The sequence below is a fragment of the Panicum virgatum genome, chromosome 6N, assembly GCF_016808335.1.
Source record: "Panicum virgatum strain AP13 chromosome 6N, P.virgatum_v5, whole genome shotgun sequence".
NCBI classification, from domain to species: domain Eukaryota; kingdom Viridiplantae; phylum Streptophyta; class Magnoliopsida; order Poales; family Poaceae; genus Panicum; species Panicum virgatum.
Genome location: NC_053150.1, coordinates 4077757 through 4215746, shown reverse-complemented (window position 1 = coordinate 4215746; position 137990 = coordinate 4077757). Strand labels below are relative to the sequence as shown.

The following is a 137990-nucleotide window of genomic DNA, read 5'->3' as shown; positions in this document are numbered from 1 at the left end:
CGGTTCCGGTTAGAGATAAAGAAAATAAACGCACTTTCAACTCGTTTATTGAACTAGCTTCTCCTAATTGGGCAAGATACTGACTAATATGCTCAAAAAATACTCTTAGTATCTTCCCCACTGAATTTAACAAATTCAGGCAACCTAAAACTAGCAGGGTATGCAACCGAATCAAATGAAGTAGGATACGGCTTTTGGTATGTGCGAGTTTTGCTTCTAACATCCACTCCAAAACTTTCTCTAAGCAAATTAGCCAAATCATTTTTATAATCAGCAAGCACTTTGTCAAAATGACTTGAAGAATTTGGCTTTGTGGATGTAGATATGTTATGCTAGTTTGGAACAGGCTGACCGGATGGACCGATCGAACTGTTCGGTACGACCGGTCAGACCGGTTGGGGGGAACCGGTCTGATCGGACTGGTAAGTCGGTCTGACCAGCCTCTGCCGGTTTTGCCAGTGCTGTACGAATCGGTCAAACATCACGTCAGTGATAGGACCGATATGTGGCACTGAGTTCCTGGGAGGTTCTGGTGGTATATATGAGACAAGCTCATTTGTTCGGCTAATGTTGGCCGAACCAGGAATACTCATAATGGGATCAGTGTATGTGGGTGTAGGGCTGGAAACGAGCCGAGCCGAGCCAGGCTCGGCTCGGCTCGGTGTGGCTCGGCACATGAGCGAGACGAGCCAGGCTCGGCTCGGCCTTCGAACGAGCTGGCCGATGAGGCTCGGCTCGGCTCGTATGAGGCTCGCGAGCCGGCTCGAGCCGGCTCGCGAGCTGCCGTACTTGGACAGCAACACAGCGTTCTAGCCATATTTACATCATTTGCATCATTCAAGATCAATATATATATATATATATATATATATATATATATATATTATGCAATTGAAAAATGACAAGTTCACACATGACATGATGCATATCTCCTGCGTCCTTGAGACCATGACTCCGTGCCGATTGGAGGAGGTAAGGAATAAGGTAGGATTTGCCTTCTGGGCCGGCTTGAGCCATGTTGGGCCGAGCTCGCGAGCAGGCTCGCGAGCCTGACCGAGCTAGCTCGGCTCGGCTCGGAGTTTTTACGAGCCAGAGAAATAGGCTCGGCTCGGCTCGCATGAGGCTCGCGAGCTGGCTCGAGCCGAGCCGAGCCACCTCGAGCCCGAGCCGGCTCGCGAGCCTCGAGCTTTTTTTGCAGCCCTATGTGGTTGTCATAGTTTGACCACTGAAATAATTCATCGGCATCCCATATTGAGGTTGACTCGTAGGAGATGCTGCCGATGGTTGAGGAACATAAAATTCAGAAGTAGAAACAGACGGAGGTTCATCAGCTGTCTCTGGTTTCTTACCAGCAGATTCTCTTTCTTTAGAGCTAAGCCAATTAACCCAATAAACATCACGCTCAGCTAATAATTTTTGAATTTGTTCCATAGTAACACCAGAAGATGGAGCACTTGCAGCAGGTATTACCTCAGTAGATGCATCTGTGGAGGTAGAAGCGAAGTCGATCTCCTTGATCTTGGTGATCTTGCCTCGTCGATCGACTTTGATGCTCGCAAGCGCCGCTAATAGATCTTCTTCATCACGCATCTTCTTGCGCTTCTCCAGCAACAGACAGACATCCTCAGGAAGATGCTCGTATGTCGCAGGGATGATATTGTCCTTATCGATCTCGGTAGTAGAGCTCATCTTCTTCGGAGTAGATTAGATCGGTTTTGCTAACCAAGATCTTTCTCCCCAGTGGAGTCGCCAAAAATATGTTGACGCCTTTAACGGATCAATACACGAATTCACTAGATCGTGCGGCGCGAGGAGGGGCTTGATGCAGCTCCTCCTGCGTGGAGCGGTCAGACCGGTCTAAGCGACCGGTCAGACCGGTCGCCGGGGTGAAATCGGCGACGGCCGATGAACGCTAGCTCGGGAGGGACCCGTCAGGGCAGGCGCACGTAGGGTTGTTATAGGATCGGCATGCCACCTAGAACGCCTTCAGACGTCACAGAGACGAAGGAAGAACAACAGATGGAGGTGGGAAAAGTTAGGATTTGGAGAAAAGGTGAAGAGGATAAAAAGTAGAGTTTATATTGATTTGATCGATTGGATATCCTCAATCGGCCGTGACCCTTTATATTTATAGGGTGAGGGTAGACTTATCCCGCAAGAAATTCTGTTTACAGATTCAAATCTATTAAGAACTCTAATTACAATCGGATTCGTTCTAGACCGGTCAGACCCACCGGTCAGACCGGTCGGTCCCTGTCGGACTGGCCACAGTGCCTCGACCGGTCAGACCGCTAGGTCGGATCGGTCAGACCGGTTGGTGTCAATTTTTGCTGTCAGCAAACAGTAGGCAACATCTGTGGGTTTAGTCGTGGATGGACCTAAAAAAAATACGATTATTTGGCTACGGAGATTGCAATGCTGACAGAGTTGTGCTTATGAAACAGATGGTGTATCGTGTGTCTGTTGGTCGCTGCTGGCGTGGTGACGGAATCTCGTACAGTATGCGGCTATGCGGAATCACCTCAAGACGGTCTACATGAGTGGGTTCCGGTGCTACCGGGCTCAGGTGGAGCTGCTTTGTGGCATTCTGGAAATGTGTGCTGTGCTCGAGCAAGTCACCATTGAACCAATGGTGAGAATACCATACAGCCTTGACTTGATGAATCTAGCTAGGCATACCTCCGAATGAGATTTGTGAATGGGCTCACCGTACCTCAGAGCGGTTTGGTAAAACGATCACTATCGCAGAACTCCTACCACTGGAGTATCGGTAGCCGGTAGCCCCGTGCATACCACCTTTGCTGGTTTCAGGTCGGGTATAAGCCAAGGATTGCTATGTACTGTTGTGTGTATTTTGTTTCCATGAGAGGAAATTGTCTCCGTGTTATTAAGAGTATGACAATAAAAGGATCTGTTGTTTTCAATCTTATCTTGAGAGATTTCGGTGGCAAGTTTTACTTGTTGAGCACTTATGCTTTGGAAGAGGTTTATTCGGCTGGCTGGTCAGCCAACCAGTCAACAGTGTTTTTTTCTCACATCAAATCAACAACACCCACTAACCAACTAGCAATATTTTTTTACAACAAATCAGTATCAGTCACCAGCCAACCGAACTGTGTCATATATGTTGATGATAAACAAAGTGGCTTTTCAAATTTCCAAGATCTATCAAAATTTTGTGCAAAGAAAACATTCTTGTTCATGCAAAGACGATAAAGATTCTAGCAAACAATCTTTATGGCATGTTTCAAGAGATTTGTAGAAGACTGCAGCTCCAGCTCTACTACAGTAGAGAGGTCTGGTGCTGCTTTTGCCTCCAAAAGCAGCTGGAGAGCCAGCCAATTCCGGACTGCTGCTGCTTTTGACTGGACCAATTCCTAGTGAACATGTAGGCCCAAACATGCCAGCCCAGCCCAGTGCCAAAATGAAACCAGTCCAACAACCGAGTCAATTTTTCTAAAAAAGAATTCCTCCACGACCTGGCAGGCTGGCAGCCCGCAGGCGGCAACAACGGCCGGCGGCGACGACGGCGAAGGGCCCAGGGTGCCCTTCCAGAGGACTTAGGAGTAATTTTTTGTTTCTTGAGGGGTTCCCTTCTGGGGGGTTGTATGTAAAAGTACCTTTACTTTGTTAATAAAAAAATTCAACCCTTTAATCATAAAAACAAAAAAAATTCCTAAAAAAAGGCAATCCGCCATGAGAGCCGTGGCCTGCAGCGCATATTTGATTTTTTTAGCACATTAATCACTGACTGAAATTTGCTTGAATTAAGATGGCCAAAAAGGACCAATGTAGGACCAACCGAACAGGTTTATCACTTCCCTCTTGAGGTTTTAGGTGCTCAAGATTGCCCTTTTATTCAGTCCTTGTTTCTCACCAATGTTTCTATAGAGACACCTTTATATATATGCGGCTTTGCAAAACTCAGGGCACTTCATTTGCACCGTGTTCAGGTCAGGGTTGCTACTAAATTGTTTTATTCTTGAGGACTTGGCACTCATCACCTGCTCTGGTGTGGCTGCTCTAGGAATTAGTGTAATTTTGAGCAAAAACAAATAATAAAAGATTAACACACATGGGAAAAAAGAAAGACCACATTAAAGTACTTAGCCATGTATTCAATGGAATTCCCGGTCTTTCGGCAGTGATAGTGAAGGTGCTCAATGTGCATGCTAATATGCACATCAATAAACCGGTGTGGTCCTCATAGGTGGCTGTTCTTAATTATTATCTTCTTTTTAGGGCACCTTAATTATTGTCTTTAATCACTTCTTACCAGCACTAATGGGTGTGTTAATCTTTTATTATTTGTTTTGGTCATGTTTCAGGGGCATATATTGACAACAAGGGCAACATGCATGTTTATGAATTTGAGGCATCTGGCTTATGAAATAACTATTGTCACTAAGGAATAAGGATCCAAATAGCCACAGCGGAATTCTTCAGCTGGCCCGGTATTTGGCTTTGGCACCCCATCTGGAGACACTGGAATTACATGTGAATGTGAGTTGTCTGCTGTCTTGTTTTTGTTTTTCTTTCTTTATTGACGAACACTTGCCTCGCCTTTTGATTTAGCAAGAATTGCATGGATGGAACTAGAAAAGGAACTATTTGGCTATGGAATTCATACAAATTTGTCTTTGAGAAATAGATGTTGCATAATGTGATTGAGGGCAGCTGTTGGCATGGTGAGGCAGTTTCTTACCCTATGTGTCACCTTGATCACCTCAAGACGGTCTACATGAGTGGGTTCGGTTGCTACCGGGCTCGGTCCAGCTGCTGTGTGGCATTTTGGAAATGGGTGCTGCGCTCGAGCATGTGACCAATGAACCGACAGTTAGAATACCATTTTGCCGTGCCTTTGTGAATTTAGACATACCTGAGGACAAGATTTTTGAATGGGCACACCATACCTCAGAACAGTTTGGTAAAACGTGCTAAAAAAAATAACAGTTTGGTAAAATGATCACTGTTGTAAAACGCCCTCGGCAGCGGTGCTGGCAGTTGTAAAACTGATTTCAGATTGAGTGTAATCAAAGGAGTTCTTTGTACCGTTTTTTTTTTGTGTATCCGAGCAAATTGAGTATAAGCAAAGGCTTGTTGTGCTTGTTTACTTTATCTTAAAAACTTTTTATGTGACAGGTTTTATTTATTTGTTACTTGAGAACATGAGCATTTCAAGAGATACTCTGTATCGGTATCCCAAATGGTGACAAAGAAGTGCAATTGTTTTTAACATTCCCAAGACCTATCTCAAATTTCCATCAGAAAAACAAGTGATTTGCCTAAGCTGTATTAGTTGCAGCGTTGTCTGGCAAAAAATTGACTATTTAATGTTACAAGTCAGACTATGGAATAATCAAATGATGATGCCCCAACTCTGCTATTTGAAGGAATAAAGATGCTAATTGATCCTACCTCTGTCTAGACTGTGTATCTATGGGTTTTTTCAAATAATAAAAAAGACTATATATCTGTATTTCTTTGCTGTTTCTGTCGGTCTCTATGCTATGGGTCTAGTGTTCATCCATGATGATTCTTCAGAGCATTCCTCGGTGTCAGGACACAAGTTGGGGTGGATGATAACCTGCAAGGAAAGGAGGTGATTTATGAAAATTAACTTCATAATAAATGTTATAAATGAAAAATATGTGGCAGCCATTTGAAAAGTATATATCGTTTGAGGTTTGAAAAGACCATTATTTAACATTTGACAATTTCAACAAAAAACAAATGCAAAGTATGTTGAGATAAATAAAACAGGTTCCCTCCTTGTGTGATGTTTGATTTCAATACGGCACTGACATTGTGCAGACAATCTCAAAAAAAAAACATTATGCAGACACACCTTTTTTTTCTAAATTTGATACGAGTAATGAAATAGGCACAATATGCAACGGGCAGGTGTGAAAATGCAAAGTGTCATTGTTCACTGCATATCAAATATTGCCAGGTCAAACAAACTTAGAATGCTAAATATATATAATTAATTGATAAAATAAATCCCAAAACTCTCATGTGCTAAAAAGCATTTCTATAGCTCTAAATAGGCCTACTAAAATGAACCAAAATTAAATGAAATGATGCGGTCTATGTATGTGGGTTGGCAGTTCATGAATGATGATAGTGCAAATGTTCTTTTTTGGGTGGGGCTGGGGACTTACTACAATAGATGAGCATCCTATTTGACTGAAGAATGGCTATGAATGCATAGCGATCAACTCATCATCTTTGCATTTTCTGATGTTAATATCCATGGTGGTATCAGATGAAGAAGGTACGATGTCACAACAATGTCGTCTCAAGGCCTGAAAATACAGACAAATAATAAGAATTATAAATGTTAGCGTAAGGAATGAAATTTAAGCAACCATTGATGCCAAAAGTTACCCCTACTCATACCTTCCCAGGAACCAGTTGCAGCTGTTCTGCTGTCACTTTTATCAGACTTAGATTCCTCAATGGTATCAAGTCATGCGAGCATTTTCTTGGTGGCTGTCTATTGTAAGTGGTTTCTGTCTTGCCTTCCCCTGAAGAAATGCTTTTCAGGAAGAAAAGAGCTCCTCTTTTGCACTCATCTCTGGGAACATGTTTGGTGTTAAACATATAGACATCTGTAACATTGCGGCCCCTTTTCCATGGCACAAATGTTTTCTGCACAGCAAGGAGGTCAGGGAGCAGAACATTGCCTTTGAACACCTGAACTGAATAGCCCCATGCAATTGATACTGTAAGCGATCTTTTACGGTCATAGCACACCGTTTGTTGCAGGATCCTGGCTGGATCAGCATTAGCAGCTCGGAAGAAATGTTTCATTGCTCTTGTCCGGTCCATTCCAGGGTAAAGAGGATGCACATGATCAAGATGGTGCAGTGAAACCAAAGGAGAAAGTGGATGCGCTCTTAGCAGGCCAGAAATATCCCCATGAAGGTCGATCTGGTCATAACAAATGCCAAAAAAAAAAGATGCAAGTTCAGAGTTAAACAATGTCTGCATAAAAGCACACTAAACAGCTAAAAGCTTTCTCCAAGACATTGAAGAAACTGAAGTAGAAGCAGTCTCTATATTTTTACCAATTGCAAAAGTGCAAAGTATGAAGCAGCACAAGGAAAAGACGAAATGGCTCGTGCAGCCATGTTAACTGCTGTATGCAAATTGCACAACCATAGGTTTCAGGAACAGTACGATTTGCATTTGTCAAACATTCAGATAGAACTGACCAAAGCCTTTGTCTGAAAGGGATGTGTGCCAGTGTGGTCCTAAACCCCATTGTGGACCATAATAGCCACTATTTTAAGTGACCTCACGTCAACGTCCATTGATGGACAAGACTACCAATATCGATCACTTTTGTACAGATTCAGCACTACAAAGTGGCAGAAGTTGACCAGTGCCCATCACTCAGTGTGGTTCTTCATTTCTTGAGTGTTCCAAAGGATAAGCTTTAATTTTATCCGAGGCTCAACTAAAAATGCAGAAAAGTTCAACCAATGTTATATTGCCATTTTTCGAAGACCAGTGACTTTTTAAAGTTTGCTTGCTGGCAGCATGCTTCCTACTTGTGCTGGCCACACAACCAGATGGTAGCAATATCTAAATCCATGCTCACTTATAAAATGTCATCAACAAATCCTCATCGGAACATTAAATATTAGCACAAAAAACTACTAGATACCTTGCCGAAACAATCTAAACATGGTACAGCAATAGGACAATAAACAATACTACATAAGACATCAGAGAAGAACGAACAGATACTTTATTGTCTCCTCCATCAGCTAGAGGCATCTGACGTCTATGCTACAATGAACTATGTGGGGGAAACAGAGGAAGAATGATTGCAGTTACGATGTTGGTTATTTTTTTCCTAGTTTTGAGACAATCCACTGACTCCTAACCCAGTTCTGCTGTAGAAGTACTAAAAAAGTTTTTTTTTCTTGTTAAACAATTCTGTTCTATGTCAACTGCTGTAATGGAACATGCCAAGAGCACGGCACAACGGCACATTGAAGCTGGCATGGGGAGGAGCAAGAAGAAGAAGAAGCTAGCAGTGGCGCACCTGGTGGAATCCTGGCTCGTGGGTGAGCTCGACGCCGAGCTCGGCGAGGCAGGCGTAGATCCTGGCGTCGCTGCCGTAGAGGTGCGGGTACCTGAGGACGCACGAGTCGAGCGCGCGGGCGAGGCGGCGCGCGAGCGGCCAGCTGACGGCGATGCCGGCGCCGCCGTAGGCCATGGCGAAGCCGTGCCAGGCGTTCTGCGCCGCGGACTCGGAGCGCGAGCCGAGGTACCACGGCTCGCGGTGGTCATACCCGCGGAGGGCGCGGAGCAGGTTCGGGAGCACGAAGGCGGTGTCGTCGTCGGCGAGCACGAGCCACCGCGGCGGCGCGCGGCGGCCCTCCTCCTCCTTTTCGAGCGCGGCGACGAGCTCCCCGGCGATGCGCGCGACGCGGACGGCCGAGGGGAGGCCCCGCGGGTGCGTGTAGGGGAAGCGGGACGCGTCGGCGGAGACGCGGAGCGCGAGGCCGCACGGGAGGCCCCCGGCGGCGGGCGCCGGCGCCGGCGCGTCGAGGAAGAGGAAGGCGCGCGTGGGCGCGCGCAGCCAGAGCCGGAGGAGCGGGAGCCGGAGCGGCAGCGTGCGGCGGGAGGAGGCGATGCCGAACACCACGTGGCGCAGGGACGTCGGCTCCGTCTCCGGCTCCGGCCGGTGCCGCGAAGCCGGGGGCGCCGTGGAGGAAGGGGAACCCACCACCACCTCCTCTGCAGCCGCCGCCGAGGAGGGCCGCGCGTGGGCGTGGGCGTGGGTCCGGATCGGCGGGGGCAGGGGCTGCGCCGGGCGGTGTAGGAGATGGAAGACGATGAAAAGGGAGAGGAGGGGAAGCCCGACGAGGAGCTCGCGGAGCGGGACGGCGTGCGATGGGATCGCCATGGTGGGCGGCGGCGACGCGGCGGTGTGGTTTTGGTGGAAGTGGGAAGCGGCGAAGTGGAGGGAGGAAGAAACGAGCCGTCCGGAATGGAAGGGAGTCGGTTGGCGACTGAAATTCAAACCACAGTCAAATAGTCAATTCTGTTGGAAGTGGATTGACCGGAGAAAAAAAGATATGATTGCGTATTTTCCCTACATAAACACTAAGAGCAACTCCCAGAAACTCTCTATATTCATCCTAATTGTTAAAAGTAGAGATTCTGATGGAAAAATAGCCTCCAAGATCTTCTCTAAGTGATTATCCAAATATAGCAATCACATATTCCGAATTTCTCGCTAGCCAAACATAGATAGTGAAAATGACTCTCTAGAGTGTAAACAAGATATTGAAAAACCGTTGGAGAGTGAAGATGTATAGAGTACGATTTTTATGTATATGACTCTCCAAATGATGATTTAGATAGTGAAATTTAGAAAGACTCTTGGAGATGCTCTAACATCAGTAGATTCGTTGTGAAAGTACTTCCAAACTGTATTCATATTCTTTTTAAGATATAAGTACGTTTTTCAGATGATGGTGGTGATAAGGATTACTACAAGTACCCTTATTCTTTTTTTTTTTGTAATTATAACCCTCATCATGGTTCTACCACTATAAGGTTTTAATTTCCGTGTTGCATTCCTCCATGTAAAATATAATTTACACGCACCATTATTTTTCGCGTACAACAAACTTGCTATAGAAAAGTACTAATTATAGACAAGTTTCTTGACTATTCTCGATATCGACCTTGATTCTATCTGTCAATGTGCTTTAACTTCTTAAGTGCAGAATTTGTGAGCTATGATGTGAGTCAAATAAAAGTTGAGCCAAAAGAATAAGGCACCAGGAGAAAAAAAAAGGAGAGGATCGGATGACTGGAGGAGAAGGAACAAGAAAAAAACAAACAAAAAGGTAGAGGAGTCATGGTCATCCCGTAGTGCACACAAAACCTAGGCCACAGGTCACGCCAAGGACGATGCCCATGCCCGTTGGTTCAGGACGACAGGAAAGAACAAAGCTTGGCTAATTGAAGGTTGATGTCCTACTACTTGCCTTCTATCGTTCCTCTGGAAGAAAACTTGGCTTCTACTCTCTCCGTATCAAATTATTAGTTATTTTGGTTTTTTTATAGATGTATAATTTTTGTTATATATCTAAATATTATGTCTAATTGCATAGCAAAATTAATGTATCTAGAAAAGTCAAAATAAGTAATAATTTGGAACAGAGAGAGTATTAAAGTATAGGATCTCATTTTAGAGATTGGCAAAGAGCCCCAATTTTACGGGCCATCCACCTGTTTTTGTGGTTTCCTCCACCAATGAATTCCCAATACTGATTTTACAATCGACCGATGATTTTCTTGCTTCCTGTTGACGACGCGGACGCGCGTCCGGAGTTGCGGCCCCACCATACCATGTTTCTGCTGGCCGGTGATTGGTTTTCCTCCATCTCTCTCTTTCATTTTGTTTCCCCTTAATTTCTCTCTCTTGCCTCGGTCCAAATCTTGCATGCTGGCACGTGAAAGTGGGAAGCGGTGGGGCAAGCTGCTGCTTTGACTCCGCGAGCAACGAGCAGAGGCTGCAAATCGGCATGCTCCGACCAGCCGGATAAGTGCTCCGGCGCTAGTCCGTCAAACTCCGATTCATGCGTCGACGAGGTGAAGCTCACCACCGGCCCTTTTTTATCTTCCAAAGTTTGTTCTATAACATTTGTTCGCAATTTTTTAACTTTTCAAAGTTTTGCTCCAACTTTTTTATTTTAGGATTTCTCTTTATATTTTTTTTTCAAATTTTTAACTCAAATGCTTGTCTCCAAAAGTTTTTGCTCAGGTATTTTTATGTTCTTTTTTCTCTCCCACAAATCTCGATTCCATTTTTTTTGTGCAAAATGTGTTTCTGAAAATTTTGTTTCCTAATTTTTACTCCAATTTCTTTTTTTCCATTTTTGGCGTTCGTAATCTTTTTGGGAAAAAATATAGATTCAAACTTTTGCTTTTCTCTTTTCTTCCTCAAATTTTCTTTTTCAGATGTTCTTTTTTCTCTCCCACCAAATCTCGCGATTCCATTTTTTTGTTGCCAAAGTGTTTCTGAAATTTTGTTTCCTAATTTTTACTCCACAATTTCCTTTTTTTCCATTTTTGGCGTTCGCGTAATCTTTTTTGGGAAAAAAATATAGATTCAAACTTTTGCTTTTCTCTTTTTTTCCTCAAAATTTTCTCTTTTTCACAAAGTTTAGTGTGTTTAATTTTTTTCCTTGAATTTTTGCTCTGCCACAAATTTCGATTTCTATTTTTATCCAAAATTTATTCGGAATCTTTTTGGGCAAAAAAAAATGATTCAAACTTTTGTTTTATCTCTTTTTTATTATATAAATTTGTTTATTAATTGCATTATGTAAATTTTTTATATTTGCATAGTTGCATTTATCAACGGGATCAATTGTCAGGAATATAATTGTACGAGATGAACATTGCACATGCCTGTAGAATAGTTCGGTGGGAACTAGCCGATGAATCTATGCACATGCATGTAGAATAGGCAGTGGGGCGCGATTTAATGTTTTTGCGTAGGAAAGAAAATTAATTTCTTACCTAAAACGGAAATCTGCGTTGTCGGAGAATCGACCGCTTAGCCACCGACCGCATCGCTGACAGGAACTTCTCCTGTCAAACTTATTTATTTGTATAAACATATTTATATTAGCATCTACAATACTAACAAATACGTTCTAACGACATATTTCACGGTGGAGTTAATGAAACTAACTAAGCGAAATGACATGTAGTCGTGGTTATGAATGGAATCGGTGCTTGAAATCTAAGTCAGGGAGGTGGTGAATTAGGCAAACTAAAAATCTTAATCTATGGCTTCAACTAGAATGAAATCATCATCCTAAAACAAGTTTTGCAATCTAAAATCAATCTTAGCTTGGTGCTACTCTAAATAAGTAAAGCACACAAGTTGCAAGTATTAAATACGGAAACGTAAAGGATGGAACGAGGGGAAGCACACTCTGGATACTGGGATATATCTCGTGGTATCGGTAGGCACTAAGACATCGCTAGTCCACGTTGTTGAAGCACTCGATTAAGATATTGTTTCTCAGTAACCAAGTTTCTTCCGGGAAACATTTGACTTGCCACAAAGACTAGGCCACCAAAGCTCACGCCAAGTTCTCGATCACCTTGATCCCGCTTTCCACTATAGAATTTCTCCACGAAGGATAGGAGTCTCCACGTCCCCCGCACAAGATTGTCGACATTGCTCCACACCAAGCTGGAGGTTCAAAGACTTGCTGGTCAGTCTCCAAGACTCCAGGCACACCGAGATACAACTTTGGTTCACTCTAGAACCAATGCACAAGACAATAGCACCTTGCTCTCACACTCTCTCAAGAGCTAACCTAGCACTGACACTCTCAACGATGTGGTAAGACTTATATATGTGATCAATTTGCACTCTTATGGCTTAGAGGTGTTCTTCAGGGTGTAGGTGACTTCTCATAACTTCAGCAATCTCAAATGACCCAAGGTGAGGCCCTCAACAATTCTATAGAGTCATTGCTCCAACGGCTAGTAAAAATGCAGTAGTGTTGGTTGAAACGACACTCTGTTTGGGGGAGGGGGGTGTCGGTTCAACTGGTCACCCTGCTTAGTCGCATATAGCCGCTGGCTCCCCTTATGATACGACAGCTTCTGCTTACGTCATTGCACCGATGCATACACCGACGCACTGTTGGTTCAAACGGTACTTAAGGAATTTTCTCAAACTCATCTACAGGTTGACATGCTCTCTAGACAATGGTAATTAAGACCAATGCACCGACGTCTTTCATTGCACGTTTAACCAGTGCAGCTGTATTTTCTTCACTTGGTCTTCACTTTCACAGTCTAATGCACCGACGCTTACTATTTTCATGCTGTCGGTTTAACCGACGCATGCATTTTTTCACTATGATTTGGACATCTTGACATCGAATTGAACACTTTGACTATAAATCGGACTTCATCCATGGGCTAGAAATGCTACGAACTTGAGCTCACAAACTTATTAGGCCCATTGATTATGTTGTTATACAATCACCAAAGTTACAAGCTATAGTCTAATTGGGCTATGTTCCTTACAGGTTACAAGAGCCTCGGTAGCATCTCAGGTTCTGGGTTCAACTCATTGTGGGAGTGAATATTTTAGGATTTTAACGACGTTGTATTTTCAGTGGTAGGCGATGTTCCCGTCGACAGCGAAGCGCTCGTGGTGACTTCATCAATCTCGAGGTGCTGGCTCAATCTTCGAAAATGCTCATAGAAGTAGGGTTTGCATTCGCGCGTTCATAGGGGTGAGTGTGTGCGTTGTGAGTGTCTGAGTTGTACTGTGTAAGCTAAAAAATGGAACTAACTAAGAATAAAATTGTGGATGTTGATTGTTTGTTCAATGTTAGAACATGGATCACGAAAGGTGTTGACAAAGATGAAATGCCGAAATAAGACTTCACGGCTTGCATGGTTGCGACCAATTTTCACTTTACAACATGAGTCACAATCCAGGATGCAAGTGTGTATCTAATAGTACTAATTAATTATGATGGCATGCTACTCTAATTCATTTCTTCTCTCAAATTATTTGTGTAGAATACCATCCTAGTTCATTTTAATAAGGGAAAATTTTGATTTACACCCTCAAACTATTGCAAATAGTCCGATTTCCAATCTTGAACTACAAAACAGGATAACAGATGCTATCCAACTATCGAAATTAGGCAAATTTGACACTTAGGATGGTTTTAAAGATGGTTTTGTAATTTATAAGAAAATACAAAAAATCTAATTAGATCTAGAAAAGCAAAACTAATTCATTTCAAATCAGAAAAATATGAAACTAGTACCAAAATGTTTCTAAAAATATAACATATCTATTATCCTTCTATGTGAATCTTAGCTATTCAAAAATAATAGACATAACTAACAAGCAATCAAATATTATGAATATAAAAAAGTTGGATATGAATAACTGACAAGTATCGTACCCATAGATAGATTACATTTTTAGAAACTTTATATACATATTTCATATGTTTCTTTAAAATAAATTACTTATGAATTTTGTAGTTTAAATTTGAATATTTTTAATTCTTACAAAATGGAAAACTACCTTTAAAACCATGCAAGGGGCCAAATTTTCCCAGTTTGAACAGCTGAATAGTCTTTGTTATCTGGGTTTGTAGTTGAATCTTTATGATAGTTCAAGGGTGTAAACCAAACTTTTTCTTTTACCAACTTTTTAGGTTGACCCAATGACCCAAAATATATATAACTTATCCCTAGTCAGAATAACAACGAAAAAAAGAGTAAAGTTGCTCATTGGATCATTGTACGTTTCATTTAACTTCATTGGGACAGCCAACAAGCCCATGGCTTCGTTTCTATGAATTTCTAAAATTTACACCCAATTCGTGAACCTTTCAAACATTCTCTTGGAATTCGGATATCTTTTGTATTCTGCTCCTTTTCCGGATGATATTACAAGCTATAAAATTTCGAATCAATAATCTACATACGTGAAGGCATGCAAAAACTCAGTGGCATCCCCCGCCCTACTAATTAAACTAACCTTGTACTACTACTTGAGTTTGTTTCAATTTAAAACCCGATCAACATAGTTGTTGAGCTAACCATAACAATCCAGTGTTACTAATAAATGAGCCCATTCAAATCAAATGTAAGCGTCTGACGGCTTTGGCTAGTAAGCATAAAATCAGGTTTTATAGACACTAAAAATGCTATAAATAGTTATCCTGGGCCTCAACCACATATAAAATTCATATCGGATAAATCAGGATCACCTGCAAATGAACTGGAGGATCGGATGTGTGCAATCCTTTACAAATGCTACAATTCAGTCTAAGAACAAGCTGGCGGCGTCTGCATTTATCTGTCCGCAAAAGGCCTTTGATTTGTAGTGTAGTCGTCACAACCAAGCAGGGCCGGTTCCTCGAAGAAATCCGGCATCGGACATCCCACCAATATTCTTCTTATATGGCTGCTGTACTTGGGTTAGCTTAGGGCAGCCGGATACACTGACGCACTCTATGGATGAAGGGATGCCCGATCCACCAATGGACGACAACTTGTGGCAGCAAGCGAGAAGCAGGAACCTGAGCGTGTTTCTGCAGGGGATCAAGTCCAACGGGATCGACTCGATGTTGTGACATGAAATCAAGCAGAGTACCGTGAGAGAGGTGACCTTCTCTAGGGAAGAAATGAATGATCTGTCGAGCTGACCGCAGGACCCAATACAGAGCCGTCGGAGTGCGGGGGGCAAAGCCATTTTCTGTCGATGCGGGTGCACCAAACTGCGACAACTACAGAGTTTCAGATCTCGGAGGTGAAGGAATCCAACAAAACCATCGGCAGGTATAGACTCTAGATTGTCACATTTCTCGAGCAATATGGACTCGACGGATGGCAGGTTCCTCGGGACCAAGAACTGATCAAGATTTTTCAGCCCGTGGCATCCGACAATGCTTATGTCAGTGAGGTGTGTAAAGGCACCGGATGCAATGCTATGGCAGCAATTGGTGCTGCTGCTTGCATGCCGACCCGTTGAACCACCTTGTGTACCGCTTGCAAAGTGGGGGATTGATAAAGTTTCGAAGTAAAGACAATCTGAAAGCTGCAGGCTTCTTAAATTTTGCAGGTTTTTTGGGTTAAGCCAGCTTGGTAGCCTATCACCCCAAAAGTGATGGACCTTAAGGTGTTCAATTCTCTCATAAGGGCACAAGCCCTCAATCACTTCATTCTCACCGGGTCTCAGCGTCCAAGTATCGTGATTAATTCGCCAGTGTAGATTCAATTCCTTGAGGTATTTCTTGTCAACGAGTCTAGCCTCAGCAGCCTCCTCCTTGCTCTTCACAGTATGAATTGATCTGATACATAGTGTTCCTCTGAGCTGATTCATGCCCTTCAGCTCTTGAAATCCCCCATTCTTTCTTACAACTGTAAAATAGCTCAAGTTCCGAAGGCAACATAGATTTCCCAGTCCACGTACCTTCGATAGGGCCAGAGAGGCTTTCATTGGCAATGCTAGTCGACGCAAGTTGGTCAGCTTTATTACATCCTGATGAATTGTTCTCAGACGTGAACGACTTGCATCAACAACTTGCAGGCTGTAAAGGCGCCAGAATTTTGCTGGCAGATCTTTCACATGGCTATGCGATATATCCAAATAACGGAGGCTAGTAACCTCACATATGCTTTCAGGTAGATCCTCCAGCTTGCAACCTCTTAGGCTCAAAAACAGGATGTTAGAGAGCTGACTGAACCAGGTGATCTTAACGTCCAATTTTGTGCCAAACCTAAGTGAACGCAATTTATTCAAATGTTGAAAGCCTTCCATTGTGCTCAAGGATTTACCATCCACCTCGACTGACATATGGCGAAGTTTATGTACCACTTTGCTCAAATCTTTCATCAAGAAGCATTCGTGCATGGAAGCTTGCTGCGCAGTACCATGGATCAAGTCATGCATTACATATCTATCCTGATCAGGGAACTTTGGATCAGTTTGGAAAAGACACCTTCCTCTCAATTCATCCAAGTACCTAATCCCCATGTCTTCAAGATGCATCCTCCCCTGTGGTGCAATAAAGCCTTCTGCCACCCAAATGTCAACGATCTCATGTCGTTCAAAGCTATAACCTTTCGGAAACATGGAGCAAAATGCAAAGCATCTCCTAAGTTCATATGGGAGATGCAAGTAGCTCAGCCGAAGGGCTGGTAATATCTCGCCCTCTTTTTGTTCTTGCTCCCATAATTCACTGTTGTTGATTACCATCCAAGGTTCCTCAGTTAGATTACTATTCAGCAAATGTCCAAGAGTTTTGGCAGCCAAAGGATTACCACACAACTTGGAGGAAATGCTCCGGCCAATGTCTTGCAAGTGAGGATATGACTCTGGGTGCTCTTTATCAAATACACATTTCTTGAAGAATTCCCAAAATGTATCAGCAGGCAATCCTTCGAGTTGGAGAGGTTTACAATTGCTGGTGGCGACAAGGTGAGCAATGTTTCTGTCTCTTGTAGTCACCAAGATCATGCTACCTTCAAGTCCATGACGCAACTGTGCATAAAAGTGCTCCCATTTCTGTTGGGAAATCTCCCAAATATCATCCAGCACCAAAAGGAACTTTTGACTCTTCAGTTTCTCCTTCAGTTCTGCTTGAAGACCACGTAAATCGCACGGTAAGTCAATGCTTGGCTCAGAGATGGTCTTGAAGATCTCCTTTGTCATTCTTTCATCATCGAAGAGGTCTGAAACACAGACCCATATCCTCACAGTAAAGTGGGCTCTCACCCTTTCATCATTGTAGATTAGCTGAGCTAGGGTGGTCTTCCCGATCCCGCCAATGCCAAAAATCGGCAAGACAGAAACGTAGCCAGTGAGGATGGTAGTCTCAGTGAGTCCAGCGCCGCTGCTACGGTCCCCTTTAATAAGTTGCTTGGCTGATTTGCGTGTAGATGCAAGGGTGCCATGGCCTGCTGTTGCTGTGCTCTTTCGTTTAGACGACCCTGCAGACGTACTGCCCATAGTGAGTGGCATGCCCATTTGTTTGATCACCTGATCAATTTTGTCCGTGTGGTCAATGGTCTCAGTCACACCCAGCATCTCTGGCCCTGTTTGGTTTAGCTCTAGTACTACTAGCACACAATTCCCGAAAAAAGAATCTTTAATGCATGGAGTCCTAAACGAAGTTTATTTGCAAAACCTTTTCACGGATGAGTGTAACTTTTCACGACGAATCTAATGATAGTAATTAATCGATGATTGGCTACAGTGATGCTATAGTAACCATTCTCGAATCGTGCGGTCAAAAACCTCATTAGGTTCGTCTCGCGAAGTAGTACAGCGCTGTGGAGTTAGTTTTGTAAATTAACTTTATTTAGTACCTCTAATTATTGGTCAAAATTTTTGTGCTACTTGTGCTATTTTCATCCAAACAGGGCCTCTATCACTTCATTCCGTTCCGTGTCACGGCCAAATACTTCGGAAGCTGTGATTATTTCAGTTGTTATCGGCATGACCTTCTCCGGCACAACATGGAGACCCATCCTATTGAGCTCTTTCTCAACCTCAGCCATAGCCTCGTCGAGCTTATCTTGGGTCTCCCTTACCCTCTTACTGCTGCCATGGAGAAAATGTGTTGCATTATTCACAAAGGATGAGTAGAGTTGACCTGCCCTGCTCCGGCCGGCGTCCTCAATCTTCTGCCGCTGCGCCTGGTCTTCGAAATCGCGGAGAAGGTCCTCGGCATCGTAGGTGGCGTACTTGAGTTGCAAGAAGAGTTTGTCCAGCTCCTTGTCCTTGAACATGCCCCACTCGCTGCGACTGACGAGCAAGCGAGCGGAGGGCAGCTTGGTCTCGAGTTGCTGCAGCGCTTTTTTCACCTCCGCCGGCGCTTGGACCATGCTCACCACGAACGAAAAGATGCCTTGCACGGTATCCATGGTCCCGCGGCAGCCACCAGTTCCTCCCCGCTCCCTTCTTCCCCTCCGAAGTTAGCAGCAACAGCTTGACGTCGGCGTTGACCGGATCTGGAGAGATCGATCTGTGGACGGCGACGGCCCTTCGGCAGACCGAGGAGCGAGGAGACACTGAGCTGCGAGGGGGAATGCTCCAGAATCCTCACATTGACTATTCACGCATGTGTGTAGCCAGCGGTGGTGGGCTGGTGGCCGCCGGTGAGCTTAGCTTTCGCCTCACCGTCGGCCGGGTGATCTCACTGGAGGGCGGAGAAAGTGATAAGGCATGTAGTGTGGCCGTGGAGGGTAAAAGTGGGCGTGAGCACCAACGTGGACATTCTCAGTTCAATAATTCTTTTTGGAACAGAACCGGATTTTTCCTAGGTGAGCTTTTTTTTTAAATGAGAATATTTTATTAATTTCAAGAAGTTACATCGAGTGGATACAACGACTTGAAACCGTTCCCAGCCTCTGTCCATTGGGCACACAGCCTACTAGATTTAAATTTAACAGACACATTAATGACTTTCGATCCTGAGACTAGAACGCCACCCATGTGCCTGGGTAAAAAAATCCTTCGCCACCCGCTCCAACCACCGAGAGGCCACAACAAGCGCCTCTTGGGAAGTAAGCTGTTGTAGGGTAGCCCATGTACGAAGCCAACATGTAGTCATGTAGATAACCTGTAAAAAATAAGATTGTTTGTTTTCAAATATAGCGTCATTCCTGCAGAGCTAGACAGACCAGCACATGGCTGCCACTCCCACCATGATGAGTGATTTATGATGTTTTGAAATTCCATTCAGATAGCTCCCGAACATGTTCGATATACTTGTGGGTTGGCGGAGACCCCATGCCATGTATACTGTAGCCCAAGCCATCCGCGCAAAACTGCAGTCTAGGAACAGATGCTGAATCGTTTCATTTTCATGACAGAAGCAGCACTGTTGATTACTCAGCCAGTTCCTTTTCGCCAAGTTATTCTTTGTGAGGATGATGCCGCGCCTAATGTACTAGAGGAATATCTTGATTTTTAAAGGTAGTTTCAGCTTCCATAATTTCTTGTTGACATTGGGAACGTTCTGACTTATTAATCCCCAGTAATGTGACTTTACTGAGAAGACACCTGCCGGGTCAAGATTCCATCTGAACTCATCCTCATCGTGGCTGAGTGTGATGGGAGCCAGTCGGGCTGCTAGGTCATTCCACATTGCTAGTTTATTTCCGATGAGATCCCTACGCCAAGATAGATTGGGTGTTGGCGCTGAAAGCACTTGACCCACCATATCATGTTTTCTCCTTACAATATTATATAGTTGCGGGTATTGTTGTCTCAAGGGTGTGTTACCTAGCCAAATGTCTTTCCAAAATCTAATATGTGACCCATTCTTTATAACGAAGGTCCCGAACCGGAGGAACTCACTTTTTGCTTTCATCAAGCTTGCCTAGAAATGAGAGTCACCACTTTTCCAATGGACTTGAATCAACGGTTTAGTCCCTAGATATTTGTTGCGTAGAATCTGCTGCCAAGTACCATCTATTGTCAACAGTCGGTACAGCCACTTGCTGAGCAATGCGATGTTTTTAAGTTCGAGATTTTGTATCCCTAAATCTCCTTGTTCTTTAGGTTGGCACAGGATATCCCACTTTGCTAGCCAATATTTTCGTTTGTGCTCATCGCTTTGCCAGAAGAACCGAGATCGGAAGTAATCCAACTTCTTGCGAACCCCTTTTGGAATCTCGAAGAAGGACATCATGTACATCGGTAGGCTGCTAAGAACTGAGTTGATCAAGGTTAGCCGCCCTCCCGTGGAAAGGTTTTTCCCTTTCCAGCTACTGAGGTGCTTTTCAAAATGTTCTTGTACTCTCAACCAATCGTTGTTTGACAATCTCCGAAAATGGATCGGGATGCCCAAATAATGAATAGGAAAAGGTACCGGTGTTGCATCCAAACAGCTCCCTGTACTGATCCTCAAAGTCCTTGGCCTCGCCAAAACAAAAGAGCTCACTCTTGTGGAAGTTAATTTTCAGACCTGATAACTGTTCAAAGGCACAAAGAATTAACTTCATATTTTGAGCCTGTTCCAGGTCATGCTCCATAAAGAGAACAGTATCATCAGCGTACTATAGGATGGAGAGGCCGCCCTCAAATAGGTGCGGCACCACACCCCTCAGCTGATTGTCCACTTTGGCTCTATTTATGAAAATGGATAGCATATTGGCTACTAAGTTGAAAAGGATGGGTGAGAGGGGGTCGCCCTGTCTCAGACCTTTCCTTGTTTGGAAGAATGGGCCTACCTCATCATTGACATTGATTGCTACACTCCCGCCTGATATAAAAGATTTGATCCACTATATCCATTTTGGTGCAAATCCTTTCATCCGGAGCGTTTGTAGTAGAAAATCCCATCGTACTTTGTCATAAGACTTTTCAAAGTCTATTTTGAATATGATTCCACTCTGGTTTTTGCGATGGAGCTCATGCACCGTTTCATGATGAATAACCACTCCTTCGAGTATGTTACGTCCTCTCAGAAATGTTGTTTGAGTGGGGCTAATCAAGTGATCCGCAACCGAGTTGATGTGGATGGTTGCCACTTTTGTGAGGATTTTAAAGCTTACATTCAGCAAGCAAATGGGTCTGAATTGTTGGATTTTGCTTGCGTCGTGTGTTTTAGGTAGTAACATGATTACCCCCAAAATTCAGGCTGAAGACTGGTAAGTCTCCAGTATGCAACTCATGGAACACTTGCATCAGGTCCCCCTTGATGATGTCCCAAAAGTGCTGGTAGAACTCAGCTGGGAAACCATCAGGGCCTGGTGCTTTGTTGTGCTCCATGTCGAAAACGGCGTCTCGAATCTCCTTTTCAGTGAAAGGGGCCGTGAGAAAATCGTTTTCGGGTTGGCTGACTTGGGGTATGTCTCCTGTCCTGTGCTCATCAGTATAGAAATTGTTATCCTCGGGAGGGCCGAAGAGATCTTTGTAGAACTGTGTGATATAGGTTTTGAGATTGTTTTGACCCTCAATCTTGATCCCCTCATGGTCCAGTGAAAAGATACGTTTCTTGCGATGTTTGCCATTCGCAATCATCTAGAAGTATCTCGTATTGGAGTCTCCAAGGAGGACATCATTTGCTTTGGCCCGCTGGTAGAACTTGATCTCTTCCTCCCGAAGGAGTTTGATCAAGCCATCACGTGCGGTCTCCAACTATGATATTTCATCATCTGTGAGCGGTCTAGTTTCTGCTACGGTATCTAGAGATGTGACAGTGTTCTGGAAGTGTTGTTTTTGGGTCTTGTATTCCCCTTGTATGTGAGCTGCCCATCTCCGCAGATCTTTTCTAAGGGCCCCCAATTTACGGTTCCACCGTTGAGCTGCGTTTTGGCCATTCACTGACTTATTCCATATTTGCACGACACGATCCCTGAAGTCCTCATGGGAGAACCAACTCAGCTCCATTTTGAACTGTTTGACCACCCCTGTATAGGATGGTTCGCCCATGTCTAATAGTAGGGGAGCGTGGTCAGATACACCTCTATCGAGAGCATGCACTGTTACCAAAGGGTATTTGAACTCCCATTCTGTGGTCATTAGGACTCTGTCTAATTTTTCAAAAGTCGGGTCTGAAAGAGAGTTAGCCCAGGTGAATTGATGACCTGTTAGCTCAATCTCCCGTAGATCGAAGCTGTCAATTACCGCATTAAACAGGAATGGCCAACGGGGGTTGAAGTTGTTCTTATTCTTCTCTTTGCTATGCCTCATTATATTGAAGTCTCCTCCAATCAACGTTGGCACCGGGTTCTGTTGGCAAGTCCGAACGAGCTCAGCTAAGAATGCTGGTTTAAAGTCATCCTGTGCCGGTCCGTAGACTGCCATTAGAATCCACTTAAAATCATCACTTTTATTGCGGAGATGGAATTTAATAAAAAACTCCCCTTCCACAATTAAAGATAACTCTTAAGTTTAGGGCATTAATACCTAGCAAAATGCCACCTGACCGCCCTCTCGGTGGAAGACACTGCCAGATATAATCCGCACCTCCAGATAGGCGGTTCAGATTCGCTCTGGACACATCCTTTTTTCCAGTTTCCATGACGGCCACAAAGTCTAGATTCTGTTCCCTGATTGCCTCCGAAATGTAGCAATATTTAGTCAAGTCTGAAAGACCTCTGCTATTCCAGTAAATTCCTTTCATGGGGAAATACTATTGGATTGCTTTGCAGACCGTCTACGGGCCTTGTCTTTTTTTCGCTGATGATTTCGACTTTCGTCCAGATACCTTTAGATCACAAATCTTTGTGGTCAGGTCTGAATCGTCAAAATCAATATCAGTCAGGCCCTTGACCAAGTGGGATAAGAGCGCCTCATCTTGTGCGGCGTCTTCCTCATCACTCGGATCAAATGGATTATTCTCCAACCCAGCCTTGTTTAAGTCCTTTTTGCGTAACTAAGGGGGGCTCTATCTGCTTCTATTCTTCTAAGCGCATTATAGGAGACATGTATGGCATTATTATTGGCCCCTAAGAAGATCCCAATAGGTTTTAATTTTGTCGAGAAGGAATCTTGTGTAAGATTATTGAATAAACCAGTTGAGAGAGTACCTGGTGGCATTCCAGTTGGGCTCGTGCTCGAAGGTGTTGTGGCGCCGATCATATTTTTTGATGTCGTGCGCCTCATTGCCTTTTCCATGATAAGCTCATCTGCTGTAGATATGCCATCAGCATTAAATGAATTGTTGGTGCGAGCACTTCTTCTTTTACCTTCTACTAAGACTGATCCTATAACAGTAGGAGAAGGTTTGTTACACGGTGTAGTAATTCTTTCTGTCTTTGAGCTGCTGGGCGATATCATCTCTGATGACCCGCGAGGCACCAGCGGCGAGCTGCTGCCAGGTAAATTTGATGAAGGCGCACCCTGGAGACATCCTGCTGAATCGAGTTGCTGCACAGCTCTGCGAACAGCCGCGGCTGGGCTCGCAACATCTGCCTTCATCGCGCCGGGAGTGGAATATGTGTCCTCACCGGTAGGAATTTCATCTACATCATCGCATCGACACTCGGATAAATCACTAGCACTCAAGTTGATGGAATTACAAGCTGGGTCATACTCACCGTCCGATAGTGCCACCGAATGCTGCATTTGCAATCCTTGTGTGCTGGACTCCCGTACCTTCTCGTTGTTGCCTGCTGCAGCTATGTGCGCACGCTGCATGGCCATTATTTGATCATCGGCAGCAGCTAACGCGCTGCCGTTGTTGCTCTTAATCAGCGGTGCACCTGTATCAGACAAAGCTGTAGCAGGTAAGGCATCACCTGATGATATACATAAAGGATTAGCATTAGTTTTTGCTGAGCACAAAATGTGAAACTTACTAGGAGCGCTTCCAACAGATGGGTGGAAATAATTTTTAAGCCTTGTCACCGCAATCCAGGGGAGCTTATCAGTTTCATTCATCATTTTCAAGGGTTTCCATGGAGGGCAAGGCCGGTTCTTCCCAAGAGGCGTAAGTGCAAGTTGCATGGGTGCAGGACCAGAACTATTGCCGGCCTGCGGAACCGACGCATCAGGTTGAGCAGCCTCGTTCCTCCTCTTTTTTGTTGCTGACCCTCCATCCTCATTGTCCTCATTACCCTTATCCGCACCAGCATCATGGTCCATAGGGTCAAAGGTATTTGCCAGAACAATAGCTGGCTGGAAAGAGTCATCTTCGAGCATGTAAGTAACATTATAGCCCACCTTTCCAAAAACCAGATCAGTAGTGAGAGGCAGCTGACCCATGTTCAGAATCGCAACCTTCACTCTAATTACGCCAGTCTTCCTGTAAGTGAGCATGTCCACATCCAGTGTAGCTCCAATGACAGTGCCTAGCGCCCAAAATACCAGGTAGTGACGATAAGAAGGAGGCACCCCCGTGATATGAACCCAGACTTCATCTAGCTCATACGCTGGAATGATGTCTTGATCTTGTTGCCATACCGAAATCGTAAGAGTGACACCATGATTTTTCAATTGATAACCAATGTCGACCATACTATTTAGGGCTTCTTCACTCGAGAAAGCAACCAAGAAAGAGTCCTGACCCTGTGGAAAGGCCTCCCATTGCCAATCAATCCTTGAAATCCTTGCAAGCTCTGTCTGGACTACCTCAACTGTAACTGGAGCCCCAGTGACCGTAACCAGACCTGTAGCCACCATGGTTAACCTTACCGTTGGGAACCGGTCCGGTTTGACCGGTTACCGGTCAAACCGGTCCGGACCGGTTCCGGTTCCGACCGGTTCCCAACCGGTCCAAATTCAAATTTTGAATTTGAATTCAAAAAAATGAAAAATTCTCAAAAAATTCCTAAAAATATTTCAAGGTGTGATGAATCTAATGGTGTAAAATTTTCTCAAAAATTCGTTCATTTAGTATGGTTTGCGGAATTTATAAGTTAAATCAAAAAAGAAAAAGAAAAAAACGACGGCCCATTAAGGCCCATCGCGCGGCACATCGTATTTAACCTATCCCCAACCATCCCGCAGCCTCAGAAACCCCTCGTCCGCTCCTCTCGCCCCCTAGGAACCCCTGTCCGCCGCCAGCACCCTCCGTCCGCCGCCCTGACCCGGCCAGCCGGCTCCTGAGAGCGGCTAACCGGCCCCAGCACCGGTAAGCCGGGCCGCCACCGGATCCACCGGTTAGCCGCCCTTGGAGGCCGGTTTACCGGCCCGGCTAGGCGGTAAACCGCCACGAGCGACGGTAAGCCGCCGGCAGGTGAGGTTTTTTCCCTAGATGATTTTAGATGATTTTTTTTAGGATTTAGGTGTATGACTTAGGTATATTTAGAATGTAGGTAATATTTAGGATTTAGGATGTTTTAGGATTTAGAATGTTTTAGGATTTAGGTGTATTTAGATGGTTTTAGACACTATGACTTAGGAGTTAGAATATTAGATGATATATTTTTGTTGTCCATGTATGCAGATAGACAATGGCAAGCAGAGATGTTGTATGGGAACACGGGGAAAATCTTTATCCCGGATGGCGATGCAACTATTGTCGTACGCAGAAAGGAGGAGGTGGTGCGACTAGATTGAAACAACATTTGGCTGGGCGCGGGGCGGAGGTGGTCCATTGCAGGAATGTGCCACCTGATGTGCGGGACTTCTTTCAGCGTGAGTTGGATAGGGCAAAGAAGGCAACTGCTGACCGGGCTCGAGAGAGGTTGAGACGGGAGAAGGCTGCAGCGGAGGGAAACTATCCCGGTGATGAAGAAGATGAGGAAGCTCAGGTGCAGCGTGCCATGGATCTATCAAGAGCGGAAGCAGAGTTCCGACGGGGGGTGGAACAGAGAGGAGGTGCATATGAGCGTGGAGGAGGTAGTGGTTCGACGAGGGGGAATGTTATGCAGAGGATGTTTCGAAGGTCCACTTCGCAGAGGGAAAGTCCTGTGGTGGAGGACTATAACTTGGCAGCTGGTGGGAGAAGAGGAATGATGCAACCAAGGATTGATACAGGCTCCTGGACGCAGAAGGGTAAGAACGCAAAGGAAGCTATTGGTAAAGCTTGGTCAAAGTTTTTCCATATTGCAGGAGTTCCTGGAAGACAGGCTGACAGTCCATACTTTATCAGTGCGGTCAGGGAGACACAAAAGTGGGGTAAGTTTTTTTTTTCATTGCAATGATACCTATGAGCGTACATCCTTGTATCTCATGATTTTCATATGGTTTGCAGGTGAAGGTATCGCATCACCCACTGGACGGGATATTGATGGCAAGTACCTTGATCAGAACGAGCAAGACTTGAAGACAAGGTACGTAAAGTTTCAGAAAGACTGGCCCTTATTTGGCGTCACGTTGATGTGTGATTCATGGACTGGTCCGACGAGGATGAGTGTCATCAACTTTTTGATATATTGCAATGGGGTCATGTGGTTCCATAAGTCTATTGATGCGACCGGAAGAACTCAAGATGCAGTTGATGGCATCTACTGAGTTCCAACACAGCAAATGGGCGAATACCGAAGATGGTAGATTTACTCATGCAAATTTTTCAAGTATGGAGTGGTGGGATGCATTGAAATATATCATCGACACGGTTCAACCAATATACAAGTTCCTTCGCTTCGCTGATCAGGACAAGAAGCCGAACATGTGCGAAGTCGTGATGGCCTACCAGACTATGAAACAGGAGCTGAAGTCTTTCTTTGGAACAAATGTTTCCACACTGAAAGAGTATGTTGAGGTGGTGGACGAGAGGTTGCGTGATGTGTTCATAGGCACGTATGTGGGTCCAGGTAAGCACACATCAGTCGTCTATTTTTAAACTCTATTGAAATAATGCTTATTTGAAGTGATTTCAGCGCACATCCTAAATCCGAGGTATGCATATACGATGGATCCAACTCAACAAATGTTTCGTGGACTTAAGGATACATTTCAGCGCATGACGGATCTCCAGAGCGCCGTCCAGGCATTGCAGGAGTTTGACGTGTTTCGGCAGAAAATTGGCGAGTATAGCAGTGATATGGCAATGCGGATGGCGATGGACACAAAGACATCCCCATGTAAGAGTTATTCCGTATGAAATTGTTATTTTCTCTATTCGAAAATATTGCTTACATACTCGGTTGCACATGCAGCGTCCTGGTGGATGATGTTCGGATCAAGTACTCCAAAACTGCAGTACCTTGCCATGAGGCTTGTTTCACAATGTTGTTCGTCCAGTGGATGCGAGCGGAACTGGAGTACTTTTGCCTTGCTGCATACAAAGGTTCGCAATCGGTTGTCGCACAAGAAACTTAATAAGCTTGTTTATGTCAACTACAATCTTCGTCTCCGACTTGAGGAGGTCTCCGGGCCACTGATGCGTGAAGAAGGTGATTTCATTGACCAGCTAGCCCATCTTTCTTTCTATGATGAGAAAAATCCGGTGCGGGAATGGATGGAATATGGTAGATCTAACCGGGCTCCAGTTCTGGACGAGGATGATGATGACGGCGACATCCCTCTCCCGTCCCATATTGTCAGAGATCAAATAAACGAGTCAGATCTACGTGAGGCTACGGGGAATGATTCCATCAGCGATTGGGCACGTACAAATATAGGTGACACTCACCTAGGGAAGAGAAAGTTGCAGAAAGGACCTAAGAAGAGTGACCCGAAGCGTCGAAAAGGCAAAGGAACAGCAAAACCAGTGAGCAGCGACACCGAGACTGATGATGACAAAAGTGAGCATAGTCCTCCATATCAGGAGTCCGAGGATAGCAGCTCGGCCGATGATGGTGATGATGGTGATGATGGTGACGGTGCTGGGCCTGATGCTGGTGGTGGTGGTAGTGGTGCTGATGCTGCTGCTGGTGGTAGTGGTCGTGCTCGTAGTGTTCGTTTCACAGGTATACATTGCACATACAAATAGACACATATTTCTGACTATTGACTACTAATTATGAAATATGGTTGATTGCAGGGGAGACTCAGTTCACACATGCTACTCAGGACACCGACCATGGAGCACCGCAATCGCAGAGGAGAACAGGTGGACCAACGGACTATACGGACTATGATAGTCCACAACACTCTTCTTCCTCCTACAGCGATTCGAGGCACTCTTTTCACTATCCCATTCCTGACATCAGCATGCAGCCACCGACGAGATGGGTGTACGAATGGGAAGACCCCCATTTTTACACTATGTTAGTTCAGGAATGGCAGACAACATCGGCGTGGACGGGCCAAACTTGGCAACACTACAAGGCTGAGCTGCTTAGAGTGCGAGGTATCGCTTTGATGTCCAACGCCGAATACCAAACCGCGTCCCAAATGGGGGTCTTCCCATTTCTACGTTGAACTTTCGTTTCATGTGTCTAGGTGTATGACTCTGTATTTGTATGCACGCTTATTACTATTGTATTTGTATGTATGATTATAACTTGTTGCTTTGGTATGGTCATTTACATTAAAATGTGCATAGCTCATGCCGAAATTTTCTTTTATTTTGCACCGGGATCTATTTTTGAAGCGCTGGAAAACGAACCGGTATACCGGTCCAACCGGCCGGTTTACCGGTATAACCGTCCGGTATACCGGTATAACCGACCGGTTTACCGGTTCGGGCTACCCCTCCCACATGACCGGTATACCGGTCAAACCGGCCGGTAAACCGGACCGTCCGGCCGGTATACCGGTCCGTACCGTGTGACCTCCGAGATTTGAATTCAAACGAATTCAAATTTCCTTTTGTCCGGTTCCGACCGGTTTCCGGCCTAACCGGACCGGTAAACCGGTACCGGAGCCCGGCGGTTAGGCCGGTCCGGTCGGGATTGGAAACCCTGGTAGGCACTGGGTCAGGGGCATCCAGCTTGTAGTCTGCCTCTGAGATTTGCATGAATGCCAGCTCTGTTTTCGCGGACCCAAAAAAGGCCGCATTGGGCTTAGGCAATTTGAGTATCGGACATTTGGATGATATATGCGAATTTGTCTTTATGCAATCTAAATCTGCCTTGCATTCCTCATTGACATGGCCGCTACATTTGCATCTAAAGCAAAATGCTCTTTTCTTCTTTAGGGTACCTTGGTCAGCTGTCGGCTGCGCTTGCTGCTGCAGTTGCCGGTCGGCCCCCTATTGACTTGATTCAGCTAGGTTGCGGCTTGCTGAGACGGGCACAAAATTCCTCTGGACCCATCGCCGCGCCCCCGGCTGGAGCCCATGTTTGCACCCACGGCACTAGCGCCACGACCGGTGCCATCTCCACGTCCAGGCACGCCCCGATCTCCACCTTGAGCACCGCCTCTCCCTGCCCCGTTGCCCCGACCATGCTGGACACGATGGAAGCCACGGGAGAGTGCCCGAGGGTGGTTCGGCGGCATCGCTGCCGGCCGTCGAGCGACCTCGGCGTACGATGGTGTCGAAGGAGAGATGGGTTTTGGCGGCGTAGGGTTTGGCGCTGATGATTTGGATCAATCTAGTGAAACGAAAATCGCAGGCGTACGTGAAGGTATACGCTGCACTTCTTTTCCTATCCGATCGCTATTGGTGACTCCGGGCCGCATTGTGAAGATGTCACGCCAGGATTTTCCTCCATAAAGTCGGGCCCGTTGGACCAACTCTTCATGGCTTGGCCTGACCGTGGACTTGGGCGCCTCCACGACACGTTTTACTGAGTCTGGAAGGAAAGCCTCCAGCGTGACGGGCATTGGCTTCCTCTTTGGAAGAGGACCCCTCAAAGGACGCAAGGCAAAACCATTTTTCGATATCGGCCTAGAAGCCAAGCGAGAAGATTTATCAGAAATAGAAGGCACCTTTGGGATACACTATTTGTAATCCGGTCCTTTCCCTTCCGATACATTTTCACGTTCCCACCATCGAGTCCCTTTCAAGAACACAACCTCGGCCCAAAAGCTTTCAATCAAATTGGAGTTGTACTCAGGAGCCGTTCGTTGTTGCAGAGAATTTTCTTTTGCTTTGATGTAGTCCATCGCTTCCTCTGAGGTGAATCCGGCCATGATGCAATCATGGTAGGCCTCCTCAATATTCAGTTGAGAGCGAACAACATCATCGTTCCTCAGTGTATTGTTGGAGTCTGCATCTCCACATACACACGGAAGTTCATTAATCAAAGGATCACGGGGTAACAACGATGCGGCACGTACCTCGTTAACTGCTGGAGCCAAGGTGAAACGATGTCCGCGGCCGTGCTGCCGCCGAGGTCCCACAGTCTCCCACAATGTCGGCGAGGACCCATCTTCTAGTGGTGAGTTGGATTCTTCCGACGTCGGCGATCCGACAGTCCCTGACGAGGTCCCCGCTGAAAGGCCCTTGTTTGGTTTTGGTAATTGAGTGACAACTTAGGTAGACTAATAAGTGTTTATGTCGAGATACACAGGAGATTAGTCCACACAAAGACACTAGAATGAGCGACATGTGCCATGGAGGAGAAATGGCTAAGGGTTGATACTATGCTCATATAGTGTGATGGAGGAACTCATTGCATATGAGACATGACATGGAGTTATGTGACCAAAGTGGAGAAGATCAAGACAAGGCTTAGCTTGATGGACCGGTTGCAATGGAGAAGGACAAGTCAAGGCTTTGAAGCGAGGGACCGCGAGGTGGTGAAGTTTGGGCAAGATTTGGCGCTGATGGACCGAGGCAACGGTGAAGAGCGAGCAAGGTCAAGATCGATGGACCAAAGAGGTCATGTGATGATATGGAGTGGATCATATCATTCAAGGAAGATCAAGCCAAGTCTTGACTCATGATGATGATCAAAAGGCTTGATGGAGTTTGCTGCTTGTGTGGCATCAACATTTGGGAAGATGAAATGGAATGCGCAAGGCAAAGGTATGACTTGTAGGGCATTTCATTTCACCGGTCAAAGGTTGTGTAGAGAAGTGCATGACCGGATAGATGGCCGTACTATTAAGAGGGGTAAACTTGTTTGCATATCGGTCATCTAGTGTCACTTGAGCGATCTAACATTGCGATATTGCTAGGATCGAGTGGCGTGGTGAGATCAAGTGAAAGTTCTTTGAAAATGATTGTGTTTTGGAGTGAAATACTGCTTTAATCCATTGTGTTTTGGATCAAATATTCAGTTGGGCTGTGTAGCCCTCTGAATAAGTTTTCCATAGAGTCCAAGATCATCAAATTTGGACATTGGAGCTAAGAGTTATGGCCGTTTTACCGAGGTACATTTCTGCGGGAAATAGACCTACGGACGGTCCGCTCCTCGGGGACGGACGGTCCGTCGTTATCTCGGATGAGTTCGAACAGAACCGTTTTTGGCTCTGTTGGTGGTCCAAAATGAACTGCGGACCGTCCGGTCCATGGGGGCGGACGGTCCGCCTTTAAAAGCTGAAACGGGCGCAGAAACTTGGTAGTTCTGTCTTGGGTGTCCAATTTGTACTGCGGACGGTCCGGCCCTTGGGGGCGGACGGTCCGCCTCCTACTGAAAATTCTGGGACTGAAACACTGCGGTTTCTGTGTGTGCTCACTTTTTGAACGGCGGACGGTCCGCCACTTGGGAGCGAACAGTCCGCCGGTCACTTCCAGATTTAGTCAGAGACATTTGCAAATTGGTTGGTTCGAAGTTTTGAACCGCGGACGGTCCGCCCCAGGGGTGCGGACAGTCCGCCCGGGGCTCTAACGGTCGACTCTGACACATAATCATTGCAGTTCTAGCCGTTGGTTTTGAATGGCGGACGGTCCGGTCTCTGTGAGGCGGACAGTCCGCGAAAACTCTGTTTTCACGGGATTTGAGTGTAACGGCTAGTTTGGGGCCTCCTTCTATAAATAGAGGGTGTGGCCGGCCATTTGAGGTTGCTGAGCACCTTGGGGACTTGGTGTCCATGTGTGAGAGTGCTTGAGAACCCTCTACTCACTCTAACTTGATAGTAATCATCCGATCGAGTGAGAGAGCGATTCTAGTGCGAATGCTTTGAGAGATTGCATCGAGTGGCATTAGGTGATCGTGTTGCAAGCCGGTGTGCTTGTTACTCTTGGAGGTTGCCACCTCCTAGACGGCTTGGTAGTAAGAGGCTCCGTTGAAGCCCGCAAGAAGATTGTGCGGTGCTCCGGAGAAGAGATTGTGAGGGGTATTGTGCTCACCCCGCGGGAGCCACGAAGAGCAACTCTAGTTGAGCGAGACGTGAAGAGCAACAAGTGGTTCGGCCGGATCATGTGCTAGAGCTCGGTGTGAGCACTCCACGTGGGAGAGTGTGACTTGAGAGTCACCACTAGCAACAGGATCGGCGGCAACCTTGGAGCTTGTCTCAACGGGGATTAGCTTGGTGGCAACCAAGTGAACCTTGGGATAAAAATCACCGTGTCAATTTTATCTACTCTTCTCGGTGGTTTGCATTCTCCAAATCACAAGTCTTGTATTTACATTCATATATATCTTGTGCTTGTGTAGTTGCTCTCTAGTGATTAGTTAGTTTGTGTAGCTTGCTAATCATCTTCTTACTTGTGTAGCTAGAAGTAGAGATCCTAGTGTAACTAGTTAGCTTGTGTAGTTTAATTAGTTGCTCTTGCTTAGATTGTGTAGCTAAGCAAGTTGAGCTCTTGGGTTTGGATTGTGTACCCTTGTCCTTGAGCATCTAGTGAGCTTAGGTTTGGTTTTGTGCTTTTGCTCATTAGAATTGTGTAGGAGCTCCCCTTGTTTGTGAAGTACTAATGCTTAGACTTGTGTGGCTTGGTATTAGAATTGTTAGGAGAGCTCTTGCTAGCTTGGTACTCCATTTGCTTTGTGTAGGATCTTTTTGGAGGTGCTTTAGAGTCATAGTTAGAGGGGTGAAGTCTTGGCTAAGCGAATAGTTTCAATTCCGCATAAGTTTCGGTTAGCCGGCGCAATTAGTTTTAGAAAGGACTATTCACCCCCCATCTAGTCCGCCATCTCGACCCTACAAGTGGTATCAGAGCCAAGGTCTCTCATTTGTGGTCCTTACCGACCCGAGAGGATGACGACTTATGGGCTAGATGTTGAGTGTCCACATATTTTTGATGGCACACACTTTGCACGGTGGAAAAATTGGATGATATGCAATTTTAAATTTATTTGCCCTCAAATGTGGTGCATGGTGGATGTAGGTTTTCTCATGTGTTAAATGAATAAAATCTAACTCCAACACATGAGAAATGCCTAGATCTAGACATCCAAGCTACTAACATCTTGTTTAGATCTTTGCATAATTGCATTTTTGGTGAGATCATGGACAAGGAAACCGCCCATGAGATTTGGAGTTATCTCAACGAGACATATGGGGCGGCCTCCAATGATGATAAGCCCAAGGAGGGAGTGCATGAGGATGATGAGCACATCCACGACATGGTGATTGTGGAAGATTGCTCCACCTCATGACAAGTGATGATGATGATGATGATGATGATCAATCTACAACAAGCTCACTTGACAAGGTTGATGATGACGATTCAAGTGTTGCAAATAATGATTCTACGTCAAGCACACTTGATGGTCAAATCGATTCATACACGGATGATATTGCTACGTCAAGCTCATCTTCATCTCCACATTGCTTCATGTCACAAGGTGACACAAAGGTATCAAATTACAATGTGATTGATCTTAATTCATATGATGAGCTCTTGAGTAGATATGCTAGCTTGACCAAATTATTTGAGGAAGTGTTAGCCAAAACAATCAAATTTGAAAAAGAAAACTCTTTTCTCAAAGACACATGTGAACAACAAAAGCATCTACTTTATGTCATAAGTTGTTCACATGAGGAGCTAAAATTGACTCATGAGGAGCTTAGTGTTGCTCATGAGAATTTGGTACTAGACCATACTTTACTCACTAACAAGCTTTCTAGTAAAGTAATTAAAACTAGTGAGAGCTCATCACATGGGTCAAAGGATCAATTGCAAAATGTTGCTAACCCTTGTGATGTAGGCAAAAAACATGTATCCACCTCATGTGATGATTTATTGTCTATGACATGTACTTCACATATAGATGCTTGTTCTTCTTCTACTATGCAATATGAGACTAACCTTGTAGAAGAAAACAAAGAGCTCCAAAGTCAAATGAAGTATTTGAGCAACAAGATAGAGAGATGGACAAAATCAAAAGTCACACTTGAAAGCATAATTAAAAACCAAAGAAGCTTCGGTGACATGAGTGGCATTGGTTCCAACAAGAGCAAAGTCAAAGGCAAGAAATGGGGCAAGAATAAATATAATAGGAAGATGAAGAAGCAAGAAGAAATAAAGCTATCTCATTTCATGTGCTTTCAACGCCATGAGATGGGACACTTTACAAATGGTTGCCCCAACAAAGAAAAGCTCAAGTTGAAGAAGGAAGAAGAGAAGCTTAAACATGTCAAATGCTTCAAGTGCCGCACTTGGGGTCACCTCACCTCAATGTGCCCAACCAAGCAATTGGTGAAGCAACAAGAACCTCAACCAAAGTCACAAGTTGAGCAAGAGAAGGTACCCCAACCTCAAGTCAAGATCAACCATGATGATTAAGTTGATGACTTGAAGATGATGAAAAAGAGAACAAGAAGGGGTGGCAAGGCAAGAGCAAGGCATCCAACTCACATTCAAGATGCCAAGATGTTGAGCAAGAACAAGATTCAAGAGAAGAATCCATATGCTCACATCAAGTGCCATAGTTGTGCAATATTGGGTCACCTAGCTTCGGGTTGCCCAAACAAGCTTGAGAAGAAGGCTCAAGCAAACTATGAGAAGTAAGGCAATGAGAAGCATTAAATGAGTAAGGAAGAAAAAGCTCAACAAAAGAGAAGATGCTACTTATGCCGGGAAAGGGGACACATGGCTTATTCATGTCCCTTAGGTAACAATTATAATCCTATTTCAATTGATGCAAATATTATACTTAGAAAGGATGGTAATAGTACCTCATTTGTTACTATTGCAAAACATCCCGCTATTCATACTAAGGCAGTGCCAAAGTATGTTGCTCCTAACTTGAGAGGACCCAACCTAGTTCGGGTACCATCAAAAAGTGGATGAAGGTGTGTAGATACCAAAGGCATTGGAGGCTTGATTCAAATTAAATTCATATTTTTGATCTTATGATTGAATCAAGGAATTGAAGTTTTCTTTGCATATATATACAACCCAATGCCAAGTCAAAACAATGAAGTCCAAGTGCTACAACATACAAGTATCTTATTCTAGTTGTGAGAAATTCATTGGAAATATTCGATGGCTTGCAAACTTATTTGTGTTAAATCTTGCTTTTCGATGAAAAATCTTTTTATCAAATTGAAAAATGAGCTAAATGTCATTTACTTCTCAAATGTGGCTTAAAAACTAGTATATATGACATTTGGTTCTTATGTGCACTCTTTGCTTCAAATTTTTGATTTTTCAAAGCTTTTATGGGCTATTTATGAGTTTCCTTGATTTTACTTGTTTTATTTTTGATTTCTCGTTCTTACTCACTCATATGAGTCTTTGGATGGTGTTCATGCTAGTTTTGAGATTTTTGGAATTTTATTTGAGCAATAATCCCAATTCAAAGTTGAAATTGTGAAAGTTGACAAAATTCTGGGCTGTCTGAAATTTGGTAGCGCGGATGGTCCGCGTGTAAGAGGCGGACGGTCTGCCATTCATGAAGTGTTTCACCAGAGGCTCTGATCAGCAGAAAATTGTAGCGCGGACAGTCTGCCCATGTACCGCAGACGGTCCGCCAGATGCACCGGTAAGCTTCGGTTACACCGATGATGTGTCCACTAAGCAAGCGCGGACGGTCCGCCAAGTATCCGTGGACGGTCCGGTAGGCTTCAGTCAGTCCGACGTCTGTGCATCGTTGTAGTTGGATGACAAGTGAAGCAGGTGCAGACGGTCCGCCAGTATACCGCGGACGGTCCGCCTGAGATAAGTTGAATCTGCCTAGAAACAATCTTAGCTCTGTCCAAATCTGGTAGCAATCTAGAAATGTTTGGAAGCTCAAATTTTTATGGCTGCTATATGACTTAGTGTCACACATCTCCACAAAATTTTATGGCAATTCAACTTGTACTCTAAGAGATATGATATATTCTTTGAGAGGTACAAAATCTGCCAGAAAAGTGACAAATATTGGATTGATCTTGAGTCACTTAAATTGAAAGGTCCTCAAATTGAAATCATCTTTACAAGTGGTTGAGGAATCTAGGTTTGGTTTTGATAGGAGCTAGAAGCATAATTAGTATTAGGTACAAGGCCATTTGATTGTGGTGTGTACTTGGCACACATTTGGCTCTCAATTGAAAGATCAAGACCAAGCTCAAGAAAAAAAAATGACTTAAAGAAAGATGTGAAAATTTTTCATCATGACAAGTCCATAGTTTGATCAATCAATCAAAGTCATTCAAGTGATTGTCAAGAATGGTTCTTGGAGAGATCACTTCTCCCTGGAGAGGGGCCGGGCCGCCCAAGAGTGGGATGGACAAGAAAGGTGCTTGGAAGGCTGACATGGAAGTGGTAATCTAGAGTCATTGGAGATGCTTAGTTGAAGCTATCAAATGGGTTGATCAAGAAAAGCAAGCAACACCTAACATAAGAGAGATTCATGATAGTTCAAATATATTCAAGTGGTATTCTCTCTTGCAAGCAAAGATCAAAAAGAAGAAGCAAGCCAAACCCCAAACAAGATAGTGCACTTGATCATAAATAATTCTCAATTCATATGGGTGAAGAATAGTTTTCATATTGGTATTCATTGTCTTCACCAAGCTATTATAATTGGATTTCATGATGCTAGTTGGAGAGCTAAATTGGAATCTAATGACTATCCTCTACTCCAACATAGCAAGATGAAATTGCTTGACATATGCATTCATACTATGCTAAGGATATGATTAGTGCATATAGTCATATATAGTGATCATTCATGAAAAATAAAATAATTTTAAATGTTTTATGATGCCACTATTGCTTCTATGCTTGATATGATCTAGTGGTAACATATGACATGTTCATGAGCTAGTAAACCCAAGTAGTTGATCTAGAAAATGAGCTTTCAAGTGTTTAACTCAACATTGTCAAGATAACCCTTAGAATGAGGTGTGAAGAAGTTTGTCATTGGTTCAAACCGAGTTGAATTATTTGGGCAAGTAGTCTAGATCAAGTCAAAGAGAAAGAAACTCATGGAAACAATCTAGTTCAAGAATTGATTATCAATGTCAAATTCAACAAAGTGATCCATCATAATTTTACAAGTGATACTAGATTCAACAAAAGGTATATCATTGTATCTCTACAAGTGATATACATGGTCATAAAAGTGGTATTCATTCAAGTAGAACTAGTGCAACAATGGTGGTTCCACAAGTGGTATTCAGCCATTTGTAACACCATCCAAAACCCTAATACGACACTGAAAACAGGACGTATGGTATTACGCTCATTGCGGCCCGAACCTGACTAAGTCCCTGCGTCTTTTGTTACCATCGAGCTCTTGGTCCTGAGATCCCCGTCCTGAAACTCTACCGCCGGAAACCCCCCTGGTGGACTAGCCGGAATAGCAATCCGACACTTATTATTATGGGTTAATTGGATTGGTACCATTACAATTTCTCAAAGTTGGAGATATACCACTATAATTCTTCATATTAGAGATATGCTACTAGAATACATATTTCTCCACTTTGGGCCCACACACAGTGTATACGAGCTTGATATTTTAACGTATGGACCTATTTGCCCCTACATGTAGATCAATCTCCCTTTCTCCCGCTTGCAGCTAGGGCTTCAAGGGACTGCTATCGGGAGACATCGTGGGCGGGAGGCCTAGCTCGCGGGCGGGAGGTGCTGGGGCGGCGGCAAGGCAGGCGCACGGGGGCCTGCGCCCGCGGCAGGCAGGCGACTGTGGCAGGCAAGCAATGCGCGGCAGGCCTAGGCCCGCGCCTCCTCTGCTCCAGTCAGGGGCAAACGCAGTGGGACGCGGCCTACTCTGCTCCGGTCTGCATCGTGCGGCAGTGGGGAGCGGCCCTCTCTGACGACCAACTCCGGCGGCAGCTAGGGTTCCTGAGCAGGGCGCGCCGTGACGTACTGGAGCAGGACGAGCGACGTACGGGAGAGAGGGAGATTGATCGACAGGGAGGGGCAAATAGGTACAAATGTGAAAATACCAAGCTTGTATACACTGCGTGTGGGCCCAAAGTGGAGAAAGATGTATTCTAGTAGCATATCTCCAATACGAAAAATTGTAGTGGTATATCTCCAACTTTAAAAAATTGTAATGGTACCAATCCAATTAAACCTACTATTTACTTGGGTTAGCTAGGACAGTTGTATACATATATTTATAGAGTATGGATGAAGGAACGCCCGATCCACCAATTGACGACAACTCCTTGCAGCCTCCGAGAACCAGGAATCTGAGCTTGTTTCTACGGGTGATCGAGTCCAACGGAAATGATCTGTCGAGCTCACCACATTCCCAAATACAGAGCCGTCGGAGTGAAGGGGGGTAAAACCATTATTTCCTCTGATGGTAGCGTGAGCACACCAAACTTGTACATAATCTAAATTTCAGGTCCCGGAGGTGAACAAATCCCACAGACTTGTACATTCATCAAGCGATATCGACTTGAGAGATAGCAGGTTCTTCGGGGACAAGAACTAATGACTTAGAGAAGTGAGACGTGTAAAGGCAATGAATGCAATACTGTTGCTGCAATTAATGGGTACTGCTGCTTGCATGATGACCCGTTGAATCACCTTGTGGTTTAACTTCTTAAGTGCAGAAGAATTTGTGAGTTATGATGCGAGTCAACTAAACGTTGAGCCAAAAGAAAAGGAAAAAAGGCATCAGGAGGAAAGTAAAAAGGAGAGGATCAGATGAGTGGAGGAGAAGGAAGAAGAAGAAAAGAAACGGAAAAAGGTAGAGGGAGTCATGGTCATCCCGCAGTGCACATATGGCATCTCACAAAACCCACAGGTCACGGCCAGGACGATGCCCATGCCTGTTGGTTGAGGACGACAGGAGAGGAAGGAAAGAAAGGAACCAAACCTCGGGTTGGAACAGAAAAAACCATGGCCGTCCACCTGTTGGTTTCGTCCACTCGGCCACGGGTGGAAAAAGGAGAAAGAGACGCGTCTGGAATGCAGCAAAGTCGCCTCTCGCGGCTACGGTTCTCTGCTGTCTGTCTCTGCCTGTATGGGCTGCTGCTGCTGCACAAGCACAAGTAGACAACCCGATCATCCATGGCGTTGTGTGCTCAGGTAGTTTTTGGCTGCGAGAAGACGCCGGCGGCGGTCGCCAGAGCGAGCCTTCACTTTCAGAGCGAGCGGCGCCATGTTTTGGCGCCAACCGGCCTTGGCCTGGTCCGCATCGCTGGCAGGAACTTCACCAGGCTTGGGGCACCAGATAGCAACTCTCAGGTTAACATTTTACATATAATGCGTCAGCATACATTTCACGCACAGATATTGATTAGTTTTTCCAAAATGTTGACGCACTTATGGTTTGAAAAATATTGAATATAGCCGTTTCAAATTGTTGATCTAGTTTTTTCGAACTGTGAGATCTAATCCCTAAAAAATGCTGTTATAGGTTTCGAAAGCTGTTGAATATCATAAATTTTAAATGTTGACCTAGGTTTAAAAATGTTTTATCAAGTATTTCGTAAAGTTGATCTATACATGTTTTGCAAAATGATGAATTTAGTATTTTAAATTTTTGATATGGGGCTGCAACCATGTTGAGAAAAAAAACAGAGTCAGAAGTTAACCCAAAAAATGTAAAGAAGGTTAAAAACATGAACGAAATGGAAATACTGTAGAAAAGCTTTGTCAAAAAAAATATTTCAGTTAAGAAATCGGCATGTGATTACCACTCTGAAGTGACACCCTACAAATACAGTATACTGTACACTAGCTTCAATACAGAATTCTCCCTTCTCCCACGCCGGAATTACACATATAGCGTTCTGAAACCTTCAGCTCCGCTGTATGTTCCAATAATTAAACTGCAGTTCGATGGTTCCAGTTGAAAAGTTCGTTAGCAAAGTTGAAATAATGACAAACAGCAGGTAACAAATGAAACCGGACTGCACAAGTGCATGGGCTTTGATGGATAGTAAAGAAATAAAATCATGTCTAACCTTTAAAAATTACAATATACTCTATGTACTCAGCCATATACACATTTCATATACAGCTACCCATCCCGGCCCATTGTCTGATTTCCTTCTCTTCTTCGTTTCGTGCCCACCTCCCCCAGACACCGGTGCCATAGCTTAGCTTAGGACAGTCTGATACGTAGCTATAGACTACGGATGAAGGAACCCTCGATCCACCAATCGACGATAACTCCTTGCATATTTCGAGAGCCAGGAATCTGAGCGTGTTTATGCAAGGGATCGAGTCCAACGGGATCGACTCGACGTTGTCACATTCAATCAAGCACAGTACAGTGAGAGAGGTGAGATTCTGTAGGCAGGATGGAAATGATCTGTCGAGCTCACCACATGACACAATACAGAGCCGTCGGAGTGAAGGGGGTAAAACCATTATTTCCTCTGATGGCCGTGAGCACACCAAACTTGTACAATATGTAATTCTCAGGTCCCGGAGGTGACCAAATCTCACAAAGTTTTCGGCAGGTATTGATTCCAGACCGTAACATTCATCAAGCGATATTGACTCGAGAGATGGCAGGTTCTTCGGGGACAAGAACTGATCAAGATTCTTCAGTCTATAGCAACCGGAAAGAATCACAGAAGTGAGACGTGTAAAGGCAATGAATGCAATACCGTTGCTGCAATTGGTACTACTGCTTGCATGCTGACCCGTTGAATCACCTTGTGTACCACTAGCAAAGTAGGGATTTGACAAAGTCTCAAAGTACAAACAATCTGAAAGCTGCAGGCTTCTTAAATTTTGTAGGTCTTTTGGATTTAACCAGTTTGGTAACCTATCACCCGCAAAGCCATCGACCTTAAGGTGTTGAATTGTCTCATGAGGGAACATGCCATCGATCACTTCATTCTCACAGGGTATTGGTTTCAGAATTTCGTTACAACCTCGCCACTGTAGATCTAATTCCTTGAGATATTTCTTGTCAGCAAGTCTAGCCTCAGCAGCCTCCTCCTTGCTCTTCACAATACCAATAGATCTGATACGCAGTGTTCCTCTGAGCTGATTCATGCCATTCAGCTCTTGAAATACCCCACTCTTTCTTACAACTGTAAAATAGCTCAAGTTCCTAAGGCAAGACAGATTTCCCAGCCCAGGTATCCTTGATAGAGCCAGAGAAGCTTTCTCGGGCAGAGCTAGTTGACGCAAGTTGATTAGCTTGGTTACATCCTGATGAATTGTTCCCAGAAGTGAACAGCTTGCATCAACAACTTGTAGGCTGTAATGGCACCAGAATTTCGCTGGCAGTTCTTTTATATGGCTATGGGATATATCAAGATAACGGAGGCTACTCAACTCACATATGCTTTCAGGTAGCCCCTCTATAGCTTGCAACCTCTTAGGCTCAAAAACAGGATGTTAGAGAGCAGACTGAACCAGGTCATCTCAACCTTCAATTTGGCACCAAACCTAAGTGAACGCAATTTATTCAAATGTACAATTTTTTCAAGTGTGCTCAAGGGTTCACCATCCACCTCGACTGACATATGACGCCACTCATGTATCACTTCGTTGTGCAAATCTGTCATCAATAAGCATTCGTGCATTGAAGCTTGTTGCGCAGTATCATGGATCAAGTCATGTATTACATACCTATCCTGATCAGGGAACTTTGGATCGGTTTGGAAAAGACACCTTCCTCTCAATTCATCCAAGTACCTGATCCCCACGTCTTCAAGACGCATCCTCCCCTCTGGTGCAACAAAGCATTCTGCCACCCAAATGTCAACGATCTCATGTCGTTCAAAGCTATAATCTTTTGGAAACATGGAGCAAAATGCAAAGCATCTCCTAAGTTCAATTGGGAGATACAGGTAGCTCAGACAAAGGGCTGGTAATATATCGCCATCCTTTTGGGATTGCTCCCATAATTCACTGCCCTCGATGTAGCTCCAATGGTCCTCAGACAGCTTACTATTCAACAAGCGTCCGAGAGTTTTGGCAGCCAAAGGAGTGCCGCGCAACTTAAAGCAAATTTTCCGGCCAATCTCTTGCAAGCGAGGATATGACTCTGGGAGCTTTCTGCCAAATGCACATTCCTTGAAGAATTCCCAAAATGTATCATCTGGCAATCCTTTGAGTTGGACAGGCTCACAATTGCTCGTAGCAACAAGATGGGCGATGTTTTGGTGTCTTGTAGTCACTAAGATCATGCTACCTTCAAGGCCACACCTCAACGGTGCATAAAAATACTCCCATTGCTGTTGGGAAATCTGCCAAATATCATCTAGTACCAAAAGGAACTTTTGGCTCTTCAGCTGCTCCTTCAGTTGTACTCGAAGATCACCTATATCACACGGTAATTCAATCTTTGGCTCAGAGATGGTCTTGACGATCTCCTTTGTCATTCGTTCATCGTCAAAGAGGTCAGAAACGCAGACCCATATCCTCACCGTAAAGTGGGCTCTCACCCTTTCGTCATTGTAGATGAGCTGAGCTAGGGTGGTCTTCCCAATCCCGCCAATGCCAAAAATTGGCAAGACAGAAACATTGCCAGCTAAGTTGGTAGTCTCAACAGATCTGGGGCTGCTGCTACTGTTACCAAGTCGCTTGGCTGCTGTGCATGTAGACGCCGCTGTGCTCTTTCTTTTCTTTTGATGCCTTGCGGTGCTCTTTCCTTTAGATAAACCTGCAGATGTAGTGCCCATAGTGAGTGGCATGCCCATTTGTGTGATCACCTGATCAAATTCTTCGATGCGGTCAATTGTCGCACTCACACCCAGGACCTCCATCACTTGATCCCGTTCTGTTTCACGGCCAAACACTTGAGGAGCGGTGATGATTTCAGTTGTTGTAGGCATGAACTTCACAGGCACAACATGGAGACCCCTCTTAGTGAGCTCGTTCTCAACCTCAGCCTGAGCCTTTTCTAGCTTATCTTGGGCCTCCCTCACCCTTTCACTGCTGCCGTGGAAAATATGTGCTGCATGACTCACAGATGAAGAATAGAGTTGACCTGCCCTGGTCCGGCCTGCGTCCTCAATCTTTCGCCGCTGCGCCTGGTCATTGAAGTCGCGAAGAAGGTCCTCGGCATCGTAGGTGGCGTACTTGAGCTGCCAGATGAGTTTGTCTAGCTCTGTATTCTTGAACATGCACCACTCGCTGCGTTCGATGAGCAAGCGAGCGGAGGGCAACTGCATCGCCTCGTGTTGCTGCAGCGCTTTCTCCAGATCCGCCGGCGCTCGAACCACGCCCCCCACGAGTGAAAGGACGCCTTGCACGGCATCCATGGTCGCACGGCTGCCGGCTCCTCCCCGCTCCTAGCTTTGGTGGAGCTTCTTCTGAACTATGGTGGTCCACCTCCCCTCAGAACTCAGTCGAGGGCGGCGGCGGCGGCGGCGGCAGCGGCAGCACGTCGGCGTTGACCGGATCTGGAGGGATCCGATCTAAGGACGTCGCCGGCCCTCCGGCAGGTTGAGGAGGCGGTGAGCCGCGAGGGGAGATGCTCCAGAAACCCCACGTGGGCTATAGCCCGTGGTGGTGGCCGCCGGTTAGCTTTAGCCTTCCCCTCGCCGCCGGCCGGCCTGGTGATGGATCTCACTGGAGTGGATGGAGAGAGATGAGGACGGGAGGGGGGGATCCCCCAGCGTGTGGAGCCCACTTGCCCAACCACCCTGACACGGTTTGCGCGAAATTTCCGGCCACTTGCGGCCTCGCTCAGGGACCGTTTAGTTCCCAAAATTTTTTGCCAAAATTTTTTTTGCCTCTTTTTTTTTACATATGAATGGAGTATTAAAGGTAGGTAAACGACAAAACTAACTGTACAGTTTGGATGTACACGACGAGACGAATCTTTTGAGTCTAATTAGTGCATGATTAGCCATAAGTGATACAGTAACCCACATATGCTAATGGTGCGGTCAAAGTCCTCAAAAGATTCGTCTCGCGGTTTCCAAGCGGGTTCTGAAATTAGTTTTTAAATTAGTGTCAAAAAAATTCTTCCGACATCTGGTCAAACAATCGATTTGACAACCAAAAACTTTTATATTGAGAACTAAATGGTGCCTCATCTCCGTCAACGCCAAGGCCCTCCCTCAACCTATCAAAGGCCCTGATTAGATTTTTACCCGTAAACACAAAAAAAAAATCATCACATCGAATGTTTCGACACATGTATGGAGTACTAAATGAAGTTTATTTACAAAACTTTTTACATAGATGGGATGTAAATCGCGAGACGAATCTAATAAGCCTACTTAATCCATGATTTGCAACAGTGATGCTGCAGTAACTATCCACTAATTATTGATTAATCATGGATTAATTAGCATCATTAGATTCGTCTCGCGATTTACAACCCATCTGTGCAAAAAAAATTATAAATAGACTTCATTTAGTACTTCAAATTAGTAAAATTCCAACAAAAAAAATTTGCGTTCGAACTAAACACGACCAAAGATGCCTCCTTTGAATTTTTTTTGAAAGAAATGCCGCCTTTGAATTGCCATCGAAAATTTGTGTCCCGGCGAAGCTGCTAAGAAATAGCGTGACAGAGTCTTGTTAGGTCGAACATCGTTCATAAAGTAAACAATAAAATAACTCGCTCGTTGTGTCTGTTGTACACTTTGGGTTGGGTGGCCCAAGTGTAGGTGACTGATTGATTGATCAAATTTATCGTATCCATCAGTAAAATTTGTTAGGCCGCGTTTAGTTCCCAAAAAGTTCCAAATTTTTCCGTCACATCGAATTTTTTAACATATGCATGAAGTATTAAATGTAGTTAAAAAAATAACTAACTACACAGTCTGACTGATTACCACGAGATGAATCTAACGACGTTAATTAATCCATGATTGGACATTAATTATCAAATAAAAACGAAACATGCTACGGTGTCGTAACCCAAAAATTTTCGCGATCTAAACGCGACCTGTCTACATAGATAGGGTCTGTCTACATCTGTTGGGGATCGCCATCATTAATCAGCTCTCGAGCCCCATAGATAGACTGTACTATTTTGCGAGAAGCTAGCAATGGACCAAGACAGTCCTGTTGTATGGATTTGTACATTCACACTGAGAGTGTGTTTAGTTGGTGAAAAAATTTAGGTTTTTGGTACTGTAGCACATTTCGTTGTTACTTAATAAATAATATCCAATCATGAACTAATTAGACTTAAAAGATTCATCTCATACTAATCAGTTAGATGTGTAATTAATTATTTTTTTCAATTTTATTTAATATCTCATACATGTGTTTGAAAATTCGATGTGACAGATACTGTGGAAAGTTTTTTTTTTGAACTAAACACCCCCTGAAAGCAATCGAGTAGCTTCAGTATCATGATTCATGATATCCTTCCGCACAAGGCAAGACTTCCGTTATTTGCCTCCACCAGTACATATGTTTTTTTTCTGGAATCAAAGAGGTAGAACATTCTCTACACTATGGATGAAGAACAAACAGATGACAATGGTTTCCAAAGTTGCAACAACGATTAAATTTAACTTGTCCATGGCGCAATATAACAGCGCAATCATCCCAAGTTACAACAGTCGAAGCATAACAGAGCCAACATTCAGTTAACAACCATTCTTCTGACTTCAGAACAACCAGGTTGCAGTTTTGAACGACCATAATGCTAACCACTTCGGAACAAGTTCATCATTAGTCCCGCATTGTCACCAGTGGCAGAGCAGCTGCACTTGCTTCAGTTTTTGGCGCTCGCATGATCCACTTCATCCCATCTCCAGATGGTGCCATCCTCACCAGCTCCAAGGATCGTGCTGGAAAGAGGGAAAGAGGAAGACGAGGTCACATTTGTAATCAATCCAACGCAGAAACAGAAAAGAAAATAAGCAAGAACATTGCATGTAATTCAAAATGTCTCCATCAGAACAAAAGGAAAACAAAATCTAGAATAGGCAATACATCACGAGCATTAGAGTGAAGTACCTTCCATCAAAGGACACTGCAGTCTGCCTTATTGGAGATTTGCATTGTTGATTATATAGCCTGAAAATGATGAAGTGTTTGCATCCAGTACCATAAGAATTGCATTACTTAGCACTTATACAAGTGGAGGAGAAGGATAACTGATATTCTTGCAGTAAAGATTACCGGGCGGTTAGGACAGGAGGGCTGGACTGCACTTCCCACACATAGATTTTGCCTTCACGATTTCCTGTTTGAAGCGGTGGATGGTTACTAGAGTACTAACTTTTCAGATATGCAATCAGCAAAGTTTCTATAAAAAACCAGTCATATATAGGTGCAGACATTTCTTCATGCAAAAATCTCTTCATAACTTGAGGTGTATGAAATTTATGAAGCGAGAACAACATACAACCTCTAGGTCAGAAAACAGCCCAAGCGATAGATATTACCTATTGCCAACTGATTAAAGTGAAAATCGCATGAAAATTTGATAAACCAGATGTCACACTCTGGCACAGGGTACTTCTGAAGAATATCAATGCTTCCCTATATGAGGAAAGAGAAAGTCATTACTTCAAAGGAATGGGCAGTCAGTTCCTAGAAATTGAAGAAATCACTGGAAGTAATCTAAAACTTAGATAAGCATGGCATTATAATAGGTAATACAATTCAAGAAATGTCAAACTGTGTCACCTCGCCAGGGCTCTGTTCTTTTGTTTTTGGTTCCCAAAGCACAATTTCATTGTCAACACTCTGCAAATCCAAGTTAGCACAGATCAGATCTCTCATTATACATGAACCAAATTTGGCACTTGGAAAATAAAAGGTTAACAGATTCAATGCGTGCACACTGCACCATACAACAATATAGGATCCAGATATGGTGGTACATTGAAACAACAAAAGAACTATAACTGTACTATAGCAGCAATTTGTATCCATTTAACAAAAGAGGAATTTCACCTTCGACAGGATGAAGTCACCAAGCCATCTTGTACAATCAACATAGTTAGAGTGTACTGCAGCAATCAATACCTGAAAGGAAAGAAACATATCGGTTTGATGGCATGAAGACTAAACACCAACAGTAGTTTGCAAAAGAATGGATCTAAGATCATTATAGATGCATACCGGAAATTGGACATATTTTGTTGGAAACTTTGATGGAAGATCAGTCCAAGAATATGATTTGTCAACATACAGCCAAAATTCTGTGACAACATTGGCAAACTCTATCAATAATATGCAGCATGCAAATGTAAGCATGATGGTACTTTGACTTAGTTTTCCAACCTTTCATTGACCAGATTTTCACAGTGTTATCCATGCCACAACTTGCAAAACGCTCAATATCACTGGGGTGGAAGTCCTTCAGCCAAAATAATGTATTTTGATCAGTACATTTGTGCCTAACGTAATGGAAGTACAAAAGTCATAGCAGTCACCAGAACCCTTATCCTATCCCTGATATAATGCTCAATAACAAACAGTAACATCAGAAGCTGAAAGAGTGGTAGCTTCAGGGCACTTTAAGCAAGAAATATTCTAAAACAATAACCATAGTAGGAGGCAGGAGCTACTTACAACACTCAAGACTTCATTGCGATGACCTCCAGCTCCAGCAAATACCAAGATGCAGATCCCTGTATGGACATTCCATAGCCTAACAGATTCATCCTATTCAATAATTTCATATGAAACAGTGTCAGAACAATTATAAGAAAAGTACATTCAACCTAAGAACAGGTTATCCGGTAACCTTGCTTGCAGAAATGATGAGCGAAGGCTTCAATGCTTGAGTTCTTATCTCATTTATTGAGTCACCATGGCCAACAAAGCTCTGCAGAATTCCATAAACAGAAATAACATATAAGCGCACAGTGTACGACCTAATTTGTAGGATAGGATAGTATTAACTATAACAGATACGCTAGGTTGTACATGCCTTGACTATAACAGATGTACTGAGGTATCAAAAACCAGAATCTTCTGTGGGTAAAAGGTACAGTTTGCTAATGGATTAATAAATAGCAAACAGTGGCTTAATCAATAGCATGTTCAAATGAACTTCTGGATGGGATATGATACATAAAGTGGTACCTGTTAGGTAAGCAACTGAAATATTGATTTATGCAAATGAAGCTTCATTCAAGTTTGCCTTAGGAGTTAGGAAGAAAGACAAGTCTAGGGGTAATATACCTTAGCTAACTTCTCCGTAGCACAATTGATGACCCGAATGATCCCATTGCTTCCTGCTGCCACAAGCAGTGGTGAGCCATCAACATGATCACGAGCCCAACTTAGAGTGTAGAACGACTCATCCTTCTGAGATAAAATAGGCAGCATGAGCATTAGAGAAAGCACATTATCAAACTTAGATTAGCAACCACAGGCATCAGGCATTATCTTTCTTACATCCTCATCAACGTAAGCTTGTAGAACAGCAAAACTACCATTCTCAAGGCAGCGGTAAGTTGTCACCTGTAAGATCAAGGGGCAAGATAGGTGACTCATCAACACAAGCAGGTGAAAGTAGCATTGTTTCATCATAACGGACATTAAAAGATTATCTTATAATCAAGGTATTATTGCTTCTGTCTTATTCACATCCATCCTTTCCCCCAATGCTCCAACTTTCTGGGCAAAAGTCTCAGGTTTTGATCAATCAAATGAATCAAAATATATAGCAAGTTAAACAATGTTTGGGCAAAACAGATCACAATCCCTCACAGATTACAGATCTGAAATCCCCAATAAAAAAACAATTCAAGGTCCCAGCTTTCGATCCAATTTTAAAACAAAAGCGATCCATTTCCTCAAATCGATCAGCACCCTGCCCAAAAATCGTAGCATTCCCTTGCCATTTCGTCACCAAGAACTCCCCGAACGTCAATCAAGAAGAATAAAAGGACAACGAGAGAGAACAGCCGGTGGCTTACGCGGTTGCCGCCGACGGTGGCGAAGACGTCGTAGTAGCGCGCATCCATGAAGTTGAACCCGATGGCGTAGAGCGGGCGCTTCCCTTCAGTGTGCTTGCCGCAGGGCTTGTACTCCCGCTTCCGGCTGGGCACGAGCGACCCCTCCGCCGCCTCGCACCCCAGCCCCTGCCCCGGGCCCAGCTTCGCCATGACCGGCGGCAGCGGCAGGAAGTCTGGTTTCGCAGGGCACTTCTCCCCCTCCTTCGCAGCTTCCTGCTGCTGCTGCTGCTGCTCCCTCTTCTTCACCGACGGCCTCCTAGGGTTCGGGTTAGAGGCGACGGCGACGGCGACGGGGACAGTGTACTCACTCGGCGACCTCTTCCGGCGTGGCTGGGGCGGCGCCGCACTGGGAATTTGGGGATTTAACGCAGCACAGCACAGATTATATCGAGGATTAGCAGATTGTGAAAGAAATTGGAAGGGGCCTGCCAACTTCAAATTGAGTCAATTTTAGCTAAAACATCGAAAGAAAAAGGCTGGAATTGGGACAAAATCTGAAGCCTTTTATTATGGTGTGTACAGTTGTAATTCGGGGTTCCTAAAAACTGGAACCGATCGGTTCCTGTGGATTTTGAGAACCGACCAAATTCGGTATCGGTTAGTTCGGTTCGGTTCCGGTACTAACCGAACTAACCGAGCTGCCGAGCTGCCGTGGACATGGAGGAAGCTGCTGTCGCCGTTGCTTGGCCGCCGCCGGCTGCCCTGCCTCCGCGTGTTGCCGCGCAGCTCGCCACCGCCCTGCCTGCGCAACTCCGCGGCCGCGCGTCGCCCTGCCTCCGCTCCGCGGCCGCGCGCTGCCGCCGTCGCCCGGCCTCCGCGGTCGCGTGCCGCCCTCCCTGCCTCCGCGGCCGCGCGCCGCCCTGCTCCGCGACGCGAGCGGGAGCTGCCGAGCGCCGGGACGGCGAGCGGCCGAGCACTGGCCGGCGGTGGGGGTCGGAGGCGGCCGGAGCTGGCTGGGGCAGCGGGGTCGCCGGGGTGGAAAGGGGCAGAGGCGGCGGGGTGGCCAGGTTGGGAGGCGCCCCGGGAGAGAGAGATGCGTGGGCCGTGGGGCTGCGAGAGTGGGGTGGGATGTGGCGGCTAGCTAGGATTAGAATCTTCGTTGGATGGGTTATTGGGCCTCGATTTTGGGCCAAATTTCGGTACTTCGGGGAACCGAGCCCAAAAATCGAATATACTGAGAAAAATTCGGTTCCTCTGATTATGGAACCGAATAGGAACCGAACTTCTTCGGTTTCAGTTACAGTTCTCGGTAAATTCGGGCCGGTTCTCGGTAAATTTTGCCCAACCCTAGTTGTAATGCGTTACTGATGTCGCGGCAGCGGGAGAGGCCGGTCGTGCCAGCCGACGACGAGGGTTTTGGGCTTTTGGCCTTTGGGGGTTTGGGCAAGGAGAGAAAAAAATTTAGATTTGAACTTTTCTTTCATATTTGCTCCCATTTGATTGAAATCGTCACAAAATTTTATGATACGAATTGGGATTGAAATGCTGCTCATCGTCTCAAAAAAAATTACAGCAAAAATTAAGATTGAAATCTTGCTAGAATAGAAATTGGAAGGAGATTGAACTTACGTGTACCAGCGGCTGTTAGAGCGCTAGTGAGATTCACAAGCCGCCCGAAATGGTGAATAAGATGGAAAGTTGGCTGAGATATAACTTCCTACAATTGTGAAAACCTGCTAGAAATGACAGAGACGACATATTGTGGTCGTGGGAAAATTTGTAATGGACCAGCGAGGTGAATAGTAGCACTTCACCATCCATCGCTGCATCTCACTCGCCAATAGATGGGACCAACCTGACGTACCCAACCCGCTTCTGATATGTAGGTCCAAGCTCGTTCACTCTCCAATGTAATGAAAGAAAATTTTCCCCAAATTCAAAACACTAAGAAATGTTTTCCCAAGTTGATCCCAACTCCCAAACTCTAGAGTATTTGCGACAAGTTCATCACCTTAACTCTTGATATTTTCTTCATTAGGTTGCAAGACGCACGACATGCTTCTGTGTTGGCTGCAACGTCGCACGACACTATCCACCATGCGGCCCATCTTGCACCACCTCGTCGAGCTTTTATGCCGCGTGTTGTTGCGTGCTACTTCCTTCCTCTTCTTCCTCCTCCTCCCACCCCTTATCTCCTTCCTCAATCACGGTGGTCGGGGAGGGGGGGCTCGATCCCCTCCCGCCACACTGCTCCGCCACTATCTGCGATTTATGCGCTAGCTCTGGCTATGTGTGCACCACAACAAATATCGGCGGTGACGACGACGCATCTAGAATATGTTTCTCACACGAACAAAGCGCCGAGTCCATCCCTGCATCGCTGGCACCATCACCAACTCTCTCATGCACACGGAAAAGATAGAGGAGATGGAGGAAATGAATTAGGGTTTAGAGGGGACGACTAATATAAGTGGTTTAGTGTGTTGTGCGATCTATCTCGGCCATCCGTTTGGATCGATGGCTAAGAGTGAGGCAGGGCTAATTGGACCTGCTGGTGATTATGGGCCGAATTCATCTTTTGGGCTTAGGTGAAGTTGTCTCAGTCTTGATGGTTTTTTTGTTTTTTTCATTTTCTGCTCCTTCCGTCATAACACATAAACATATTTACTGTTGGTTAAATAAACCATCACAAAAATATCTCAAGGCATGTGTGAGCATGCAACCTTGTATGATAATTTTAAAAAGTCAAATTATCACGAACGTTCATTGATTTTATTAGAATTTTGCAGCCACGATTTTCTGAGAATATACCTTACGCCCTTACCTCTTTCTATGCGACTCATGTTTCTCGTGCTCTTTGTTACCACCGGAAACTTGATTCTTATTGCCACCGGTCACCTGTTTGTTGCCATGAGACTCTTGTTTCTTGGCACCGGTCACCTGTTTCTTGCCATTAGACTTGATGGTGGAACTTCCAGGAGAAGATAGAGGGGGATGTGGTAGTAGGAGTTCATGAGAAGGGTATCTTTTATACCAACAGGAGGTGGGTAATTATGTGTAGCTTTAATGGCAGGTTCTTACAGTCCAGCAAATGCCACATGTGCCCCTCTTTACTCTGTTTCAAATTTGTATCTTGGTTGGTTTGGCCTCTAAAAAACCAATAAAAAAAGGTTAGTATTTATGCTTGGACACGGTATAGATGGAAAACATTCTCATCTCTGCTTTTCTCTATCTCACTTGAAAGTAGGGGTGGTAATGGGCCATGGCCCTAATGGCCTCTTCACAGCCCAATAAAGCCCTTAAAATTTTTAGTTCAAAAATACATATGTTTAGAGCCCAGCCCTTTTAGGGCCCGATCCTTAGATTTTCTAGTTCAAAATGTTGGGCCCTTTACCACCCCTACTTGAAAGTTATACTGTAGCGCTAGCGCACAATGATAACAATATACTATGAGACAAGAGAGAAGGGAAGTATATATAGTCACCGTACATGCAAAACTGGCAAAAATGTGTGTTGGTTGCTCGTATGAGCTTTGGTTGCACCGGTGCATCTGTATACTTCATGGAGAAAATTAAAGTGTGTGGTTGCCTGCATGAGCAGACATAGCCTACGAAAACCCATGCAAGCAACCAAACACATCCTAAGGTGATCGGTATAGATTGCATAGGTTAGGGTTAATATAGCTCTGATGTTATTAAAGATTCATTGTAATAACATATACTACACATGTTGATCCATGGGCAGCTGCATTGGCAGTGTCTCTCTTGTTGCTGCGGTGTAGGTCATGGGCGTTGTGTGTACCTTGTCATGATGCCTCCAATCCCTCCAATCTATAATGTACCTTAACATCATGCTACACACGAGACAAATTATGGGCGTGATATATGTTCTTGAGCTTAATCCAAAAGCACCAGAAGCACAGCACCACGAAACCCCACCGGAGCAGCTTCGTGATGGTGGACGGCAGTGGCTAGCCGACAGTGGCGAGCGAGGACACATTGAAAAGAAAAAAAATGCATGTACCTTTATTTTCTCAGGTCTAACCAGGCCAAACACTCTTGTGTAGTGATGGCAACTAGTCTAAATCTGCTGGATTTTGTTTGTCTAAACCTGTGCCCGCGAATACAATACACATGCCTATTAAAAAACCTATGACCCGTCACGGGTTTTAATTTTGTGATCAAACCCGTACCTGTCGGGTTAACGGGCACCGACCGGTCATTCGTGGGTCTACATTCTTTTATATTAGTTTTTATCATAATCAACAAGTTTAATTTAATAAACATCAAATTTATAGCGTACAGAAATACATAATGCGCAAGCACTAAAATTATTAGAGGAAATAAAAATATAAATAGCAAGTTTTATATTTAATGGTCATAATACGAAACAAAGTCACCAAACCATTATATGCATATACAAACACTATAATTGCAAAGTAACAACACTCCTACCCACCACCAAAATATTGAGAGTTCACCAAAATAAGAGGTAGAGGAGAAGAGATGTTAAGTTTATTAAAAATTTACAAAATAAAATAACAATTTGACTAGATTGGATCGGGTTTAAAAAACTCATGGGTTTACGGATTTGAGTATTGTAGAAATAAACTCATACCCATAAACCTAGCGAGTAGAACTTTTTTTCTATTAACAAACTCATTGGTCTAAAAGTTGATCTAAACCTGTACCAAAATAGAGTAAAACCCATTAAATTTTGGGTTTTAGGTACCCATTGCCATCTCTAATCTCGTGTATGCACCTTTCTTGAGTTTCAAATCAGATTTTGTTTATACAGGTGCGCCTAGTCAAATCCGACGGTGAAGTTTGGCAGGGTTGGGGGGAAATGTGTACACAGTCTAAAATGTTTGTGGCTATTTGCCAGTAAGAATGCAATTCAATAACCCAATGGAAAATGCGCCTTTTTCTATAGAAAAAATGAGTCTGAAAAGGACCAACTGCAACAGTACTGACCTTGTTCTTCTCAACTGCCTATCTCTGTTGCGGCACATGGCTCTACCCATTCTGCTCCGGCACTAGCTACTAGCCTACTACCTAGCTAGCCCAAGCATGTCTCAGAAAAAAAAGGCTAGCCCAACCATGCATCTTGTTAATGCAAAGGAATCCTGAAATCACTTTCATGTTATCAGGGATACATTTTGAGCATTAATGGTGCCAGATATCGGTTTAGGATTTCACAAACCTGCTAGTAGATTTGAATTTTAACACTTTCATTTAGAAAGTAATTCTTAACTCTTTGTGCAAGATAAATCCCGTACTTTCAATATCTTTCTTATATATGATGAGCCTAATGGCTAATGGAGAAGTCCTAATCAATAATCCATCATGGCCAAATTAAAACATAATTTCTTCAAGTCAATTAACTTGAGCCTCTACGTGTGGGCTTCCTTTTTTCATTTATCGATCAGATAAAAATCCCAGCTTTAGCACACATCCCTTTACAAATTGTGTGTTTCCAATTATTAATCTCCCTGAGTCAAAAAAAAATATTAATCTCCCCAGTTGAGAGACTGAAAAAAAAAATTAGTTCTCTTCAGTTAACTGAAAATTTTTCAATTCGCGTGCAAAAAGTATTTAGCTAGCTATAGCTCTCGATTATAGTTCAAGGTCTCAACTGTCAACAAATATATAACTAAATGTTCTTCTCCACGTATAATGATATCTCAGTTCAAATTTCCGTAAACCTCAGGGATAAAAACTTGTGAGTTTTCAAGATAGTGAAAAATTTGGATTAAACTAAAGGTTTGATAATTTATATTGAAATAGATCCTATATACGTAGTTTGAATTTCAAAAAGAATATAAGGAATTTACACAACTGCCTTGTCCAACCCCTACTTAATCAAATTTCTCTCTTGTTTGTAAGGATCACCTATACATTTACATTTATGTAGCCAATCATGTGCAGAGAGTACAATTTGCTAACAAAACACATCCACAAGAGAGTAAATTGCCTCTGGTCTCCTAGACTTATTTTTTTTATTTTTTCACTTAGCTTGTATATTTACAATTCAATTTCAGCTTCCAATGTCTTGAATTAATGTGCTCGATTTTGACACCGATACCAACCTTCTTTTGAAAATGATGGGGAAATTTTCGCCCAAAAAATGCGCGTGCACCAATGCGTGCACAACTTCTTTAGATCGATTTTGGACCCCTTTCGTTTTAACTCAATCAAGCCGTTGCCATTTTAAACAAATCCTGATAGCGTGTCGTTTTCATGATATGCACTTTCTATTGTATATCTTGGTCGTGGATTCATGATGGAACTAAAATGAGGAAGGAACAGATAGATCAACAACTAGCTCATACATGAACAGAATAACTAACCTTCACAAGATGGAATAGACCCCATATCTAACACACCATTGTGATGCCTCACCTAACACTAAATCCTTAGTTTGTGCCTTTTCACATGTGAACTTTGTACCCTTTCATGAACAGGAACAGACTAACGTTCACAAGCTGCCCCACACCTTGGTCACAAGACTATCTACCTTCTTTTCATATGTGCAAGTGTGTGTACATGTACATTATTTGTGATAGGGTTGATGCTACCTTATTACCATATATATGTACAAGCAGGTAGCAACCAATGAGTTTAATGGGATCAATCAGCTATACATGAAAAACAGACACTGGGACCAAGGAAAGCCCTTTCTTCCTCAGCTCGTTGTTGTCATACGCACCATCTTCTTTGATTGTCGTGTCTGTTGTTGCATTTGCTCCATTTACATCGCCACCAGTTGTATTCTTCTATAAATTCAGGATAACGTACACCAAAGTGAGATTTAGCTTTTTTTTTCTTAAATGCTGCTCTTTTATGTGACTTGAAGGTCAAACTGTACCAAAGCAATGATCAATCTTGTTCAGAAAAAAATATGACAATTAAAGCTCATCATTGTGGAAGTTGCATTCTGATAAAGGACAACTATTATCAGATATTATACTGCGAAAGAGTTAAGAAAATGAGCTTGCAGAGCCGAAGAAAAAGAGTTCTGATAGACATATTAGAACTTTTTTTTTTGAAAGGAATAGACATATTAGAACTGACATCACCTTAGAATGTGAAACCTCATCACAAGAATTCCCTTTCCTCTGGTGGTTGGCATCAGAGTCCCTCAACTCGATCAACTGAATCATAAATAGAAATAGAATTTACTTACACGAGCCAACTAAATCAAATCTCCCAAATCAAAACATAATCTAATTTTAAGAGGTGCCATGCAAAACAAACAAACAAAATTCTACAGTAGCATAACCTTGTAATTAAGCTCTAACCTTAGGGCTACTGATAGGAGATGTGGCAGTATCTTCCAATGACTCATCATACATGATCTTCTTCTTCCTCCTCCAACCCTCCTTGAGGCTCAACCTTCTCGACACCACCGACGGCTCGACGAGCGCCGGCAGCCATGTGAAGGCTCCTAATCCACAATCACCACTGTGATCCGATGAAGAACGGCATCGTCCAACATCGTCGTCAGTTGAGAGAGCACCAGCAGCAAGGCTCGCCTCCCCTTTCTTTCGCTGCTGCATCTCCATGAAGTAGTCGATGTACGACGTCCAGCCGCTCTCCTCGGAGGCGGCGGCGCTGCCGTCGCCGGAAGAGAAGAAGTGGTTGGCCGTGGAAGAGAGGTCTTCGCCTGAGTTCTCCATTGGGAAGAAGGTGCAGGTAGGTTGTGAGGCCTTGAGGGGGTCAGGTGTTGCTGTCTCTTTATATACACAAAGCCAGCGGTATTGAATGGCCATGTGACTTGTGCGTCGGAGGAGAAGGGGGTTTATAGTAATTTGTGTTGGAGAGAATTGGCTGAACGAACCTCTTCTAATAATCAGTACAAGTATTAAGTATAGAACATATTTTTTTCAAGGAATTTATGAAATTTGTTTTTGAAGAGTTCAGCGCATAATAAAACAAGTTTGGCAATCCTTTGTGTTTCATATTTGTCTCAAGAACTTTAGTACCAACTTGTTTATTTATTTTTTCGCAATGGATGGCATTGGTTTTTCTGAAAAATAAATTGCATGGCATGGTCGTCTAAGACTCGCAATTCAAGATGAATGATTCGTACACATAACCCTTGTAACCTGCGGGCTGCGATTATATTGATCATAAATGAACTCTGGTTAGCCAGAGTAATGATTGATGTTACGGTGACTGCCTACTACTGGGCTGTATATATCCAACAGTTATGTATACCCACGGTTATTCTTCCAGCCTGCAATCATTTCAATAATGTAATATAGTATCATGATTTGTTTAAAAAGGTCACAGTAATCCTTTCTCATGACATGCTTATACAACTGTTAATGGGAAAAAGTCTACACTACCACGCGAGCAACCATCTTTGTCTATTTGACCCATGAACAAAATTTAGCCCAATTGACTTTCTCATCGTATACCAGTTTTTAAATTTTAAATTTTGTGATATAACGGAGGAGGATATACTATATATGTTTAAAAAATACTTTAGGATTTATTTATCATTTTTTTGAAAGATTATTTTATCATTGTTTCATGCACTTTTGTATATATGTATCTACTATTAGAGAATTTTTACAATAATTGAAAAAAAGAGCCGTCCATCTGACAGAATCGTATAGTGGTCAAGGTAGGAAGTAGCTAGACAAAAGTATCCGGTGGTATAAAAATGTGAGATCAAGTATAAAAAAGTAGAACAATCATTGGTTTTTAATTTAATTTTTGTAAATACCTTCCACTAGAAAAATTTAAAGGTAAAAGTACCTAAAAATACCATTGATACTTTACAATCATTGTAACAAAACTCCTAGGATTAATTTAGACTTATGTGTACCCAACCTATCAAAATTATCATGCAGAATCCTAATATATTTTACTAGCCAGTTATTGTGTCCTGTGACCCTAAAAAATCCAGGGGACTACAAATTGAGCCATGCTTTTGTTAATGTGACTAATTGGACAAAAACAAATGGATTGCTAGGGGTAGTAAATAGACCTTATTATAATGATTTGAATTACCCAGCGCCAAGAAAATGAACCTCAAATTCTAAAATGTAAGTAGATAAAAAACTAGCTAAGGCCAATCTCAATGAGAGGGTCATGGGAGTGTCATGGGCATTAAATTTATTGATGTGGCAGAAGAGAGAGAAGGGAGAGTGTCATGGGATGTGAGGAGTGTCATCACCATGACACTCCTCCGTCTCGGTTATCTAGTTTACAGTCTAGGTAACCGTGCGATGACACTCCTCACTGAGACTGGTCTAATAACCAGGTTCAACCCCTCCCTTAACGGTCGAAATGACAAGCTTCTACTTAAATTCTCGGAGGGGATGTCTCTCTCCTCCTTCGATCATATTTTTTTTACAAATGCAGGAGCTCTACCGCTCAATTAAGATGAAAGAATATAATGTACAAGAAGGTTAAAGTCGGGATGCCAAAAGACACCCGATGGGCTAACCACCCCACGCGAGGCTGAGTACAACACGACACACCACGATGGGTGATGATCGTTGCCAAGCATGACCGCCAAGCAGACAACAGTTCCAACTTCTCATGGTGGGACACCCCTAAAACACCCCCGATAGGTCCGAAGCTAATGGTCGGCACTGGTCATCATTGCCAAGCTCAACGAAGAGCAGCTCTGACTTCCAATCGCGAACCCTCACCCTGCTTTGTAGCCATGACCAAAATCTGAATGCGACATCTTCAGGAAGGGAGTGACGCCAATGGCTGTCGTCGCTAGTTTTCATCCATGTAAGACATGCTAGAGAGGAAACACAACGCCCCCAATAGGAAAACAGAATCCAAAAACGTCGCCATCGCCGAAGCTTTCGCCCAGACATCGGATCACGAAGCCAGAACCCCAACCAGATCTTCATTCACCGCCGTCGTTGTCGATCACATTTTTAATAAATGACAATTAGAATACGATAACCTAACAACCATATCAGGTAGGCAAATTAGTTGCCAGGTCACACCGTTACCAGAAAACCAATCAACTAGACGGTGTAGAATGCAGTGCACCTACTACTATAGCTAGATATATAATCAGAAAACAAATAAAATACGTGCCATCAGAAAGGTACACACAGGTCGCTAACATAGCTAGACGTGCCGTGTGCCATGTCTGCCCTAGACAGGCAAGCAAAGGAGAGACGCCTGGGGCGCTCCTTCAACTTTGTGAGCTGAATCGGCCTGGGGACAAGAAGGGATGGCCATTGACGTCTGAGAACGACGCACGACGGCAGCTTCGTCCTCCTCCTGGATGACTCGAGCACCGGCGCCCCGGCCGGCCGGCGATCAGATCACACGCGCGCGCTGCTGGGCTTCCTCTGCACCTGCTGCGTCACATCACATCGCGCGTGCGTCTGTACAAGAAGAGGCAGCCGTGCGTGTATTGTGACAAATCATTCAGTCATGGAGGATTGCTTAGTTTGTGTGGCAACTTACAGATACTATTTCCACTTTGTGTGTTCTTAACTTCTTCAATCGGATTATCGAATGTAAAGTTAATTAGGACATCGACATGGTTTTTACTTTGTCGAGTATTATGTATAGAAAAATATAGTATATGGCTCGCAAAAATTAGTATAATACTAGAAAGGATTATATATTATGAAAATATTTTTCACATTATCAATTTATAAAAAAAATGTATACTCATAGTGAAAGGAAAAAGTTTAACTTAGGACCGACTTATATTTACAATACAAGGAAGTAGCTAGTTAATATTAGATATATTTTTCCTGATGCATCCATTGCACTTTTGGCACCACACCTTTTTTTTTACACAGCATGCCTTTCTTGTGACAGCGGTTTATTGGGTAATTTATTTTAAGTATCTCCAGAATGACTCGTAAAATTATTACTACCTCCTTTCAAAATTCAAGGCATGGTTTGACTCGGTGTGGTATTTAAGATTACTCTTTGATCAGTCTTATCTCTAATGCTACATTGCTCATGATCAAATATTTAACATAATCCGATGGTATATCAAATTTTATATGTATAACAGCTACAAATATTTAACTTATATAACACCTACAAATATTTAGCTTACTGTCATGTTGGCTACAGATTTAAAAGCTTGAATCTTTGATACGCATGCACGGCTTACAAAAAAGAGGTGGTGGCAAAAATTCACTTGGCAAAAACAGGATTTTGCCAACTCTCCAAAAGTTTTGCCAAGTGAAAAAACCAGTCATCTCCAATCGTTTGGCAAAATTCATTTGGCAAACTAAAGAAAACTTGCATCAGGAACCTGGGACAGAAACAAAATTGTTTTTCCACCCTTTCTGCCTTGGTGCGCTAGCGGATGCGCGCAGCGGCGGCGAGCGCATATATACGCTCGCCGGGGAAGAATTTGCCAACTCTACCAAATTTGCCAACCGGGATGCCAAACGATTGGAGACTACTGTTTAGAGTTTTTGGCAAAATTCTAGGATGCCTAGTCCTTTTGCCAAACGATTGGAGTTGCTTATATGGACACAATTGTACGTTTCAGTTCTCTTTTTCTTTGGGCTAGGCCGCACCTAGTTCCAGAGAATAGGCCCGCCTCCAGACCAAAAAAATGGGGCCAGTCTGTCACAACAAAGATTGGAACATAGGACTAGAGGTGTGTGCAAAATCAGAGAGTTCCGAGTGTGAAGCATGGTTTGACCTTTCCTGTACTCAGATGGAGTATTGACGCTGTGAAATGGCTCTGCTGACCAGAACAGTATGCTGCGGGGGGGGGGGGGGGGGGGGGGGGGGGTCAGTCTCCAGCAGACCAGCACAGCTCAGGCTCCTCATCCCATGCTGCAGAGAGCTTATCAACACTGTTTGGACCAGAAGCCCAGCCAGGCAATAATGTAAATGGACACATCAAGAATGAGATGAAAACAACTCGCCTTCTAGTCCGCTGAAGGTGTAATAGTAAATTTTATAGATTTACATATATCTTTACAATATCAAAAAAATACACTCTAAAAACCTTTTTTTAGGAACTACACATTCATTTTTTTCTCTCCAACGTTTCTTTAATTTAGAAACTACACTCTCAGTATGTTTTAAGGGGTTGGTCCACTCGATAGAATCAGCTCAAACAATATATGAGAGGAGACCAACATTAAAAAGAAAATCTCAACAGAAAGCTCTTCTCTGCTTGTGTTATGATTTTCTCTTCTTTCTTTCCTCCCTTATTGATCCCTGCACGAATCTTTAAAAAAAACAAAATTGATCCTTGCACGCATAGTCGATAGATCAGTACCCTTGCTAAAATTCTAAACCTTCAGGAAGCAGATTTGTTTACAAAAATACAACAAGAGGCGCATGATTCATTTCTCTTTTTCTTAGAAAAAATGTCTGCTACAGTGTCCCGTCGACCCGTCCCATGCTGCATGACACCTTGTCAATACTAGTATACTACTTGTCACAGCCCGAAAAAAAAAGAGAAAAGAAAATAAAAATCCCTGCCGGGCCCACCTGTCAGTCTCCCCTCTCCCTCTCCTCTATGTTTTCTCCCGCGCGCCGTGGCACGCGTCGTCGCCGGCGTCCATCCTCGGCTTCCGCGCCACGTGCCGCTCATCGTCGCGTGCCGTGCCGCCCTTCACTCCTTTCCTCGCCCCTCTCCTTATCCGCGTCGAGCCCGGCCCGTTCCCCGCCTCAAACCCTAGCCCTCTCGACCATTGCCGCCGCCGCCGAGCTCCCTCCCCGCCGCCGATTCACCCACTCCGGTGAGCATCGTCTTGATTCCTCGCGGGGGAAGCTTCTCCTCCCCCTCCTCCACCGATTTCGCCTCTGACCTGGCCTCCTCCCTCGCCGTGTAGCGCCGCAGCCGCTCACCTCGGTCCGCCGCCGCCTAGCGCCGTCGTGCCGCTCCTCCGCCGCCGCTCCTCGCCCGCGCCGCCACTGGTGAGCCGCGCCGCCACCTCCGCATCGCCGTGCGCACCCCTCCTTTCCCGCTCTGGCCCCGCCCCGTTGCGCCGCTTCGCGCCGCCGCCGCTCGCCGTCGCCGCGCACGCGCGTGCGCGCGCGCCGCGCAACGCACGCGACGCCGTGGCCGCGCCCACGCCGCGGTCAAGGCCGGCCTCGGCGCCTCGCCTTGACCCGGCTGGGTGGCCCGCTGGCCCGTGGGCCCCGCCTGTCGGCGCCTGGGCTGGCCGGCTGGGGGTGCACCTAGCGATTTAGCTAGGGTTTTATTAGGTTTAGTTTTTCAGCAAACTTGCAAAATCCATAGAAAATCATGTATAGCTCCAAAAATTGTGAAACTTGTTTTGTTGGATTCCTCTAGCTGAGATCTACTTAGGAAAAATATTGTTGTGCATGTTACTTTGTTGTAGATTTATCTATAGATTTATCTTACAAAAGTGAGTTTATTGCTTAGTTATTTGTGTGCTGCTGGAAAAATGCCAAACCAAATTTTGTTAGACTCCTTGTGAGGTGTAGTTTTCAGTGGTGCTACTTGTTCACATGATTCCTTGCTGGTTATCAAAGTTTTAGCTTGTTTTCCTATACTTTGTATGAAAATGGTTTATTCTAGAACTTTTTACTGGAAAGTGATAAAATGGCAAAACCAGTTTTGTTAGCCTTGTGTTGCTGCCTAGTATCTAAGATGATTTTCTTGGATTTGTTTAGTTGAGTTTGCATTCCTTTTCTGTTTTACTTTGTTTAGAGTGGCTGAGAGCTGTTATATTTATGATTTCTTATAGGAAAATGCTTTTACTGCACAACCAATTTTCATGAGTGCTTTGCATTGTCCTCTGCATGCTCCATTTATTTCATAATTTATGCTTGTTGTTTAGTGCATTTCTTAATTTCGTGCATCGCATTCATGCATTTTAGTGACCGAATCGTCGGAGAACGAACCCGTGGAACCTGCCGAGTCCGTGGAGCCTGAACCCGGAGTCCCGTTCGTGGTCGAGTCTGAAGTTAACCCAGGCAAGCAGCTAAGCATGATTCATTGCTCCTATTTAATCTGAGTTAGTTAGTTACCTCACCGGGTAATGTTGCGTGATTTATATAGTATGTATGTATTGCACTTTTGTACCTGCTTCCATGCATTACCTTTCCTTGATTTGTTATCCTTGTTCTTGGCACTAGTTAGTTAGTTAATAACTTAACTTGACTAGATGCTTAGCCCTGCTTAGAGTACTCCTATTGCTCGCTAGACAGGAACAGTTTGGAGGATCACACTTACCGATAATCCTTGATCGCACTGTTTCGGTTGGGTTGTTAAGAGGTTGGTAGTATCGAGGTTTGAGCAGAATGGTAGGGCCTAGTGAATGGAGTCACATGGGCATAGTCTGCTTGGATCGTTTAAGGACCGTTCGTGGATGACGTCGGCTTTGAGCACATTTTCGTGCTACCACATATCCAATATAATGGAACGGATAAGCCAATTACCTTCCTTGACTTGGTCATTGATGTACAGTCCTAGATACGTGGCCAAGGGCTATGCAGAGAGGCTTAGAGGTGTCCCCGGGTGGACCTGCGAGTAGGAAAGTTTAGAGATGTCCCCGGTGGAAACTAAGTCTCTACGCGTAAGCTAGGTGTGAAGATTTCAATGATTGAGCCATGTTGGGAACGGTTGATGCGAGTACCCTCTTATCCAACTTTAGCGGGTTGGGTGAGTCGCATGGTCCTTGCGTCGTGTGGGTAAAGTAGTACACCCTTGCAAGGTTATAATCAATTCGAATTGCCGCGCTCTCGGTTATGAGCAAGCTCTTTGTCCGTTGAACTCTTCGTAGAAAGTTTCGGTTATGTTGGAAATGGTTGATGGCACCTCTGTGCCTCATTAGTTTGTATGCTCTTAATTTACTAAAATGGTTTAAGGGTTTGGGCAACATTAATCAATTCTGATAGGTGAAAGTATATAGAGCTAATGCTTATGCAATAATTACTTAACCTTAAAGCTTTTACTAGAGCCATTGCATGATCCTTGTGTATGTAATCGCGTAAGTCTTGCGAGTACCTTTCGTACTCAGGTTGCTTTCTAAACCTAGTTGCAGGTGAGCCCGAAGTGGTGTTCGGCCATTTCTACCCGCTGATCCAAACGCGGGGGAAGAATAGGTCGTGGTGGCTGTAGTGGTGTCCTTGAGCAGGGCATCATTACTTTAGTAAGTACTTATCGTATCTGAGCTTCGTGAGAGTATGTAATGCAATAAACTTTATATTTCTGTTTAATATGACTTTCGTGAGCCCAAGGCTTGTAAGAGAAGTTTGAAACCCACCTATGTTGAACTTGTAATATTAAGCTGTGAACTCTGTTTGTATAAAACTGCTCTTAGTGGTTTATTTGGCAATGTATTCGATTGTAAACGGTATGTGCATATGCTGAATCCTGGGCGTATGTTGGAGCACATACCGGGACTACCGGATTTGATATTATTTTGGATGAATGACGTGTCGGTTATTCGTGTCTCTAGATGTGGGATAACACGTGGCACGCGCTCTGGCAAGCACGTGTTAACTCTCATCTGGATGATAATGACCGGCGGTTCGTTTAAAATAGTATCAAATTGGGCGGTTCTCACACTACTGATCAGAACAGCAGCCCAAAGAGCCAAGGCACATATATATGGGTAATGAAACGAAACACTACCTTAATTTTTGCTAAAGAAAATAATGGTAAGTCAATAGAATTATGCTTGTCAAGGTAAAGAATACATTCACAACCAACTGTGATGAACCATGAGTAACTGCATTTTTTATCCTGGAATGATTTTTTTAAAAGGTCACTTTTAAACAGTCTCGCAGTAGGACCCACCACAAGAATGTATATCAGCTCCAACTATATATTAGAGCACACTAAATATACAAATTATCTCGATGTTGACACAAGTTCAACTTTCTCTGGAATCATGGCTTTTACTATTGTCTTGTTCCTCAATCCCCACATGTGTAGTTAAACTTGTAGAATTTTTTTATAAAAGAAATGATGGGATCAGGGAGTGTACTGCATATGTACATGCACGTACCGTGCAGCTCGAAGTTGAAGTAGTTTATCCGCAAAAAGGGGTACCATGGTTTGAAACTAAACAGGTAATCATGCTGGTTTGAAAAATTTTGAGAACTAAACGGGGCCTTATCCGCAAAAAGGGGGAACTAAACGTTCAAAGTTCAATTTTGAAAAGTTGAAGTTCCATGGTTTGCATTCAGTCAGAAGAGTCCATGGCAGTTTCCTTTGTTATTCTCTACTCTATAAATAGTTGTCAAATTTAGAGGCACCAAATATACATGGTGACAAAATTGAATATCACCTGCATATCTCGAGTGTGATCATTGAACACATAACACAGCTCATAGTGATCATTGATTTCTTGACCAAGAGAGAGATGAGAAAATATTTGGTGCAAACCATCTTCTCGGTGGAAATATGAAAACCTGTTAAAAATTGTATCTGCAAGTATTCACGAAAGTTAAAATAATGCACATCCATAGTGCATGCATTGGTATACTTTGTGACAAAAGTTAGGATGGAAACTAAATATAAAAAGTTAAATGGAAATAACATATTTAATGTATACATGCACGTGGAATTTCACATTTTCATATAAATTTTTACAAAACGTTTGCATCCCTACTTTTATGACAAAGTACATCTAATGATGTATTGTGATGTGCATCGTTTCAAATTTTTTGAATACTTGCAAATATGATTTTTTGAAGGGGTTTTCACGTTCTACCGAGAAGGTGGTTGCACCAAATGTTTTATTGAGATGTTATGTCACATATATATTTATAGGATTACGTTTTGTATGCTATATGAATGTGATCAGGTTAAAACTTTAGCTGCAACAATTTATACTAGAGATGTCAACGGGTACGAAATATCCGCGTACCCGTGGATACCAAACCCGACGGGTGCAGATACGGGTCTGAGTTTGTGCCCGCTGGTACGGGCGCGGGTACAACTCTAAATCCAACGGGTATCTTCAAATGGGTTTGAAAAATTGATATCCAAATCCGCAAACCCGCAAACAATGACTCTTGTGATGTATTATGTATGAGACTAGTTTATTTATTTGCTAAGATTTATTTTCTTTCTCAAATAAATGGCGTTGATGTGTTGCTTATTAGATTATAATTTATTAATGCTGAGATATAGAGGTGCATATTATTATTTACATGCTATTAAAATGTGCTCGTGTGCTTGATTTTCTAAAACTTGCGGGTATGCGGCGGATAGCGGGTACAGGTTTCGTTTCCTACCCGTTGTGGGTCGCGGGCGCGGATTTTAGCATGCGGGTACAGTTTATGAAGTTGATATCCACACGGATTTTACCTGTTGCCATCTTTAATTTATACTCCCTCCATTCAATTTTGATAGCTATATTTCAAAAACTCAAATGTTCATAAATGATAGCTATATTTGCTATTGGCATGGGATGTGGCAATAAATAGCACTAGTAACGAGGAGTTTCCAGTTAAAACATTGGAGGACCAATAAAAAAGTCCGTGTTGCATTTATTATATGATAAGTAAGGTTATTTTCCTTGGTCATTGTGTCAAGGTGAAATATAGCTATCAAAAGTGAATGGAGGGAGTACTAAATGTTGGTGCTCTATAGACTCTGAAAGCAAATACTAGCGCAGTATCACTATTGCTCATGATATACATCTTGCTAGTCGAAAGAGAGTCTAAGTTACCTCCAACAAGTTATTTTCTACTCAGTAGATTGTAGTCCAATTTAGATCTACCAAATATGCATGGAGACAAAACTAATGACCACCACAGCATATTTGAAGCCAAAATGAAAGGAACAATAAACCTCATGAGCATAGATTTCTCGACTAAAAGATATATAGAATATGTTTATAGGATGTTATTTGTATACTAGTATCTGGATGTCCATCAGATTGAAATTGTAGCTTAACTTTTAATAAGTGTTGATGTTGAAGCTTTATTGGTAAGCGTGGTATCATTATTGTCCATGATTTGTATCTGTTGAAATTTATAGGCGTGACCCATTTAATTTTATTTGTAATTAAAGAATTAAAAGCTCACTCATAAATGCTAGAGAATCAAGTACTTAATCTCGTATGGGTATTTGAGGAGGATCTCAACCGACTTAAGTGGTGGACCTTGTGTACACCTCTTGTGAAAGTTGGTGAGAGGAGATTGGCGAGCCACGTGCGCACGCTCGCTCGTCTCGCTGAAACCGGTGCATTTGCGCGGTTACTCCTGCTTAGAAGACCTCCCCCTTCTCCCTCAATTGCTCGCACGATACTGGCGAGAACAGACCAAGATCATGCCTGCTCGGGATAGCGGGCAAATCAGGTTTTGGTCATCTGCACTACATTATTGACTTAGTTCGGCTACATCAAACAGTCCTAACCGACACAATGTCCAGTCATTGAAACGGCGCAACCAGTGCCTCCAGCACTGGTCCCGGCTCCGGGTACATTTTAAACCATCTCTGGTTTATTATTTTGATTGTGTTTATTAGTGAGATTAACATGAACACAAGCACATATTTGCTACACAAGATAATTAATTTATGTCATGAAATTAGTAATAATATTTGGAATTAAAATGTGCCAAAAATTGCCTAGTTTTCTAACAGTATCTAGTCAAAAAGAGCCTAAATCACCTGGCTCTGATGAGGTAGTTATTTTCTACTCAATAAATACTAGTCAAATTTTGAGCTACCAAGTATGGACGGAGAGAAAATTAACAATTGACAAGCACATCACAAGAGAGCTCTCTGCTAAGACAACTAATAATCCAGATTTCTCTGCTAAGATATATATGGCATATATTTGTAGGATGTTTTGAATGTTGTATGAATGCGATCAGGTTGTAACCTTTAGTTGTTACTATTTACTGTGTTGGTATTGAACCTCAATCCTTGATTTGCATCTAGTCAAAAGAGAGTCCAATTGGGTTGCCTCTGATGAGTTGTTTTCTCAATAAATAGTGGACAAATTTAGATCTACCAATATACCTGGGGAAAGATTAATAATGGTAAGCATATCTCAAGAGTATACCAAAATGGACACATACAGCTCATAGAACATAGATTTCTCGACTAATATATATATATATATATATATATATATATATATATATAGGATGTTGTTTTGTATGCTATATGAATGTGAAATTTCTAATGGTATTTTTTCATTAATTAATAAAATGCTGCCAGTAGAACTAGCCTTGCCCGATATACATTTATAAACAAAATCCAAATAAAAACTTTACCCTCTAATGAAAATTGAGAAATTCATATAAATGCGAGATATACTCTCTCCGTTCGAAATTATTTGTCGTTTTAGTTTTTCTAGGTGCATAGATTTCGCTATGCACCTAGATATCTATGTATCTAGAAAAATCAAGATGACTAATAATTTAGGACGAAGAGTAGATTATTTGAACAAATTTAGGACGAAGAGTAGATTATTTGAACAATCTCCCGCTAATTAATTAAAAAAACTGCAACAACTAAGACCGTCATGTAGTTTGATTCCATTAAACGGTCATGTAGTTGCAAGAAACACGCTCCGAGTTGCGTATGTTCTAAAATTGTATTGGCCTCCGCTAAATCTATCATGCATTATTATCCTTCAGTTCTTAACCTGCCAGTTTTTTTCCATTAATATCGGCGTTACAGGAACACAATGTGCAGGTGTCAACGTCCAACTTGGGATCGACCATTCGAGTATCTGGTACAACCAGATTTTAACACATCAGATGCCACCTGGGATAATACGTTACATGTGTCGATCGGAAATGGGTGCCAAAGTAAAAAAAAGAAGACATGTACTAGTATGAATATGCGAACGTATCAGATTTTTTTTGTCTTGATGAAAAAAAGACGCACCTACTGCTTGTGTTTTTACAACGCCCATGGCATACTTGCCCCTGCATGGAGGAGAGAGAGAGGAGATGGAGCCCAGTTCAGTTTTATACGAGCATCCGCAATGATAATAGCTAGTATTAACTATTTAGTTTGTTGATGTAGAAATAAGAGAGAAAACAAAAGACTAATTTATACTATTGGACACACATGCTCTTCTCACATATTCTTGAAATACGTGAAATAGATCAGTATTTGCTAGTCGCTAGTGACTATTCTCTCCTACTTTTTTTTTGTTGCCACATCAAATTTAGCTAGCTAAATAGCTAATCATTGCAGACGGCCTACTAGTATCATTCACTATAGCTATAGCTAGTACTCCCTCCGTTCTCTATTGATAGTCCTATTTCACCTTGACACAATGACCAAGGAAAAGCAACCTTGCTTATCATGTAATTAATGTAACACAAAACCTTTTGCTAGTCCTCCAATGTTTTTGCTAGAAACTCCTTGTTACTGGTGCTATTTATTGTCATGGTCCTTATCAAAAGCAAATAGGACTATAAGACTATCATAAGAGAATGGAGGGAGTAAACTTCTTCGACCGGTCATCACTCCCAAGCCGAGCATCCCGCTCGCGTCGCCCCCGCGCGGCGACCGAGCGGGCTCCCTAACCCTAGCTGCCGCCGCGTCCCGCCCCTCCAGCCGCGCCGCCACCGGAGCGGTCCGCCGGCAACCTACGCGGCAGCGGTGAAGGCGGCGGCGGGCTCCTCTTCCCCTCCCTCCAGCGGCTTTGGCGGGCGCGGCCGTCCAGGTGGCCGGAGTTCCTCTCACCGGCGGCTTTGGCGGTGGCGGCAGGTCGGGCTCCCAGATCCGGTGCCGCTCTGGCCGGATCTGGGGCTTGCGCGGCTGGGGCGTGCGGCAGTGCGTGGCGGGGGCAGCGGTCGTCGCTCGTGACGAAGGTGGTGGCCGTGGCCGGTGCGGATGGCCCTAGCGGCAGCGGCGGTCGGCGTGGTGGCGGCGACGGCGGCTGATGTGGGGGCGCTCAGGGATGGTGCCGACCGGCGGTGGCTTTGGCTGGTGCGTGGTGCCGGCGACGGCCGTGGCCAGGGACTCCCTGGTTGCTGCCTGACCTGAGCCGTGGTGGCTTGGAGATGGTGGGCTGGCGGTGTTCGGCGCACGAGCAACGGGTGCTTCGACAAGGTGGTGGGTGCTCCTCTTCTTTCCCTCGACAAAGACGCTGGTCTAGCACCGCATAGGTGGTGGGGTCGGGGGCTGCAGGTGCTTGTTGGTGGTGTCGTGGTGGTGCCTCGAGCGGTGCTGAGCTTCTCCCGACTGAGGTGTTGTGGTTGCGGTGGGGAGCGGGCTACTGTTTTGGTCGAGAGTGTGCGGTAGGCATGGTGTGGTTCCGGGCGAAAGCCTTCACTGTTCGGTGACAGTGGTGACGGCGTTCTTCGGGCGTCGTTTCCCCCGCTGAGGGCATCATTGAGGGCTACCATGTTCTTACAGCGCGGGGGTCTCAGTGTGAAAACATGGTCCTCTCTGGACGTGCGGTGTCAGCGCCATTGGTGTCGTGTCCTTCTTGGAGGCGCCGCATCTAGAGACCCGTCTCGGCCTGTGGCAGTAGTGGTGGTCGGCTGGTGGTGTTGCCTGTGCGTTGTGGCGGTGGTGGTGCATTTGGTCCGTGTTGGCAGGGAGGTGTGGAGGGCCCATGGGGGTGTAGCCTCGGGTTGGCACGTTTGGTGCAGTGGTGATCTCGGTGATAGCTGGGCGGAGGTGTTGCTTTCTTTGTAGTTTCAGATATCTAAGTCCTTGGCAGAGGAGTGTGAGGCGGTGGGTGAGGCGAGGCCCCCACGCAGAGTGGCCAGGATCGGTGGTTTCATTGGTGCTACGACGGGAGTTTTCTGCCGAAGCAACGTCTGCGCAGGGAGGTCGACGACCTTGTGTGGGCAGCTTGTTGGTGATAGTTCATGGTGGAGTTCAGGTGGCCACTTGTGCTCGCAGCGGGTTGCGGCTTTGGCTGTGACACAGCGTTGGTGACGACGGCGCGGGTTGCGGCGGTTTGTTTGGCTCCTCCCAGAATGTGGTGGTGTAGTGTCTTGTTGTGTGCGTTGTTCGCGTGTATTTGTTTGTGTGTGGTGGCGTTCGCTTCGGCGTGTAATGTACAATTGCTTTCTCTTTTTAAATGATGCGACAGCGCTCATGCCTTTAATTTAAAAAAAAGAGAGAAAATGGAGGGAGTACACAAGATGGTATACTCTAGATGCTCATAGATATACGTACAAGCGTTCCTCGCAAAAGAAAAAACGTACAAGCGTCAACCCACGGTAGACGGTACATCTACCCATGGACGACGCTCACTCCGGCCCATTCTCTCTCCTCATACTTTCTCTCTCTAGCAGTGAGAGAGAGAGGCAGCAGGCTGCTGCTGTGTGTCATGCAATACCTCCACGCCGACATTGAATGCCATTGCACCATCTCGCTCCCTTCCGCAATAACTCCGGTATTCAATACGGCACCTCCCACCCTTCCCCTCCCCACCGCCACCACTTCGTCTTCCTCCTCCAATCCCCCCATCTCCATCGCCGCCGTCCCTTTCTCCCTCCCTCCTCGCTGGCTAGTTCCCCCGACGTCCTCGTCTCTCACTAGACTCGATCTCTCACAGTTTTATCGGCGAGCTCGGGGTCGATCAATCGGCTCGCGCGTGTGTGAAGAAGGAGAAGAAGAAGATCGGATCGGAGCTAGCCAGCGAGGTGCCGACTGCCGACCTGGTTGCAGAGGCGTAGATCCAAGCTCGGAGACGGTCGGTGGAGCGAGCGAGGAATGGGCCGGGCAGGCGCGCTCATGGTGAGGTTATAGCTAGGGTTCGTGGTCGGAGGAGAGTATAGCGAGCTATATATGCCCGGCGGGATGATGATCCCGGCCGGCCGGAACATGCCGGCGGCGGGCAGGATCGGCGGCCTCGCCAGCTACGCCGCCTCCCTCGGCCAGGTAACACGGCAATCCTCGTCACCTGGCTCGCGCCATCATCCCAACAACCTCTCTGTATGCAAACTCTTGCTCCGTATCTGTGCTTCTATTCATGTTTTATTTTTCATCCATGAATCTGTGCTCTCATCAATGTCAAGATTTCTTAAACCCCACTTCTCTTTCTCTAGTAATAGTAGGAGAAATTGAGTGGTTTATGCCCATCCTTAAAATGAATTCATCTATGCGGCGTATTTATTTATAGAAATGAAAGGGAAGACGGGCATTTAAGTAGGAGTTGATTAAATGCCAAAAGCGCGGGCCTCGTATCGTATCTCCAGGATTAATCTGCTGCATTGCTTACTGCGCTTCCATTATACTCAATTACTCATCATCACTCACCAGAGATTGAGAAATGCATGGTTGGTGCAGCGCTTCTGTTGCATATATATATACCAGCTGTATACTTGAATATACATGTTCAAGTTGGGGCATCCTTTATTTCTCAATCAAGCGTAAGGAGCCGTGCTACTCTTATGGATTTAATCGCTCCTTCTTGACAACTTAATCAGTACTTTCTGGAATTTATTGCTCCCCCAGTGCGTACTGAAACTTCCTACTGTCTTTACAAGTCAGTACAGATGCTGGCATCTTAAAACCTTGCACGTTTTGCTCCAACAAGTAAATGCATGCGCTCCTGTTTTTATTTCTACCTAAGGTAGTAGTACAAGAGTCCTTGGTCTTGCAAATGTACTGCAGTACTTGCTGTTTGTCTACCTTCTTCTGAAACAATGATATACCTTCAGAAAATTTTGTTTCAAAAAAATGTAGAGGTAGCAGTTGAAGAAGAGTGATGTAAGATCAAGCCGAAGAACCACCAGCATGTTTTTCTTTTTCAATTCATGTTGGGTTTAAGTTATGTCGGTTAATTGTGCTTGAGATGAAACTGCAGCTGAAATTGTAATGTGTAATGCAGAATATGATGGATGGACAGCATCAGCTCGCGGTGATGCAACAGCACCAGCAGCAGCATCAGAACCATGGCCAGCAGCAGCAGGCGGCCACAACCGGGAGTGACGCGCCCGACCCACACCACAATGAGTTGCTGATGGAGAGCAAGTCCGGCAGCGACAACATGGAGGGCGGCATAGGATCGGGCTCTGGCGGGGAGGAGCTGCAGGAGGAGGATCTCAGCCTTCAGAGGCCCCGCAAGAAGCGCTACCACCGCCACACCCAGCACCAGATCCAGGAGCTGGAAGCGTAAGTCCATCACTCCATCTGATCTCAAATTCTCAATGGAGTAGCTTGTGATACATGTACACATGCGCTTTCCTTTCTCATCAGTATTTGACATTATGGATGATGCAGGTTCTTCAAGGAGTTCCCTCACCCTGATGATAAGCAGAGGAAGGAGCTGAGCCGGGAGCTGGGCCTGGAGCCTCTCCAAGTTAAGTTCTGGTTCCAGAACAAGCGCACCCAGATGAAGGTATGCTGACACAGCAGTATTTCTCATCAGTATCTTTTCATTGCGCTGCATGCTATATGTTGCTTCGTGCTAATGGAATGGCATTGGCGTTGCAATGATGGGTGGTGCAGACGCAGCAGGAGCGGCAGGAGAACACGCAGCTGCGGGCAGAGAATGAGAAGTTGCGCGCTGAGAACGCGCGATACAAGGATGCACTCACCAATGCTGCCTGCCCCAACTGTGGCGGACCAGCCACCGCCGTCATCGGGGAGATGTCCTTCGACGAGCACCATCTTCGCATTGAGAACATGCGCCTCCGCGATGAGATTGACCGCATTTCCGCCATTGCTGCCAAGTATGTCGGCAAGCCTGCTGCCAGCATGTTGCCCAACTCATCCAACATCTCCTCAGTTGCGGCACAGTACCCGCCGCCGCTCTCCACCCACCACCTCATCACCGGAGCAGGGGACATGTTTGGCAGCCTCCACCATCATGGAGCTGCGGCAGGATTTGACAAGCCGCTGGTGATCGAGCTCGCCGTGGCTGCAATGGAGGAGCTGGTGCGCATGGCCCAGCTCGGCGAGCCGCTCTGGGTCCCTGCCCTCGTTGATGGTGCTGCCCCTGAAACTCTCAATGAGGAGGAGTACGCTCGTGGATTCCCCAGGGGTGTTGGCCCCAAATCCCCAGAGCTCCGCTCGGAGGCCTCACGGGAGACTGTCGTTGTCATCATGAACCACGTCAACCTGGTTGAGATGCTCATGGACGTGGTAAGCAACTAGCTAGTAAAAGTTGGCATTCTAATTTCCTTCTAACTTCACATCAGTATACAATTTGAGAGTGCTAATCAATCCATCCATGGTGTGCAGAACCAGTGGTCGACGCTGTTCTCAAGCATCGTGTCGCGAGCTGCCACACTTGAGGTGCTCTCCACCGGGGTCGCCGGTAACTACAATGGCGCGCTGCAGCTGGTAGTGTGAAAAGTTCTAATTTTGTTCATCTCAATTTGATCACATTGATTGTTTCTTGTTACTAATACAGACGATCAATGGATGCAGATGACAGCGGAGTTCCAGATGCCGTCGCCGCTGGTGCCGACCCGTGAGAGCCAGTTTGTGCGCTACTGCAAGCAGCACCCAGACGGCGGCTGGGCAGTGGTGGATGTGTCCCTCGACGGCCTGCGCGCAGGTGGGGCAGCGGGCGCGCGCGGGCGGCGCCGCCCCTCAGGCTGCCTGATCCAGGAGATGCCGAACGGCTACTCCCGCGTAACGTGGGTAGAGCACGCGGAGGCGGATGACGCGATGGTGCACGAACTGTACCGCCCGCTGGTGAGCTCCGGGCTGGCGTTTGGCGCGCGACGGTGGGCAGCGGCGCTGGAGCGACAGTGCGAGCGCCTCGCCAGCGCCATGGCCAGCGGTGTCCCCGCGGTGCCCGCGGCCGGTGACGCGGGCGTGGTGACCTCGGCAGAGGGGCGCCGGAGCATGCTCCGGCTGGCGGAGCGGATGGTGGCGAGCTTCTGCGGCGGCGTGACGGCGTCAACGACGCACCAGTGGACGACGCTGTCTGGGAGTGGCCCTGAGGACGTCCGCGTGATGACGCGCAAGAGCGTGGACGACCCCGGCCGCCCGCCCGGCATCATCCTCAACGCCGCCACCTCCTTCTGGCTCCCCGTGCCGCCCGCGCGCGTCTTCAGCTTCCTCCGCGACGACGCCACCCGCAGCGAGTGGGACATCCTGTCCAACGGTGGCGACGTGCAGGAGATGGCCCACATCGCCAACGGCCGCGACCAGGGCAACGCCGTCTCTCTCCTCCGTGTCAACGTACGTCGATCCAGATCACCTGCCGTAGTACCAGTAAGCTAATAGTTCCTCTTCCCTGCTCATCATCTGATCTGACGAGGCAATTGGTGCTGCCATGGCCATGGATGTTTTGAACGCAGAACGCCAACTCGAACCAGAGCAACATGCTGATCCTGCAGGAGTGCTGCACGGACGCGACGGGCTCCTACGTGATCTACGCGCCCGTGGACGTGGTGGCCATGAACGTGGTGCTCAATGGCGGGGACCCGGACTACGTGGCGCTGCTGCCATCCGGGTTCGCCATCCTGCCAGACGGGCCCGGCGCCGGCGCCACCGGTGGCGGGTCGCTCCTCACCGTGGCGTTCCAGATCCTGGTGGACTCTGTCCCCACCGCCAAGCTCTCCCTGGGCTCTGTCGCCACCGTGAACAGCCTCATCGCCTGCACCGTCGAGCGCATCAAGGCCGCCCTCGCCGCCGACACCGCCGGCGGCGGCCGGTGATCACCACCCCTATGGTTAGCACCCGTTCTTCTTCCTCGCCTGAATGCCTGACCGAATGAAGTTCGAACCAAAATCTTTTATTTACTGATGATGAATTCCGCTTGACCGAATAAAGTTCGAACCAAAATCTTTTATTTACTGATGATGAATTCCGCTTGGAATTCGGTGGGTGCAGGGGATGAACAAATCTGGAGACGGATGAAGAGCGGGTCGAACCAAAATCAAATCAGATGGAATCGAGATAAATTTGGGAGGATCCGGCAATGCGGGGAGTCAAGAACGCACCGCGTGCTCTCCTTGCAAGGTGTTGCCCTTCTGATTCAGAGGTAGTAGGCGAGGGGCGCAACACCTTGCAAGGGGGTTGGTTCGGGCATTGACTCTCTTCCTCGATCGACCTGCCACTCTTTTCTCCAGGGGTTGTAGTACAAGTTCATCAGCTTAGCAGCTAGCTAGACCATGCAAGCATAGCTTTTAGTTTGGATTAGTTCTTCCGTTGTAATGTGTCTGTACCTGCTGTGTTCTCTTCTCTGCGTGCATGGAGGTTGATTCTACTTGAGTTTGGATATTGCAGAAGTTTGAACAGGTTAATTGGACTCTCTTTCTTTTTTGCAACATTCGTTCCTTTTGACCTACGAAAGTTTGCAGACAGCGTGAGGGCTCAACCGCTGAAAAAGGTACTGCAAGTGCGTGGTCGCACCAGAACAAGCCAACTTGTTCAGTTCGGCAGGCTCGACACCAGAACCGCACGAGGAAGACGACCCAGCTGAAAGATCATGAAAATTTTTCAGACAGCAGAAGGGATCAACCACTGATCGAAAAGATGTCGACAGCCAGATTGCGGCTAAGCGCGGCAACTGGTTCGGTAAACCAAGTCCAAATCGATCACCTTTTGAGTCTTACCTACCCAGCCGCAACAGGACGACGAATCAACAGGAATGGACATCACAAAGCGACGGCTTCAGGCATCAACCACTGAAAACATATCGAGATCAGTCAAGATTGCAGTCAAGCGCAGAAACCGGTTCAGCAAACAAAGCCCAATTAGATCACCTTACCAACTCAGAAGCAACGAATCAACTGCAAACAGCGTCACAAAGACAGATCTTCTCAAATCTCAACCATCAGAGTTACTAACAGACACGAGCAATCTTCGCAGCAGCGGAGGGCTTAGGAGAAAGCTTGGCATTTATTTATTCAGTTATCCACGTCAACATCATTCTGATACAAGACAACAAACAAACAAACAGGACAACAACAAAAAACAAAGGCGCTACCAGCTAATACAATACAAGCTTCCAGGTATTATTGGGTAATTTATCCGAATGAACAACGCTAAATTATCATCGGACCCTTCACAACTCTGACATGGAAAAGTCTTCGTTCAGCCTTCCTCTTTGGTGCTTAGACTTCGAGGTACTTGCTGGCGGTGTGCACATCCTTGTCTCCTCGTCCGCTGCAGCTCACCACCACCCTCACGCCGTCGGGCAGGGTCGGGCAGAGCTTCTCAAGGTAGGCGAGGGCGTGGGAGGTCTCCAGGGCGGGGATGATGCCCTCCAGACGAGAGACGCGCTTGAAAGCTGCATGTGAATGCCATCATGGGATCAGATACTCAACATAGCATTCAGGGCAGAAAATTGTAGGTACACTACTGAAAAGATGTGATTCGTTGGCTTCTCAAGGTAGCCCATGAATCACATCTTGCTGATTCTACATATTTAAAATACTGCACATGTGATGCCTTCACTGATTAAAATTTTCCAGCAATTTGAAGCACTCCACATGGGGTGCCACCACTAGGATTTTCAAAATAATAATTTGAGGCCCAAATGGACAAACAGCGATTGTACTGATGTTAGTAGACAGTTGACACCCCTAGTAACTTTTATTATTGCTACTCGCTCCGTCCCCAAAAAGACTGTTCGGTTAGAAAATCTCAAGATAGAATAGTAAGATCGTAAAATGTACTTGATACCCCTATTAAGTATCCTTAATTTGCATTGCAAGCTGAGATGTCGGATGGATTACCAAGTCCATAACTAAATGCATGCATCGGTTAACTCAAGTACAACAGGAGTAAATGTTAGAGTGTTCTGCGTCAGACTTTTGGGCTTCGATTTAGTTGTTTGACCTGGCTGGCTCGGGGCACGAGAACAGGCTGCTCGGACTTCGTGAATTGGAGATTTTTATAATGGTCTGAATGCTGGGTGAATAGTCTTTGTGGGACAAATTTTAGAGGCTAAACGAACAGGCTTTTTGGGATGAAATACTTATGTAGACCAGGATCTTGCTCCATTTACATCAGGAAAACTCAAAATGTACATGCCGTTAATCAGGTTGTTCAAAGTTCACACCATCAACCTGATGCTATCAGCATTCAGTACGTAGATTGGACATCATCTAGACAAAATTGGTGGACATTACAAAAGATGCTAAGGTATAGAGAGATAAACATACCATCCAGTGCCTCCTGATCTGTCACACTGTCATACTCAGCACGTCCAATATCCTTCAAGAAACTGTGCTCAGGTCCAACACCAGGGTAGTCCAGCCTATGATTCAAAAAATGGATACTTAGCTTGCATTGTGTAACACAAAAGTCCAGTGAATGTTTGTAAACATGAATCAAACTTACCCTGCACTGATGGAGTGGGGTTCAATAACTTGTCCATCATCATCCTGCAGCAAATAGCTCATTGAGCCATGGAGAACTCCAACTTCACCCTTTGTCAAAGTTGCTGCATGCTTGTCAGTGTCAACACCATGACCAGCCGCTTCCACTCCTATCAGTCTCACATCTTGATCATCAACAAACTCATGGAAGAGGCCCATAGCATTGGATCCACCACCAACACAGGCAACCAACACATCAGGTTTGCCACCCCACTTGTCCATGGCCTGCCTCCGGGTCTCCTGGCCAATAACCTTATGGAACTCCCTCACCATCATTGGGTACGGGTGCGGACCAGCAACCGAGCCCAAGATGTAGTGTGTGGTCTCCACATTAGTGACCCAGTCGCGGATAGCCTGCGAAGTCGCATCCTTCAGGGTTGCTGTCCCAGAATGCACTGCCCTGACCTGTTATTCAGCAAAAAGGAAGCAACAAATTGATGAGGAAAGTGTGCCCATATCTAACAACAAATACTGCAAAAGGCAAAGATGATGATGCTACTCATAGAGGATGCTTTTCTTAATATAAGTACTACTGTTGCAGGTCCACACTTAATCTAAGAAAGATGGATGTTTTCACCATACCTCTGCACCAAGAAGCTTCATCCTGAAAACATTGAGCGCCTGCCTCTCCATATCTTGGGCGCCCATGTAGATGATGCACTGCAGCCCAAAACGGGCGCACACCGTGGCAGTGGCAACACCATGCTGACCAGCACCGGTCTCGGCAATGATGCGCTGCTTCCCAAGCCGCTTGGCGAGCAAGGCCTGAGCCACGGCATTGTTGATCTTGTGGGCACCGGTGTGGTTCAGATCCTCCCTCTTGAGGTAGATGAGCGGACCTGTGCCATCAGGGCGCTTGTAGTGCTCGGTCAGGCGCTCCGCGAAGTACAGGGGGCTCTCACGGCCGACATAGTCCTTGAGGATGCCGTCCAGCTCTTTCTGCAAAGTATGAGAACAGGGTCAGACATATATATCTTGAATGCTGTCCATAAATGTAGAATGGTATAATGGCAGCCATTCCTCGTGACTGAAGGATCACAGGATATGGTAATAATGCTATAAATATTGACAGATTATATGCCTTCTTCAATTAAACAGGAAGATTTATGGTTATGGTTTGATTTTGTAAATCCTCTTGGTGTAGGTCCCTGCCCCTGATCAGAAACAGTGGAACGCTAGCTTCTTCAGTATGCTCCTACACGGGCTTGGGTGGTAGAAGGGGACCACACACAGGAAACGAAGCAATCGGCGAATCAAACTCACTCAGGGGGCAATTTTATTTGTTTTGCGGCATCCCCTAAGTACAGTGAATCACACACACATAGGGAACCATCAGGTGAAACAACCCCCATCGATCGAACGAGGGTGCCCAAATCGCTCAACTCCTCCCAACGAGTAAAAGTGGATCTCCGAGCACCAACGACTAGGGAATCCCGCGAATCGGAAGTTCGACAGAGAGAGGAGTCGGAGAAGGAGGAGGCGGGCGGCGTCACCTGGAACTCGTCGTCGGTGGCGAGCGCGTGGAACGCGGCCTCGAGCTCGGTGAGCGCGTGCATCAGCGTCTCGGGCACGTACTTGCCCCCGAACTTGCCGAACCGCCCCATGGCGTCGGGCCTGGCCATCCCCGCGACCGCCGCGCCGTTCCCAAGCCCCGCGGCCGCGGGGGCGGCCTCCAGGGCCGCCGCCTTCGCCGGCTGCATTGCGGCCGCAGCCACCGCGCCCCTCCTCCCCGGGCCGGCGGGCGCCGCCACTCTCAGCACCGCGGGCGCGGGGGCGGCGGAGCGGGGCGGGGCGATGGCGCTGGCGCGGCTAGGGCTCCCGATTGCGGCGGCCATGGGTGCGGCGGGGAGGATAGAGAGAGGCCGAGGCGGGTGTGGGTGGTGGGGGGAGCGGGTACCCGAGCGGCGGGTATATATCGTGGTAGCCTTTGGAATTTCGCGAGGGGGTAGGTGGGTCCAGGGCGGCCCGGGTGGACCAGGCGCACGGTCGGTCCACGGGCTCGCGGAGCGCCCCGCCCGCCCCCTCGGTGGCTCCGCGGGCGGTGCTGGTGGGCCGGGTGCAGGGAGGATGGGGCGGAGTTGACTGGATCGCGCGCGGGCCCACCGGATCGGGAGCTCGGAAGGGGTGGTGCCGTGGTGGGGGGGGACTCCTCTGGTGAGGCGGCGGGTGGAGCGTGACGACGGGGGAAAAAAATACAGGAAGGCACGTGCGAGGCCAGCCGCTCGTTTCTTTTGCTTCGCCGAGGGGTCTCTGCGGCTGGTGGGCGTCCACATCGGCCGGGCTGTCCCCCGCTCGCCGGCGTCAGCGGATCGGGACGGCGAGGTCGACGCCGGCGGAGGTCGGCCACCGTGGGATCCTGGCGACGGTGATAGGAGGAGGTTTCTTGCATGATTTGATGGGTAAATTGTTTAGGAGCGAGTGGATATCATGTTCGCTGGTGGCGCCGCACGGCGTCCTGCGTGTATCTGGACCATCTGTTAGGCGTCGTCTCTATTGATGGAAATACATAACTCCACTAATCTCTCGGTCGTGGTTAACGTGCAACTCTAGGGGACCTAGCTACAATTAAATGATACTACACACACAAATAAATCTTTAAAAGACCTAATTGGGGGGCAATTTTTGCCTCCAGATCGAGCCACGTCGGCAGCACTTCTCAGCCGTTGATCGCGCGACGAACGACTCAGATTGGGCTGGCCGGCAAATTTGCAAAGCCCCTCGGATTTTATAGAAATCGTGCCCGCCGTCCCTTCCTTCTCTGCGAACTTGCAAAAAAAACCTCAGATTTCAGTAAAATATAACCCCCCGTCCATCCCACCTCTCAAGCAATCTTTTAAAATAACCGTCAGATTTTAATGAAATCCAAGCCACCACAATGCAGCTCATTACAATACAAGGGTTACTTATACTCTTTCCACCTATAATTCGAGGACCAAAACACGTTCAAATCAAAAGCCATCCTACACAAGAGTTCTTCAGATTTTAAAAATATACGATATTTCTATAGATCAAAATTTTAAATTCGCGACACTCCTATACAGATCTAAGATAAAATAATAGAAAAAAATCAGATTACTTTAAAAAACTGACAATTGCACTACCTTCATTCCTTAATAAAAATGTACAATCAATTATTATAATTTGTTTGCCTTAGTTATTTCCAAAAATAAAATGTACAACAGTTACCAATACCCATTGAATCATAAGTAATATACCATACACGATATATTCACCATTGCTCCAAATACCACCTCCTTATTCAATACAACATATTCCCTCTCTACAGTTACAACCTAAATTCTATTTACAATACAATTTACAAAAATCACAAACCTATAACTAAGATCTCCACATCTTACAAAGTCTTCCTACCTCTTGTACTCTCCAATAGTTACAAACTAAGTTCTATTTATAAAATTCACAAACTGCAACCTCGATTCATTAATCCCCCTCTCCATGTCCATTGTATACCGTTTCCACCTCCAAACATAGCTTGCACTAATACTATCACAAGAAATCCACTGGATCAGCTCAAGCTGGCGCACCAACGGTGCGCCCTAGTTTCTAGTGATACACGATCCATAAGTACTCTTTTTGTTCAAAATTACAATTCATTTTTTAATATATAATCTATAACATATACTAACGGGCCAAGATTTTGAGCCCTCTCATGAGCTGTGGCCCCACATGGGACCCATGTACTATTCATGCAGGATCCACGTACTCTTAACGTGGGGCCCACGTACTATTTAGGTGGGACCCATACCTTGACCTCACGTGGGACCCACATAATGTTCATGCGGGACCCATGTGGGACCCACGTACTCTTTCGGTGGGACCCATGTACTATTCTGGTGGAATCCATGTGGGACCCACGTACTCTTTAGGTGGGACCCATACTATCAGGTGGGACCACATACTATTCACTGTTCATGGGGTCCCACGTACTTTTCAGAAAAGATCCACATGGGACCAGGGCTCTATTGAATGAGTCTCTTTATCTTTTTCAAAAAATTATGTTTCTTCTATTATTTGAAAACATAAAATATATTTAATTATTTATATATATATATATATATAAATAATAACTAGACTTTGTAAATTACTTTCACATATGGTAACCCTACTGCTTTCTGGACTTTGCTTCACTTCATCAACTCGCAAAATATAATCAAATTATTCATTCATTGCTAATCTTATCTCTTTTTTTTCCTTACCAAAAGCAATATTCAATGTACACTAATCCATCAATTATACCTACTAACACAAAAAAATAGTGAATCCCTAACAAAAGTAATGTGTACCTCTATACTACAATACATGTAATTGCCACGCTCTCAAACTCTGAACTACTATTCCGATTTAATGTAAGTTTTATATTTGCTTCAATGCGTCGATACGATGTTGCTTTGAACATAACAGAGATAACATTTTTTTCATTATTACTTTATGCCAATCTTTTAGGTATAGGCGCGCATAGCGCGCCAACCTGTCTAGTTTTTGCTATGTATCTAGACATTGTGCATGTCTAGATGCGTAGTAAAATATATACATCCAGAAAAGTTAAAAAGAATTGTAATTTGGGATGGGCGGATGTAGAAAAAAAAGATAGATACTTCCTCCAATAAAATCAATCAGAGGATTGACATTGCTTTTAACATTGGCAACTTGCTAGCTGCTGTTATTATTAGCTGGCTAGGTAGCTGGCATCAGATTGTACGTATATCACCATGTGGAGGAAGGACGAGATCAGATCGACTGCATGTACTTGCTTCCTCCTTATTAATATATTTATAAGCCGGTTTAGCCGGATCTTTCAAAACAAAATAAAAAAGATCGACTGCATGCGTGGAGCCGGGAAAGCAAACATATACTGTACATACTAGTGGAAGTGCACGTGACACAAGCACATATTTAAAGAAACATTATATAAAAATAATTGGATTGTATCAAATGACTACTAAAAATTTGAAAAATATTTGTTAAGTTCATAGAAATCGAATCTAATATAATATAATATAATATAAACTAATAAACGAATCACCATGGCAATGTAGAATGGGAATTTCATAAGTGGAGTTTGCATGGTACACATAATCCAAGAAATAGAAAATCACTATATTTCAGCAGATTTACACCAAGTATTTGATACATGTCCTCCGATGGATGAAGTCTCCTAGCTATCATCATGGTTTACCATTAAAGTAACGTTAAAGTTTTTTTGCTACAAATATAGCACTCATAACGACAAGCTCTACTTTAGTTTTATGAATGATAGCCACCACCATTAGCCATTTCTCATCCAACATCTCAAACCTCTTCCTCCTCGTCAAGACCCTATCATAAATATAAAGAGATCAGTAAAACATTTGTTATTCAAGGTTATTGAATCAAGTAGTAGAAGCTGCAAGTCACAAGCTCCTAGGGCAAGCAAAAAGCTGACATACACATGAAGTTATTTTCAATTCAACATTACAGGAGAAATAACATTTATCCATATAAAATGAGTAGTATTTACTAAGAATAAGCACACAGACCTTTTAAATAGGCAATCCTTATGTAAATAACTAATTAATATGAAAGAATATGCACTAATGAAGATACATTTTATATTCCACATGCAAGTAATAAGACTTTAGTAGTCAAATTTACTATTGAGAGACACATACAAAATTATTTAACAATAGAATTCTTATAGTTCAATGTTACAGTGCATGTGAAAGAACTATATTCAGTGTGATAGCACAACTAAAATTAAATAAGGAGAAACATGGTAACGTTTCACTAAAAAACTTATTTTGTTGTGAGAAAAAGATACAAACTACAGAGCACCTGAAAAGCAAGATGAAAATGGCACAACATGAACATGTAACTTGACCAAAACACCAGGAACAAAAGGTATTAAGAAAAGGACTCACCGGGGCAACGCTTAAAACATAATCAACATCCACACGGCTGCCTTCTCCCAGCCAGTTAGATCCTCTCTGAATTGTATGAGAAAATGAAAACTAATTTCACATTTTACTTCCATGAGACCAAGCATAGTACCAAATGCATTGCAGGAGCCCTTTAGCTTAAAAGAATTTACTGCAAGGATACCAGATGAGGTAAGACAGAGAGTTATTTCACATAGCAATCAAATGGCTTAAACAAATCAGGTAAGCACAAACATAGGCATCAGAAACTTTTTAATATGAAGAAGAATTAGGGCCTCACATGATTGCTTTGTCATCCTCAAATTGAGCTGCAGTAGTAGGATCCAAGGTAGTTTTCGTTGCTGCCAAATGATCAAGAAGATTGAAGAATTAGAGACTCAAACTTGGAGCCGCAGCAATCACAAGATCTAAGAACTACTGACATATAACAAGCAAGCTCATGACGACCTGTTGGCATGCACCATGAAGGTCCGGTCAAGCTTGCGTCGAAATTAGAGTGAACCATAGAACTGCAAAAAAAAAGTCTGCTTGAATAGGAAAATAAAATAGGTTTGGTAGAAAAGGCAACAAAGTACTTATCGAGCATATTGATTGCAAGTAATATTCAGATTGTATTATAATTTATTTTCAATGCAAAGTGGCAAACATCACTTCAAGTTATAAAAGTACAGAGAATCATATACCTTTGCTCTTATTCAATATAGTTGTACCTGGCGATATGGTGAACATATGCACAGCAAGCATGTGTTTTTTCTCTACATCCTTCTCATATTCAGTAAGCCAATGATTATAATCATTTCCAGCAAAGGATCTAAAATGGAAATGCAGATGTTACGATTTTAGGAATATGAGGACCATATCTAACATGTAACTCAATACTGCAATCGGACAATGCACGGGCACTTGTATATTCTGCTTGATGTATGCAAAACTACTACATAGGAAGAAAAATTATTCCAAGACTCATGTAACAGGAAAAGCAGACATCCTATCAAATACTTCTCTATCAGGCAAAGCAAATATCCTTAAATTAGGTTTCACTTTTCAGTTATAGCAAAATAATTTAGAGCAGCAATTGTACATATATATAGCTGTTGAGCTCATTTTTCAAACAACATCATCAACAACTATTGTAGAATAGTTTGTCTAGTTCATCTATTGAGACAGTATTGCTGGAACTCTTACTGTATTGGTCAGTTCCTTTACCACTCTCTAAAATTCTACACAAGGAAAATGGGAGAACAAAATAAATAAGCTGTCACAAGGAAAAAGATTCATTGATTTCACTGCAGGTGCTAACTTGTGAAGCATTGTCACAAGAATATGAAGGCTCACTTCACTACTCTGTCTTCCTCTTCCTGTGCTGACATATACATCATATATGTCCACTCTTCTTCATTGTAGTCTTACAAGAGAATAAAAAAGAAACCAAAAAGTTGATATCAGTGTGCATACCATATACTAACTTAAAGCATAATAATATTTGCTTTCCTCTTGTATGTCATGTCAATGAACATCTCTAGCAAAATAAAAAATAAATCAGATGAACTTTGTCTCAAATACACCACCTATCCAAAAATAAAGAGTCCATGTGACACTGATCGCGTTAACAATAGTGAGCTGAAAAATCTATACTACCTGCTTGCGTAACCTTGATCTCCTCGCAGACTCCCTGTTAGACTGTTTTTGCCTCTCCCTCTTCAATTCTCGTTCAACCTGAAGAAATATGAATATTTAATCAAATAAATAGGTCTGAATAAGACTCAATTATAAGCTGTAACTTTGCATAAGCTAACAAAACCACCGAATCAAGAGACAGTCTATAGCAATTGTGCACACGATATAATCAGTTTCAGGACGTGTCCAATCATACCAGCTGAGTAACACTATCACGCCGGGCCAGTGCCAACCCACGACTCGCTTCCTCCTGCACTGCAGGAGAAGCGCTCCAAAAGTCCATCCAAATGTTTAAATTCGGGGTGGCATTAGGAAGCGCCACCCGCCCAGGCGCAAACACTGGAAGCTTTGAGGCAGACCTCCCCTTCACTGCTGGATATGGCGACTCAATGGCAGCACAGCGCACAACAACAGCTTGAGACGGCTCGCCTGGCAAATAACAATCATTAACCGCCCGCTCCTTTCCAGCGGAAAATGCTAAAGAATATTTCTCGAGTTATTTTGTGGAGTAGGGAACACCAATCATGTCATTGACTTGGCACACAAGATAATGCTAGCAAATGCTTGAAGGCAAGATTGGTCAAAATCTAGAGAGACGGTTTCGACAATAATACAAGCACCTGGTGTGCATGGGATGAATGAGATGTAAATTGGAAAAATCTGTGGATTTGAACGGAGCAGACCTGGGGATGGCAGAGTGAAAGGCAGCCGTGTAGCGGGGGCGGCGCCCGCATCCTCGCTGGACTGTGCCCCCCCCCCCCCCCCCGCGACGCCAACGAGGAGGGCGGAGGCATGCCAGGGAGGCCGGAGTAGTGATGGTTGGGCAGTTTGGTGCCTGGGAAGAGTGTCGCCAAGGAACCGTCGGGCAAGTCAGGGACAGGAGCGACTGCGGGGGCCGACCTTGAGCATCCCCGATGCGGCGGCAGGGCCGTCAAGGGTGGGGATCGGCTGTCCCGACCTCCAGCTGCCGTGGCGGTTCCATCCCTTCCTCCGCAACAGTTGGATCCGCTGGCCCTGGCTCCGCGAGGTCGTCGCACGTGTCGCCTACATGCCCTCCAACTCCTCGCCCACCTAGGTCGGGCGCACATCTTGGAGGGAAGGAGGAGGTGGCGGCATGTAGGGGCTGCGGATCAGGGGGGCACACATCGAGGGGGAAGGAAGGAGAAGGGGGTGGCCGCCATGCACCCACCGCCCCGCGGCCGACCGCCACAACGTCTCTTTCCTCCGGCGACGCCCAAACCGCCCCCTGCGGCCGTCACCCGCCTCCTCACCAGGCTCGCCCTCACCATCACGTCCATGCGGTTTCTTGTGGTGGATCGAGCGAATAGGAAAGGAGGCCAACGGGAGAAGGAGTGTGCGAGGAGATAAATCGCTGAGAGAGGATTCGAAGAAGGAAAGAAATGGGGGAGAGGGAGGAAGAGATGAGCGTGCGGCGTGATTTGCGGGAGGGATCGGATCCGGTAATGCAATCGCAAGGGTGGGTACGCGGAGCGGGTAAAGGAGAGTGCGGTGACAAAACAATTTTACTTTTGGCGGAATCATTCTCCAGCTCTTCATTTTTTCGGTTTGCCCCGGCGCTGTGAAACTAATTGTCTTACATGTGGGCCTTCAAAAGTTGTTTTGTGAGAGGAATGGGTAGGATAATTTTGGTGAGAATTGTATCCAATTCTTTCATCCTTTATAGTATAGACTATACACCCTGGAGTTGAACCCCTCGCAGCGACTGTGCCTCCACAGAGTGACGCGTGGCGAGAGACGCCCGACGCTGTTCCTGGATTGGGTGTCGTCCCATGCCGCGGGTCCTCGCCAGGGTCGGTCCGCTTAGCCCAACGTCACGGGCCGCCGCGGCTTCTCCCCACGCCCCTTTTCATTTTCGCCTTGGTGGCGACGCTTGGACGAGGAGGCGGAGGCGCCCAATGGACGCACCGGCGCGCCGCCGAGTCGGCCAGAGGCCACGCCGCTCTCCGCCAGGGCCACACCCACCGAATCGAGGCCGATGCAGAGAGGCGGGTGGGGAGGGCCAGCGGCGGCGCCTGTTCCAGGACGCAGAGGCGGAGGCGCCGGTTCCTGGATGCGGCTCTCGAGGACGCCCCGCCCGAGCACGCGCGGTGACTGGTAGCGCTTGGATCCGGCCAGCCGCGCCTGGATTCGGCCGGTGGCGCTTGGTCCAGTGGTGGCACGGGGAGATCACGGGCGGGGTGGCTGGCGTGAGAGAGGAGGAAGAGAGGGAGGCCCGGATCCGCTTCGCGCAGCCGAGGAGCTCCGCCGTGGTAGCCCCGGCTCAGCCGCGAGGAGCTCCGCCGCGAGAGAGGGAGCAGAGCCGGCCGTGCCCGCAGATCCACCGAGCTCGAGGCGGCTGAGCTTGAGGCGGACAAGCTTGAGGCGGGCCTCCACCGGACCGCCGCCGCTCGCGGGCCTTCGTCGTGCCGCCGCCGTGCGTGGGCCTCCGCGCCGCCATGGCCGCTGCCATTGCCATGCTGCAGAGGGAGGTGGGAGCTCGAGGTCGGGAGGGAGAAGGGAGGGAGCTCTAGGCCGGGAGGAAGGAGGGAGGGAGCTGGAGGCTGGCGAGGGAAGAGGGCTGCGCTGACGGCCGGCCGGCCGCCGCCCTCCGCCGCCGGAGAGAGCCGACGCGGCGGAGGAGCAAGGCTCGCTCGAGATGGGGGTGCGGGAGAGAGATTTTTTTCTTTTTTTCTTTTTCCTTTCTGCTTTTACATCAGCGGAGTGCATGGGATAGAGACGGGGCGCGGCGAAGCGCGTTGTTGGCCTAGTAAATATTAGTAAACTACAAGATGTAAGGTAAACAAGCATACATGTACTCCGTAGTAATAGCTAGGCTAGGCTAGTAGCACCCTTAGAACCTGTTTGTTTTCAGGGGCTTCTTTTTAGCCCCTGTCACATTAAAAGTAATCTTATATCAAATAAAATTTGTTAACAAAATTTTTTACAAAGATGAGTGCTAATTCATGAAACGAATCTAATGAACATAATTAATTCATGATTTGTTACAGTGATGGTGCGTTAACCATCCACTAATTATGAATTAATATGCCTTATTAGATTCGTGTCGCAGTTTAGCCCCGATGTTCTACAATTAGCTTTGTAATTAGACTTTATTAATAGTTCTAAATATTAATATTTTCTTTGATATGATATAGTCTAAAATTTAGCCCTTCCATCCAAACAATCTTTTAGCCGCTTGATGGGGAAACGAGAAAAAATAGAATGCATCGTGTGAGTACATACAGGATATGTCGGAGCAAGCAAGCAATTGACCAGGCCCCACCTGTCAGCTCCCACCAAATGAAATCTCCCGGGCGGCCGGCCGGCCTTGAGAACGACAGCGTTTGGTCCCGATCGAGCAGTAGCCTCACGCCACCCTCCTAGCAACTTCCAGCCGGGCCGGGTAGGATGGCAACCTTTGCTGCTCCGGGCAACGGAGGAGGCGGCACGCTGGCTATAGCTACTCCAATTCGTTCTCTGCACGCACGTGTCCCTGGCCTTTCAGTTGGCAACAAGTATAGTAGTCGTTGGTCAAGCTAGAACAGCAGCAGAGAATTCAACTACAGATCGACCAGGCTCCGGTCCTCTGACGGCACACCTTACGTACGTATCGATCTGTTAGCTAGATATAGACATCACGGCCGCCCAGGTCAGCATCTGGTACTACACCTACTCCCAGCAGACTCAGAGAGATCGAGGTGAGACTGTGAGAGGCAGAGGCAGCACCGTGGTTCGTACGCCGTTTGGTGAATGGGTCATCTGTCACTTCATGGATCAGTGCGTGGTGTCTAGCTAATCAAGCTTCATTTACATACAACGAATGCGCATGTTCAAATGAACAAAGTCCATGTGTTGTTATTGGATTCCACCTTTATTGGGCTGCTGCCGGCTTCTTGATGCGCTCCATCAGAGAGCAAAACTAATAATACACTCGGCTGCTGGCTATAAGGATTCTTGCAGCTTATCTCATAGCCCGCTCATATAGTAGTTAGTTTTTCATCGTTAATATATGGTCCACGTGTCTCTCATAAATTTTTTTGGTTTTTATGTTGAAATCTGCTTCTCTCTCATCCTCTCACTTCTCTTCCTCGACATTTAATCTGCTTCCAATCCGCTAGGATGCTCTCACCTACCCGGCCATTCATCTAGGCCTAGCAAGCTAGCTATAGGTCACCATCACGGCCTGTGCGGCCTCTGTCGAGTCTTCAGCGCCCGAGATCGGATTAGGACGGTTAATCTGAAAACCGGAGGATTTGATTCAAACAAGTGACTTTGGGATTCTATCCCTCTTAATCCACTACTCAATATGTAAATCTACATCACTAACCAAAAAGAGTCCTACGGGAGCCTCTTAGCTGTTTGCCCACTCCTGCTGCGCCGCGTGTGACTCACATCATGCAAAAAAAAAAGTACCGCATGGAGGAACAGGGTGTCGCCACGAAACCGATCGACTCCGACCGTTCTCGTTCGCCTTACGCGCAGGACAGGACAGACAGCCGCTGCTTCCTCGCAACGAGTCCAGGGTGACGTCCTTGCCTCTTCATCGAATCGAAGACACGAGGCCATCACTCATTCTCACTTTTCTTCTCTCCTCTTTTTTCTTTCCCCATCCACCCCTGCCCCCCTCTCTCCACGGCGCGCCGCCCCCAAGCCTCCTCTCTCTGTCGGCCTCGCAGCCCCCTCGCCGCTGGTGAGCTTGCTTGAGATCTGCCGCAGCCGGATCCGCCGCCTCCTCCTCCCTCCTCTCCGGCGGCGACCAACGCCACCCCCATGCTCGGCGCACTCCCAAGCTCTCCGGGGCGGATCCGCTCGCCCGCCTGCCCGCCCGCAGAGACAGAGGCCCACGGGGCATCGGCTATGGCGGAGGAAAGGGCCGGCCAGATCCGGTGGCCACTCCCTCCGCGCGCGCGCCGTCGTCCGTCGCCGAGCTGCGGTGCGCCTAGGGCTGAGCGGCCACGACTCCGGCGCACGGCGAGCTTGCAGGGACGGCGACCGGCTTTCATGCTCCTCCTCCGGCGGCGGCGCTCCGGCCTCCCCCACGTCTGCGCTTCCTCCAGGCTCCAAGTCACCGACCACGAGGACATCGCCGCCGCGCAACCTTCTTCTGTCTCCGGCCTCCTCCTTGCGGGGCCACGACGGCGGCGGCCGGATCCACACGGGGCCGGGGGCCGGCGGTGGCCGCGGCCGTGGAGGCCCGCGCGGGTCCAAGTGCCGCCCCCTCCCTCCCTCTCCATGCTGGGGCCTCTGCTCAAGTGTGCCGCTCAGATCCCGCGGCGGGGCGGAGCAGTGGCCACGGCGAGGCGTCCACGGCTACAAGGTTCAGTTATGCGTGTGTTGAATATACCTGTCTTTTGGCATTTCCCCGTAAACTCACCACGGACATTAGTTTACATATGCAGCAATTGCTTCATTCCCATATTTCCCATGTCCTAAATAATTGTTTAGTGGATAATCCATGATGGTGATGGTGAAGTGTGAACTGTGAACTGCTACCGCCAAGAATATTTAGTTTACACTTCACCGAGAATATTTAGTTTACACTTCACCAAGAATATTTATGTTTAAATCCATACACCATCCTGGATTTAAACATAAATATTCTTGGTGAAGTGTGAACTGCTACCGGAAATTATTTCAAAAAAAAAAGGTGTTTGGTGTAGTGTGTTTGGATTTTGTAACCAAAATCTCTGGTGTCAGCAATAATCCAAAAGCCACCTCTGACACGCCAATTGTTAGTGACACCAGCGACTGAAAGCTGATTCCTTTTCATTGTTTGCCATAAAATTTAGCTGCTACGATAACACAATTTAGGTTGTCACATATTGGCTGCTAGATTTGGATGTGCGAATCCATTTGGTTTTCTTCATTCTTATGCAGAAACTTTTTTTTTTATCGCACAACTTCTTTCCAAAATTCAAGGTTAGTTCTCTCTGTATATACATCTATATTTCCATTATGTTACTTTATGTCTACTTTTCTTCCTGCTATGACACTAAATAAATGATATTTGCTTATTATTTGTGTGTGGTCATGTTCACGATGGTAGCTTATTTAAAAATAGATAAAGTTGTTAGTATAAATCTGCAGCTCTTGAATATTTTATTCACCTTCCTGTATTTATTAAGTTGCATACATGTACCTTATGTTTTATCAAATTGCATTTGCTAATTCTACTCTATTTTTTCTATGTCACAAAGAGTGAATGTGATGTGCATACTTGAAGAAAGTGCATGCAGTTTTGTGAGATACCAAATATGACCAGTTTTGGTCTAGATGTAACTGCTTTTGGCGCAATTAGCCTATCAACATGATAACATTCAGGGTTTAAGACCCACCATATCTTGCTTTAGTCACATGAGCTTGCTTGAGATCTGCCGCAGCCGGATCCGCCGCCTCCTCCTCCCTCCTCCTCTCCGGCGGCGACCAACGCCACCCCCATGCTCGGCGCACTCCCAAGCTCTCCGGGGCGGATCCGCTCGCCCGCCTGCCCGCCCGCGGAGACAGAGGACCACGGGGCATCGGCTATGGCGGAGGAAAGGGCCGGCCAGATCCGGTGGCCACTCCCTCCGCGCGCGCCGTCGTCCGTCGCCGAGCTGCGGTGCGCCTAGGGCTGCGGCAGCCGGCGAGCGGCCACGACTCCAGCGCACGGCGAGCTTGCAGGAGCGGCGACCGGCTTTCTTGCTCCTCCTCCGGCGGCGGCGCTCCGGCCTCCTCCGGCCTCCCCCACGTCTGCGCTTCCTCCAGGCTCCAAGTCACCGACCGCGAGGACATCGCCGCCGCGCGACCTTCTTCCGTCTCCGGCCTCCTCCTCGCGGGGCCACGACGGCGGCGGCCGGATCCACACTGGGCCGGCGGCGGCGGCGGCCGTGGAGGCCCGCGTGGGTCCAGGTGCCGCCCCCTCCCTCCCTCCCTCTCCATGCTGGGGCCTCTGCTCGAGTGCGCCGCTCAGATCCCGCAGCGGGGCGGAGCAGTGGCCAAGGCGAGGCGTCCAGGCTACAAGGTTCAGTTATGCGTGTGTTGAATATACCTGTCTTTTGGCATTTCCCCGTAAACTCACCACGGACATTAGTTTACATATGCAACAATTGCTTCATTCCCATATTTCCCATGTCCTAAATAATTGTTTAGTGGATAATCCATGATCAGTGCCCTTATGGATTTAAACATAAATATTCTTGGTGAAGTGTGAACTGCTACCGGAAATTATTTCAAAAAAAAGGTGTTTTGTGTAGTGTGTTTGGATTTTGTAACCAAAATCTCTGGTGTCAGCAATAATCCAAAGAAAAGCCACCTCTGACACGCCAATTGTTAGTGACACCAGTGACTGAAAACTGATTCCTTTTCATTGTTTGCCATAAAATTTAGCTGCTACGATAACACAATTTAGGTTGTCACATATTGGCTGCTAGATTTGGATGTGCGAATCCATTTGGTTTTCTTCATTCTTATGCAGAAACTTTTTTTTTATCGCACAACTTCTTTTCAAAATTCAAGGTTAGTTCTCTCTGTATATACATCTATATTTCCATTATGTTACTTTATGTCTACTTTTCTTCCTGCTATGACACTAAATAAATGATATTTGCTTATTATTTGTGTGTGGTCATGTTCACGATGGTAGCTTATTTAAAAATAGATAAAGTTGTTAGTATAAATCTGTAGCTCTTGAATATCTTATTCACCTTCCTGTATTTATTAAGTTGCATACATGTACCTTATGTTTTATCAAATTGCATTTGCTAATTCTACTCTATTTTTTCTATGTCACAAAGAGTGAATGTGATGCATACCTGAAGAAAGTGCATGCAGTTTTGTGAGATACCAAATATGACCAGTTTTGGTCTAGATGTAACTGCTTTTGGCGCAATTAGCCTATCAACATGATAACATTCAGGGTTTAAGACCCACCATATCTTTCTTTAGTCACATGAGAGGTCTATCAAAATTTCTCTTTTGAAAAATTATATTTTCTTGGAATATCATCTTGAAGATAAATAAGCATTTATTTCCTCTTATTTGTCTCAGCCTAAGCTTTAATGCTTGCAAAGATGTGGTCACATCTTCAATGCCTTTTCACAGGGGAGGAGATATGTTTACTGCTTAGAATGGATTCAATTGAAATGCTCTAAGATAGTGATCATGATACCAGTATCATAACTGTCATATTCAGTAATTATCATTATTTTTATGTACTTGGCAATGTTATCATTATGAGTCTAAGAAACAAAGTGCTTATGGCCTATTGGCAATTGATTCTATTTTCAGTGGCTTCCTCCTGCACTTGTGCCTTAGGCCTTTGAATACGATTGTCAGTGGTAGATATGAACCTACATTATAAGTATTACCAATCATTTTCTCCCATGCATCACTCAAATATCAGATAGTTTTGTATAAGTATTACCAATTATTTTCTCCCATGCACATTCGCTTTGCTTGATCTTAAGTTTTTTATTGGAAGTTGGTGTTGCCCCTGTGTTACTATGTGATTAAAGCAGCCTATCCTTCCAAAATACATAAAACAAAGGGGTAAATTTTGTAGTAGTGGATTGGTGAAACAGGTTTATCTCCATTGTTTAATTTGATGTTGGGGGTTTGGCATTAGCATACTACTGAAAAGTTCATCTAACAATGGTTTGATCCTTCCTTATTTATTTGACTCAATTCCATTAGTTGTGTATATTACAAGTTTACATGTGCATTGTTGCTGATTCATCAAAGGTAATTCATGATTCGATGTATCACTTGGACAAATTTAAATGACTATCATTTTTTAGATTGTGATATATTTCCATAATATTTTTGTGGTTAGTTTAATTGATTATGTTGTTATTACAAAGTGTTACAATTCCTACTTAGGATATCTCACGAAAATCTCACATTTGGTGCAGGCTTTTTTTCTCTATATGTTGTGTTGCTTGCTAATCGAAGGCATAGAGTTTCTACTTCGAGATAGTTTGCTGCATGCACCTTTTTTCGTGCTTCAGATCAAGAATGTTTAGGAAAATGATCATTTGCAGTATTTTTTTCTTGTTAGATATCGCCATCTATTAAGTTTGACGAGGCTCACCTGTTGTATATGAACAAAGAACTATCACATTTATTTTCAATAGTACAAATTAGAGGCCATGTTTAGTCCCAACGCAAAAAAAAATTGCGATGGAATCTTGCTAATTTGAAGAACTAAATGAAGTCTATTTACAAAACATTTTTCACAGATGGGTTGTAAATCGCGAGACGAATCTAATGATGCTAATTAATCCATGATTAATCCATAATTAGTGAATGGTTACTGCAGCATCACTGTTGCAAATCATGAATTAAGTAGGCTCGTTAGATTCGTCTCGCGATTTACAGCCCATCCATACAAAAAGTTTTGTAAATAGACTTCATTTAGTACTCCATGCATGTGTCAAAACATTCGATGTGATGTTTTTTTGTGTTTACGGGATTTACAGGTAAAGATCTAAACAGGGCCAGAGTTGTCTATTCATCATGGCAGTCTACTTCCTGTCAGTCTATTTACTGCCCTGTCACCCACCATCATGCCATGTCCGATACATTCTATGCTATAGCAAATGAGCCCTCAGGCACATTACCTGCAGGCGTGGTGTTAGCGCGCCAATATTTCTAGTTTCCTTAGCATGTGTTTGGTTTGGAGATGGGTTGGGTCCATCCCTATTTTTTTAGGTTGGGTTCAACCTACCTAGTGTTTGGTTAAAGGGTTGGATGGGTTCCAATTTTCTGTTTGGTTTGAAGTCTAGATTTGTGGGTTGAGATAACAGATTGCACACCATTAGTCATCTTTTTGCGGGACCCGCATGTCGGTCCCTCCACTCACTTTCTTCCTCTTCCTTCCCTGTCTTCCACTGGAGCTCTACCGTGCCATCCGCTCGGCCACCCCGTGCGCCGCGCCGCTGGCCCTCCCCTGTCTTCGCCCCGCCCCGCTCCTCTGCCTCGCCCCGCCCCGCCCGAGCGCGCCGCCGATCTGCCCCAGAGCCGGCGAGCTTGCCCGCTCCTCCGGCCGCCTCCGCGTCGACAAGCTCGGTCGCGCCTGAGCTCGTGCAGCCCCTCCGCCCGAGCTGGCCGTGCCTCGCTCGGCCGCAGCAAGCTCCTGCGAGCTCAGCCGCCGCAAGCTCCCGCGTGCTCCTGCGCTGGCATGCTGCTCCGCCCAAACCGACCGCCGCAGGACGAGCACGCCCGCCGCGCCACTCCTCCACCCTTGCCGGCCGCCACGGGCCACGCTCCCCCCAGCGCATCTCGCCCCTTCGCCGAAGCCAGCCGCCACGACCCGAGCTCCCCGCTGTGCCTCGCTCTGCCATAGCTGGCCCCGTCGCGCGCCGCTGCTCCGCTTGGGCGAGCTGCCTCGGGTGTAGGGTCGAGATGGCGGACTAGAGGGGGGGTGAATAGTCCTTTGTAAAATTAATTACGCCGGCTAACCGAAACTTATGCGGAATTGAAACTATTCGCTTAGCCAAGACTTCACCCCTCTAACTATGACTCTAAGGCACCTCCAAAAAGGATCCTACACAAAGCAAATGGAGTGCCAAGCTAGTAAGAGCTCTCCTAACAATTCTAATGCCAAGACACACAAGCTTAAGCACTAGTACTTCACAAACCGGGGGAGCTCCTAAACAAATCTAATGAGCAAAAGCACAAAGCCAAACCTAAGCTCACTAGATGCTCAAGGACAAGGATACACAATCCAAATCCAAGTGCTCAACTTGCTTAGCTACACAATCTAAGCAAGAGCAACTAATTAAGCTACACAAGCTAACTAGTTACACTAGGATCTCTACTTCTAGCTACACAAGCAAGAAGTTGATTAGCAAGCTACACAAGCTAACTAATCACTAGAGAGCAACTACACAAGCACAAGATATAGAAGAATGTAAATACAATGCTTGTGATTTGGAGAACGCAAACCACCGAGAAGAGTAGACAAAGTTGACACGGTGATTTTTATCCCGAGGTTCACTTGGTTGCCACCAAACTAATCCCCGTTGAGACAAGCTCCAAGGTTGCCGCCGATCCTCTTGCTAGTGGTGACTCTCAAGTCACACTCTCCCACGTGGAGTGCTCACACCGAGCTCTAGCACATGATCCGGCCGAACCACTTGTTGCTCTTCAAGTCTCGCTCAACTAGAGTTACTCTTCGCGGCTCCCGCGGGGTGAGCACAAAACCCCTCACAAACTCTTCTCCGGAGCACCGCACAAACTTCTTGCGGGCTTCAACGGAGCCTCTTGCCACCAAGCCGTCTAGGAGGTGGCAACCTCCAAGAGTAACAAGCGCACCGGCTTGCAACACAATCACCTAGTGCCACTCGATGCAATCTCTCAACGCAAACGCACTAGAATCGCTCTCTCACTCAATCGGATGATCACTATCAAGTTAGAGTGAGTAGAGGGCTCTCAAGCACTCTCACATATGGACACTAAGTCCCCAAGGTGCTCAGCCATCTCAAATGGCCGGCCACACCCTCTATTTATAGAGGGAGGCCCCAAACTAGCCGTTATACTCAATTCCCGTGAAAACTGAGTTCTCGCGGACTGTCCGCCTCACAAAAACCGGACTGTCCGCCATTCAAACCCAACGGCTAGATCTGCAATGATTATGTGTCAGAGTCGACCGTTAGAGCTTTCGCGGACTGTCCGCGTCCTATTGGCGGACCGTCCGCAGTTCAGACACTCCGAGCACTCAGAGAGACAGCGTCTCTGGACAAACTTAAAGTTTGAGGGGCGGACCGTCCGCACCCCTGGGACGGACCGTCCGCCCTTCACATCGTGCAACCCACCAGAAACGAAAACGTCTCTGGACAAAAAAACGAATTAGCCTGCGGACCGTCCGCGCCCCAAGGGCGGACCGTCCGCAGTTCACTTTTTAGCCCAAACCAGAGAAACAACCTCTCTGGTACAAATCTAAGATTAGCCTGCGGACCGTCCTCGTCCCATGGGCGGACTGTCCGCCGTTCAACTTTGAACCCCACCAGAGAGATACCCTTTCTGGTACAACTTTGAAACAAAGTGGCGGACCGTCCGCCCACCTGGGCCGGACCGTCCGCGAGCCCACCAGAGACTTTGCAAGCTCTCTGGAACGGTCGCGGACTGTCCGCCCCTCGTGTGCGGACTGTCCGCCGTTACTCAGTCAGCCCTCAACCTTAGTTGCAACCCAAAGTTGATCAACATCAACTCCAACTCTTTCTCCTTTACAAATGTGCCAACACCACCACGTGAGCAACACCATGTGCATGTGTGTTAGCATTTCACAATCATTTTCAAAGGATTTTCACTTGATCTCACCACGCCACTCGATCCTAGCTACATTGCAATGTTAGATCGCTCAAGTGGCACTAGATGACCGATATGCAAACAAGTTTGCCCCTCTTGATAGAACGGCCATCTATCCTAAATCCGGTCATGCACTTCTCTACACAACCTTTGACCGGTGAAATGAAATGCCCTACAAGTCATACCTTTGCCTTGCGCATTCCATTTCATCTTTCCAAATATTGATGCCACACAAGCACCAAACTCCATCAAGCCTTTTGATCATCTTCATGAGTCAACACTTGGCTTGATCTTCCTTGAATGATATGATCCACTCCATATCATCACATGACCTCTTTGGTCCATCGATCTTGACCTTGCTCGCTCTTCACCGTTGCCTCGGTCCATTGGCGCCAAATCTTGCCCAAGCTTCACCGCCTCGCGGTCCATCGCTTCAAAGCCTTGACTTGCCCTTCTCCATTGCAACCGGTCCATCAAGCCAAGCATTATCTTGATCTTCTCCACTTTGGTCACATGACTCCATGTCATGTCTCATATGCAATGAGCTCCTCGATCACACTATATGAGCATAGCATCAATTCCTTAGCCATTTCTCCACCATGGCACATGTTGCTCATACTAGTGTCTTTGTGTGGACTAATTTCCTGTGTATCTCAACATAAACACTTATTAGTCCACCTAAGTTGTCACTCAATTACCAAAACCAGACAAGGGCCTTTCATCGGGTCCGTTCCTCCGCCTATCCGTCCCAGAGCCGGCGAGCTTGCCCGCGCCTCCACCCGCTGCTGGCCACCGCGTGCCGCTGCTTCGCCCAGGCAGGTCGGCGGCCCCAGCTCGCGCCCGAGAGACGGAGCAGGACGGCGTGCAAGTGGGTCGGAGTGGTCCGCTCGATTTGGATGGACCACTCCGACCCGGATCTATAGGGAATATAATTTTTTGGGTTGAACACAACCCATCTCAAACCCCAAACCAAATGCGGGTCTAACTGGGTTGGACCCGTCCCAACCCACTCCAACCCAGCAACCAAACGCACCCTTACTTTCTTGTTGAAACGGAAGTGATGCGTACCCCCAAGATAGAGATGACATTGTTTAATTAGACTGTGATGATGATGTGCTAGCTGTTTAATTAATTTGGTGACTAATCTCGATCGCGCTGCATGATGCATGCTGCACGTGATTGGATCGATCCATCGATCTCCCCGCCGGGCGCGGCGGCGGTCGTCCGATCCGATCCTCTGCGCCAGCATGTACACATGGGACAGGGAATAACGAGCCAAGGATACACGTGCATACTGACATACAAGTCCTCATGTACTCTCTCCTTGCTGGTAAAGAAGTAGTTTAGGACAACAACACGGTCTTCAAAACATAATTTTGACTCCTTATTATTATAAAAATATTTATAGAAAAGTGAGATATGTATATTTTTATGAAAATATTTTATAAGACAAATCTATTTATATAATTTTCACATTTGCAAACTCAACAATTTAAAAATTATTGATGATTAATATTTCCAATATTTGACCCAAAACATATCCAAAACGACTTCTTTTACCAATACGGATGAAGTATATTCTTTAGTATACACGAGTTTTAATTTGCAGGTAATTAAGGTCAAACTCACTCATCTGGAAGTGTACTACTACTAGCTGCCATCACACCCACTTGGGCTCCATTACTCCCTCTGTTTTATATACATGTCCAATTAGGTTTGTCCTAAGTCAAATTTGACAAAATTTGATCAAACTTATAGAAAGAAATAATAACATTTACATAGAATTCACCATAATGTTTATGCTAATAGTGTATATGTTGGATAGAATATATAGTTGTTGCTATATTTTTCTATAGACTTGATCAAAATTAGTTAAGTTTGATGTAGAACAAACTTAATACAACATGTAAATAAAAACGGTTGAGTTATAAAAGGACCATCTTAAAAAAAAGTATACATGCATATGCTAATCCGATCCTTGCAGCTTCTTCCTGGGGCAGCAGTGACAAAGTGAGAGGTTGGATTTCCTGTGGCAAGAAAGAATGATAGCAAGGGTTGAGCTAGCTATGACCAAAACTACATACTTGATGGGGAGTGACGACCATAGGAGGATGATATTATATATATACCCCCAAGGTATGTAAGCAAAGATTTGGGGGAAACTCAAAAGGAGTTGAGGACAATCTAATGGGCCGTGCTCGGCACGCTGGGCTGCATAGAAGACCCAAAACCAAAAAGGCAGGCCTTGTGCATGTTTGGGCCACACATACTGGGCCGCGGGCGCAACTTAACCGAAGGCCCTTGAAAGCTGTTTATTTGCACTCTGCACTCAACCAACACAGGCAGATGACGGTAATCCTCACGTTATTAATCTCTGTAATTACCTATCACAATCAGCACAACACTGACACACAAAAAAAACGAAATTGAGACAGTAACCAGCTGGGGTTTGGGCGTTTGGCACAAGCCAACAAGCTCCGAGGCATGGTGAGCACAAAACACACCACAGCTTGTAAGCTGCTTCCCATTCATGAAAACGATCTGACCCTTGCATACTTCGCTACATAAAGTTTCGATCTTAAGTTTTCAAAAAAAAAAAAGTTTCGATCTTCAGATAAATCGTCTACAAAAAGTTACTGGTGTGGTGTTGGTGCCGTCGCGCGCTAGCAGCGGCACCACGTGTCTACCAACCAATACACTAAATCTCAAACTGCAAGCAAACGCAGGGGTGAAGCGCCACTACTTCACAGAATCCCTAAAAACCTTTCGAGTACAGATGTGGCGCTTTCCAGTAATTTCAACTTCAGGCAGAGAACTCTCGTCGCAATGTTATTGGTGAAATGTTACGCCTTGGCATACTTGCCAACGTATGCCTGCAAGCAATGCAGCACAGGAATATGGTGAAAATAAAGTTGAGTGCACAATGGAAAATATCAGAGCAGTAAAGAAGGTGATCAAAGAGGGGCCTGGGGCTGACCTGTACAAGTTTATTCAGTTTGTCTTTGGAGTAGGACATGTAGATCTCGATCTTCTCTTTTGTTGGAGGCGTATTTTCCACTGTGCTTGTAACTTTGTCTACAACCTTCTTGACTATGGTTTTATGGACCTCCCTGCTCATCTGACCCTCTTTCCATGTAGGCTTCAGTGCTTCCTTCACAAAGTCCGCAAGTGCAACCTTGAACATCTTCAGTGGTTTGGAGTCCTTGCTCTTCTTATTATCACCGTCTTCATGAGCCTCAGCGTCACTATCTTTGTTCTCTCCTTTCTTACTTTCTGGAGGCATGGTTTCATTGACAACCGAAGCAACAGCAGCAGCAGCAGCAGGACCAGACGGCGCACCTGCATGAGGTAAGAGCATAGAATTGCCATTACTACTACTGACGGCAATAGGCATCTGGAATGTCTGAGGAGCATGCTGCTGCTTCTGTTCAGATGGAACAGAGAGACCAGACTGGACTAAGCCTGTTTGTTGCTGCGTCCAGGGCCACTGATTAGGTTGAACAGATGGAGGTACAGCAGATGAATTGGCCATGAGGCTTGAATTAACATTAGGCTGTGATGACTGCAATCCTGTACCAGCACCAAAAGCTGTGTTTCCAAAGTATTGTGCCAAGGATGCAGTAACGCGGCTAACTTCTTCACTTTTTGCTGCATTGTGAGAAACAGTAACTCCAACCATATCAGTTGAGCTGGAAGTTGGCACAAGAGGTAAACCTTGCAAGGATTGATTTTGCATATTTGGAGCAACTGGCTGGAAATTCTGCATGTTTTGTATGCTTTGAGAACCACTGTCTTGACTCAGCCTAGGAATGTCAACTGTTGCCTGACTCTGCCCAGCAAGCACAGTTGTTGGAAGATTCTGTGGAACTTGACCAGCAGCACTGAAATTATGTCCATTATGCACAGCGGAATTTGGCAGTGCCTGTGGCTCTAGACCATAGCCATGTTGGCCATGACCCATACGAGGAGCAACCGGCTGGCCCTGCATGCTGGGAGTTGAGTTATTTGCAGCTGCTTGTGGAACTACAAATTGCTCTTGCCTGTTATGATGTACAGGGAAGTTGTTTTGTTGCACATGGTTATTCAAAGGGAATGAGGATGTAACGTTCTGCAACTGGGTGGCAACTGGAAGAGTTGATGGCCCAGTAATATGAGGAATCTCATCATGTCTCTGAAGTATTTGGCCCAAGCTTTGCTCCGCTAAACTATTAGCACTATGCATACCTGGCTGCATGCTCAAATCACCAAGTGTTGCAGGAGCATTCTGACCACCCATGCTGGGTACATTTACATTATTCATGTTATCTGCAGTAGTATGGACAGGAGCTAATAGCTGTGGCTGTTGTGAAACAGCAACTTCATGTTTATTTTCCACTTGTGAACCAAAATCTTCCTGAGTACTAATCTGGAAATGGCTCTTTCCAGCATCTTTTGAATGCCGACTTTCATACTCATAACTAGAATCATTTCTGCCAATACTCTGAGAAACAGGATTTTCCCTGTCATCCCTGGATAAAATCTGAGGAGTTGTATGCATAGCATTATTTTGTTCACCCCAGTTTGAGTAGTTTCCTCTTGCTGAACGCCCGTCACTGTAATTCAAAGGCTCATCAGGTGCACTTACTCCTATCTGACTATGGGGGGCTTCCTCGTGGAGATATGAACAATTTTCACCACGGCGACATCGACCTTCAGCAAAAAACTTACAAGGGTTTTTATTTACCCTACGATGCTCAGTCCTATTTACATAGGATGAATCAGGACCACCTCTATCATGGGCACTTTCCCTAGCCTCATCTCTCCATCCACCATGAGAACCAGAATCACCATGAGCAAATCGGCAACTAGCACCTCTTGCACATCTCCCTTTGGCAAAATTATAACATTGTTCAGTAGACCGATAATCCCTTCGGGGTTCAGATCTTTCCCACGGCCCATCATCGTAATGATCTCGAGATTGCCTACTACGCAAATAGTCATTTGGTTCTCTTGAATCCATAAACTCCTTGTTCTGATACCCAAACCTTTCCCTTGGGTCAGCAGGATAACGATCTTCAAATGGCCTGTGCCCGCCATCTTCATGAAGGAACCTGCAATTCAAGCCTCTTCTGCATCTACCAGCCACAAAATCTCTGCAGGAAAGAGCAGGCCCTCCAGATGTTCTGCCTCTCTCAACCCTCCACTCAGATCCACGATCAGCAAAATAAGGACTTCTGCTCCTGCCTCTGCCTCGCCCTATACTCCTGCTTCTGCTCCGACTCCTGTTTCTGCTTCTGCTTCTGCTTCTGGAACGACTTCTATTCCTGATAACAGAAACACACATGCCATAGTATACCAAATCCTTCAATGACATTACAATTTACAAATAATAGAATTCTAGTAGATGTTGTGACTGACTCTTAAGTTAGTATACCATCTTCTAGATCAAATTGATTAAAACTGGATAACATAGATTCTTCACAAGTACAGATATCATCAAGGCCCACATTTCTCAACTCCTTGCTACTAGTTGGTAGTGTAAGGATACAGCCTGTTGCTTGTGTACAAATATAGGTGGTCAGACAGGAAACCAAACGCAGAAATGTTGGCCTCAACTTCATTTATTTTATATAATGCTCGTGAATTCCATCTTACATGCTTCCATAATAAAAAATTGACCCAAAAATAGCATCTCAAGCTGTTTACACACTATATGCAGGGAACACATAACCAAAATGCCAATACTTGCACAGTCAATAAAATTAGTTACTTGCTCCATCATACCTGCGTGATCTGTTCCAAACCCCTCTTGGTGATGGACTGCGACTGCGAGGCCTCCATGCATCTGTATCAGAAGGCACCCTAGAAGAATAACCACGACTACGAGCTGTACCCCATCCATCACCGCGTCTTCTGTCATCTGCATATCTGTTCATGCCTTGGTTACCAGCTGCCTTGCTCCACTCATTATTATCACGCTCATCAGCCACTCTAAGAGGTTGTGATCTTTCAGAGGGTGCCTTAGGTTGCAATTCCTTGGTATCTTTATTGAACCCATCAGCATGTTCCTTCTCATGTCCAGCACCACCGTGGTCAACACTGGTCTTATCAGGAAGAGACTCATCTTCGCTGATCTCAACTATATCATGAGATCCTTCTTTCGCATCCCACTTGGAACGCTGTCTCCTACTGTCACCAGACATTCTGTCCCTTCTTTACTATTATGAAAAAGATATGGATGTCAAGTAGTTTCAAGTGCAATTTTCTCCTTCCTCTTGCAAAAATTCTTCTGAAACTCTGAAATAGTCAAGGAACATGTATATGGTTACAATTAATCAAATAACATACTGCTACAACAATAGAAGCTTGAGAAGCTAGGCATAAAACCAGAAGTAACTGACAGGAAGATGAAAATGGAATTATCCCATAAAGGCCCAAGATTCTAAATCTTCAAATCAAAACTGTGACGAATATCAGGCATCAGGAATACACAGAGCTCCAAGGCATAATTCAAGAACTACAAATCAGGAAGGAACAAGAGACAAATGGTCATACATCTGGGAGACAGATATATTTTTCAGCCAAGTTTTACAATTTCCCTTTCCAAAACAATACTATTTCAAAATGTTGGCTTCAGCCAAAATGAACTTTGCAAACTCCTTTTATATGGAAACATTCAGAATTGGAGCATGGCAAGTTTGGAAGCAAAGGAACAATCTCATTTTTGAAAAAAGCCAGCCGAGCTTGCAAGATTGGAAAAAAAAAAAACATTTCATTGATGAAAGCATCCTACAAGCTCACAGACTCAGTGAAGAAATAAGAGCGGTTTTCCTTAGCTGGATAAACCTCCTTCAGCTAATCAGCTTACCCCCTCTCTGGTTATGTTCTTTGTTTAGTTGTATATACCCCCCCCCCCCCCCCCCCCGCGCACGTAGTTTGTACAGTTCCCATTAAAAAAACAAGCCAATTTTAAAGTATTTAACTATGAACATCCCATTGGCAGGATGTTGCCAGTCAACACAAATATTTTCCCCTACAATATGTCAACTGAATTTATTAGTGGATCATAAGTCTTTCATGTCAAGACTAAAACCAGACCCCGTGTCTCAAAATCCCATGACTAGCCCTCAAAGCCTTCAACACCAGACTTCATCACCAACTGAAAAACCACTAAGCATGATTGGAAATGGGCAGAATTCAAGAACGTAAAGATAAAGCAGCATCTAAGTCAGTACCTAGTCAGCAGTAGCACCATGAGATCGTCTACCATGCAACGGAGCAACCACATTAACATGGATTGTAGGAAACACAAAGCAAAATCCATGGGGCCATCATACACGGAGCAACAGTGCCAAGTGGAAAATAGAATGAATGCCTTGTTTGCAAGTGTAGACTTGTAGGCAATGCATGTTTCAAATGATTAATTAATCATTCCATTAGTTAATTGATCAAATTTCCTACTTATCTTTACAGTTTCTTGTTTTTAAGACTGGGGTTGCATCTTCTTGTGGTTTCTTGTTTTTTAAGACTACCGGTTGCATCTTCAATGTCAACAATTTCAGGAGCTAAAGCCAAGCAATCTGGATGGCAAAAGTTAACAGCTGAATGGTCAACCACAGAATTTTATACAGAATACTTTCATACAGGCAATTCGACAACCAGGATTGTCACAAACATATCAATTTTCATTCGGCAGAGAGTTTCCCGAGACAACAACAACAACATAGCATTTTTTCCCAAGTAAGTTGGGATAGGCTAGAGATGAAACCAGAAAGAAATAAGTTCAAGGTTCAGGCACATTGATAGCTAGTCTCCAAGCGCTCCTATCCAAAGCTATCTCTTTAGAGATATTCCAATCCTTAAGGTCTCTCTTAACCGACTCATCCCACATCAGTTTATGTCTACCTCTACCCCTCTTTACATTATCGACCCGCTCAAGAACCTCACTACGCACCGGCGCCTCAGGAGGCCTTCGTTGGACATGTCCAAACCATCTCAGCCGATGCTGGGTAAGTTTCTCCTCAATTGGTGCCACCCCGACCCTATCCCGAATAACTTCGTTCCGTACTCTATCCCTCCTTGTGTGCCCGCAAAACCACCGCAACATCCGCATCTCTGCTACACTCAGTTGCTGGACATGTCGCCTTTTTGTAGGCCAACATTCAGCACCGTATAACATCGCCGGACGAATTGTTGTCCTATAGAACTTGCCTTTTAACTTTTGTGGCACCCTCTTGTCACAAAGGATGCCAGAAGCTTGCCGTCATTTCAACCAGCCAGCTGAAATTCTATGCCTAACATCTTCATCAATGTCGTCATCCTTTTGTAGCACCGATCCTAAATACCGAAAAGTATCTTTCTGGACCACCACTTGCCCATCTAGACTAACGTCTCCCCCTCATACCTAGTCGCGCTGAAATCGCACATCATGTACTCGGTCTTGGTCCTACTAAGTCTGAACCCTTTTTACTCTAACGTGCGTCTCCACAGCTCTAACTTCCTATTAACCCCTGCCCTACTCTCGTCAACTAGCACAACATCATCAACAAAGAGCATACACCAAGGGATCTCACCTTGTATATCCCTTGTGACCTCATCCATCACTAAAGCGAATAAATAAGAGCTCAATGCTGACCCCTGGTGTAGGCCTATGTTAATAGAAAAGTCAGTGGTGTTGTCATCACATGTCCGGACAAACGTCGTCGCATCCTTGTACATATCCTTAATGAGGGTAATATACTTAGTTGGGACTTTGTGCTTCTCCAAGGCCCACCACATGACATTTCTCGGTACTTTGTCATATGCCTTCTCAAGGTCAATGAAGACCATGTGCAAGTCCATCTTCTGCTTCCTATATCTCTCCATCAATTGTCGTATTAAGAAAATCGCCTCCATGGTTGACCTTCCAGGCATGAACCCAAATTGGTTTTGGTCACACTTGTCACTCTTCGTAGGCGATGCTCGATATCCTTAATGAGAGTTTCCCGAGACACATCAAAGAAATTTCTTTTCTGCAACTTATGTCATTACAACTCACATAGACCACACATCTTACAGATAACAAGAGGACTACAGGCCACAGGGTATGCTTTCTACATTGACAAGGCATACATCTACAAAATTAAGTCCTGCCTACCAAGAAAATAAATCAAGCAGCAACTGCAGAAATCTTGGGCATCAACAAGTTGCATCAATGTTTTCTCCCCCAATTATTGAGTTCCAGCAGTTTTGCCAAACTTGGTGGATACTTAAGGTTCAGTTGCTACGGGCTCTGATTGTCATGATCTGGGCAGGGCACTGCTATTGTTAGCATTACAGTGAAGTTTCTCCCTCAGTTGCTGTTTTCTGACAACTTTGCCAACTTGGTGGCGATTAACATTTCATTTGTTTCTTTAGATAATTGCTAGCTAGAGTCTTGAGGGCTAAACCAAAAGGCCAGTAACTCCAAAAAGTGGCATTTACAAAATCCTTCCTGCATGAGAAAGATAATTCTATCAGCTCCCATGAATTCCTTCTGTTTTCTCGCTACGACAACCATCTCCCTGTGACATTTCTAGGCACATGACAACCTTATAACAAGGTTAAATTTCCTAACCCCCTAACCATGTACCGACCGACCAATGTTACCAGTTTCCTCTAAAAGACAAAGAAATAAAGTAGGGTTGCTAAGTCAGTAAGTTTTTACGAGAAGTGTCATTGAAAGATTGACATTATCCACAACGACAGTTTGTTAATAGTTGGCTGCTGCATCTAAGCTTTAAGAAAGTGAAGCACCCGCGGCTTTTACGTTTCCTAAGGTGAAATAGATGACAACTAAAGAGTACAGACTATTTTCTGACAGCAGCCAAATCAATGATAATCGCAAATGAAGGCAGCAAAAAGAAGGCAAAAATACCGGTTGATACGGACAAATCTATAATGGCGTATTGGATAAACTGGTAAGTACGTATTATCCAGAAAGAGTAGTTTCTTTTAGGAACAATGGCAGACAGAGCATCGTAGAGTATCCCGTTTGAACAAACTAGTAATCAGACCATGAAACATAAAATCACATTATGTGCTTGTTTACATAGGAAGAACCGAGACAAGAGATTAACACAGGTACCAACCTGAAACTGTACTCAGCAGTGATCCTGAGATGATAACTCAGTAAGACTCAGAACAGCACTACAGGTCCTGATCACCCGCCAGGAATCATGACACCTTACACCGCTTACTGTCCATCTGACAAATAAGGCAAATCAGCTTGTTAAACCGTGGAAGATTTCAAATTAATCATATGACGCATCAAACTGAAGACTAAAAAACTCGAAACAGAAAAGACATCATACTCTAACTAGGAGTGGTTACTCTACAGGGCCAAATTTAGGGGCATAGCCTGCCAGCAAAACTGATTATTCAACATAATGCGGTGAAAAAACAGTCTAGCGATTACTCTACAGGGATAGGGTGAACAGGATACTCTGCACCGGGTTCAATTGCAAAGGCGGAGACTTTGGAACCAGCCAAGCGAAGGCAGTCTCGTAACACAATGCGAAGGCCCAAATCCTGAAGACACAGCCTACCACTAGAAGAACTGAAACAAATTTAACAACAACACAGCCTACCACTAGAAGCGCATTAGCTTACCCGTATCCCCATCCGCAGCGAAAAGGAAACACCCCCAGAGAATCCAAACCCTCCCCCCTTTCATAAACGCGGGGAGAGCGCGTAAACCCTAGCGCAAATCTCGGAAGCCTCCCCCCTAGGCGAGGTGCCAAAAAAAAAATCTCGGATTCGAGACAAAAGCTAACTTGGCAGCGACGGGAAAAGGAATATTCCACCCGCGGAGGGGGTGGGTAACGGAGGAGGAGGAAGCGAAGCAAGGGTAGGGTTCCTTACCGCCTGGCGAAGGCGCCCAGCCCCGAGCGCGGGCGGATCTCCACTCCGCGCCACCGCCGCGACGCCAGCCCAGTAGCGGGAGGGCGGGGAGCAGGACGGCCAATTGCGGGGAGGCGAGGCGGCGGCGGCGGCGGCGGCGGGAGGCGGAGGCGGGTGGTGGCGTTTCGGCGGCGGTCAGCGGAGAGAGGGGAACGGGGAGGAGAGCGGCTCGGTTCGTTAGGGCTGCGGGGCGGGGTGACGGGATTTTATTTTATTTTACAGTAAAAATGCACCGTGGCACCTCAACTTAGAAATCAGACATATAGCCCATCGAACTTGCGAACTCGTTCACTCCGGATCCAGCTCGGTTTTGCATGGCTTGCATGTCACTGTGCGGCCGGGATTTGCTACGGTAATCCCGGATTTGCTACAGTTACCGCGGTTTTATTTTTTTCTAATTTATTTTGGCTGAATCTTTGAAAAATCATAACTCTTCGATACGACATCGGATGAAGATAATTTTTATATAAAAATTATAGTCCTCGATGAGATCTACAACTTTCTAGTTTTGAGTTTTTTCATTTGACGATGTTAAGGTGCTAAAAAAATTATATAAAATTACAACACCATAATAATCGCGTACTTTTGCTTGTCGTATTAGAAAATTAATATATTTTTTATTTGTTGTCAAATGAAGACACTTTGTATACCAAAATTTTAATAATTTTAACGATCTAGATTCTTGTAGTTTTGAGTTTTTACATTTGAAGTTGTTAAGATATTGATAAAATACTATAAAGCCTCAACGTCTTTCGCGTACTTAATATGTTGCTTTATACTGTTTTATCGACATCTTAATAACTTCAAATATAAAAACTTAAAACTATAAGAATCTAGATCTTTTAGAGTGCTAAAATTTTAGTATACAAGTGTCTTCATTTGACAACAAACAGAAAAATATATTAATTTTCTAGTGCGACAAGCAGAAGTACGTGATTATTATGGTGTTGTACTTTTGTATAATTTTTTTGGGCAACTTAACTTTATCAAATGAAAAAACTCAAAACTAGAAAGTTGTAGATCTCGTCGAGGGCTACAATTTTCATATAAAAATCATCTTTATACGATGTCATATCGAAGAGTTATGATTTTTTAAAGATTCAGCTGAAATAAATTAGAAAAGGGAAAAAACAAAACTATGGTACTGTAGCAAATCCGGGCCGCGCAGTGCCATGCAGAACCGGGCTGGACCTGGGGTGAACGGGTTCGCAAGTTCGAAAGGGTTAGATGTCCGATTTCTAAGTTCATGGACATATTTGGCACATCGCTACAAGTTCATAGGTACACGATGCATTTTGCTCTTTATTTTATTTATTTCCCCCCTCAGGTTTATTAGTTTTCTGGTCCGAATCGAAACGAGCGGGTTCTCACGTAAGCGTGAGGGCACGTGTGTTGTCCAACGGCTCATATGTGCTTTGAGATTCGTGTACAGCTTGGCGCCCACGTTGCGCAGCCGGCAACAACCACCGAGCTGGGAAGATGTGTAATCTTTTGGAGTTGTGGTATTCGATATAAACGGTGGTTTTGCATCTTTTAATACCAGAGTTTTGTAATAGATCCAAACATGCCCCTCACATATGGCAATTTCCTTTTTTTCAAACAACAATCTCAGTTTCCTTCCATATGATTCGGATAATTTATAGTTCTGCCCATCGCCTAAGATCCTTCATGTGTTCACTGCAAAATTTAATCACTATATTCAGGCCATGTTTGTTTGAGCTTATGTAACAACGAACTTTATATTCAGGCTATGTAATAGCGAACTTTATGTTTAGGCTATGTTTGTTTGAGCTTCTGTAACAGCGAACTTCTCGTGAGTTTATGTAAATCTGAAAAGGTCTATTTACTTAGATTTTTTAGTTCATAAAGTTAAAAAGCATCATCTAGAAGCTACTATTAGTTTTCCAAAAAGCCATAAGCAGCTTTTCAGAAAAACTCTAAAAGCTGCAACTTAAACAAACAAACCTACCCTAAATGATGCTTAACCTCCCACATGAACACTACTGCTCTCTTCATCAAACACATGGCTATACCTATTTGGTATAGTGGAGTCACTAATGCATAGGAGATCGCTGATGAATCATGCTACTGATCGATCGAGTATTTGATGATCATATTGTCACTGAGATGACAAATGAGTTATTGATGGAATCACATGGCAATTGCAAAATGAGGAAATTGCTTCTTCTTCTTGCGAGTAGTGAGCAAATTGTTAATCAGCTAGTTCGAACTCTGAACAAGTACACACAAATTTACACGATAATGGCAGACGGCAAGGTGTGGCATGCAGTGAGTACACATGCATTAACGCAAATAAAACGAATCAAAGAATCAATGCAATTCTAAGATCATGATAATTCATCAGCTTAGGGCTGATGATGAATGATGAACTGGGACGGATTGGTGTGCGCCGACGACGATGCGGTTCTTCAGAGGCCAACCGGATCGTCCCGCCGTGCAGCGACGGAACTAGCTAGTCTATGATTATCCTCCTGATCTTCTTGTCGCCGGCGCCGCCCGCCTGCTGCTGCTGCTCCGGCGCCCTCTTGTTCCCCGCGGCGGCGGCGGCGGCGGAGGCGCCGGCCTTGGTGGCGCCCTTGGCCCTGACCGCTGCCTTGGCCTGGAGCTCGCGTTCCACGATGGCCCTCAGCGCCCGGAGCTGCCTCTCGTGCTGCGCCACCTCCCGCAGCCCCATCGCCGACACGTCCCTCGCCACCGCCCGCCGGATCATGCCCACCGCCGGCGCCTCCCGCGCGACGCCGAGGAACCTGTGCTGGACCGCGGCGCCGTCGGGCCGGAACGCGACGGCGCACACGTCCACGCCAAACTCCGCCGCCATGCCGCGGGCCTCCGCCAGCAGCTCCGCGTGCTTCGCCTCGAACACCGCCTGCTGCTGCTGCTGGCTGGCGTTGGCCGCCGCGGCGGCGCCCGTCGCCATGGATGGCTCTGTAGGATGGATGGATGGATGGCAAGCTAGCTCCGGCGGCTTTCTGATCTCGTCGTGGTGGTGATGATGATCAAAGAACTCAAGATCACCAGGCCTACGCGCCCATATTTATATAGCTCCAAGATTCTTCTCTGATCATAGTTGCTCCGACTCGGATGATCTGATTAATCACGTCACGTAATTAACTTGGTTTCCGATCGTGATTAATACCTAATATTCCTCATTAATATTTATTTAAGAGTCAGAATTAATATTTTGATGGGAAAAATACGGAGTACCAGACAGACAGACGGGCCGGGTGAATACTGAAAGCCCAGTCAGGCGTCGGCCTGGCCCACACTCTACGGCCCATTCCAGCTTGAAGGTTGGCCTGGCCCAACAAAACCTCGCCTGCAACTCGAAGGGGGGAGAAGAGGAAGAAGAGGGAGAGAGGAGGGGAGCGAGGGGAAATTCGCCATGGACATCATCACGCAGCTGCAGGAGCAGCTCAGCGATATGGCCATGGTGGCGGTCAACACATTCGGCCCGCTGCAGCGGGACGCGCCGCCGGACCGCCTCTCCAGCAGCTACCCGGACCCGCTCAACCCCAACCCTAAGCCCGAGGAGGACGCCAAGCCCCAGGCCCCGGCCCAGCCCGGCGCGGCGCCGGCGCCGGCGCCGGCGCCGCCTCCCGCGCTTCCGCCGCAGCCGCCCGCGCTCGACCTCGCCGAGCACCCCAAGGCCATGAGCCACGCCCTCGTCCTCGCCGCCAAGAGGGTACGGTACTCTTTCCGCCCCTCACCTCTCGGCCTCGCCACCTGCTCGACCAAATGCCCGCCCGGGATTGCCACAATCGTTTTGTGTTGCTGCTGCGAAAATGCGAGGGCCGAGGGCAGGGATCTGACTGTAGGCTGTAGCTACTCGCTTCCTAGTTTATCATGTCTTTGAGACTGAATGGCTAGTTACTGTATTAAACTTTGGCTTGATTTTGCTTCCATGGAGTGCTGCTTAGAAAACCATGTCTTTGCCATTGAAACTGTGGTGCCACTTACCAGTCTTTATTTCTTGCTTCTGTGCACTGCTTGGCTGAAGTGCGCCATTTTCAGCTCCATCGTGCTGACGAAATCAGCTGGAAAAAAGTGTCATTGCTCACAATTTCTGCAGGCGGTAGAATGATCCAAACATGATATTCCTGTTTCCCGGAAAAAAAAACATTTCTTTGTTTGTTGTGTGCGTGTGTGTTTGTATGTTTGGTCCATCTGAAAAAGCATAGTTGAACTTTGCCTGTAGCAATTGTTGATTGCTTTCAACTTTGTTCTTTTCCCACAGAGGAATAATTTTGGTCCTTTTATGCATTTCGATGCAGATTCTTGATTGCTTTCAACTTTGTTCTTTTCTCACAGAGGAATACTTATGATCTTCTTATGCAGTTTGATGCACTTGTTGCCGCTTTGCCACTGTCATCAGAAGAGGATCAGTTGAAAAGAATCCAAGAGCTTCAGGTGGATATCAGACAATCAGATTAATTTGTCAAGCACTAGTTTTCTCTGGTGGGCATCATGCTAACTCCTACTGTAAATTGTGTATAAATCTGATATTTGCAGGCAGAGAATGAAGTTGTGGGATTGGAGCTTCAGAAACAACTTGAAGCTGCTGGTAGCATGCTCATCACTTTTCTAAGTTCCTGCATCTCCATGAATTTCTTAACATGGTATGGCTGATTACTGATATGATGAATCTTGCTGCTCTTACAGAACTGGAGTTGAAGCAAGTCGAGGCCTTGTTTAATGAAGCGACAGACAATTGTATAAATTTGAAGAAGCCAGATTAGTATGCATGTAAGTTTGATGAACTCCGATTTATCCTTTATTTTTTGTTTTGGTTCATGACAGTCCTCGCTTAGGTTTCCATATTAATTATCTTTAGCAGTTGGAAGTTTTTGCCACCCAAAAATAGGCCACTCCATAGATCATATAACAGGTTTTATGATCTTCCTTGTGATATTTAGCATTATGATTTCTAGATGCACAAAGTAAATAACTAAAAAACCATATGACTTGCAAAGGAACCAATTTAATGAATCTCTTTGCATATGTGATCTTGACATCAATTTTTCCATTTGTTACTATTTGTCCTGTCCTGCTGACGTATAATATCCAATGTCTGCCGTAACAGGTTCGCTGAAAGCAAATTATTCCCATGAATGGATGACGATGAAGGTGGGAGACATGAATACCAGAATAACCTTTATCACGTCTTCTTAAATTCTCAACTGATTAGATCTGTAAACATTAAAGCCAAATGGATCTCGTCAACTTTTGTGTGCTGATATTCCGAGAGCACCTGCTGGATTAGGAATTAACATATCGCATGCTTGTATTCTTGTTGGATTTGTCTGGCCTTTTATGAGTGTATTGTGCTGGTATTCTTGTGCATGGATCTGGTTCTTATCGGCTGCCTTCATTTGGGATTTTTTTAACGTAGTTTGGTCTTCAACTCCCTTACTCCTGTTCTTAGGACCTACAACTCAAATCCAGCCCCTGGCATGGAATTGAATGGAATAGTATTGTGAATGAACATGGTATCATTATCTAAAAAGTTACTTGGACAGAAAAACCAACATTGGTAGATCTTTAGAGATTATACTTAGACATAAAAGCTCATATTGAGTAAATTCTAGCATATCTGATGGTGTAACACATGAACAAACTAAAAGCGACCATTCATCATCTTAAATTCTTATTTCATCAGAGCCGGTGCTTAGCCGCGCCACAGTCCTATCTCAAGCATATTTGCAGGCGCCAAGACCTGCAACAACATCAGCCATGTCAACCCTGAACAGTTTTTACTTACAGCAAGGTACTCCACTCTCTGCTTGCTTACTGGGGTCGGTGATGGTGATGAGGCCGGTGCCGTTGAAGAAGCAGTTCCAGGTGTTCCTCCCCCTTGCCTGGTAGTAGGCGTTCATCGCCACCGACGCCCGCGACAGCAGGCTGTCAGGACGGGTGCAGCCGCCGGTGCCTTGGATGGCGCCGCAGTCGCTCTCGGAGCAGGCAAACTCCAGGTTGCCCTGCAGCGCCGCAGCCTCTGCCGATGGCTTGGCGACGCACCAGGTCTTCGTCGCCTGAGAAGAAGGAAGGTCATGCTGGTTTGGATGCTACGGATGATCAGGAGGAGATTTACCTTACCTTTCTGTGACTGTGCCGTAACGGTTGTGCCACTGCTTCTGCTACTGCTGAATGAATGAATGAAACTTCGTCGGTGAAGATGATCAGATAAGCAGATAAAATCTGTCAACAAAGGAAGAGATTTGGAAGGGAAAATTCAGAAGAGATGTTACCGTCAGTGTAAAGCTCTGATAGTGTGAGCGCAACACAGAAGGCGAGCATTGTGACATTGGACGATGCCATTTCTGTGTTTTTTTTTTTCTGGATCAGAGAATGCAAGAAACCTAACAGCAAACTTGAAACAGGTTTTTTTTTTTTTGCAGATGATTTGCTGACGAGGTGGTTTTGGTCTGGAGAAATTTATAGGGAGGAGGACGAGGAGCAACTGAAGCAAAGGAGCAGCACAAAGGGCGTGAGCAGCAGAAACGGTTGCTATCAACGCGTTTTATGGCCAGCATTTACTGGGATAGTAACGGCTGTGTCCGTTGAAACATTGCCACACTTAGTATTCCAATCATCTTAAGGGTTTTTTCTCATTTTCAGCTATCGTGGAGCTGGGAGAAATACCATCTTTAAGCAATATGTTAAATCTGAGAATCGTAGAAATTTAGTAGGGCTTGGCAATATATTGGAACAAAATAATCACAAAACTGTACAAGTATTGTTGTGTTTTTTTCCTTTTTTCCAAAAAAACAAATAAGACATCGAAACATTCAAAGCGCATCGAAGTATTATTGGAAATGCAGAAATGTAGAAGCCGTATAGGCTTTAGTGTTTTTAGGAACAAATAATCCATGATCAAAATTAGAAATTTAACTGGGATTGGCTCTTTCAGGAGCAAACTGGTACAGAAACGGTAGAAACCGAAACAATTCTTTTCCAAGATTTTGTGTGTGCCTTTTTAACAAGATTTAAATGGACAAAATGCAACGAATCGACACATTTTAAGTTTTTAACAATATAATCAGCCGATGCACATTGTAGCACATGTGTGTACAAATTAATATTCATAAACAAAAACAAATGGAAGAATTCTTTTTTTTTCGCGACCGTGACTGAGCACGTTTTTTATTAAGAGGGAAGCAGTTACAAACATAATCTTGATGCGGCCAAGCAGAGCTTAACCGCCACAAGAGCACAAAAGACTAAACAAAGAGAAACACACACAAGCCAGAAAACACAACTACAACAAGAACAGCAGCAAAGCAACACGGAGATGACAAAGAACACGACCAACACCACCCACCAGAACCCTACAACTGAACCTGCAAGCAGAGATACAACGCCCAGGGCACAAAGATCTACGACCTGGCAAAGGGGGCAAAGCATCCACCCTAACAACCAAACACGGCGGCAAAGCATCCGCCCGAAGCAAACTTCAACCAACGCGACGACGGCGGCAAAGCATCCGCCAGCGAAGAGGAACCAACGACCAAATGCGACCCGGGCGATGCAGATGAAATGAAGCGAAGGTAGGCGCAGGCACAGGAGCATCCACCACCAGCAAGACTTCCAAGACAACGCCTTCAGGAAGGAAACAACGCCTTCAGGAAGGAAACAACGCCATAGGCGCCGTCGTCGTCCGACCGACATGGTCTAGGTTTTCACCCAGAAGGCAAACCGGAGAGGGAGGGAAAAGGGCAGAAGGATGACACCTTCAAGAAGGTAAACGGCGCCCGAAGGCGTCGTCGTCATCGGACCGCAAGCGGATCCAAGGCTTTCGCCACCACCCTTTCTAACCCAGAGCCAACGGCGGACAGAGCAAGCAGCGGCACAACCAAGGACCCGGGCCACACCAAGAGGCCGGCAGCAGCAGCCTCGACCACCAGCCACCGAGAGCGGCGAGGACCGGAGGCCGGCGGCCGGCCACCAGACACCGGCCCTGACAAGGGCAGGCGAACGGAGGCGCGACCAAATGAGGCGGCGCACTGCGAGCCCTGGCCACTCGAGGCGAGGCCCGCCCGGGGCAAGTGACACAGCAGCTAGGCGTAGCGGCGGCGGCGCAACCGGGAGCCCTGGCCCCCCGAGACGACGGCGGTGACGCAGCCAGGGCCATCGACAGCGGCCATGGCCAAACGAGGCCCACAAGAAGGGCGGCGGCACGGCCGCGGCCCCACAGCCACCACGGGGCGGCGGGAGAAGGGCCCGCCCCGAGCGAGCGGTGGCGCGGCAGCAGCCCCCCGGCCACGTCGAGCGGATGAGAAGCAGAGTGGAGTGTCAGGACCCGGCCCTGGCGGCGGAGGAGAAGCGGCGAGGATGCAGACCCCGAGCGGCAGCAGCGCGGCAAGGGCGGTGTCCCTCCAGCCGAGCCGGCGGCGGAGCCGCGCCCCGACCCGGGCCTGACGGTGGATCCGGCCACTGGGGGGCCGGATCCGGCGAGGAGGCGGCCAGATCCGGCCCTGGTGACCGGCGGCGGCGGAGAAACGACGAGGATGCAGATCGGGGGGAGGAAGGAGGTAGGAGAGAGAGGAGAGGACGAGGGGGCGCGGGCTGGGCCGACTTCGGCTCAGCCGCGGGCCGCCGCCGCCCGGACGGTTGGCGGGCGGCGGCGCGGGGTGCCCCCCGTGTCGCCCGAGAGAACGACGCGGGGGGATGCAGACTGCAGAGCGAGCAATGGAAGAATTCACAAACTAATAAACGCTTGCTCACAAATGAACCATTGGTTGCTTATCCAAATTGGAGACCAAGAGGACCTGACCTTGATCCCTTTTCACACACATTTGACAATCTGTACATGATCATGGCATGTTTTCTTATGGCGCCTAAACTATGTTTTCTTATAGAAATTTAAGTTATGTATGATTTATCATAACATATTGTTCATCCCGAATATAGCCTCAGCTTCGACCGTATCGGCTGTCGACATATTGGGCATCTGGTGAGGCTCTCCCCACATTCCCTGCAACACTGTTGTTTGCACAAAACCCAAAAGAAAACGAGAACATTAGCAAGCATGTTTTTTTCAGATATTCTATTGGTTGGTTGTTGCATTGCATTGTTATGAACCAGAGACTCTGAATCTGTCCTCACCATGTGTCCACAGCCAAATGCCACATCCTTGGCATTGGTGAGGCAGATTGGGCACACCTGCATGGACAAGAGAACATTCGTTGTGACACTGTTCCAATGTGTGAGAGTGACCACAGACTCACAAATTCAGAACAGAAGTAGCTGCTGACACAGTCCTGTCTTCTTGGTCCTCTATTGATAGTTGTTACCTGATCATCTCTCGGTGCTGCAGGCTGTGCCGATCCGGCGTTAACGTTGCTGGATCCCCTCCTCAACGACGGTTGCCTCTGCGCAGGCGGCAGTGGCGGCGGCGCCGGCGTAACCCTCTTGGCGTTCCCCGTCGACCGACTGCATCCATGTTCAGACACCATCGGGAAAGTTCATGTTCAGAAAGCTTCAGACTTGGCAACAAGTCATGAACAATGCTTAGTCTGCCACATCCTGCATTACCCTAGGATGCCGAGCTCGACGGTGGCCTTGTACTGGATGGGGACCTCCATGAGCGCGGCGAGCGCGAACGCCGACTCCTTCTGCTGCGCCGTCGTGCTCCTCGCCATGATCGAGGTGAAGTTCACGAACTGTGGATGCAGAGAGGATCACATCGCAGAGATGTGAAGGAAATTTGTAATCATATATCATCGATCAGACTGTGGGCGCTGATCGATCCTTCACCTGGAAGTTGTCGAAGTCGCGGGCGGGGAGCTTGTCGTCGAACTTCTGCATGTCCTCCCATGGCCCATCCCCGACCCCAACCAGGATGATGGACAACGGATAGGAGCTGAGATGAAGCCAAGTTTCAGACGTTTTCACAGTTCAGAGACATGGCGTCGTGTCTTGATGAGCTAGTAGTAATAGGACTACCTTGCCATGACAATGGAGTCCACAGTTCTCTTCTCCTGTGGGCTCAGATCGCTGTCACCCGTGTCAACACTCCTAGTCACCTGAATCACATCATTTTCTTAACAGATTCAGTATCGAAGTCCGGATGATCCATGGATTCTCTGACAATGCAAATGATAATGCAATGCAAGCACCTGTCCATCTGCAACTATGACGAGAACATGGTACTGCCCTCCGCTCCGGTCCACGATGTCGACGGCCGCCTCCACGATCGGCGCAAACGACGTCGGCCCTGCCATGGCAGACGACACTGACATGTTAGCAATGCTTGCACAACAGCAAAACAATGCAGCAAGTTTTGCAGAGGATCGATTGATCTGGTCATCACCGGATAGCCTGAGGTGCGGCACGATCTTCCTGTAGCAAGCCAGGACCTCCTCGAAGCCGTGGCACGGGGAGTTGTCGCGGTGGAAGCTGAACACGTTGCTATCATGGGTGGTTGCTGCAGCAAGATCACGAAGAAGATGAAGGGCACAGCAAGATGCAGGAACACACTAACAATGAGCCTGTTCTTGATGAGATCGAATAATGGAGTTTCACTGGAGCTCACCGTCGCCGAAGCCGAAGCAGGGGATGAGGTTGTCCTCGTCGAACGGCGCCAGCGTCTTGCCGATGATGCTGATGGCCTGCTCGTAGGGGTTGGGCGTGTCGCCCAGCCTGTGCAGGCTCTGCCCGCCGAACGACTGCTTCCCTGAACTCACCAAGTTAACCACCCAAAGATCGTCGCACATTTCGTCAGACCAATGTGAATCGAGAACAACAACAAGATGGACACGACATCATCTGAAAAACCAGTGCAGGTTGCATCTTCTTCAGGGTACCTGTCCACTCATTGCTCTTGGTGAAGTCTATGCCGAGGATGAGGTTGGATGACTCCAGGCCCTGCTGCCGCAGCGCCGCCGCCACCTGCGAGCCGAGTTGCAAAGTTGAGGCCTTGAGGATCGATGGCACAAGAACATCGTACAGACATGTCACATGTTTGATTCATCTTGACGCGCTCGTGTTTTTTTTTTCAGAAAAAAATCCCAAAAGGTTTTTGTTTTCCTTGTCAAAATTAGTGTCTCGTTCAACTTTTTTTCTGCACTGAAATTTCGAACAGGAATCGAGCCAAAGAAGAAGCTGCTAGCAGGTGGATGGGCACCTGGTCGAGCGAGGTGAAGGTGTCGGGTATGTACGAGTACTTCTTGCTGATCACCGCCCTCCGGCGGCCGCCGTCGTAGGCCGCAGACGGCTGCGGGGCCAGGCCCCGGTGCTGGGCGGCCGGCGCCCTCCCGCCTGGCCGCCGGTGGCCGCCGAACAGGGCGCCAAACACACCGCCCATGCGCCGGCGGTGGTGGCGGCCAAGCCGGTAGACGTTGCCGCAGGCCGGTGGCAGCAGCCGTCTAACATGCGAGGGAGGAAGAGCTAGCTCTTCTCGTTCGCCGGAGCGAACAGGAAAGAGAAGAAGGCGCCGCCGCTGGCAAAGGATCCGCGGAGAACCGGCTCACGCGAAGAACAAGTGAACAAGAGGATGGCACGGCGCAGGGAGAAGATAAAGCTGATTCTTTCGCGATGAAAAGGAAGAGATTTCGGGAAGTTGCGATGAAACTTCTTGAGCCTTTCGTCGCTCGTCGTTGCAGCATTGCTATGGGAGAGTGAGAGGAGGAAACATCTTTATGGATGCTTAGCCTCGTTGGAGCATCTCCTCTCCAGCGGTGCTGTCGATATCAGGTGACTGGATGACGTGGAGGTTATTTAAGGCGAGTTTTAATGCACAATTTTCAAAATCGAGAATTTGGTAACTATGCTGGTTGAATTTTACGGGAACGAAGCTTTTCCCTTATCTTATCTTGTAAAGCTCTTCCTCATCTCTCCAAGTAACGGTACTGTCAAGTCAGCAAAATTGCTGATGTGACATGGTATTTAGTGCTTATAAAAATTTTTTATGAAATTTTCATTGAGATTCTTGCATATCCTCGGTGTGTGGGTACATACATGGAATCCTCCTAAACATGAAAACCCATCTATAACTCGTGTGCATATATTCGAGTCCGACCGATCCCGGATCAAACCCCAAACGTTGCGATCTGAACACGATGTAATACTTTAGTTTTACTGCTCTCCAGTGATCTCTATCGAGATTACTTATTTCTCTTGTACTAAAACTCTTCTTTCTTCTTAATGAAAAATGTGCTCAGACACGATCGCTAAAAAAATTGATCTGAACACCCTTGATGCTCCATTGCTGGCGTCGAAAGATTGGTCGCAGAGGCGTGGGCTGCGTCGAGATTCTTGCATGAGAAATTGTGGCGGTGCAGGCGATTTGGATGTGTTGGAATTGGTGGTGAGTCACGTGATGGGTGCACCATGCCGTGTCATCCTGTCTCGCAGCCAACAGGACCTTTGAAGAAAGGGATCGGATCGGAGTTGTTCTCACTTGGCTTCGTACAGTTGCTGTGGGAACAAAGTCAGAAACTTCATAGTCACGATCAGAGCAACAACCTCAAAGTTCCAAATGGATGATGCACTTGAAGATGAAATGAAACTACCGAGTGCATCCGAGGGCTCCATGTCCGAAATTACTCCTAACCGACTAAGACCGCTGAACTTAGCCCTGTTCGGATGGGTGGAACGGCTAGCTGGACTGGATGGAAACGACTGGCTCGGCTGAATCTAATCCTTTTCAGCTGGAACCGTGCCTACCAGCCGAAAACAGTGCCTAGCCACTGGCCTAGCCATCCGAATGGGCTGCTCATTGCTCGTCCAAATTTGCATTTTCGACTGGGACCGGCTTCTAAATTTTCCTGGCAGCACCTCTGCAATGGTTTTAACATGTTTTCCACAACCACCTTTGCAATGTTCCACAATCTGAAGTGTTTGAAAGTGGCTATTTTTGCCAACAACTTATACTTGATTTTTGTCTTGCCATTCATCATCAAATAAAGTCGATATCGTGCGCATTGGCCATAGTCCCATGCATAGGCCATAGTGGAGAATCGTGTTCTTCATTCATAGAACATTTTGTATACATGATATATAAGCAATAAAAGATGGCGCCAAAGGTGACAAATGTCCCTCCTGTGTTGTGGTCACTGCCCGTGGAAGGAATGGCAGCTTTTGAAAGGAGGTGCATAAGTTCGATGTTTGGAAATACTCCCCCCTTTCTCAAGCTATTCTAGAAGGAGCCAATCGTATCAAGATTCTTCAGTTTGATGGTTTTTGGCTATTGATAGTTTGATAATTGGTTATTTGTGCATGTCCTTAGTGTTCATAAGATTATTCATAGGAGTAAGTGTATGTGCGTGTTGTGAGTGTTTATGTTTGTACTATATTCTTTTTAAAAAATATTAATTTTTTTGAGAGGGTTTAAAAAAATATTAAATGATTCGGTTTTTTGCTTTACTATGATCCTCTCCGCGGCCCATCTTCTTCAACGGAAAGAAGGCCCAAATTGGACCATGCGGCCCAAATATTCGGCCCATCGAAAGCAAACCAACTCGATTCGCCATCAATTCGTTCCCCCACCCACTCACCCTACCTCCGCCTCCCTCCCGCCGCGCCGCCCACCGCCGCCGCCGCGCCGCGGCCTGCGGCTCTGCTGAGCCCACTCCACTCCCTCCCTCGAGCCGCCGCCGCCTCCGACCAAGTTGACGAGGTCGACGTGCCGCTACCGCGATGGCGCAGGCTTCGGCCGCCGCGGCGCTGCTGCGGCGCCTCAGGCGCCACCGCGCTGGCCCCGCCGCCGCCGCGCTTCTCCCTCGCCGGCTCGCCTCCTCCGATCCCGCGCCCGCTTCATCCTCGCCGGGTGCGCCGCCCGGGCCGAGCCACCACCTCTCGGGAGATGGTGGAGGAAGCGGCTGCGGCCGCTCCGCCTGGCCCGCCTCCCACCCGCGCCCCCGGTTCCCTCGGCGGCAGCATGCGGCCGCTATGGCTACCAGGGCGGCGCACCAAGCTGCTTCCAGGTAGAGATGCCCGCGCAACTTGCTCCTCGCTAGCTTCTTCTATCCTCCCGAAATGCTGGCTCTGCTGGCGACTGTTTAACGAAGCAGCCATTCTGTCTTGCAGCCCTGAGAGCCCTGTCACGGCAGCGTCAGGTGATGCAAGCACTAGCACCGCCACTGCTGCCTCGCAGTCTGAGATCGTGGATTTCATCAAGTCGGCGTTTGGGAAGCTTGAAGGTAATTATACGACCGCTTTTGTGCTCTGTGCTCATAGTTAGCGCCCGGCTAAACTACCATTTGAGCTGGAACTTATTTCGTTGCTGCTATACGCTGTCATTGTTATGGAAGCAGACCCAGCTTTTTTCCCTACTGTTGAGTATTAGCGTGGTCACGTCTCCCTATCTGGCATGCTGGTTATTGAGGAGTTATGTTCTTTGCAATTTTAGTGTCCCAACAATGCAGAGATGGGATTCTTTTCAATGATGTCTGTGACGGTTGGAAATTGGAATACTGTAGGAGTTTTGTGTCCTTTGTACATTTGTGGCATCTTTGTGGCTTAACTATATATGCAATTCAATATCTAGAGCCTATAATTGTAAATATTTTTTATTGAAAATCTGATGGAATGCACAGGCAACCAGAAAGTAAATACATACAGGGAACTAAAATCTGCCAGAACTACTATACCATGGACATGATAAAATGTTCCATAATTTTTTTAAGATTAAGTGGACTTGTATCTGATGCAAATTACAGAGCATGATAGTTGTGTCTATTCCTAATAGGAACAATAAGTTTTAATGTAATGGTATTTTTTCCAGGGTTTATTTCTATCTTTTAACCCTTTCATTTATTTTTGTGGCGCAGGACAAAATCACTGTTGGTTGAACGCCATGAACGGCATTTGGACGAACTTGAATCAAGAAGGATTATATCTTGTTCTTTTGTATCAATCTTGTGGAACATTAAATAGCAACAGCAATCGTTCAGTTGCATTTGAGAGATTGAAATATCTGCAACAGAGGTAGTTGTATATAAACTTGCCAGTTTTATACTTGACTGTGATCTTGAACTTTTCTAATCTCCTCCCTTTTAGGTATCCACACCTGAATGTTTTTGCTGTGCAATTTGGGAGTGATGTTTCTTCCTTAGCTGCTCAAAGCCAAGCAGTCCATACAATAGTGACGGAGTATATTGCATTTCCTATCTTGATCTTACACAAAGATTTCTCCAATGTGAGGCTCAAACCCATATCAATTGTCACATTAGTAGAGAAATTTGCCGAAGTTTTCTTTTATCACTAAGCACATTCTACGTAGGATACCATCTCCGATTCTCCATATAAGCATTGAAGTACATTTCTTTTATGCATTTTAGCTACTATATAAATACTTTGTTAAAACAAAAAATGTCCTTTGATGAGTGTTCAGATGACAAATGGTGCTTGCTACTTGCTATTTGAAGGTTCTAAGGACCCTATGCTATTCACAAAGTGGGTTGAAGAGCCTGATCTGATGATTAAGGGTAAAATCTGAACAACATTTGCTACTATAAATGCTATTTTCTTGTCTATTTTTGCTGACCACTTTAGCTTCGCTGCGATTTGCTTGAAAAGTTGGTATCCTCCATATTTAATAATATTTCTTAAACGTTGAACCTTTCTGAATGCAGCCATAGAACTGAGTGTGTTGAAAGAAGAACCTTCTGGAAATGTTCTATCAAGAGTTTCTTGGCAGAAAGAAGAGGTTGTCAAAGAGCCATATGTTGGTTCCTTCAGAAACTTGTTACTTAACCACCCAGGTACCCAGTTGCAGCTATTCCTTCATGTAATTTATTACTTAAAGATCAGTGTGCTCCCTAAATATATGGATATATTGCATATTGCAATCAACTATATCTTTGGTTTTTTCCATCCAGATGTGGTAATACATAATTTAATGTACTGCAGCATGCGTATCAGTTGATGAAGATGGGGATCGTATTTTTATTTCTGACAGTAACCATCATAGGATCATCATTAGCAACAGCGATGGGATGATTTTAGACTCTGTGAGCATGGCTTGCTGTGTAACTTGGATTGCAGTTTTATTATATGAAGATGATTAATTAATTTTGCTCTTTTCCTTTGCAGATTGGATCTTCCCCAGGCTTTGAGGATGGCAAGTTTGAATCGGCCAAGTTCTTACGCCCAGCTTCATCATTTTATCATGCTGATGAAGACTGTCTATATATTGTAGATTCGGAGGTATTATCCACAGCAGATTTGCTTTTACCTATTCTTCTTGACGACATAAATACACACTTCTTTGATTTCTTAGATTGAAGTTGCAGGGTCTAGTTATTCTTAATTGTGAAGATTGACGGCCATCTACAACACTAAAGAATTGTCTGGTTTGTCCCTTTTTGAAACTTTTCGCAGAATCATGCTGTTAGAAAAGCAGATTTGGGAAGGAGGACTTTAGAAACAGTTTATCCAGTGTCTAATAAAAGCAATGGTATCTGGGGCTGGATTACTGATAAGCTTGGTTTGAGAAAAGAAGTTGCTCCAACTATTCAAGATTTTGATGCAGATTCAGTAACACTTCCATGGCATTTGATACACATTTCAGAGGATGACTTATTAGTTGCAGACCGCAGGTAGGTGGCCTCTTTTCATCGCCTACATCTTGACCTTTTTAGATGCCACTTTAATTAACTCACTCTCATAGCGTAATGCTACAATAGCTGTTTGTATAATCTGAAGCCTGATCTACCTCACACACCTTTTCTTCTCAACCCTTCCTATGTTGACCTTGACCCAGTTTGGTTTTGGGCTTGATATGCTAACATTTCTGAAATTCAACCTTGTTCACAAATTTATGTTGGTACTGATATTGAGGTCGAATCATAAATACTAATTGTCCATTCTTTTGGTTTATACGAGGGACAAAGCACATATTAGTGAAACTCATTGCATTCTCCGTTAGTGTTCAAATAATGTTATTATGATTCATGGCTTAATGCTATATTTTAGTTTTAATATTGCATACAGGCACAGTATGCCAACAGTCAACTTTGGATTTGGGGGGGGGGGGGGGGGGGCGATCTGGCAATAGTGTTATTAGTACTTCTTCTTACTCGACTTGCTATTTTGTTGTAGCTTTGAAAGTCCATGGATCCTGAGAATATCAACAGGCGAAAAGCAGGATATTGGAAGGTTAGCTTGGCTTCTTTTGTTATATATGCTAAGACTTATTTTTCCTAGCTCACTGAGCTAAGGTTGTGTGAAGGTAGAGCTGAAGTAATAGAGTCATATCAGCAAACTATAAATGAGAGGTTTGCCCTTCTTAAGGATATACACATGAATCGGCCATCAGGTGCTAAGGAACCTTATGATTCATTGGAGAAGGTCACCGGCAAGGAGCTTGTATCATCAGTCTCGAGATTTCATAATTACATTATCTTCAGTGATACAGGTTGATATATAATTTGTTTGATATTGAAGCTTTTTTGGTGTCAAATCATATAAAAGTTGGTTCCAATTTTTTCTCTTTTGTTTGAAGGATGTCAAAGGGTTCTGAAGCACAACTTGGATACCAAGATTACCTCAACGATTAATTTCTCTAACTGTGAGGTTCTAGGGTTGCCATATTGGTCTGTTTGCAATATCGAGAGAGTATCAACCTGGTGAGCTGCTGATTCTCTATCACGCATGGAATTGACTTTGCTGATTAAGGGATGACAGAAGCCTCCCTTCTTTTAAATGTTCTAACATTTCTTTCTCATTACCTTGAATTTGCAGGGGACGTTCAACTGAACAATTTGAAGAACATGCCCGTCAAGTAGATGTGCTTCCTGGTAAGTTTCAAATTGTTCATTTTCTTCTGCTGATACGTTTGGTAGTAGATGCTTAGTGTTGATCATCATAGTTAATTGCATTCATGTGATGTCTACCTGCAATTGTTGGATAGACCACTCCCCTTCTCCTTTTTCCTTGAGATGGTGCAATCATTTCATGATTTGTTGTCTGCATGACTGTGGTACAGAACACTTCTATCTAAGAAACTGATATTGCTTGCTACTCATTACATGTGTTTTCTAAGATTTTTATTTATTTTCCTTCAATTCTTATATTGTGATTTGGCAATAGAGTTACAAAGGAGCTATCTTTATTTGTGTAATGCAACTGCATAACTAAAGGAGCTTTTTGGATTCTGGCCATCATGGGAAGTGGGCTTAGGAGAAATGCCATCGTAGGAGGGGGTTTCGCCAACATGCCATTATGAAACACATCACACCCGCTGGAATGCCATCCAAAGGTCTTTGGTTAAATTTCTTCCCCTTCTACCCCTCTCTTTCCTTTTCCTTTCTCTTGGATGGAACGGAGCATGCTCTTGCTCGAGTGCCGGCTCTTGCTCGATCGCTCGCGCCCCGGCGAGCCCCCCTCCCTTATGCTGGAGGCGAGCCCCCCTACCCCCTACTCCGAGGCCTGGCTCCCACGCCATGCCTAGCTCCAGCGGCCGAGCGCTGGGAGACCTGCGCCCCCACGCCGAGCGCGCCTGGCTCCGCCGTACTGCTCTCCTTGTCGGGCCTCGGCGCGTACGGCGGCCTCGTCGTCGCCGCGAGGCCGCACCGACGCAGGAGCCGGCCCTCGGAGGTGGCATCGCTGCGGGAGGCGGCGGGAGGCGGGAGGCAGACCCGGCGCGGGGGTGGGGGCTGTGTGGGGAGGGGCGCGGGGGGGGGGGGGGGGCTCGCCGTGGGGGCGGTGGTGCGCGCCGCCGTGGGATGTGTGCGTCGCCGGGGATGTGTGGGCCGCCGGGAGGTGCGAGCAGGAAGAGGAGCGAGCGCTCGATCCGTTCCGTCGCAGAGGAAGGAAAAAGAAAGAAGCAGGGGTAGAAGAGGAAGAAAATAAGGTAAAGACCCTCGGATGGCATTCTAGCGGGTGCGACATGTTTCATAATGGCAAATCTTCGAAGTCCCTTTGTGGGATGGCATATCTTCGAAGCCCACTTCCCATGATGGTCTGAATCCAAAAAGCTCCTAAAGAACTTCATGAACTAAATGATCACGACACTAGAAATAATCATGGAAATTACTGTAAGATATTCTAATGCATAATCTCAAGAGGAACTCTCTTTGTTTTCTTACTTAGTGGGTGTTAGAATGTAATTGTAACATACAACCCACATTGGGCGTGTTGGCCCATTGGCCTTGTACACGTTGTAACCCTAGCCGACTTAGGCTATATAATAAAGGTCACCGCCCCACGATTGGGTGTGTGGTGTTTCTCTACATGGTATCACGAGTCTCGGGTTCCTAATTAGTATTCCCCTCCTCCCTTCCGCTTTCATCTCTCGGCGCCGCCGCCCTTAGCCCGGCGCGCCTCCACCGCCCGTGCGCCTTGACCTAGGGCGCGCGCCACCGCACCACCAGGCCGCTCGACTCCAGTCGCGCTGCCGCTGTGTAGCCGCGCCGCCACCTTGGCCGCCCGCTACCGTCGCGCCTCCGATCCGACCGCGCATCCGATCCGACGCGCCCTCCTCCGGCCGCGCCGCCTCCTAGGCCGCGCCGCCATGACGTCGTCCGCGGCTTCCTCCACCTCCGGCGTCCTCGGCTCCCAGTCCTCCGGCGCCATGGGGGATGCACTCGCTCCTCCGTTCTTAGCCGCCTACGCCTCCGTCAACGTGAAGCAGCACGTGCCGATCACTCTCAGCCTCGAGCGTCCCAATTACTCCAAGTGGAAGGCATTCTTCACCGCCCTCTGCGCCAAGTACTTGCTGCTCGGCCACATCGATGGCACGGAGGCCGCGCGTCCGACTGATCCCACGTGGTCTCAGCCCGACGCCTGCATCCGCGGTTGGATGTACGGCTCCATCGACGACACCGTCCTCGACCTCGCCATGGAGCCCGATCAAGATGCGCGCGCTCTATACGTCTCCATCGAGGCCCTGTTCCAGGTGAACCAGGAGTCTCGCGCCGTCGTCCTCGGGCAGGAGTTCCACAACATGTCCCAGGGCGACCTCTCCGTCGACGCCTACGCACAGCAGATGAAGCACACCGCCGACGCTCTCCGGGAGGTTGGTCACCCCGTGACCGCCCCCCAACTTGTGCTCAATCTCCTGCGCGGCATCAACCCCCGCTTCGCCAACACTGCCGACATCATCGCCAGCACGTTGCCGCTTCCCGACTTCAAGTCCGCCCCAAACACGCTCCGCATCAAGGAACTTCGGCTTGCCACCGAGGGCAAGGAGGCCTCGGCCTCAGCCCTTGCCGCCTCCACCGCCTCCTGCACGTCGCCGTCCTGCCGGTCCACTTCTTCTGCGTCCTCCAACCGTGGGGGTGGTGGCAAAGGCAAGGGGGGCAAGGGAAGTAAAGGTGGGCGCGGCGGTAGCAGCGGCGGCGGCGGCAGCGGCGGGCGCAACCAGTAGCAGGTCGCGTCATCAGGGGGCTCCGGCAGACGTCAGGCTCCTCAGCCGGCCGGTCCTTGGGTCTGCTTCAACCCTTGGGCTGCCCAGTGGCCCTCGCAGCAGCAGCAGTGGGGTGCACCGCCTGCGCCCCCGCCACAGGCGCACACTGCCTTCGCGCCGCCGCAGTTCTCCGGCGCGATCGGTCCCACGGCGTATGGGACTCCAGGCGGCTGGGATCAGGCCAGCCTGATCGCCGCCCTCAACCAGATGGCGGTTCAGGGGTCCAACCCCTGGGTCATGGACACCGGAGCGACATCCCACATGTCCTCCAACGACGGTATCCTACTCTCCCGTCTCCCGTCACCGCCGTCCTCCATTACGGTCGGCAACGGTCAATCTATTCCCGTTCTTAGTCGTGGCACGTCTTTTATACAAATAGCTGATCGTCCCTTTAATCTTGATAATGTTCTTGTCGCTCCGCAACTCACCCGTAACCTGTTATCTGTTAGACAGCTTACTCGCGACAACAACTGTTCCATTGAGTTTGACGCTTTTGGCTTTTCTGTTAAGGATCTCCATACCAAGACGGTCCTTCTTCGGTGCAATAGCAACGGGGACCTCTACACCATCCCGCATCGCATGCCTCCCCGCTGTCATGTCGCTGTCGTCTCCCGGAGCTGTAGCACTCCCGTCTTGGTCATCCAGCGCCCGCCGTCGTCAACACTCTAAATAAGCTATCAGCTATTCAGTGTAATAAAGCAGCCCGCCGCATTTTTTATGCCTGCCAGCTCGGCAAACACGCTAGGCTGCCCTTTGCTAGTTCGGTCTCTAGTACGTCAGCACCTTTTGAACTCGTTCATTGTGATGTCTGGACCTCTCCAGTTTCGAGCATTTCTGGCTATAAATTTTATCTTGCGATAGTTGATGATTATACACATTATTGTTGGACGTTTCCTCTTCGCCATAAATCTAAAGTTCATGAGCACATTGTTCAGTTTATTGCTTACGCTCACACAATTCAGTTTTCCTGTGCGCTGTTTTCAGGCAGATAATACCACCGAGTTCTTGAACAATGCCACCGCCACCTTCTTAGCTGGCCGCGGCATCCTCCTCCGCACCTTGTGCCCCTACACATCAGCCCAGAATGGCAAAGCTGAGCGGATGCTTCGCACTCCGAACAATGCTGTTCGCACTCTTCTGATTCATGCCGCCATGCCTCCCTCCTATTGGGTCGAAACTCTTTCCACCGCCGTGTTCCTGATCAACCGGCGGCCATCATCGTCCATAAATAACGGTATCCCATACTATCTTCTTCATCGCAAGATGCCAGACTACTCTATCCTTCGAGTTTTCGGATGCCTGTGCTACCCGAACCTTAGTGCCACGACTCGCCACAAATTATCTCCTCGCTCCGCGGCGTGTGTCTTCCTCGGTTACCCTCCTTCCCAGAAGGGCTACCGGTGTCTTGACCTCTCAAATCGCAAGATCATCATCTTGCGCCACGTCGTTTTCGATGAGACTCACTTTCCGTTTGCGGCTTCCAAGCCTCGACCGGATTCTTTTTATTTTCTGTTGCAGGATATCCTCCCCGCGCGTGCTCCGTCCACCTCGGACGTTGAGCAAACGCGACCCTCGGATGACGCCGGCGACCTAGTTGGGCTGGACCCTGCCACCCTATGGCACGGTGCTGCCGGCCTACCAGCTGCCCTAGCAGGGACCCCGCCCGGCTACCACAGCCGGCCCTCAGGTGCCACTGCAGGCCATGCCTGCCCCCTCGGCTTCTTGTGGGCCGGTCACCGCTGCCGCACCGGTTGCTGTCGACGTGCAGCAGCAACTCGGTGGCGGCCAGAGGCCTCTGCGCGTCTACACTCGTCGGCCTCGTCCACCGACGCCTCCGGCGCCGATCCCGCCTGCCGCGGCTCTTACTGAGCAGCCGCGCGAAGAGGTGCCGCAGGCCCTTGCTTCTCCTCCTCGGGAGACTCGCTCCCGGACGGGCTTCTTGCCGCCGCCCATCCAGCGCTACGGCTTCTCTGCGGCGACACCGACCCCGGCCTCTCCGCTGCCCGCCAACTCCCGCGCTGCACTGGCTTATCCAAATTGGCGCGCGGCGATGGCCGACGAATACAAGGCGCTCATGGATAATGGCACATGGCGTCTCGTACCCCGATCGCCTCGTGCCAACGTCATCACCGGCAAGTGGGTCTTCAAGCACAAGTATCGTGCTGATGGCTCTCTCGCTCGCCATAAAGCTAGGTGGGTCGTTCGTGGTTTTTTTTGCAGCAGTACGGCATCGACTACGACGAGACGTTCAGTCCGGTTGTCAAACTGGCTACCATCCGCGTCGTCCTCAGCATCGCCGCTTCTTGCTCCTGGCCGATACATCAGCTGGACGTGAAGAACGCCTTTCTTCACGACCATCTGAACGAGATGGTCTACTGCCAGCAGCCGCCCGGCTTCGTCGACACAGCCGCCCCCGACCACGTCTGCCTCCTGCAAAAGTCCTTGTACGGACTCAAGCAGGCGCCCAGGGCCTGGTACCAACGGTTCGCCAGTTTCGTCCAGCAGTCTGGCTTCACTGCTTCAACTTCCGACATGTCTCTCTTTGTTTACAAAGAGGGCATCGACATCGCCTACTTGCTGCTCTACGTCGACGACATCATCCTGACAGCTTCGTCGACTGCACTTCTTCGCCGCATCACCGAGCTCCTTCACTCCGAGTTCGTCATGACAGATCTCGGGGACCTTCATCACTTCCTCGGGATCTCTGTCATACGCTCTGCTGACGACCTCTTCCTCTCTCAGCGTCAGTACGCTGTGGATTTGCTCAAGCGTGCCGGCATGGCCGAGTGTCACTCTACAGCGACTCCTGTGGACACTCGTGCCAAGCTCTCTGCTACGGATGGCGCTCTGGTGGAGGATGCCACCTAGTACCGCAGTCTCGCTGGTGCTCTACAGTATCTCACACTGACTCGTCCGGACCTCGCCTACGCAGTTCATCAGGTGTGCCTTTTCATGCACGACCCGCGAGAGCCTCATCTTGCGATGCTCAAGCGCGTCCTGCTGGAATCGAGCCGAGCCTCGACTTTTTTCGAGCTTTCTTCGAAATCAATATATTCGTATTTATTATAGTCTCCCGCGTTGTTTGATATTCAACTTCAAATCGAGCATAACGAGCCGAGCCGAGCCTGCCAAAATTGACTTTTGTTCCAAATCAACTAATCTTTATTTTAAAAAAAGAACGAACGTAATCGGAGCAATATTGAAACGAGCCACCGAGCCAGCTTAACGAGCTTTTTTTCCAGCCCCATTGGTGGCATCGACAGTTTGACCGCCTACTCCGATGCTGATTGGGCTGGTTGCCCGGACTCTCGGCGCTCCACTTCGGGCTACTGCGTCTTCCTCGGCGACAACTTAGTCTCTTGGTCCTCCAAACGACAGACTACGGTCTCTCGTTCGAGTGCGGAGGCTGAGTATAGTGCTATTGCGCACGCTGTGGCTGAGACTTGTTGGCTTCGTCAGTTGCTTCAGGAGCTCCATGTGCCCATCTCTTCGGCGACGATCGTCTACTGCGACAATGTCAGCGCTGTCTACATGACTGCTAATCCAGTTCATCATCGTCGCACGAAGCACATCGAGATAGATATTCACTTCATCTGTGACAAGGTTGCTTTGGGACAGGTCCAGGTGCTCCATGTCCCATCGTCTCATCTGTTCGCGGACATTATGACCAAAGGGTTACCTGTACAGTTATTCACTGACTTTAGGTCCAGTCTTTGTGTTCGTGACACTCCCGCTTAGACTGAGGGAGAGTGTTAGAATGTAATTGTAACATACAGCCCACATTGGACGTGTTGGCCCATTGGCCTTGTACACGTTGTAACCCTAGTCGACTTAGGCTATATAATGAAGGTCACCCTCCACGATTGGGTGTGTGGTGTTTCTCTACAGTGGGCATTGCTCTGTAGTATGTTATTCAACTAAGAAAGCTTTGTAACCGGAGGGGTCAAATTTAACAGGAAGATGCAATATCACGGTCTACATAGACATTCCAGTTGACACTGAACTTGCTGCACCTTTAGCCGAGAATTGTATCTGGCGCCAGGTGAGGGGATCTGGTGCTGAGATTTCTGGTTCTGATGGACCAGAGACGGCAACGGAAAAGGTAAAAAGAAGCACTGACGTCATGGGCATCGTGATTTTTCCTAATAGCTTAAGTGCAAATCTAGTCGGTAAAAGTCTAATCCTTTATGTGGATACACATGCCATCAGGTTGGGATCGCACAGCAGTGGTACGACGAGTTGGACAACCTAGCATTCTCTGAAGTCGCCGAGGAACCTACTACTGCACATGGGGGTGACGATAAATCTGCTGATCAAAGGTACCAAGATCAGCGAAGGGTGCAGTTCACCTGCGCCGTGAACGTCAGCCCTGGGACATGCGAGGTACAGTATCATCTGAAGCAAAAAAAAAAAGAAGAAAAAATGAAGAAGAAAACTAATCATTCCTACGTGCTTCCATCCATATACCACAATAAGGATCAAACACATCGCACTGTCCCGTACCATTTGCAGCTGGTGGCCTCTGCTGCGCTGTACCTGAAGCTTGCGAGGACGATCGGCAATCATGTGGATCAGAAAGAGCTGGTGAAGCGGATCGTGGGATGCCAGCGCCGCGAGGAGCATGCGGGCGTGGAGGTGCTGATGGGGAGCCGCGGCGACGCGAGGGACCTGGTGGTGATGAAGCCCGTGCACCTGCGGCTGCGGCTGGAGTGCGGCGACCACCCCGCGGGCGCCACCAACAAGGAGACCATCAGCACCGAGTCCAGCCTCAAGATCAATGTCTCTTTGGACTAGCTCACTATCTGTTCCGATTTGATTCTTTCTTTTTTCTGGGTACGTGTCTTGTCGTGGCACGCACCACCGTTTGCCGCTACGTACTGTACATTGCTGGAGGCAGTCGTGATGCTCTTGTCGGTGTGGAAAGGAACAGCCTGACACGTTGCATAGTTTTTGTACCCACATGGAACATTTCAGCAGAGATCTGTGGAAATTAGTACGGAACCTGTAAAATCTGTCCCGATAAAAGGCAGGGAACAGCGCTACCATTTGTTTGATGATCTATGATCAGGGTGACTGCGTGCCAGCGAGCCTTAAAGTCAACTTCCATGTTCGCACCGACGTCAGCTACCCCGTTTTACAAGTAATCACTTTGTTCGCTTGGTTTGTCAATTAATCAATTAGTATTATTTTTCTCTCACACTAAATCAGCACCAACCACTAGTTAGTCAATAATACTTTTCTCTTATAACAAATTAGCATCAGTCATAGCCAAACGAATAGATTGATCATTGGATAGCCTCCCGCTTGTTAAATTTTCATCGTAGCGAATAGGCTCCCACACGTCAAATCTGATGGTATAGATGGCCAAACATGCGTCAAATCTGATGGTATTGCACGACACTAACCGGCAAGGTACTAAGTGCACCACAACGTGCCATGCTGAGACGATGTGCACGGTGACCTGGTGTATTCTTGCTGAACCAAGCCCGACGTTAATGGAGGTAGGCCAGGGCAGCATCTGGATCCAAACAGGATCTTAAAGTGATACTCAAATGGATGGTGCACCTAAGGCTGTGTTTAGATCCAAAATCCCAAAATTTAAAATTTTTGTAAATCGCTTGCATGGTATATTAAATATAGTCGGAAAATAAATCGCATTACACAAATGGACTGTAAATCGCGAGACGAATCTAATGAGTCTAATTATGACGTGATTAAACACTAAATTGCTATAGTAGAGCTACAGTAAATATATGCTAATGATGGATTAATTAGTCTCATTAGATTCGTCTCGTAGTTTACAGATGAGATCTATAATTAGTTTTGTGATTAGTCTACATTTAATACTTTAATGTTGAAAAATTCCCTTCTAAAATCCCAAAATCCAAAATTCAAAGTGAACTAAACACACGCTAAACTGATTTGATTAGCATAGGTGGCCACCAGCGGCGAGAAAGAACCACCGTCTAGACAACTAGGGGCAGACTCAAAGGGGGGAGGGGGACGAGGGCTAGGGGGATCCAGCCTCCCCTACCGGCCTTGTATCCAAGTCTTTCAACAACTTTTTGATATGAATTAAGGGCGTGTTTATTTACCAAAAAATTTTGGGTAATTTTTACAATACTAGTTAGGAGTATTAAACATAGATTAATTATAAAACTAATTACACGACGGGTGAACGGAAAATCGCGAGCCGAATCTATTAAATCTAGTTAATCGATCATTAGATATTGTTTGCCGTAGCACGACATTGTCTAATCATTGCATAATTATATTCATGAGATTCGTTTCGCGATTTTATCTGGATGTTATGAGTTTTGTCAGTTATCCACATTTAATACTCCTAATTAGTGGTGAAACACTCAAAGTTACTATAGCGTGGGAAAATTTTGGAGAACTAAACACCCCTAAAAAGAAGAAAAAGCCCTAAGAAGAGGAAAAAGAAGAAGAAATTGAGAGATGAGATCGACAAGGCCCTTTAATTTTATATTAATACTCGGATGGTCCATTTTAGGCTGCTTGCGGCTGCTCCTGTTGCATGCAGACGCAGCTGTGGCATGTTTGCATACAAATTTTGGAGTCAATGGAAGTGCTCACTTGGTTAAAATCTATAATACGTACATTAATTGCAAGATGTAATGCACGGGACACCTCACTGTTTCCGTGGATCCATCCGGCAGCGGCACACGCCATGACCGTGCTCGCCGAGTCGCGTTTCGTCGCCGTGACGCCCGTCGTCCCGCCAGAAGGAGAAAAATGTCGGCGCCGGCTTGCACGCGCAGACACTGTACACTGCACGACGGCACGATGGCGGTGCGCCGGTATGAATGATACACCTAAACTGATTTGATACGCATAGGTGGCTGCCAGTGGCGAGAAAGAACCACCGTCTAGACAACTAGGGCTAGGAGAACTCCAACCTCCCCTACCGGTCTCGTACCCAAATTCTTCAGCAATTTTTTGACATTAATCAAGAACAGAAAGAAGAAGAAGAAATTGAGGAAGGATGAGATCGACAAGGCCCTCTAATTTTATAGCCACCGCACAGGACACCTCACTGCTTCCGTGGATCAGGCCCGGCACAGGCCATGGCCGTACTTGTAACACCAGGAAACTGCGGACGGCCCGCTAGGGAGCCGCGGACGGTCCGCCAAAGTAACGCCTAGATATTTATCTGGTTGTGGGCTCGGTCGTCATCTCCTCATTCCTCCTTCCCCCATCGATCAGAGACGAGCTCCGCTCGTCCGTTTGCTCCGCCGTCGCCCCCTTCCTTCGATCTCCCTCCTCCGACCACCATACCTCGATTTCTTGCGCGAGCATCTTCCCCAGCACCTCCTCCACCTTCCCCGACCCCTAGCCCAGCTCCTCCCGACCGGAATCGCCCCCGCCACCGCCAGTCACCATTGGAGCTCGCTTGAAGCTTTGCTCCACTGTCGATCTGCTTCTCCGGTCATCCTCCGCCCGAATCTGTAACACCCCGGTGTTAATTTTAACGTTAATATCGTGCTTAATCACCAATTAAGGCTAATCACCGTCATTAGCGCTAATCGAGTTCGCATAGTAAACATCGACTTAGCTACGTTCGCTCTCGTTTTTCTCCTTGATCCGAGCCTCAAATCAACTTTCGCCCAAAACAAAAGTTGTAGATCTTCTCTTCCTATACAACTTTTATTTTGGCCAAATTTCAAGTTCCTATATCAAAGTTTGAGTTTAGGACGGTCAAACGCGAGTCAAATTCGGTCAAAATTCATTGTGCTCTACTGTTTTGCTCCTGTGCTCGCCACTGTGTCGCCCGGCGCCCATGCCAGCGACTGTGGCCGTCGGCGCGCCTCCTCCACGCATCGGCCGTCGCGATGATTGACCGCCGAGCGAGCTCGAGTTTATCCAGTATCGGTGCCGTCTTCGTTTTTCCTTCCTTTCATCCTCTTCCTTGCGCCCACGCCGAGCCGAGACGAGCAGAGCCCGCCGCCGGCGTTCCTCCGGCCAAACCCGCCACCCCCGCTTCGATTCAGAGCACCCTAGCCTCCGTTGCCTCACCCCGCAGCTACGCCGCCCCATCCCGTGCCCGTTCGAGCTCCTTCCCGGCCGTATCGGCCCTGCGCCGCCGTGGCCACCATTGAAGCTCCACGCCGAGCTCCGCCCCTCACGCCAACGACCCCCCTCCGGTCCACCTCCACCCGAATCGAGAGCGTGGTGAGCTTCCTCGCGCTCTCCTCTCCCTCCCCGACCTCTTCCCCGCTCGAATCCACCGCCGCCGCCTTGCCTGGCCGCCGCGCCGGCCACGGCCATGGCGCGCGGGCACGCGTGAAGCAGGGGAGGGCGCTGGGAGCTGGGCTCCCACTGACGTGTGGGGCCCGGCTGTCAGCCCCCCTTTTGTTATTTTGTTTTTATTTCCAGAAATTGTTATTTCGGCTGATATTTCATAAATGCATAATAAATCACAGAAAAATCCTAAAAATGCAAACTAAATTTTGTTAGGTTTCTAAAATTGAGATCTTCAGAAGAAAAATACTTGTGCATGTGAAATATCACTTTTGCCCCTGCTAAAAATTTGGTTTGTGCTTAATCTAGTTTATTTAATACCAGTTGTTCTGTTGCTCTAAAAATTATGAAAAAATCGTAGTGGCTTACTCCTTGCATGTGTACTCACTGAAAAATTTTCAGGTGCATGGTCTATGTGCATGTGTGTGGATCTATTGTTGTTTGATTTCTCTTCTAGGGTTAAAATAAATACTTTCGATCGTCAATAAATGTTGGAAAATTTATGTGGCATGCTT

The 137990-nt window shown here is 46.2% G+C and overlaps 13 protein-coding genes and 1 long non-coding RNA gene across 23 annotated transcripts; 4 read left to right on the top strand and 10 right to left on the bottom strand.

Annotated features, from left to right (window-relative positions):
- Positions 1 to 5226: 5226 nt before the first annotated feature.
- On the bottom strand, positions 5227 to 9103 carry LOC120677657. Its single transcript, XM_039958832.1, has 4 exons — positions 8060 to 9103; positions 6403 to 6936; positions 6165 to 6308; positions 5227 to 5587 (listed from the first exon to the last, which is right to left on the bottom strand). Exons 1-3 carry the CDS (start codon positions 8924 to 8926, stop codon positions 6201 to 6203), a joined length of 1509 nt encoding a protein of 502 aa, XP_039814766.1. The 5' UTR covers positions 8927 to 9103; the 3' UTR covers positions 5227 to 5587; positions 6165 to 6200.
- Positions 9104 to 14652: 5549 nt separating this feature from the next.
- LOC120677656 (disease resistance protein RGA2-like) lies at positions 14653 to 18776 on the bottom strand. The gene is made up of 2 exons (XM_039958831.1): positions 17968 to 18776; positions 14653 to 17629 (listed from the first exon to the last, which is right to left on the bottom strand). Exons 1-2 carry the CDS (start codon positions 18466 to 18468, stop codon positions 14933 to 14935), a joined length of 3198 nt encoding a protein of 1065 aa, XP_039814765.1. The 5' UTR covers positions 18469 to 18776; the 3' UTR covers positions 14653 to 14932.
- A 20937-nt stretch (positions 18777 to 39713) lies between these two features.
- On the bottom strand, positions 39714 to 41191 carry LOC120677655 (putative disease resistance protein RGA1). Of its 3 annotated transcripts, XR_005676394.1 has the most exons (3): positions 40238 to 41191; positions 40043 to 40112; positions 39728 to 39907 (listed from the first exon to the last, which is right to left on the bottom strand). XR_005676394.1 is itself a non-coding variant. In XM_039958828.1 (2 exons), the coding sequence occupies exon 1, from the start codon at positions 41085 to 41087 to the stop codon at positions 40089 to 40091; it is 999 nt and encodes a 332-aa protein (XP_039814762.1). In that variant the 5' UTR covers positions 41088 to 41191; the 3' UTR covers positions 39714 to 39907; positions 40043 to 40088. The 3 variants fall into 3 exon arrangements, 2 of the variants coding, with proteins under 2 accessions (XP_039814762.1, XP_039814763.1); XM_039958828.1 differs by having other exon boundaries at positions 39714 to 39907; positions 40043 to 41191; XM_039958829.1 differs by lacking the exon at positions 39728 to 39907 and having other exon boundaries at positions 39972 to 40112.
- Positions 41192 to 45489: 4298 nt separating this feature from the next.
- On the bottom strand, positions 45490 to 49988 carry LOC120677654 (polycomb group protein FIE2). 2 transcript variants are annotated; one of them, XM_039958826.1, is made up of 14 exons: positions 49515 to 49988; positions 48893 to 49277; positions 48369 to 48434; positions 48153 to 48278; positions 47713 to 47793; positions 47538 to 47630; positions 47247 to 47322; positions 47085 to 47164; positions 46917 to 46988; positions 46647 to 46706; positions 46403 to 46499; positions 46137 to 46200; positions 45972 to 46031; positions 45490 to 45802 (listed from the first exon to the last, which is right to left on the bottom strand). In XM_039958826.1, the coding sequence occupies exons 2-14, from the start codon at positions 49079 to 49081 to the stop codon at positions 45727 to 45729; spliced, it is 1140 nt and encodes a 379-aa protein (XP_039814760.1). In that variant the 5' UTR covers positions 49082 to 49277; positions 49515 to 49988; the 3' UTR covers positions 45490 to 45726. The 2 variants fall into 2 exon arrangements, with proteins under 2 accessions (XP_039814760.1, XP_039814761.1); XM_039958827.1 differs by having other exon boundaries at positions 49557 to 49988.
- A 5177-nt stretch (positions 49989 to 55165) lies between these two features.
- Positions 55166 to 56620, bottom strand: LOC120677653 (vascular-related unknown protein 1-like). Of its 2 annotated transcripts, none has more exons than XM_039958825.1 (3): positions 56172 to 56620; positions 55950 to 56024; positions 55166 to 55732 (listed from the first exon to the last, which is right to left on the bottom strand). In XM_039958825.1, the coding sequence occupies exons 1-3, from the start codon at positions 56547 to 56549 to the stop codon at positions 55712 to 55714; spliced, it is 474 nt and encodes a 157-aa protein (XP_039814759.1). In that variant the 5' UTR covers positions 56550 to 56620; the 3' UTR covers positions 55166 to 55711. The 2 variants fall into 2 exon arrangements, with proteins under 2 accessions (XP_039814759.1, XP_039814758.1); XM_039958824.1 differs by having other exon boundaries at positions 55166 to 55646; positions 56172 to 56604.
- A 14561-nt stretch (positions 56621 to 71181) lies between these two features.
- LOC120677651 (homeobox-leucine zipper protein ROC7-like) lies at positions 71182 to 75990 on the top strand. Its single transcript, XM_039958822.1, has 8 exons — positions 71182 to 71641; positions 72594 to 72877; positions 72986 to 73103; positions 73214 to 73849; positions 73949 to 74050; positions 74138 to 74899; positions 75019 to 75392; positions 75554 to 75990. The coding sequence occupies exons 1-7, from the start codon at positions 71549 to 71551 to the stop codon at positions 75376 to 75378; spliced, it is 2355 nt and encodes a 784-aa protein (XP_039814756.1). The 5' UTR covers positions 71182 to 71548; the 3' UTR covers positions 75379 to 75392; positions 75554 to 75990.
- A 555-nt stretch (positions 75991 to 76545) lies between these two features.
- Positions 76546 to 79940, bottom strand: LOC120677652 (tryptophan synthase beta chain 1). The gene is made up of 5 exons (XM_039958823.1): positions 79542 to 79940; positions 78631 to 78987; positions 78011 to 78453; positions 77833 to 77927; positions 76546 to 76955 (listed from the first exon to the last, which is right to left on the bottom strand). The coding sequence occupies exons 1-5, from the start codon at positions 79881 to 79883 to the stop codon at positions 76780 to 76782; spliced, it is 1413 nt and encodes a 470-aa protein (XP_039814757.1). The 5' UTR covers positions 79884 to 79940; the 3' UTR covers positions 76546 to 76779.
- A 3823-nt stretch (positions 79941 to 83763) lies between these two features.
- On the bottom strand, positions 83764 to 85944 carry LOC120679793 (DNA-binding protein EMBP-1-like). The gene is made up of 2 exons (XM_039961448.1): positions 85858 to 85944; positions 83764 to 85700 (listed from the first exon to the last, which is right to left on the bottom strand). The coding sequence occupies exons 1-2, from the start codon at positions 85942 to 85944 to the stop codon at positions 85614 to 85616; spliced, it is 174 nt and encodes a 57-aa protein (XP_039817382.1). The 3' UTR covers positions 83764 to 85613.
- Positions 85945 to 90227: 4283 nt separating this feature from the next.
- On the top strand, positions 90228 to 94800 carry LOC120677650. Its single transcript, XR_005676393.1, has 2 exons — positions 90228 to 90978; positions 94550 to 94800. It is a non-coding gene; the product is annotated as an uncharacterized LOC120677650 (long non-coding RNA).
- A 5634-nt stretch (positions 94801 to 100434) lies between these two features.
- On the bottom strand, positions 100435 to 109030 carry LOC120677649 (zinc finger CCCH domain-containing protein 55-like). Of its 3 annotated transcripts, XM_039958818.1 has the most exons (6): positions 108807 to 109013; positions 108035 to 108149; positions 107062 to 107397; positions 103710 to 104222; positions 100924 to 103249; positions 100435 to 100819 (listed from the first exon to the last, which is right to left on the bottom strand). In XM_039958818.1, exons 4-6 carry the CDS (start codon positions 104126 to 104128, stop codon positions 100790 to 100792), a joined length of 2775 nt encoding a protein of 924 aa, XP_039814752.1. In that variant the 5' UTR covers positions 104129 to 104222; positions 107062 to 107397; positions 108035 to 108149; positions 108807 to 109013; the 3' UTR covers positions 100435 to 100789. The 3 variants fall into 3 exon arrangements, with proteins under 3 accessions (XP_039814752.1, XP_039814753.1, XP_039814754.1); XM_039958819.1 differs by lacking the exon at positions 107062 to 107397 and having other exon boundaries at positions 108807 to 109030; XM_039958820.1 differs by lacking the exons at positions 107062 to 107397; positions 108807 to 109013 and adding an exon at positions 108555 to 108606.
- A 3177-nt stretch (positions 109031 to 112207) lies between these two features.
- On the top strand, positions 112208 to 114206 carry LOC120677646 (mediator of RNA polymerase II transcription subunit 21-like). Its single transcript, XM_039958812.1, has 5 exons — positions 112208 to 112548; positions 113202 to 113273; positions 113376 to 113427; positions 113526 to 113609; positions 113947 to 114206. Exons 1-4 carry the CDS (start codon positions 112249 to 112251, stop codon positions 113600 to 113602), a joined length of 501 nt encoding a protein of 166 aa, XP_039814746.1. The 5' UTR covers positions 112208 to 112248; the 3' UTR covers positions 113603 to 113609; positions 113947 to 114206.
- A 131-nt stretch (positions 114207 to 114337) lies between these two features.
- LOC120677647 (major pollen allergen Ole e 10-like) lies at positions 114338 to 115539 on the bottom strand. Of its 4 annotated transcripts, none has more exons than XM_039958817.1 (4): positions 115112 to 115530; positions 114960 to 115003; positions 114655 to 114895; positions 114338 to 114579 (listed from the first exon to the last, which is right to left on the bottom strand). In XM_039958817.1, the coding sequence occupies exons 1-4, from the start codon at positions 115179 to 115181 to the stop codon at positions 114554 to 114556; spliced, it is 381 nt and encodes a 126-aa protein (XP_039814751.1). In that variant the 5' UTR covers positions 115182 to 115530; the 3' UTR covers positions 114338 to 114553. The 4 variants fall into 4 exon arrangements, with proteins under 4 accessions (XP_039814751.1, XP_039814750.1, XP_039814749.1 ...); XM_039958816.1 differs by having other exon boundaries at positions 114960 to 115006; positions 115112 to 115524; XM_039958815.1 differs by having other exon boundaries at positions 114359 to 114895; positions 115112 to 115539.
- A 2030-nt stretch (positions 115540 to 117569) lies between these two features.
- Positions 117570 to 120482, bottom strand: LOC120677643 (E3 ubiquitin-protein ligase RGLG4-like). Its single transcript, XM_039958808.1, has 11 exons — positions 119989 to 120482; positions 119669 to 119753; positions 119398 to 119538; positions 119176 to 119289; positions 118982 to 119079; positions 118809 to 118888; positions 118620 to 118725; positions 118398 to 118525; positions 118157 to 118295; positions 117969 to 118025; positions 117570 to 117845 (listed from the first exon to the last, which is right to left on the bottom strand). The coding sequence occupies exons 1-11, from the start codon at positions 120166 to 120168 to the stop codon at positions 117759 to 117761; spliced, it is 1215 nt and encodes a 404-aa protein (XP_039814742.1). The 5' UTR covers positions 120169 to 120482; the 3' UTR covers positions 117570 to 117758.
- A 1880-nt stretch (positions 120483 to 122362) lies between these two features.
- Positions 122363 to 134313, top strand: LOC120677642. The gene is made up of 16 exons (XM_039958807.1): positions 122363 to 122788; positions 122892 to 123004; positions 123635 to 123791; positions 123864 to 124002; positions 124198 to 124291; positions 124439 to 124567; positions 124716 to 124816; positions 124899 to 125012; positions 125187 to 125404; positions 125907 to 125963; positions 126041 to 126222; positions 126310 to 126433; positions 126549 to 126604; positions 133170 to 133315; positions 133423 to 133596; positions 133726 to 134313. The coding sequence occupies exons 1-16, from the start codon at positions 122502 to 122504 to the stop codon at positions 134005 to 134007; spliced, it is 2373 nt and encodes a 790-aa protein (XP_039814741.1). The 5' UTR covers positions 122363 to 122501; the 3' UTR covers positions 134008 to 134313.
- The last annotated feature ends 3677 nt before the right edge of the window (positions 134314 to 137990 follow it).

Bases quoted from the DNA above. Each gene is read 5' to 3' on its own strand.
- LOC120677657 (XM_039958832.1), bottom strand. From the start codon at position 8,926: ATGGCGATCCCATCGCACGCCGTCCCGCTCCGCGAGCTCCTCGTCGGG. The intron at 6,937-8,059 runs GTGCGCCACTGC...TGTTATGACCAG, and splicing joins ACGAGCCAGGATTCCACCAG to ATCGACCTTCATGGGGATAT. The intron at 6,309-6,402 runs GTATGAGTAGGG...CTGTATTTTCAG, and splicing joins TGCAACTGGTTCCTGGGAAG to GCCTTGAGACGACATTGTTG.
- LOC120677643 (XM_039958808.1), bottom strand. From the start codon at position 120,168: ATGGGCGGTGTGTTTGGCGCCCTGTTCGGCGGCCACCGGCGGCCAGGC. The intron at 119,290-119,397 runs GTGAGCTCCAGT...ATCTTGCTGCAG, and splicing joins CTGCTTCGGCTTCGGCGACG to CAACCACCCATGATAGCAAC. The intron at 118,726-118,808 runs GTAGTCCTATTA...GCTTCATCTCAG, and splicing joins GACTCCATTGTCATGGCAAG to CTCCTATCCGTTGTCCATCA.
- LOC120677655 (XM_039958828.1), bottom strand. From the start codon at position 41,087: ATGAATCAGCTCAGAGGAACACTGCGTATCAGATCTATTGGTATTGTG.
- LOC120677652 (XM_039958823.1), bottom strand. From the start codon at position 79,883: ATGGCCGCCGCAATCGGGAGCCCTAGCCGCGCCAGCGCCATCGCCCCG. The intron at 78,454-78,630 runs GTATGGTGAAAA...GCTGAATAACAG, and splicing joins TGAAGCTTCTTGGTGCAGAG to GTCAGGGCAGTGCATTCTGG. The intron at 76,956-77,832 runs GTATGTTTATCT...ATTCACATGCAG, and splicing joins AGATCAGGAGGCACTGGATG to CTTTCAAGCGCGTCTCTCGT.
- LOC120677649 (XM_039958819.1), bottom strand. From the start codon at position 104,128: ATGTCTGGTGACAGTAGGAGACAGCGTTCCAAGTGGGATGCGAAAGAA. The intron at 103,250-103,709 runs GTATGATGGAGC...TTCTGTTATCAG, and splicing joins GTTTGGAACAGATCACGCAG to GAATAGAAGTCGTTCCAGAA. The intron at 100,820-100,923 runs GTCAGCCCCAGG...CATTGCTTGCAG, and splicing joins AACTGAATAAACTTGTACAG to GCATACGTTGGCAAGTATGC.
- LOC120677647 (XM_039958814.1), bottom strand. From the start codon at position 115,181: ATGGCATCGTCCAATGTCACAATGCTCGCCTTCTGTGTTGCGCTCACA. The intron at 115,007-115,111 runs GTAACATCTCTT...TCATTCATTCAG, and splicing joins ATCAGAGCTTTACACTGACG to CAGTAGCAGAAGCAGTGGCA. The intron at 114,896-114,959 runs GTAAGGTAAATC...CCTTCTTCTCAG, and splicing joins TACGGCACAGTCACAGAAAG to GCGACGAAGACCTGGTGCGT.
- LOC120677656 (XM_039958831.1), bottom strand. From the start codon at position 18,468: ATGGATACCGTGCAAGGCATCTTTTCGTTCGTGGTGAGCATGGTCCAA. The intron at 17,630-17,967 runs GCCCTGTTTGGA...ACAGGGCCAGAG, and splicing joins AACGGAATGAAGTGATAGAG to ATGCTGGGTGTGACTGAGAC.
- LOC120679793 (XM_039961448.1), bottom strand. From the start codon at position 85,944: ATGGACTTTTGGAGCGCTTCTCCTGCAGTGCAGGAGGAAGCGAGTCGT. The intron at 85,701-85,857 runs GTATGATTGGAC...ATATTTCTTCAG, and splicing joins GTGATAGTGTTACTCAGCTG to GTTGAACGAGAATTGAAGAG.
- LOC120677651 (XM_039958822.1), top strand. From the start codon at position 71,549: ATGCCCGGCGGGATGATGATCCCGGCCGGCCGGAACATGCCGGCGGCG. The intron at 71,642-72,593 runs GTAACACGGCAA...TGTGTAATGCAG, and splicing joins ACGCCGCCTCCCTCGGCCAG to AATATGATGGATGGACAGCA. The intron at 74,900-75,018 runs GTACGTCGATCC...TTTTGAACGCAG, and splicing joins TCTCTCTCCTCCGTGTCAAC to AACGCCAACTCGAACCAGAG.
- LOC120677654 (XM_039958826.1), bottom strand. From the start codon at position 49,081: ATGGCGAAGCTGGGCCCGGGGCAGGGGCTGGGGTGCGAGGCGGCGGAG. The intron at 47,323-47,537 runs GTAAGTAGCTCC...TTTTGGCTGAAG, and splicing joins GCAATGAAGTCTTGAGTGTT to GACTTCCACCCCAGTGATAT. The intron at 46,707-46,916 runs GTGAAATTCCTC...TTGGATTTGCAG, and splicing joins GTGACTTCATCCTGTCGAAG to AGTGTTGACAATGAAATTGT.
- LOC120677653 (XM_039958824.1), bottom strand. From the start codon at position 56,549: ATGGAGAACTCAGGCGAAGACCTCTCTTCCACGGCCAACCACTTCTTC. The intron at 56,025-56,171 runs GTTAGAGCTTAA...TTTATGATTCAG, and splicing joins CTCCTATCAGTAGCCCTAAG to TTGATCGAGTTGAGGGACTC. The intron at 55,647-55,949 runs GTGATGTCAGTT...CTGAATTTATAG, and splicing joins ATGAGGTTTCACATTCTAAG to AAGAATACAACTGGTGGCGA.
- LOC120677642 (XM_039958807.1), top strand. From the start codon at position 122,502: ATGGCGCAGGCTTCGGCCGCCGCGGCGCTGCTGCGGCGCCTCAGGCGC. The intron at 126,223-126,309 runs GTTGATATATAA...TTTTGTTTGAAG, and splicing joins CATTATCTTCAGTGATACAG to GATGTCAAAGGGTTCTGAAG. The intron at 133,597-133,725 runs GTACAGTATCAT...TACCATTTGCAG, and splicing joins TCAGCCCTGGGACATGCGAG to CTGGTGGCCTCTGCTGCGCT.
- LOC120677646 (XM_039958812.1), top strand. From the start codon at position 112,249: ATGGACATCATCACGCAGCTGCAGGAGCAGCTCAGCGATATGGCCATG. The intron at 113,274-113,375 runs GTGGATATCAGA...TGATATTTGCAG, and splicing joins AAAGAATCCAAGAGCTTCAG to GCAGAGAATGAAGTTGTGGG. The intron at 113,428-113,525 runs GTAGCATGCTCA...CTGCTCTTACAG, and splicing joins GAAACAACTTGAAGCTGCTG to AACTGGAGTTGAAGCAAGTC.